Genomic DNA, 121,896 nt, shown 5'->3' with positions numbered 1-121,896 from the left:
TCTTATCAAAACCTTAAGCTTGAACGGGTATCCAGGGCAGTGGCGCAATAGCTAACTATCTTCTAATACTAGATAATTTCAAATTGTTCAAGGAATATTATGTTTAATTATAATTTTGAATATTTTGTAACTTCATAAAATGGAAAGTCATAATAATATATATTTGATCTCTTACAAAAAATTGTAAAAGCTACTACTGCACTACAACAATAAGAGCAAACCGTCAGATGAAACAACTACATTGTTTAAATTAATTTACTAATTGAATATGAAAAATAAATTGTAATCTAATAAGTAAGACGTGAAGTATTATTTAACACCTTTTTGTTCCTTTATCGCCTCGCAGCAAAATGATTTTGTCTTAGAAGTACAATCAATTTATAAATAGAAATACAGTGTTAATGTAAAAAACTGTCAGATTTAGGGCTGGCGCACATATTGTGGCGGAGCGCAGCGCAGAGCATTTTTCACAGTCAAAATATTATCGACATTGTCCTCATTGAAATTATAATTATCTAAAATCAATTGTGCATCCGTGCGCATACTCGCGCAACGGCGCGCAGTCCTGTGCGTGCTCGCGCATTCTCTGGTAGAAATTCCCCTTATGTGTTACGCGATTAGAAAACTTCGCGGGCATGCTCTGCGCTGCGTTCCGCCATATGTGCGCCGGCCTTTACTAGTTATTGAACTCGAACCAATTAGTAATAGTAGGACATTCCTGCGGCAGCTTCGCGTAGGGTCGTTGCCCTTCGATCCTGAACTGGCTAACTGATAACAACTATGTACTAGTCTAATTATCTACAGAGTTACTTAAACCCAAAAAGTAGTCCTTTCATGCTTTGACTGGCTTAGGACCGTTATATTGAATTATGCTTTTTAATTAAGAATTATTAGTTTCTCACTTTTTCGAGTTGTTAAATATTTTTTTCTTATCTCAAAATCGATACTTTTTTTTTAAGTTCAGGCTTTTATAGGCAGGCATAAGGCAGGCTACCTGCTATTGAGAGTGAATCGTTTGCCCACGGGAGAATAAGGGCCGGCGCACATATGGCGGAGCGCAGCGCAGAGCATGCCCGCAAAGTTTTCTAATTTCTACCAGAGAATGCACGAGCACATGCAGGACTGCGCGCGGATGCGCAAGTATCCGCACAATTGATTTTAGATATTACTAGCTGGTGCCCGCAGCTTCGCCCGCGTGGATTGGTCAGATCCCCTGCAGCATCAGGATTGAGGAGTTGGACTCCAAATTTTTTATGAAAAAATGTCGCAAAGTTCCTCTATCGATTAAAAAAGAAATGACGCAAATCGGTTCAGAAATCTCGGAGATTTCGGTGTACATAGGTAGAAAAACACAACTCTCTTTTTGAAAGTCGGTTATAAAAGTAGCCTATTTTACGCCCTGGTCAATCCTCTACTTGCCTGTGAAAGTCCCGTCAAAATCGGTTCAGCCGTTCCAAAGATTAGCCTTTTCAAACAGACAGACAGACAAAAATTTTAAAAACGTGTGATTCAGTTATGGTATCGTTCAAATAACCATATGAGCTTAATATGAGGTAGTTATTTCGAAATTACAGACAGACACTCCAATTTTATTTATTAGTATAGATTTCAATGAGGAAAATATCCATACTTTGACTGTGAAAGATGCTCTGCGCTGCGCTCCACCATATGTGCGCCGGCCCTAACAATACGATTTCATGTAGTATTGTTTAGTAGTTTAATTTTTAAGGCAAAATTGAGGCGGAAAAGTTGAAAGCAGCAGCGTCATCGGCTTAAATAACGTTATATTTACCCATCAGCAATTCTTCCGTCTATTAAGATAATTTTCATAAAAATCACCTCCATGAGATGTAATCATTCCTATGCGGATATAAAAAATTCGTTTCAAAAATTAAACACGTATTTGTTTTGATAATTCATTTAATTAAAACATCCATAAAGTCTGAAGACATTTAGAGCACTTCATAAAAACAAACATTTTGCATCGAGATTAATGACTACATAAATGGCACTATATTGAATAAAATAAAATTGGCTAAGTATTTATTAAGAATACAATAATTATAATAAATATCACATTATTGTAACTTTACTGGTTACTACATAAATATATTACACATTAATAAAGACAACATCACGACGAAATGCAGTGTTGCACCAACAATGTTACTATACATATTATATCGGTAGTATGATAGTAAAATAATCATTTCCAATTTAACATGTTACTAATCGCACTTACAACTGATTGACACTTTAGCAAGGTAAAGATGAATATCTATAATGCAACGTTCCGTCCCGTTATATCGTGCTGAATTTTTCACCAATTATTTCAACATAGAAATAGATACTTATCAGTATAAATTCTTTTTTAGCAAACTATTTTTCAATCAATAAATATATTTTTACTGTAACATATATAAACATATATATTATAAATCCATTTTAAAGCCAGTGTATGCAGCATATAGAGAGAGAGCCAGCGCATGCAGGACCTTCATTTATTTATAAAAAATACGCAGAGAAACTTTCAGCTTTTGTAAAAAAACGAAGGTCTGGCATGCGCTGGCTCTTAATCTAATACTAACAAATACCAGTAGCATAATATAATTAATAATTTATAACAATTTACTTAGTACAAATATAATAATTTGACTTTTACAGCCCATTAACTTTCAAATAATAATAATAACTTTCAATTCATTAACTATCGAATAAATTTATGTCAATTTTATTATTAAATAAACTCGCAAGGATAATATAATGCCAACATCCTGGGTCACAATTTCAATTCTATTTTGTTAAAATTGTGGTTTAGCGTCGTGAGAGACGAACTCAAAATAAACACACTACGTCAACTTTTTCAAAACTAAGGACCGGGGCACATATGGCGAAGCGCAGAGCAGAGCATTTTTCACAGTCAAAATATTATCGACATTATCCTCAATGAAATAATATCTAAAATCAATTGTGCATCCGTGCGGATACTCGCGCATCTGCGCGCAGTCCCGCGCGTGCTCGCGCATTCTCTGGTACAAATTCACGAGATTAGAAAACTTCGCGGGCATGCTCTGCGCTGCGCTCCACCATATGTGCGCCGGCCCTAATGATTCCTTATGTGTATACCTATAATATACCTCATAAGTCATAATATGCTACAATAAAAGTCACAAACGCTCGGGAGTGTAAACGCTTTCATAAAGTTCCTTGTATGACGATTTTTTTTGAGCCACCCAAGCCTTTAGCGTTTGGTCTGCACTAATTAGCATATCTACACTCTACAGATGAATATTAGTTATTTATAAAGTGTATTAAACTTGAAAACAATAAAATAATTGCCTTATTTATAAGAGATCTGTAAGTGAAACTATAGGCGTACGCTATATTGGTATATTATTAATTATTTATGGAAGATATCTATGAAAGACCACAATGATATTATAATGACCGATTTAGTTCCATCATTTTAAGATTAATAAATCCACACACGCACATAAGAACTCGGTCCATCCTATTTTATAATATTACTCAAATAATTTTACAAAATTGAAGGATATAAAGTGGATATAAAATATGCAGTCCATTTCCACACAATACTTAAATGAAATGAAATCAACGTGTAAAAATAAAATGCCGCTAAAATCTACGACAAACGTAGAAAAAATAGTGTTTACTTTATGGTTCATAATGCTTATTAATTTAGCATTCGTTTTTTTTACAACGCAACTCTATTGAAAATATATTGAACAAAGTTTCAGATATATTATGTACAAATACAAAAATATTGTATAAATAATACAACTTTGGCCATTTTACAACAAACTAAGCGATATTTTAAGTACCACCAAAACTTGTAGAAAAATACAATTTTATTTTTAATATGTAATTCACATACTTTATTAATTACATAACCCATGGATTGAGAGCCCATGGGCAAATTTAAGAAAATGTTTGATAAAAGTTGCAGCTGATCCTTTTGCGTTGCTTGATTATGGTAGGTACCTGATTTAAGCAATTATAAAGATGTATTAAGATGTTTCATGTTGTTAAAATGGGAGACCACCAGTACCTAACAATTAACCTGTACAGGCGGGATATACTTAAGAGTGCGATGGACGATGTTTTGAAAACTAATCAATATTTCCAAACAAATCTAGCACATTTGAAATTATTATTAAGTAAATTTTGCCTAGCATCAAAGGTTAGGTTTGTAATTTTATTGTTTTTCTATGGTTTCTTTACACACGAAGATGCCTCCAAAGACCTAAAATAGTGTGATTATCTATACATATAATAAAACTGTAGAAAAGTGGTGTCTGTACAATGGAAATATATTAAAAAAAAGTAGCAGGGGTTGTTATTATATCGATGCCGAACCCGAAATTGTAATTAATTTTTTTTTGTCTGTTTGTCTGTGTGTTTGTGCACGCTAATATCAGAAACGGCTTATTCGATTTAGATACGGTTTTCACTAATATATTGTAGTAAGCTTCACTTAACATTTAGTGTTTATTTCATGTCAATCGGTTCATAAATAAAAAAGTTATGTCAATTTAAAGAATCACGGCGAACATTTTTAACGTATAGAGTACGTACTACACGCCTCGCGCCTGAGCGTCCGTGGCTATATAAAGCGCGAAAAGTCACTATTCCACGCGAACGAAGTCGCGGGCACAGCTATTCTATACTCTTACGCCCGTGTACAAAATAAATACATAGTAAAAACCCAAAGAGAAATATAATAGACTTAGATACATAGAAATAAATAGAACTACATACACGTTACATAAATACATATTTGTACCGGGCGGAGGATTACATCCCTGCAGGGGAAACCAAACGGCCGGGTTAATTATATTTATTATTATACTGTACATTAATAAACAAAAAAATATTAATGTCGAGCATTAATAATGAATAGATAAATAAGTTTTTGATATAAAGCAATAAATAATAAAATAATCAGCGTAAAACGTTGGTATGGAGAAGCGGGTATGAAGTGTAACCTTAAATTTCAAATATTGAACCGTCCATGTACCAGGTGGCTGGCCTAGTTTGCAGTACTCAGGTAATGCAGGAGAATCACTTTGCAAACGTACAGCTTTCATCAAGCATGCCCCTGGTTCTAAAGTCATTAATATCAGATATATTAATATATGCTAACGACAAGATACTCAAATATAATTTGTACTATATCGACTAACACGTACAAAGCACTATAAAACCCATTCAGAAGATGTATTTTTTTTTTAATAAGTCGACTTGATTTCTAATGGTGAATCTAATTGTAACGCAATATACAACGAACAGAAATCGCGTGAATAAAATTATTCTGTAAAGATATTTAAAATATATAGAAACCTTCTATAGGCATAGAATTAGCATATACCTTCCATAACATAAGCATTCATTATACGTAATTATAAACGAACTATTATAAAAAGTATCAAATACGTTCATTCCTACTTAATCCGGGGATACACGACCAATTTTTTTTTAATTTGCCGCTATTTCTCTCAGCTTTCACTTTTCTCTTATCTTATACACAATACAAAATAAAGATAACGTTTTAAAAACGTTTCTACTCGTAATAATAGAAGTATGCCCTTATACAAATTCACAGTTTACTGCATAACTTGTACCAAATAGTTTTAAAATGAATATTTTCTTAGATTTTTCTTATCAAATACGTATATCACATATACGTATATAAAATTTTCACATTAACCTGATTCTTTTGTTTCTTATTCAATCGTATAGTTCTATATTCCATAATAATGATTAATTACATGTAGATCAAGTACGTTTATAGATTGTTTACCCAGAGCTGCAACGTTCATAGTACTAACACATTTTTTGTATTATAAAGTTCAAAAATTTCAAAAACTTCAAAACATGCAATTTTTTCAAATCACGCTGTAAAAACAGTAATTTTCTCTGTCACGTTCATAAGCAATTTTCACCACCTCACATTCGCGGTCGCGGATTCGCGGATTCGCGGGCGGTCGAAGTGCACCAGGCAGACAGGTTGTGCCAGATCCTTTTTTCCACGCACATGCAAACTGTGGAATCAATTTCTTTCTGCGGTGTTCCCATTAGAACATAGGGTTATTCAAGGGGCGGACCAACAAATTGATGAAAGGCTGGCAACGCATTGGCGGTTGCGCTGGTAATGCAAATGTTCATGGGCTGCGGTAATCACTTATGAATGAATGATTTATTCAATAAAATGTAGGTACAATATGTATGTAATATCAGGTAACCCGCTTGCTCGTTTACTCGCTATTTTTATTTAAAAAAAAAGCTAACCGTGTGCGAGTGACAGAGACTCTTCATGACACTGGAACTTATTCATAGATAGATATTCATATTACACAAGCACAATACGTGAATCTGTTGTAGGTGCCAGCTCTGGGTAGCGATCTATACCTACGATCAACAGATTGTTAGTCGAAGACGGTCACATATAATTTATCATACAAAAATTCGAACAACCCATTATAAACATCACTAACCTATAATAAAATCACATACAAAATAAAGTTTAGATTACAATAATGACATTAACATGTATTTAGAAGGTAATGTGTTCCTATACACAGCAGGACCTCACATCGAAGAGCGCAGGTAGGTCAGGTACTTTATCAGTTCCAGATTTGTTCTACTGAATTTAACTTAAATCTGAATATGTTCTGTGGAAAATTATGAAATAAATACCTCTGGCCAGTGTAGTATTCCGGATTCGGATTCCCACGTAGGAGACCAAAGATAGGTTGGGGAATCAGGTCTAGATTTGTTCTACTGAAATTAACTTAAAACTGAATCTGTTCTGTGGAAAATAATGAAACAAACGCTTTAAAAGCTGAATCAGTCATATTATGATTTCTTCATTACTTACTAAATTAATTAATTTGAAGTTCTTTAGTCGGCAAACGTTTAAAACACTGTGAATACTCTAGGATGCCAGCTTTACATAGATTGAAGTCTGCTAGCTCAAGGTTTTTTAGTAAATAAATTTCCAAAACGAAGTTATATAGATTTTTTTTCTAAAACACATTGACCACAGAGGAATGATTACTATTGGCCATTGACAGAACTAAAGTTTGAAATTAATTTGAACCTTTCAGCCGTATATTAAATAAAATATCCCGTTGGCTGGAGGTCGATTTTAAAATTATTTATTCCATTATTTTTCACTGAACAGATTCAGATTCAAATTAAATTCGGTAGAACGAATTTTGAACTAATTATTTACTTTCGCTTACGAAGTGGAATCCCGCTGAGCGTAGGGACTAAGAAGTAGGTAATACATATTATTTTATAGGCATATACAGGGTACAGGAAACGCTGAATACCCTTTACATTTCTTAACTGCATGCATAACTTTGTTATTATAATAATTTTGTTCATACGACGAAGTCTAATGGTACTTTGTACGTTTTCAGACTTTGTACGTGAAAAGCGCTGAATTAACTTTCAGGGCATTTTACAATATGTCAATCCGAAAGATTATTTGCTAACAAATAAATGGAAAGATTCACCTCGCGCTAGCAGTAGCGTCCGCTTCTGACGTTCCGTCGTGATATTCATGGAAACATGGCACGATGCACAAGTTTGTACGGCATTCCGGACAGTGGTATTGTGTTTTCCGGCGAAGGGTTCGTCCGCTCTCATCGCGCGAGTTCCAGCAAAAGTTGCAACTGAGTGGCGGACCGGAGCGCACCGCGGGGGTGTGGCTCGCCCGTTGCGTGTGCGGCGCACTTTCCGACGCTACGCTGTCAAACGAGGTGACCGTGGACGTAGTAGACGGCTGCCGGTCCACGACGGCCACGGCTCGGATGAGCAGCGAGCTCACCGCGTGCTCGGAGCGAGACCGTCGCTGTCAAAGCCAAAAACATGTGCATCAAAACCTTATTGACACTTTGATGATAAAGGATGTCTCAGTCTTGGGTCTCAGTAAGAACTTGTTGTGAAGTGAAATCAAAATAGAACGAAAAAAATACTTAATTTACACCGATTATACACAAAAATATACCTACTATCCATATTTTTAATATTATAAATCTGAAAGTGTGTCTGTTTGTCTGCTAGCTTTTCACGACCCAACAGTTTATTCGATTTTGATGAAATTTAGTATAGAGTTAGCTTACATCCAGGGGAAGGGCATAGGTTACTTTTATCCCGGAAAATCAAAGAGTTCCCACGGGATTTAAAAAAAAAAAACAAAATCCACGCGGACGAAGTCGCGGGCATCGTCTAGTCTAGTATATATAATATACACTAAAGAATACTACACATGCAGTTTTATATTTGTTATGAAAATATGGCCCATATAATTAAAAGGTATTTTGTTCATCATCTAATTTACTAGGTATATTCTAAAAAAGTTGTTCTAATCTTTTTTAGAATCATCTTGACAGGCATTTCAACTGTTTGTTTATAGAATGATTGATAATAATTTAATTCTGTAATACCTTGGAGGTGGAATACTGTGGGTAAGAATCATGTTTTTGGAGTATAGGCGCTGTGGAAGTCGGTGTGGGCTCAGAAATCTGCTTCCTCACTTCTCTTTCTTCGGGTTCCACCCGGCTCTGACGTTTAAAATATTTTGAACGCCTCAGCCGAACATCAGAGCAAGAACTTAATATTTCTGTAAAAAAAAAACAATGAATAGGTTATTATTTATTATTATGATCTGACTGACAGTCCAATAATCTATAGATTTTCTATTCAACTGATTTTAACGAATTTATCTATCACTGTTAGATAAGGGGCAAGCCTAGCCATTATTTTCCCACCTCAAACGTTGTAAAATGCATTTTAAACTAGGCTTTTTCAAAGTATTGCATCTGTTTTATTAATGGCAGACCATTTATTTACTTCCCGTTGCTTTCCTTGCCTAATTTCCATCAAGGTATCACACGATATCGAAGACGCTTCTTCCAAATTCTTCTTCTTCTTTGGAGGATCTTACTGACCGATATAAGTTTATGGTATATGATATAGGTAAGCTACTTTCTAGCTACCTTAGATTAAGATCCCATAAGATAGTTTAATAGTAGTTAACATTTAACATGAGACGCAAAAAGAGCTAAAGAGTTATTGGAGATGGTTGAATTTTGCAATAATGCTTCACAATATTAAAAATTCTGATGCCCATTAAAAATGAAACAATTTCGTTTCTTTATAATATTTATCTAAAGTATGTGTTGTTCAAGTACGGCATACGGCAGTTTTATCATATAAACTATAATAAGTAAACGCAGTGCCCGGTAAAAACAACTGTGGTTTTTGTGGCACTGAATGTAATAAAAATGCCCTGAGTCAATTCTATGAGTTTAATAAATATAAATAAAGTAATCTATGTCTATCTAAACTATCATTTGCTCATCAGAATCGGTAGCGGGCCGACCAGAGACAGAGACAGCCACAATGTTTAAAATGTTATTATGGATTATGTATTAGAGGTGCATGAGGATAGGATATTATATTGTGTTACGATTAAAAAGACGATTTTGAAAAACTATCATTTATTTTATTTTATCACCTAGTTTGGTTTTAAATACAACTGGGTAATAACAATAATAATATGATTAATTGAAAAGTACGGAATAAATCAGCACAGATTCTAAATGGCGTTCTTCACCAAATCTATTAAACTCTTGTAGTTTTTATTTATTTAACTGAAGTGGTTGGTGGTTCTATCAGAACGCAATTTAAGATCCACTGCAACAAAGTTCATTTGAAATAATAATAATTTGACAATCACCAATCATAATACTGAATTTGTATGTACACTATTAATTATTATTAATATTATATTTTAAATATTATTAACAAAAATCTCTCAGTTTGAGAAAATCATCCTTTGCACACACTTATCTTTCCCCTCCCACCCTGAATATTTTTATCATATTGTGTCAATGGATTTTAGACCATTAAGGGTACCTAACACATTAGTCTAAGTTTGCTTCAAGTCTTACTAGACTCTAAGTTGAACGCACCTTATGGTGTTAAAGTACCACGTTTCAAGGTTTTGTGCGATTTGTTTGTTCATATGGTCCAGGAAACAGGGTTGCAAAACACGATCATTTCACCCCTCACGATTTCTATTGAAAATGTTTTTTCATCATACTTATTCGAAAAGCTAACATTGGCATTAGGGGTTAGGGGGAATAAAATCCTATTTTGTTCTTTAATGGCAGTTTGAACTTTCTCTCTTCTGATTGGAAGTGATGAAAAATAGTGTCACTTGCAGCCAAAATGTTTTGTTCTCAGGACAGGACATTGAATTCCTCGTTACGCTCAGGATTCCACTTTAGAATCCTCGCTCTGAGTCCAAAATGACGCTCCCGAGGAACAAAATATCACTTTGGCCCCTTGTGACACGTAACTATTTACAGATAATTTACGTAGCTGAAAAACCGTGGACGAACTCCAATAGAAATCGTGAGGGATGAAATGATCGAGTGTTTTGCAACAGACTCCCGGATTTGGAACATATTATTACAAAAGAACAATTATATTATAATATGCCGAGTTCATGATTTCTGTTTAATTAACTAAACCACAATGCTAATAAATGATTGATAATAATAATTACGATGATATGATTTAATATTTAAGTACAAAGTGAAATATGTTTCTTATGTCTAACGTTTTAATAATTCGCACAATATGGCTTAGTTATAAATGCCTCATAGAATTCATCATTTTAATATTGCATGATTTTCATATATTTAGACGCATAGTGTTTACCTAATACCACCACAATATAAAGTTGAGCGTTCTCACAACTAAAAAAAACTAAACAAACTATATATAACTCCACTGTATAGTAATTTCATGATTTATAATAATCAAAATAATAACTTAAATTATTGATTGAAGGTAGAGAGCCGCAAGGTTCCCACTTTTTGTCACTGGACGACCATACATTAATTTGACACCACATATTTATTTTAAGAAACAAATACAGTGGAATCTCTATAACTCGAACCTCTTTAAGTCGAAATCTTCAGTAAGTCGAAAAAAAACCGCTGAACCCCTAAATACGCGGTATCTCGAATTATTTAGACTTTGTAACTCGAACAAAATGTTATTTCCCTAGGAAGTATTGATAATACATATTTATACTCTATTATAACTCGAATTTCAAAAAGGAGACTCCGTAAGTCGAAGTTAGTAAAATATAATGATGTCTTACTTGGAATTCCCCGAAATAATAGCAATTAAATCCAAAATGAATTTTCGGGTTCGAGGCTTCTAATCTATTGTTTTTGTCTTGTACACGTGCAATGAATGAATACATTCCAGAAACTTTCTAAGTAACACAGCTGCGAACGTTATGTTTGTTCCTTGTCGACAAAGGACAGGATTACTTTTAGCGGAGCTTGTCCGTCAGTATTATTTTGGCTGTTAATTAGCAACAATATGAGTACAAAGCGGAAACTAAAGACTCTAACTCTACGTGAAAAAAGGTTTTTTTTAATGTACAGTTTACTTCATTAATATGTAATTTGTTTAAATATGTAACAAATATATACTATAAAACTTAAGTTGAATTTTTATTCAAATTCGACTCTACAAATCGAAAAATGCACTTAGAAATCGCGCCTCTGTAAGTCGAAATTTCAGCAGTTAAGTCATATGTATCTCGAAGTTCTTGTTAAGTCGAAAACTCGTTAACTCGAATTTTATTGAATTTCCCCTGACATTCGAGTTATTGAGATTCCACTGTACTTTTTCTTCTAAGCCGGTAATTGGAAAATAAAAGTAACCATTATACAAATCACACGTTCAAAAAACAAAATCTCATAAAAAAGTAATAGTAGTACACACATTTTCCATTAAACAAAATAATTACCATACAATAAATTGATCAAAATATTTCAAAAAAATCAGTCTATTATTAATTACAGAGGTCTCACATACACAACATTGTAATAATTATCATCGGCATTGGGCAATCAGCCATGGCGATTTCCCAAAGGTCTAGTGCGCGCAAAACAAGTAGTCCAATCTGAACACGATGCGTATGATTGCGCATTGTAAAAAAACAGATCGCTGTCGAGCTTGTGTATTAAATTTGTAGATCATGACCTACGCAAACAACCATACTGCAACTTCAGAATAAATTACCTGATAGTGCGCATATTTTGAGAAATGACTCACCATATTCGCTCTGTGTCAACTGTCATGTCATTAAAGTACGATTTAGTACTTACCAGTGCTTTTGACGTGACAGGCGATAGTACTAATGATTACTGATAAGTTGGAACGAAAAAATAACGAAGAAATAATTTAAATATTCTGTATTTTTTTAAGTTATTCACATTAATAATATATTAATCACAATATATTGCAAATAAAACACCTGACTGACGCTAGAGGTCAACGAACGTTCCGAAAATAGACCACTCGAAGTCAACGCCGCGTCGTACTATGCGGATTTGAAAAACACTAAATCACTATAACTACAAGTTAAGGTAAATGGTTAAAGGCATTGGATTTTGTTATGGTAGTTATATGACTGTAACGTTAAGTTTTTAGTAGCGTTCTGGTTACACCCTGAATAGAGCAAATATAGCGAGCCCTTTCTCAAAATTTACGCATTATATTTGTTTTGCGATCGGTATAACTTTCCAAGTTAACGTTAACTGTGCGTACATATTTAGTATGGATGGCGAAACTTCTAACTTGACATCATATGATTTTGGCATCAGTACTTAACGTTAACAAACTGCGTCGCATGTGTGCCTTTAGATGCACGATACATATAATTTTGTGCGCGAAGAAGCGACCGTATTCTTTACAATTCATTTACATTATCACTATCTTTCGCCTCGTGGTGGGCTGGTATCTCTGTCTGTGAGAGAGGCTGTATAGGTGTCTCATTGTTATTATGTTCATATAAACAAATATAAAATATAGTATATACTCGTACAATACAAATCTTATTTAATTAATAGTATTATAAACGACTACTTATTTGAAATGCCTTGATTAAACCATTGGTCTAATTAGTTTTAAAGAGGACTCACACATAACTAACTTAGGTTTTGATTAGAACTGTTTCGATAAAGTCGTACATTAATTATGTTTTTCGGACTATTGTAGGCCACTAAAAGTAATTACTATCACTAGATCAAATTCCTTGCACAATAATTCAAAAAGACATTTAAGACACGTACTGATAACTGATTTATTTCTTTTTCAATATTGTTATTTTACTTAAATGCTAAAAATCTCGATTTCGTTTGTACAAAAACAAGTCTCACAGTTGATAATGAAAAGTACTGTTTAAGCAATTTTGAAATCTATATAAAGTAAAGACTATTTAATAAATTTTACTGAATAAAGAAATTATTTTAGTTATAAAATAAATCAGTCTATTACTTGAGACATATGCTATCAAATGTGATAAAAAGTTATGAATAATGATCTTTTAGCATAATGAATTATATTCAACTTGATACGCCCAGTAAATATTCACATGTGGATCTCAGATCCCATATAGGGCGGTCCTTCGCCCATCGAATATAATGAAAAGTATTTATACAAATATTGATGATAAAACTTAAAAAACTATAAACGATACTAATTCTTAGCACAACTAAATTGTAGAGTATTCGCATCTGCTTCTTACTAATGTAATATGAAAAGGACAGACTCAGTTTGAAAGTTTTAAACTCAATTTAGAGCACGTGACTTTAGCCGCCAGTCGCAAGGCTATTGTTTTTTGTAGCGTGCACTGAAATTTAGAGTCTATAAATGTAAAATTCATAATCCGTCCTTTTTTAGCAATATTAAAAAGAAAGAGATGCAGATACTCTGACGTAGTTTAGAGAAAGACAACAGAATCGGCGCCAAAGTCACCGGCATCATGTACATATATAAAAATGATAAAAATAGTTTTCATATGGTTAACAGATGGGAGAAAGTCCACTCTAATGGAAATCTTCTGACCCGTATTTTGCATAGCGAGTTGCGACGTCAAACATTGGCATTTGGTAAAATAATAACTATAACTTCAAAATCACTGGCACCATATTTTATGATAGAATAACTATTATTAATCTTATTTCCTATCATAGTAATTATAATATTCAGTTATAGAAAGAATAAACAAGTAAACTTTCATATACAACCATTTTCAAATCTCTTCTTTTTGCTCAGAAAATGTTCGATATTCTTTGCAACCGACTGTAAATAAACCTATTAGAGTGTTGATGGCAGGAATTTTATAAATCATCTGCTCGCGTGTTGATTGTGGGGCTTTAATCAATACTTCACCTTGATCAACTTTTGACATACCAAGATGGCTGCATTATTAATCAATAACTAGTTGAACCTAACATTGTATCTTGTTCACAAGATTTGATACTTTAATATTTATCTGTAGTAACGATGTACAAATCATATTATACCAAAATTGCCACCAGCACTCTATCTACAATATGTATAAATGCAAGAAACGAATGTTTCTTCGTAATAAAGATTTATGCCTACAATATTTACAAAGGAGATCACTATTGTAATTTTAATTATACATCTATCGCTTCTTTGAAAAAAATTTTGGAGATGTAAATATTATACGTATAAATAAAATAGTACCTATGCCTTGGTTTAAATACTAAGTAATTGTAAATATATGGTAGCTGCCTAAACATTGAAACTATAGAGCAACCGCGACTTCGTCAAAGTGTTTTTATTTGAATCAATTTTTATCAATCGATATTTCAGGCCTTGCAAATAGGCCTTCTAGGGCAATTTTCTATTTAGTCTATCGTACTTTTCAGTTCTCTAGGAACATAAAATACTATAACATACAATGTGAGATCAAAGTAAATCAGATAATAAGACAAAAACCATTGTAAAGCTGCAACTTCGAATATTCGATGTTTAACAGGATTTAGGCAGACACGCACAAGCATAACCTGATTTGGATAAATTTTTTTGAAGGATAATACTTTTGGCAACAGCATCATGTTTTCTTGCTAAAAAGTGCCAGCATTACAAAATTTAACTACATCAATGTAACTGCCCTTGTGCAAGTGGGCCTAGAAGTTAAATAATATTATACAAAGTGCAACAAAATACTGAGTCCAAATTGTATCGTTTTGATGTGCCGATCGTATTCCGTTCGAAAGTATGAACGTATTGGTATCACATTTACATCCTTATTAAAATCACGATTTTTACCTGTCGATTATGCACAAGATGATAATTAATGATACATCAGAAACAATATAACCTCAGGCGACACAAAATCATTGCACGGAAAATGTGCAGAAAAGCATTTATTTGTTCATTTACAAAAGAACAAATAAAATAATGGCTTATTATAAAAATAATGTTTCTTCATTCGACCGTTACCTATGGGTTCACGCATTATTTATACGACTGAGTTGAAACTTTGTACAGTTGAACTTGCGCGTAGGTGTCTGACATAATACCATCAACGTACAATTAGAAGGCACGCGAATTGCTTCGGGTGTAAGCTAGCTATAAATAACTAGGTTTTAAGGACGGTTTCGCCCATGTAAATTTCCACTGCTTGACATAACAGTCGAATTTAGACTCATATGCATTTTCACAAGAGAAAAAATTGTGATGAACCTTATGAGTTATGACGGAGATGTAAAATGGACATCGAAACTCCTAGGGTAATCATATTTGAAATTATAAAGTTTGTCATGAGTAAATTTCATTCATGTTTAGTACTTTAAAAAGGCAATAAACTTATTTTAGATTTATTTTAAAGGAACGTTTCCTGAGTTCATTGTTTTATATAACTGTATTAGTAACGCTTGCCATAAGGCTTAAAATTGATGCTAAATGCTATGCTATAAAAGATACGAGAGTTAATAAAATAAATTACCGGCGTTCAACACATCTAAAAAGTATAATATAGTGATGAAGTACATGAGATTACACCAAACTGTTTAAGAAAAATTATGTATTGTTGATCACAAAGACAAAGTCGCAGACCAAAGCTTTTGACGTCCGCGTCATCACAAAATTTTGATTTTTTGCCGGTACGTTGTCAGGTTATATTACCTCCCTGTAACGTACATATAGTGCTACACCTTCTGTCTATTAAATTACTTGAGATTTTTCAATACGATTGGACACTTGGGGCCTGCCAAGTATTATCGGACTACAGACGAAAACATCATTAATAAGTAGTTCTATATTAATATAGGCGGTTATACATAGGGCGATAATAATGATAGTAGTTATCATTAATTTATAAAGGCTAAGGCTTAAAATAAAAGCTAAGGAAGGATAGCTATAATTATACGGAATACAAAATTAAGTAATGTTTTTTTCAACATGTAAGTCAGTCTGTTCAGATTTAAAGTATTTCAAATTCATTACACAAATAGGGCTCCATAGTACATACTTTATTATGTAAAGTACTGTAAGGTATAAATGTAACATCAACGTAATGCAGGTAAGTTATACAAATTATATGAGAAGAAATACTTTTGTAGAGGTAGTAATTATCATTGTGACTATTTTTAACTAAATAAGAGGTTACAATTTTGTAAACCTTGTCATGATTGCACGATAGAAGAAAATTGATTGATTTCTTAATTATGTGATTACCAAATGGACTATCAGATATGATAATAATACAAAAGTACCTATAAACTTATATGTATGAAATTATCACAAAAATATATTGATTAAGACTGGTCTCGAAATAAGTATCTCTATCTATTATAATTATTATTCTATTACAATACTTTATAGTAAATTCGCTATCACATCTTTCCTTTTATACAATACTCTTACGATAATGCGGTTTAATTATAAAAAAGCTGATATCAAATAACTGTCTTTAAACTTACAGTGCTATGAGATCTAAACATACCTTACTGATTATGGCTAATGGACGTGAGTCGGCCGCGCGTCCACTCACTTCAATACTTTCAATACTTTTGTTCAGTTAAAGTACGTACAAGAACTCTTGGTCAAGCCGAGCCTGCAATATATTATGTCCCGGTGCACGTCGCCACAGAGGCAAAACCATCAATCGTATCTGTGCTTCGTAAAGTAAGACTGTCACTTAGAAGAGTTAGAGAAAATATATATTTTACTGTTTGCATAAGAAAGCAGTAAAATATACATTTTGTCCAAATTAAATCTAAAATAGACAATTCTAGCAAACTCGTTTACAGGGTTAGTTACAAGAGTTAAAACCTAGCCCCGAAAAGTATTCCTCTGTAGAAGCGTGCTTTAAAAAGTGAGTATCAATTTAGTCATGATAAGTTCAACTCGATCGAGGCTCGCGAGATTGTTACGTCTTTACAAATATGCCGACTGGGTATCAAGTAATACTGAATAATATGGTAACAATATTTACAAAGGCATATGCATATAGATATCGTAGCGCGGCTGGGGGCGCAATGGCGGCGAGAGCGGCAGCGGCCCGCACTCCCCGCCTTGCCACTCGGGTCACAACGAGTAGCACTCGTCGCCTTGCGCCGCGCACGCCGCGTTCTATTGCATCGGGAAATTGACCCCGTTGATAATATTCAGGGGCGAGTTGTTTACTTGGAGCGGGAAGTCCACGGGGCGCGGGTCGATGAACCCGACGGGTACGGGGTGCGGCGGACAGAGCAAGGCCATCTGTTGTTCCTGGTGCGGTTGCTCGTCTTTCTGTTCCGGCGGCGGCGTCACGTGCTCGCGCTTGATGCGGCTCTTTATGCTCGGCCGATTGTTTGGGTAACCTTTCTTCTTGTATTCCAGCCATAATGTTCGGTTGTTAACCCCGAACATCCGCGCAGCCTTGCAAAATCCAATTCCCCCGAAACGAACCGCTTCCAAAGCCCTTTGAAAGTTTTCCTCAGCTTGTGGATTTGTCGCCCGGCGTCGCTTCTGTGGAGTCTGGTTCACGGCCTGCACGGTCTGCGCTTCTGCGACGCAGCTGGGGCCGGGCGCAGGACCCGGCACCCCGAGCGCCTGGCCGTAGTGATTCATCTCTGGGTCTCCATGCGGATTTATAACGTTATTGAGATACATTCCCTGATCAGGTTGGAGCCCGCCGCCTCCGAGACAAGCGTTCGAATACCTGGGGTATGTATGCTCCAGCATACTCCATTGTCCTGGGAAGAGAGATAAATGATTTTGTAAAGGTTATAGTTCATTAGAGCCACCCGGCACCCAACCTGCATCGCCTCACCTCGTGCGGATAGTATTCTTTATATGAACTTCTATGGGCATACCCTGATTACATCGACTCTGTACGTCAGCGAGCGAGCGATCCGCTGACGCTATGGAATCTATGTAGTGAGCGAATATCCATAGAAGTTAAAATAAAGAATACTAACCGCACGAGGTGAGGCGGTGCAGGTCGGGTGCCGGGTGGCTGTAATGAACTATTACCTTAATACAATAAAAATTAAAAAATGCGTTTTACTACTCTACAGATTTCATTGATCTCCCTTCCTTGGAAAGTAAAATATGATGGATAACTCATTAACGTACACTACATCCAGTGGAAGATGATAAAAGTGATCATGGATTACTTTTCTTTAAACCTGCGTGGCAATATTCAAGTTATATTCAAAAGAAGAATACGCAACTGGGTAATAAACAAAAAACTTTAGTTGAATAAAAAAAGAAACGCTCAATGGCACCGATTTTGTTGTCTTTCTCTAAACTAAATTTATCTGCATCTTTTTCTTTTTAATATTGCTAAAAAATAATTATTAATTTGAAATTAAAGACTCTAAATAAAATTTTAGTGTACGCTAGAAATTCAAACAACTGGCTCGCAAGTGGCAGCTAAAGTCCCGAGATTTGACAGCTCTTAATTTAATTTAAAACTGTCAAACTGTGTCTGTCATTTTCATATAGTAATGAGACGAATATTCAAAAATTCAGTTATGCTCAGAATCAGTACCACTGTCAATTATAGTAAATCTGGTCTTCTTCAAAGGAGTTACTTTTGCCTAAATAAAGGCGGACAAACAAACAAAATAATATCATGAGATTCAGTGAGACGGTGACATGGATATTGATTGTACTCTGCCATGTCTTTGGCTTTATTTCTTTGCATTTAAAAAAAAAGTATGTACTATATATAAATTTCAGCAGAAATCAGTCTAGTATGTATTACTAAATTTTTAATTCATAGTTTTGCTAGTAAAGTGGCTCTTATTACACCCCTGTGTTGAAAATTTTATTTGGAGGAAGCCTAGAGGAAGCATTACAATTCTATATAGACCTCAAAACCAATTTTTTTTATTTTATCCTGAAACACAATAGGAAACAGAAGTATTTATTGATCATAACTCCGTCAAATCTTAATCCATTCTCACAGTTTTTTTGCTTTACTGACAGGTAAGTTCCATGTTTAAGTAAAGATCTAATAAACAGTTTCATTGATACAGGACTAAATTTCTCAACGGGTAAAATAAAATTAATGGTCATCGTTGTGTTAGCTTAGTAACTATTAGAATTTCATACATATTATAGTAAGTACATTTTAATTTCTTGTCTATTAGTAACCTAACCTAACCTGACCAATCCACGCGGGCGAAGCTGCGGGCAACATCTAGTTATGGATAAAAGTAGTACACCATTTTAACAATTTTTTCGATTAAAAGTATTTCATTTTCATAGTAAGTCATTTTGTAGTAGTTGAAATTCCACGGCCCCGCACGAAGCGATTTGCCTCCTCGTTTCTAATTGCAAAATTGTGATTCGTTAATGCGTCGTAACTAACGATCATGATACACGACTGGACTCCGTGACGGAATACGATACACCAAGATGCTACGAATCTTGATAAATGCCCTGTTTATTATGGCATGACTAGATATCGGAATATATGCATTATTGAAGTGCCAAAATATGCATGCAAATATGCACAAGAAATTGTCGAAGTATGCAATAAATATGCACTACCAAAATACTATTTATTATTAGAATTCACTCATATAAGTATCTAAATACAATAAAAAACATTTTTCTAGATATTCTAGAGGAAACTTGCGACTTGTGAGATTCAAAACTGAATATTAATATTTTGTAGGCTGAAAATAACCTCTCTACGTCAACAGATGTTACTGGACCTCTTCAGGCAGAGTTTTGCCCTTGCTGTTGATAAATGTGTTAACTTTCTTTATTCCTTTCAGACATTTTACATTATTTCAGAACAGTATTTAATTTACCACGGATCTTATCCAATAGTGAACTACGCAATATGATATTGAAATAGACACATTCAATGAAAAAGTACTACAAGTGTAAATTAAAAATTTATAACACCCCCGACAAGTGAACTAGTTAACTAGAAAAGAGCTGAAAAACTAAATCAAAATCGGTTTATTAGTTTAGGAGCTACGATGCCACAGATAGATACACAGATACACACGTCAATCTTATAACACCCCTCTTTTTGGGTCGGGGGTTAAAAATAGACTATATCACTATAAAAATAGCGTTTTTTTTCGCAAACATGTGAAATGCATGTATTCCGATGTCTAGATAAACCAAATCAGAAAAGCTAGACTAACCTTGTGACATTCCTACTGCATTTGTATCCATCGCCAACTGATCTATGTTGATATTTGTGGGATCTCCTGCCTGTAACAAAGAAAAGCCACATTAACATGCTGATTAAAAAAACATGGAAATTTTTCCACTAGTCGGAGCGCAGGCAAACAGGAACACCAATATATTATACCTTGGAGGTTTAACATTGCTTGGCTCAACAATGCTGCTTCACTAAGTGTTATTATATAAGCTTGATAGCTATCATGCAGCGTTGAATACTGACTTATGGAAACAACCTGCAGACCATCTCCCGGCAGTTCCTATAGATCTCCATCGCTGGCCCCGCGTATGGTGCCTTTTTGGAGTGTTTTTTTTTTTTTTGCAATAGTGGCCAGTTTTTGTGTTTTACCGGTATATTTTGGTAGTGGAACTGACTGGGAAGCGCTCAAAAGGGGCGCCGTGCGTGTGTCGGCGAGCGCCGGCACAAACGAAGTCCATACTTATATAGTTTTCCTAACTTGTAAATAAATACAAACTTGACATTGGCTAATCTGTGTAAAGCCAGAGAGAAAAAAAAATATATATATATTATATTTATATTTATTTTTCATGTACCAAAATTGTAGTTACAAAGTTAAGATAAATTAAGCTATGTACATAGGAAATGCTTATCTCTAAACAGAGATTTCTTCCAGCTTCCCCGTGCAGGTTGTGAGTAAGGTGCATAAATACGTGGAATAGGTCCCATGGTACTAGATTTATAAAATGGTTAATACAAGTGCTACACAATAATATTTACACAAATATCTTCCAATAAATACCAAAATAAAATACTTACATACAATAATAATATAATAATAAATAGTTATGCATAATATAATGAAATACGAATAAATATAATATATATAAAATATAATAAAATACTCTATTGTAAGGATAGGTAATACTGCTTCACTCTGTATTTGAATGAATGTACTGAGCGGCAATTCACTCTAATATTCTCAGGAAGTGAGTTCCAAAGATGGGTGGCTAGTACGGTGAAAGATTTGCTGTAGAAGACTGTGTTACAATGGGGAGTGACGAGAGGATTTATCTATATAATATAATTATATATCTATAATAGTGCATACCTGTTGTGGATTGTCCATGCGTTCATCGAGTTCTCTTCGCTTCTGTTGAGGTACACTGCTTAATGTCACAGCTTCTCGCATCATTTCTATGTTGGTGCCATCTTCACTCCTGTTGTCTTCAGTCACTAAATTCATTGAGCCCGAAGAACTTTTTCGACGTCTGCATATAAAAGATTCATTGAGTTCAAAGAACACAAGAACAAAGTGTCTTTCAATGAAAAAAATTTTCAAAAGAAAAATAAAACCAACTTCAAAAACCAAAAACACTAAAAAGTAGAAAATAATTTTTGTTTAGCTACACATGTAATGTACCTAGGTATGAAGTCAAGCGAGCATATTAAAACAAAATTAGAAATCCAAGAGTGAAGCTCGCCCGACTTCATACCTAGGTATATTACATGTGTAGCTAAACAAAAATTATTTTCTACTTTTTAGTGTTTTTGGTTTTTGAAGTCGGTTTTATTTTTCTTTTGAAAATTTTTTATTTCACAATTTTTAGTGGCCCCACTGTATTATAATATGCTATGCCCAGTTAAAACCCTACTGTTTACTAAGCTATTACAGTGATCGCGAGCAATTTGCTCTTATCCATTGAGGAGTTCTGTTCTCCATCTCCGAAGATATTCATCAGATCTTCACCAAATTTATATGGGACCACCTGCACAGTATACCCTTTCAAACAAAAAAAAAATTCCAAATCGGTCCAGGGGTCTTTGAGTAATCGGGGAACATACGGTCGACGTCGAAAGTCCATACATAGCTTAAAGGCTAAAACCGTGCAGCAAGGAATGCTTTGAATCACTCGCATGCTCACTCACACAAATAAATATTAACTGTCAATAATATTATCAACCTTAAGTAAACTACATAAGGTTCAAACGATTTCAGTTCAATACTTCCATAAAATGTCTACAATATCAACCTTAAGACAACAACCATTAAGTTTAAAATAATTTTCTATTCCTACTCGACCTATCTACTGACTTTAGTGATTGTTTATTTCATATCTCTGCGTATACTCACTCTCAGTGTCGTAGTAACATAATCGGCACACAATGCATCAGCTCCAAATGATCTAGGTTCGAATCTCTTATTGCATTTTTTTTAGTTTTTAATAAAATGACTTTTTGTTTATATAATTATTGTTTATTGATATTATAAAAAGAGTAAATAAGAAAAAAACACTTTTTACTAGATAATCGACTTTATTGTGATTATTTCATTGTTATCTTTTTACATTTGCTAAAAAGTAATAAATAGATAATATTAACTAATTTTTTTCAATCTTTAAAGGTTATAGCTTAAGGACGTATTTGCACACTTGTATAGATTTTCGGTACGCTTTGTGGCTAAAATATACTAAGTAAATTGGAACTACAGATTGCTAAAAATAGATTGGTCCTTTATCTCCAGAGATCGAGTAATTTTTTGATAAAATCATTAATTTTGATACTATAAGAACGATTTTCCTTCACCTCTTCCACGCAGAATTAACGATTTAGGGTCAAGTTTAGGTACATTTTTCTCAGTTTACGTACGGATTTTATTCTTCTAATAAATATTTTCCGTTAGCACATAATGTGCACCTCAAAATATAGGATTATTATATTAATAATAGTATAAAAATAAATAAAAACATCGTGTATAAATTTTTCACGTATTTTGCTTCAACCGCAAACCTTAATACAGTGCACTAAGGGTTATTTTGATATTGGGCAGGCAATGGTATGATTTCAAAATTATATCAGTCAGCGGCCAGCCGCCTTCGTGGGTGGTCTCTGCGTCGGTTGCTATAATTTTTTGATGTGGAAAAGATCGCTGTACGAACACAAAATAGTTCGACAAAACCCTAACTGATATTTATAGGTACTTATTCCGTGATTGTGCTGATATTTTGGCAAGGTAAGATAATAATGATAATATTATGTACCTATTATCACATTTTATCGTTAGCTGGATTTTTTTCTTGAGCATGATAGTGATCTGATAGTGAACTTCGAAGGCTGCGACAGGAACTTGAAGACTAGAAGAACTAGATGTGTCCAGTTTGGGCTCGTTTTCTTAGTCATGACGAGATCTTACCTCCGGATTTGTGGAGTGACCTGATGGTATACCTCGAAAGTCACTATTGGAACTCGGAGACGAATAGAGCTAGGTGTTTCGAGTTTGGGCTCATTTTCTTAGTCATGATGAGATCTTACCTCCGGATTTGTGGAGTGACCTGATGGTATACCTCGGAAGTCACTATTGGAACTCGGAGACGAATAGAGCTAGGTGTTTCGAGTTTGGGCTCATTTTCTTAGTCATGAAGAGATCTTACCTCCGGATTTGTGGAGTGACCTGATGGTATACCTCGGAAGTCACTATTGGAACTCGGAGACGAATAGAGCTAGGTGTTTCGAGTTTGGGCTCATTTTCTTAGTCATGATGAGATCTTACCTCCGGATTTGTGGAGTGACCTGATGGTATACCTTGGAAGTCACTATTGGAACTCGGAGACGAATAGAGCTAGGTGTTTCGAGTTTGGGCTCATTTTCTTAGTCATGATGAGATCTTACCTCCGGATTTGTGGAGTGACCTGATGGTATACCTCGGAAGTCACTATTGGAACTCGGAGACGAATAGAGCTAGGTGTTTCGAGTTTGGGCTCATTTTCTTAGTCATGATGAGATCTTACCTCCGGATTTGTGGAGTGACCTGATGGTATACCTCGGAAGTCACTATTGGAACTCGGAGACGAATAGAGCTAGGTGTCTCGAGTTTGGGCTCATTTTCTTAGTCATGATGAGATCTTACCTCCGGATTTGTGGAGTGACCTGATGGTATACCTCGGAAGTCACTATTGGAACTCGGAGACGAATAGAGCTAGGTGTTTCGAGTTTGGGCTCATTTTCTTAGTAATGATGAGATCTTACCTCCGGATTTGTGGAGTGACCTGATGGTATACCTCGGAAGTCACTATTGGAACTCGGAGACGAATAGAGCTAGGTGTTTCGAGTTTGGGCTCATTTTCTTAGTCATGATGAGATCTTACCTCCGGATTTGTGGAGTGACCTGATGGTATACCTCGGAAGTCACTATTGGAACTCGGAGACGAATAGAGCTAGGTGTTTCGAGTTTGGGCTCATTTTCTTAGTAATGATGAGATCTTACCTCCGGATTTGTGGAGTGACCTGATGGTATACCTCGGAAGTCACTATTGGAACTCGGAGACGAATAGAGCTAGGTGTTTCGAGTTTGGGCTCATTTTCTTAGTCATGATGAGATCTTACCTCCGGATTTGTGGAGTGACCTGATGGTATACCTCGGAAGTCACTATTGGAACTCGGAGACGAATAGAGCTAGGTGTTTCGAGTTTGGGCTCATTTTCTTAGTAATGATGAGATCTTACCTCCGGATTTGTGGAGTGACCTGATGGTATACCTCGGAAGTCCCTATTGGAACTCGGAGACGAATAGAGCTAGGTGTTTCGAGTTTGGGCTCATTTTCTTAGTCATGATAAGATCTTACCTCCGGATTTGTGGAGTGACCTGATGGTATACCTCGGAAGTCACTATTGGAACTCGGAGACGAATAGAGCTAGGTGTTTCGAGTTTGGGCTCATTTTCTTAGTCATGATGAGATCTTACCTCCGGATTTGTGGAGTGACCTGATGGTATACCTCGGAAGTCCCTATTGGAACTCGGAGACGAATAGAGCTAGGTGTCTCGAGTTTGGGCTCATTTTCTTAGTCATGATGAGATCTTACCTCCGGATTTGTGGAGTGACCTGATGGTATACCTCGGAAGTCACTATTGGAACTCGGAGACGAATAGAGCTAGGTGTTTCGAGTTTGGGCTCATTTTCTTAGTAATGATGAGATCTTACCTCCGGATTTGTGGAGTGACCTGATGGTATACCTCGGAAGTCACTATTGGAACTCGGAGACGAATAGAGCTAGGTGTTTCGAGTTTGGGCTCATTTTCTTAGTCATGATGAGATCTTACCTCCGGATTTGTGGAGTGACCTGATGGTATACCTCGGAAGTCACTATTGGAACTCGGAGACGAATAGAGCTAGGTGTCTCGAGTTTGGGCTCATTTTCTTAGTCATGATGAGATCTTACCTCCGGATTTGTGGAGTGACCTGATGGTATACCTCGGAAGTCACTATTGGAACTCGGAGACGAATAGAGCTAGGTGTTTCGAGTTTGGGCTCATTTTCTTAGTAATGATGAGATCTTACCTCCGGATTTGTGGAGTGACCTGATGGTATACCTCGGAAGTCACTATTGGAACTCGGAGACGAATAGAGCTAGGTGTTTCGAGTTTGGGCTCATTTTCTTAGTCATGATGAGATCTTACCTCCGGATTTGTGGAGTGACCTGATGGTATACCTCGGAAGTCACTATTGGAACTCGGAGACGAATAGAGCTAGGTGTTTCGAGTTTGGGCTCATTTTCTTAGTAATGATGAGATCTTACCTCCGGATTTGTGGAGTGACCTGATGGTATACCTCGGAAGTCACTATTGGAACTCGGAGACGAATAGAGCTAGGTGTTTCGAGTTTGGGCTCATTTTCTTAGTCATGATGAGATCTTACCTCCGGATTTGTGGAGTGACCTGATGGTATACCTCGGAAGTCCCTATTGGAACTCGGAGACGAATAGAGCTAGGTGTTTCGAGTTTGGGCTCATTTTCTTAGTCATGATAAGATCTTACCTCCGGATTTGTGGAGTGACCTGATGGTATACCTCGGAAGTCACTATTGGAACTCGGAGACGAATAGAGCTAGCTGTGTCGAGTTCGGGCTCATTTTGTTAGTCATGATGAGATATTACCTCCGGATTTGTGGAGTGACCTGATGGTACACCTCGGAAGTCACTATTGGAACTCGGAGACGAATAGAGCTAGGTGTTTCGAGTTCGGGCTCATTTTCTTAGTCATGATGAGATCTTACCTCCATATTTGTGGAGTGACCTGATGGTATACCTCGGAAGTCACTATTGGAACTCGGAGACGAATAGAGCTAGATGTTTCGAGTTTGGGCTCATTTTCTTAGTCATGATGAGATCTTACCTCCGGGTTTGTGGAGTGACCTGATAGTATACCTCGGAAGCCACTATTGGAACTCGGAGACGAATAGAGCTAGGTGTGTCGAGTTTGGGCTCAATTTCTTAGTCATGATGAGATCTTACCTCCGGATTTGTGGAGTGACCTGATGGTATATCTCGGAAGTCACTATTGGAACTCGGAGACGAATAGAGCTAGGTGTTTCGAGTTTGGGCTCATTTTCTTAGTCATGATGAGATCTTACCTCCGGATTTGTGGAGTGACCTGATGGTATACCTCGGAAGTCACTATTGGAACTCGGAGACGAATAGAGCTAGGTGTTTCGAGTTTGGGCTCATTTTCTTAGTCATGATGAGATGTTACCTCCGGATTCGTGAAGTGACCTGATGGTACACCTCGGATGTCACTATTGGAACTCGGAGACGAATAAAGCTAGCTGTTTCGAGTTCGGGCTCATTTTCTTAGTCATGATGAGATCTTACCTCCGGATTTGTGGAGTGACCTGATGGTATACCTCGGAAGTCACTATTGGAACTTACAAAACGAGCTCAAACTCATAACATCTAACTCTACTCGACTCGAAAGTCCAATAGTGGCTTTTGAAGTATACCTTCAGAGCACTCCAACAAGTTTCAAGGTATAATCTCGTCATAACTAACAAAACGAGCCCAAACTCGAAACACCTAGCTCTATTCGTCTCCGAGTTCCAATAGTGACTTCCGAGGTATACCATCAGGTCACTCCACAAATCCGGAGGTAAGATCTCATCATGACTAAGAAAATGAGCTCAAACTCGAAAAACCTAGCTCTATTCGTCTCCGAGTTCCAATAGTGGCTTCCGAGGTATACCATCAGGTCACTCCACAAATCCGGAGGTAAGATCTCATCATGACTAAGAAAATGAGCCCAAACTCGAAACACCTAGCTCTATTCGTAGTTCCAATAGTGACTTCCTAGGTATACCATCAGGTCACTCCACAAATCCGGAGGTAAGATCTCATCATGACTAAGAAAATGAGCCCAAACTCGAAACACCTAGCTCTATTCGTCTCCGAGTTCCAATAGTGACTTCCGATGATACCATCAGGTCACTCCACAAATCCGGAGGTAAGATCTCATCATGACTAAGAAAATGAGTCCAAACTCGAAACACCTAGCTCTATTCGTCTTCGAGTTCCAATAGTGACTTCCAAAGTATACCATCAGGTCACTCCACAAATCCGGAGGTAAGATCTCATCATGACTAAGAAAATGAGCCCAAACTCGAAACACCTAGCTCTATTCGTCTCCGAGTTCCAATAGTGACTTCCAAAGTATACCATCAGGTCACTCCACAAATCCGGAGGTAAGATCTCATCATGACTAAGAAAATGAGCCCAAACTCGAAACACCTAGCTCTATTCGTCTCCGAGTTCCAATAGGGACTTCCGAGGTATACCATCAGGTCACTCCACAAATCCGGAGGTAAGATCTCATCATGACTAAGAAAATGAGCCCAAACTTGAAACACCTAGCTCTATTCGTCTCCGAGTTCCAATAGTGACTTCCGAGGTATACCATCAGGTCACTCCACAAATCCGGAGGTAAGATCTCATCATGACTAAGAAAATGAGCCCAAACTCGAAACACCTAGCTCTATTCGTCTCCGAGTTCCAATAGTGACTTCCGAGGTATACCATCAGGTCACTCCACAAATCCGGAGGTAAGATCTCATCATGACTAAGAAAATGAGCCCAAACTCGAAACACCTAGCTCTATTCGTCTCCGAGTTCCAATAGTGACTTCCGAGGTATACCATCAGGTCACTCCACAAATCCGGAGGTAAGATCTCATCATGACTAAGAAAATGAGTCCAAACTCGAAACACCTAGCTCTATTCGTCTTCGAGTTCCAATAGTGACTTCCAAAGTATACCATCAGGTCACTCCACAAATCCGGAGGTAAGATCTCATCATGACTAAGAAAATGAGCCCAAACTCGAAACACCTAGCTCTATTCGTCTCCGAGTTCCAATAGGGACTTCCGAGGTATACCATCAGGTCACTCCACAAATCCGGAGGTAAGATCTCATCATGACTAAGAAAATGAGCCCAAACTCGAAACACCTAGCTCTATTCGTCTCCGAGTTCCAATAGTGACTTCCGAGGTATACCATCAGGTCACTCCACAAATCCGGAGGTAAGATCTCATCATGACTAAGAAAATGAGCCCAAACTCGAAACACCTAGCTCTATTCGTCTCCGAGTTCCAATAGTGACTTCCGAGGTATACCATCAGGTCACTCCACAAATCCGGAGGTAAGATCTCATCATGACTAAGAAAATGAGCCCAAACTCGAAACACCTAGCTCTATTCGTCTCCGAGTTCCAATAGTGACTTCCGAGGTGTACCATCAGGTCACTCCACAAATCCGGAGGTAAGATCTCATCATGACTAAGAAAATGAGCCCAAACTCGAAACACCTAGCTCTATTCGTCTCCGAGTTCCAATAGTGACTTCCGAGGATACCATCAGGTCACTCCACAAATCCGGAGGTAAGATCTCATCATGACTAAGAAAATGAGTCCAAACTCGAAACACCTAGCTCTATTCGTCTCCGAGTTCCAATAGTGACTTCCAAAGTATACCATCAGGTCGCTCCACAAATCCGGAGGTAAGATCTCATCATGACTAAGAAAATGAGCACAAACTCGAAACACCTAGCTCTATTCGTCTCCGAGTTCCAATAGTGACTTCCGAGGTATACCATCAGGTCACTCCACAAATCCGGAGGTAAGATATCATCATGACTAAGAAAATGAGCCCAAACTCGAAACACCTAGCTCTATTCGTCTCCGAGTTCCAATAGTGACTTTCGAGGTATACCATCAGGTCACTCCACAAATCCGGAGGTAAGATCTCATCATGACTAAGAAAATGAGCCCAAACTCGAAACACCTAGCTCTATTCGTCTCCGAGTTCCAATAGTGACTTCCGAGGTATACCATCGGGTCACTCCACAAATCCGGAGGTAAGATCTCATCATGACTAAGAAAATGAGCCCAAACTCGAAACACCTAGCTCTATTCGTCTCCGAGTTCCAATAGTGACTTCCGAGGTATACCATCAGGTCACTCCACAAATCCGGAGGTAAGATCTCATCATGACTAAGAAAATGAGCCCAAACTCGAAACACCTAGCTCTATTCGTCTCTGAGTTCCAGTAGTAGGTTCCAAAGTATGCAATTTCATCAAGTCGGGAGGTAATGTAATGCTATCCTTCTCAGATTATTTTAGTCATAGTAGGAGCTCATAATTTCATAAGCATGGAAATGTTGTTCATTGCCAAGAAGTCATGGTGAAATATTTCATCATCAGACCCTTAGTCTGTAGGCACTGTTCTACTTACTGTATTATTGTCAAGATACATATTTAAAAAAAAAACTGTTAAAAAAAATAGATGACCAAATATAAAATAAAATAAAAATATAAAAGTATCAAAATCAAGTCGATTCACTCATTTTGACGCAGCTGTGTGCGTGTGGGCAGTGTACTTATGTAGTAGTGCAATTTTGATACCTATTCATTTTGCAAAGACGTCCTTAAGTAATCGTTTTCATAAAGAAAAGAAAATTGAAGCTAAACCTTACAAAAACTAGTAATCATTCGGCGGCGCTGCTTTTGTTGTCTGTTAATTTTAGTAAGATATATTATTAACATAATATAAGTTAAGAAAAGAAAATACTTTATGTTCTATGTTTAAAGACTTAAAAAGTAAAATGGATATAACAATTTACTTATAAAGATAAGTAAATTGTTTAAGTATTTAATATAACCTCCACTATTTTCAATAACAGCAAGCAAGCGCCACCGCATGGATCCGACTATATTGAAACAGATATTATCCGTTCTTCTAATATTCTCCCACACTTCCATATAGTGAGCCTCTAATTCCTCTGCAGTCCTCTCGTTTCGCATATCCCGTCTGGTGATCTTGCTGGCCAGGGAATAATAGTTATGTCTGGGTTTTCATTAAGCCAAACACGCACTATATGTGCTCGATGCACAGGACAGTTATCATGGACAAAAGATAGTTGTGGCATATTAACAACTGGATACACACACCACACAGTTGGCAATATGCTGTCACGTAACACTTCCACATAATGTGCAGCTGTGGGGCGCCCTGCAATTGACACTAGTTCACCAGGTGCAGCGGCACTCATCCAGCCCCACATATTGACAGATATCCGTCCAGATTCCATGTTTGGGACAACATTTTCATATTGTTCGACCATAGATCTCCGCTGTGAATCATTAATATGACGCGGGTGGCCACTTCGCCGTCTAGATGTTAAATTACCTTCTTCTTCGCGGCGCGACACCCCCAACGCTTTTCGGTGATCCACTAAAAACCAAACAGTGAGATAAAACAACACTTTAACCTACTAAGTTTCTTGTCTAAATTTTATGGATATTCCTTCGATCACTTATTCGAGTATTCGAGTATTATTTACTCACAAAACTTTATGTAATGCTATGTTTATGAACACAATTTCTTAACCTAATACACGTTATCTAACAATAAAAACAATACTCACGGTGAAATCAGTTTCATTGCAAATGTTCAAAATCAGTTTTATCAACAATACACATTAGCCTGCATTATTCTTGAAGACAAGTAAAATAAAACGTTTTCAACACTCAAGAAACAACATGAATTAATGTTGTAGCCTTTGCAAGTAACGACTGTCAAAATCTTTTGTCCGTCGGTACTCAGTGACCATATTTTATCTAACTTCGTAACTGCGATTTTTTAAACTACCCACTTAAGCTATTATTAGTCTAAACGTATCATTTAAAAAAATAAAAACAGAAAAAAGCTTACACGGACCCGAGATTCGAACCAGAAACCGTGGCGTTTGCAGTCCGGGTACCCCCGCGCTGCGCCATTCAACTCTTTTGCTTTATATATGAAATTTTTAGATATTACTCAGGCTTACAAATTGAATGACTTGTATAATATTACAGTGCAAGTGTGTGCGTGACAGAGTGCATGCAAGGCAACTTGTTTACTTATTCTATATGGACTTTTGACGTCGACTGTACATAAAAAATAAAAAAAAAAAAAAAGATCCCGACGAATTGAGAACCTCCTCTTTTTTTGGAAGTCGGTTAAAAACTAACTGTAAACTAAGATAAGTTAATGGACCGATTCTTAGATATAAGTACTTTTATAAGTTTAAAAAAAAAAAAAATATATAAAAGATTACAATTTAGTACTTCACACGTCTGCTGTCCTGCTAATCAATCGTAGCTCACATAGCACACATTCCATAGAATGGAACTTCACATGGAATGATTGTGCTTAAACTCGAGCTTTTGTTCGACAGTTCAATATATAATTTGTAATAAAAGCTAGGGGCTCACAACCAGTGGTATATTCGTATATTTTTAGGGCTCTATAGAAAGACAAGGAGCTCTTAGTTTCGTCCGTTTGTTTGTCTGTATCACAGCCATTCTAAAAAGAAAGTATTAGAGCAGTAAACTTGAACAGCAGTAGCGCTGTTGTAGAAACCTGATCCACCATTTATTTTTAATGAACCTGAACATAAAAGTGAGAGTCAGAAAAGATCTTGTTTTACCGCCTCGAGTGTTACATCTATGAATTGATATTTTAAAATCGTGATGAGGTTTCTTATGGGCCTTGTGTCTCAGGCTCAAACAGAATTAGAAATTTTTGATATATTTAAAAAAAAATCTATATTAGTATTAGCGAAAGTCCTTTTGAGGGTCCATCGTGTTAGCAAAAATTTTGTTCAGAGATAGCTTGCATACCATTGGTATTTTATCCCGAAAAATCAAGAGTTCCCACGGCGTTCCCAATGCAAACAAAATTCCGGTACAATCCAGACAAATATGCTCAAATAAAAATGATTATAAATCTAAAATCAGAAAAAATAGCTTGGCAGTGGTTTCGCTTTACAAGCAATTTACAATTTACAAACATTTTAAGAAGTTGCACACAGAACGTACCTTTTTCGTCTAGTAGACGGCGAGCTAGGCGACACAGACGGTACGGCGGACCTTTGGGTTTCATTCGTGTTATCAACAGATGAGAAATCCGTTGCCGATCCTTGTGAACGAGTCAAAGATGTTGAATCAGGCATTTCCGTCAGACCTTTTATTTTTAATATTTTAGCAGTCTCCAAAACCTATAAACCCATAAATAAGCAAAGTCAAAGTCAAAATCATTTATTCAAAGTAGGTACAATTGTACTCCTTTTGATGGTCGAAATTGTTAAACTTGTACGATATAGTGGTGATAATTAATTACGTTACTTAAAACTAAAGCTACGAGGGTTCCAAACGCGCCCAAGTCTGAGAAGAGCCCACAACAAACTCAGCTGGGTATTCTTTCTTTTTGGTGGTAATAAAAAAAAGAATACCCAGCTGAGTTTGTTAGAACTATCAAAGCTGACTGGCAACTGAAAGCAATTGAATAAACCTACTTAAATAGAATATGCTAGTATATTAACAGCGCCAGGCAAGTATAGTTTGCGACATGTCGACATGGTAATTGGGGTGTGGACGCGGCGCACACCCACACAGCTCGCACAAGTGGCCCACCTTCACGACTAACCTCATACCCCGATTGCCATGTCTAGCTGTTGCGAACTATGGGTAAATGAATTGGGTATGGGTAATTGAACACTTAGGGTGAGGTCAAACGGACGTAATTTTGTGAGTTGTCAGTCGCGTAATTTCGGTCGCGTAATTTCTGCTGCATTCGGTTTCATACAAAAGTCCAGTTCGTGCCACACGGCGACGCAAAATGAGTTGAACTTTTGTATGAAACTGAATGCAGCAGAAATTACGCAACCGAAATTACGCGACTTACAACTCAAAAAATTACGTCCGTTTGGCCTCACCCTTATTGGAAAAGTATGACGCGCTCAAAACCTGTAGGCGTCGTGGTCTTAAGTATTTTGGACACACGCTATCATGCCACACAGCAAAGTTGGCATTTGCGTGTTCTAAGCTGTGTGTAGCGCTGGCTCAAATCAGTGTTTTACCTGCGGCAACTGTTCTTCAGTCACATTAACTTCCCCGTAGTACATAAAATCCACCATTGTGCGCAAATCGTTAAACGTGACATCCTTCAAAATAACTATTGGGTGATGTGAAGGATTGTCTACAAATAATGACTGAAACAAATAATATGCTTTCATGGATTTATAATTCTAGGTACTAATATAACTATGGGCTATATATAATAAGTAATAAATAGATGTGATCAAGATATTATAAATAATTTACAAATGTAAATTAAAAATTTATAACACCCCCGACAAGTGAAGGTTACAGTAACTAGAAAACAGCTGATAACTTTCAAACGGCTGAACCGATTTTCTTGGATTATAGCTAAGAACACTCTTGATCAAAGCCACCTTTTGAACAAAAAAAAAACTAAATTAAAATCAGTTCATTAGTTTAGGAGCTACGATGCCACAAGACAGATACACAGATACACACGTCAAATTAATAACTCCCCTCTTTTTGGGGCAGGGGTTATTAAATGAATTTTAAGACTCACGTGGAAATATGTGCTGCAAGCCGATAATACAACTTTGTGTGCTACTAGGTGCTGTCCTTCGGCGGCAAGGGTGACGTCGACCAGATTCTTTGAGACCAGTAGATTGCCAAACATGGATATAAAGTTAGGTTGGTGGTTGTTCCACCGTAAGCTGTATTGTTGCGACATTATAACCTGAAATTCAGTCATTGTTATATTTTGTTACCGAAGTAACAAGTAACAGTACTTTCTGCTTACTAATAAAAATATTAATTCTTTTTAACCGACTTCAACAAAATAAAACTAAACTTTAAGTAACTTTAAAATAAACTTTAGGAATATAAAATGTAAATAGTTATAAGGTTAATGTTAATAATAAATAAATAAATAAAAAAACAAAAGGAGGAGGTTCTGAATTCGTCGAAATCTTTTTTTTTTTTTAAATGTGTCCCCCCATTACTCGAAGACGCCTGGACTAATTTGGAAATTTTTGTTTTGTTTGAAAGGGTATACTTCCCAAGTGATCCCATATAGATTTGGTGAAAATCTGATGAATATCTTCGGAGATGGAGAACAGAACTCCTCAATGGATAAGAGTAAATTGCTCGCGATCAGTGTAATAGCTTAATAAACAGTAGGTTTTTAACAAGGTATAGCCTATTTTAATACTTCAATAACCACAAACACTAAAAAGTAAAAAATTATTTAATTTAAAGATTGATATCCTTTGGACGAAGTCACAGGTTAGTTAACAATATTTAAGTAAAATGATATTGTCATTACTTACCTATGTGCAAAATCTTCTACACTTTGCAGTTTTGATTTCAGAATCTCCTTCAGTTCACCTCCTTTATACTATTTTTCTGAAATATAAATATAGTTTATTTTAATTTTAATTTGAAAACTAAAGGTAAATTAAAAGTCAAACTAAGTTTTTTTTATTTATTTGGGATAATAAACAATTACATATTATATATTAAAATTAAAGTTCTATAATATTGATAATTTATTTTTGCCAATTTTCAAGTCAACAGGTAGTAATGCCCTATAGGTTTTAGGATGGTCAGCAAGTCAAACATTTTATATGAAAATACATTTTAAAAAGCAGTACATTCTTATTAAATTAAATTAGTGTTAGTTCTTGCACAATGGCACCAAACCCTTCTTATTAGAGTCCAACTTGCACTTGAGTGGTGTTTTATGCATCTCATTTTAAGTATGGAGGTTTAAATCAAAAAACCGGCCAAGTGCCAGTCGGACACTCAGTGCCACACACACTTTTTCGCTTTTGGACTGACTCGCACAGATTTTTATATTTTTTTTGCATAATAGTTTTTGGTATATCTATCATGCAAAATGTAGAATAAAAATACCCGAGTACAGAACCTTTGGTATGTGAGTCTGACTCGCACTTAGCGGGTTTTTAAATACTAAACTTGTATTGATACTAGATCACTTGAAGAAAAAAATCGGCATAATTTCATTAATTTGTTTTTAATAGTGGTTAGAACACAAGGAGTGTTCTGACCACCATTAGAAATGACATGAGATGCACTTGGAAATTTTTATTTAAAGATATTCAAGATTTTTAGTGATTGAAAAATTGGGCCTTGATAATCCAAAAAAAAAATAAAAAAATTCGCACTTGCAGTAATTAAGAATAAGAGACAAAATTCAATAAATAACAATTTACCATACAGAAAATGTATATTAGCATATTATTTTTATTTTATTTACAATTTACTCAGATTTCTACCACACTTAGGTGATAAAAATATTACTGCACATAGCCTAATATGCCCTGTGGTAATATGGCCGCCACACATAACAGATGTTTCGTTGCCGCCATCTTTATCAAAGTGTTATAAGCTACCTGAATGATACTATTAAGTATTCTGTAATAGTACCAAGTTGTCTGTTTTAAATCAAAAATGTTGTCATCTGATAAATCATTTATTTATTAAATAGATATATAGAATGATAGATGAATGTATATATGTAAGTATGACTTGATATTTAATTGTTACTATATATGTTATATTTAGTTACTTTTGCTGCTATTTCAGGCATTGCAATAAAAGACCTTCGCAATTCTCCAGTATAAAAAGTAGCCTATGTCACTCTCTAGGTCTTTATACATATTCATGCAAAAATCACGTCGAACTGTTACTCAGTTGCAGCGTGATTGAAGAACAAACCAACCAAAGATACTTTCACGTTTATAATTTTATGAGTAGTGATTAAAACATTCAGTCAGAGTGATTTTACTTTGTCAGCTCACTTCTTTTCAACCACACTCAGCATACACATATTATTCAATAAATCAATTAAAAAGGGAGAGTTGCTGTCTTAACAAAAATCATATGATTTTCTATTGTTTTGTTCTAATGCATGTGATTAATTTTTTCATCATTTATCATTTATCAAACTGAACTTACGGTTTTAGATAAACAACTATTTTTATCAATTTTTACAAAGTGACAATACTTACTATAATAATGAATAACATGTAAATATATGAATTTATTTTAAATTAGTGTTTATTAACTGTTGGGGATGGCAAAGTGTGGGTAAAATATAGTTGATTGAATGTCTATATACAAAGCATTGATATGAAATGTTATAAATTATAATATTATATGCATTTCTTAATTTAATGTTAAGTCATATAAAACCAAATAATGCCCATGACTTCATCTACGTGGATATGTTTAAAAATCCCATAGAGACCATAGATTTTAAGGGCTAAAAAGTAGCTTATGTGTTAGTCCAAGATATAATCCATCCATTCCAAATTCCAAGATATAATCCATCCATTCAAAATTCCAAATTTCAACAAAATCCATCCAGTAGTTTTGCTTGAAAGAGAAATAAACATACACACAGCACACACATAATTACAACTTTCGCCTTTATAATATTAGTGTGATACATCTATATAATAAACAAAAATAATACAAATGATTGTATACTGATGTGACTGTTTAATGACATTTGTTGTATGGACATATCAGACTTAAGGTGCTCTAAAGCATTAAAGATGACAATAAGTATGTTTATTGCTGTCAGTTTATTAGTTAACACATACCTTCTGATCAGTATTTATACTGGATACTGGTAGTTATTCTTTTAGTATAATACATGTGGGTTGAATTGGAAGACTTAACTTGAAGTCTAAACCGCAAGTATCAGTGTCCACTGCCCAGTAATCCAATTGGACAAATGAAAAGATCAAAAAGCAGCACTATTCGACTTCAATATGTGCAGGATATTTTCCATAATCCACATTGAACCATAGAATAACAAACTTCTTGATGATAAACGCCATAGCAGTTACCGAGTCGTACGCGAAAACGTTACACAAGCTTATCATTTTCATTTAAATATTCGCACTAATTTTGAAATTAGATGATTAATCAGAATCACGCATCCACCAAACTTAGACTAAAAATTGTAAGAAAAAAATAACGCTATCTTCAAGCAATCGTATCTTGTTTTGATTTACGTCTTGGCCAACCGAATTAGACTGTTATTATAAAAATATGTATAATATCGATAGAAACTTATAATACTCACCCATTAAGCACTAGATTATCCCAAAATAATCAACCAACCCACGCTAATAAAAATCACTAACAATGACTGCAGGAACCCACGCCATCAAGTGTTGCTATTTCACAATTTCAATTTTAATCCTCCGAGCTTCTTTTAAAGCCTTTTTTCAGTATTCAAATCAAACATTAAATATATAGAAGTTAGAGGCAGTGAAATACATTGTTTAAAATTCATAAAGTAAAAAAACTTTTTTTTTAAATGTGAACCGATTTCAAAAGCACTGAGAAAAACGTGAATTTATAACACATTCAAACTTACTTAGGCAACAATAGACTTATTCAAGACTTACTACAAATACAATAAGTAAATATTGAAGTAAATAAATTATATAAATAGAGACAATTAGTGTAAACTAAAAATTTATAACACTCTTGACAAGTGAAGGTTACAGTAACTAGAAAAGAGCTGATAACTTTCAAACGGCTGAACCGATTTTTTTGGATTATAGCTGAGAACACTCTCGATCAAGCCACCTTTTGAACAAAAAAAAACTAAATTAAAATCGGTTCATTAGTTTAGGAGCTACGATGCCACAGACAGATACACACGTCAAACTTTTAACACCCCTCTTTTTGGGTCGGGGGTTCAAACTGGATTCAGGCCGCGCAAGACCGTGGCATGTGGAAGTAAGGTTCGTCGGTTGATGATGATCTGTGATGATGATGATAACAGTAGACGCGCTTATAATATAACAATAAAATAAACAATGTCAGCGTGAAATAATTATAAAACGCAAACGATTTATGCGTTTTGAAGGGAAAAGCCACCAAACAAGAAAAGAAAGAAGAATAAATAGTTGTAAATGCGGTTCGATTATAATCTATCTCACGAGATTGTGAACTGTCGAAAGATTGTGAACCTCTTTATTTTGAGACCGATACGCAGCGAAATGGTATAAATTGGGAGCTTAAAAACAACTCAATTAGATAGATAAGACTGCAAGAGGTCGGAATGATCAGATTTCGATTCTAGTCTAGTGAAACATTAATAATGATTGATAGTGATAATATTGCCCAACAGAACCTAAGTGCCGGCCGCAGGGGTTTTATGATTACATCGAATGAGGTAATCGCACTTAGTTATGTTCTATTGAGTAATATTATTATCTTAATATTATCAGGTGTTTCATTTTCACTTTCGCTGCGACATAATATACAAGATCTCAAATCATGGACGTTTATACTATCTCTATGTCTCAAATGATCTCAAAGAAAAGAGGTTCACAATCTATCGACAGTTCACAATCTCGCGAGATAGATTATAATCTAACCGTATTTACAATAATTTTGCAGTGACATTAATATACATTTACTCTTTGAGACACGGGTAACTTCAATATAGTAGTGGGGGGTTTTAGGATGCCATTCCATCTATAAAGTTTAGCGTATTAGTTATATGGTAGTTAGGCACCTATATTTTGTAATATCAGGAGGAGAATATCAAATTAAACGTAATAAAAAGTCGTAGATATTTAAATCGTACCGTACCCCTGCCAGATACCCTTCACCTTTTAAAAACTTTCAGGGTCTCTGGCATGTAGTTGCCAAGACAATGCATCTGACAATGCATGACGTGATTTGTAATAGGTATAATTCCGATGAAAATATTTGGAAAATAGACAGAAATCTGGCTAACTTTCAGTCCTACAGTCCGACAAGGCTCTCTTGGCACTTGAGTAAACTAGACAGGGGGACACGGTTGTAGCACAAAGGCTGCCAGCAAATAAAATCTAGTCATGTTTATGGAATATCTTGAATATGTCAATGTTGAAAATCGAATAAAGTTTTATCCATCATGGACGTTTATCTCATTTACGCATCAGTTACGCAAAAGTTTTGAAATTGAAAAGCAAACAACTTCCAAACAATACGTCCATGTTCCAAACAATACACATTTGAAGTGTGACAGACCACAAAGTACAAACATGGCACAAACTACAGATTGATTAGCGCCATCTATTGAGCGATCATACAGAAAATAACTTACATATTTCTGCTGTCTGTAAGATGGCGCTAGTAGCAATTAGCATCCTAAAAACAAGCTAATATGAGAGTGACACCCCCCCTGTATTCTATCTGAAGTTTCGCCTGCTTGAGAAATTATATAAATTAGTAAAATCTGGATACTGTAAGTACTTAATTAATATATAGTATCCTAATTCCTATTAATCTTAATTATCAAAGGATAATGGTACAAGGCAAATTAGGTGTGCAGCAAACTGTTCAAGTTTTGTTTTGCAATCCAAACTTACAATTCAGTATATTTTAAACAATTTTATGTAATACCTAATAATTATCAGAGGGATAATTTCAAAGTGTTATTTTAATTTTACTGTGTGGTTATCCTTCTGTTTTTTAATATATTTGATATGACCTTCAAGCCAAGTAAGGTCATTACAGTGTTAATTATAATTTTTGTGTTCTTTTGTTTTTCACTCGTCGAGTGCGTGATGGCTCTTGCCTCTTGGTCATTATTCGTTCATTGTCCTTGTTTACTCCGAAGTGTGTTGTTATTAAAGTGTTGTTGGGTAGGCACACCATCTATTTGTTTCGCATCTATTTATATGAATTGGGTTGATATCTATTTTCCCTATCATAAAATTATTCAGCTGCCTAAAAGCAGTAGGTATACAGCTAAAATTAACTATAATAATTATTATAGAGTATAGTACTGTTACACTTTAAGAAGACTATATTTATTTTAATACATGAGATACCAACCAAATATTTCTCATTTGAATATTATTATTATTATTAAAAAGCCTCCTTTTCATAACATTTTAGTAAATTACTGTTACTTTTTAAGCTTGTCTTTCTTAATGTTTTCAGACTGAATAGAAAAAATGAGTAAGCTGTGCAGACAAGTTTCTATTGAGTCACCTGGACCCACTTTAAAAGAATGTGTATTCAGTTTTGATGTACCTGTGCCAGATGTTCCACTGTATGGAGCAAGGATCAGAGTTGCTTATGCTGGTGCCTGCTATAGGGTTAGTCGAACTCGCTCTGCATCAGTTTGCAGCACATCATCTGTTTCATCAATTGGAAGTTTAACAGGAGAAATGGAAAGCTTTGGAATGCACAATTCTGCACCTGCACAATATATTGGTTTAAGAGATGGGGCGTTATTCCCTGGTTACGAAGTTGCTGGTATAGTAGATGCTATAGGGAGTGCTGCGGAGTGTACGGATGGCATAACAGTAGGCACCAGAATAGTCTTGTATCCCTATGAAGGTGTACCTCATGGATATGCTGATTATATTGTAGTACCAGATTTCAAATGTTTGGTGCCGGTGCCGGCTGAGTTACCACTGAGTATTGCAGCCATGCTGCCTACTGGGGCTTTACTTGCTACCAACACAGTTTGCACAGCGACTGAATGCCTAAACAGTATCCTGGAGGGAACCAACAGGAAGGATAGGGTGACAATGCTAATTGTGGGGACTGGTGGATTAGCGCTTTGGGCACTTCGTATTGCTACACACTATTTTGGACAACTTCCATACCATGATCGCATTCATATTTCGGTTGCGTCTTTGAAAGACGAAGGATTCGTTCTTGCCAAGGAGAATGAAGAGTAAGTTTTCATTTTGTTGGCTTTAAGGTTCCATAGTATAACAGGAAAGTCCTCCTGCCCAGTCCATCTTATGGTACATCTGTGTGTCACAGACATTTTAGAAATAAATTTGATAGAGTGTAAAGTTAAATTTTTCTCAGTAATAGAAACTTGTAACCATTTCACAGACCTATGCTTTAATTTTGAATACAAATCATTTTTAAACAGACATTTTAAACTATTATGAGGTTTTCAATCAGTTTAAAAAAATGACAAATTGCAGACATATACAATATACATATTACATAAAATATAAGGGTCGAATATATAGCATCCTTTTGTGTCGTTTGTATTTTTTCTAATATTGGCCAGACTTTCAAAAATTGACTTTTATGCACTTATTTGTTTACTTTTATTATAAGGATCAAAGTAGTGCAATGGTCCGAAGACCTCTACGAACGGCAACTGATAGAGCGAACGATAGATGCATGCGGCGGTCCAGTCGACGTCGTCCTTAACTTCGGAACTACTTCGCGATCGCTGCACCGCTCCCTGCAATGCCTTGCTCCAGTAAGTTGGAAATACTAATTAAGCTGCGTTGACACAGTACGACGACGCTCAGACTGAGTGCACCGATAGGGATTAACTATACATACATCTTTACTTTACATTACGCTCATGATCGGGCGATGTGCGCTTGGGTTGCTAGTTGCCAAGATACTCATACGAGTAGCGTCCGCGTACCTATCCAAGTATACTTGGTCAGAGAATCCTCTAACTGAATCAACACAGCTTTAGTTGATGGTTGATACTAGCTGACTCAATCCAGCTTCCCAGTTGTGCTTAGCATTGTCGTTTGAAATGACAAGACAATTGTGTTTACAGAGATACATTATTTATAGCATAGAATGATATTGATCTCAAAAGTTTTGGGCACCAAATAGGTCAGGATGTAACCTCGTTAAAATAATATACATAGTTTTTTTTTAAGTATATGGTATAGTAAAATTGCGTTTGCGTGAGTACTACGAACGTTCCAGCTCTTGCTAATTAACCCACTTTATAATTAACTTTCATATATTCAATTTGAATTTTTTCTTTAGGGTGGCATGGTACTTGTAACTGAAGACATAGGGGAGAAGCTACTGCCCAAGTTTGCAAAGAAGGCTGAAGATATGAATGTGAATATAGTGGTGGTTCCAAATGGAACTATAGAACAGCTCAAGGAGTTAGTCGAACTAGTGGCGAATGGTGAGGTAAGTTATAAGAGTGAATGCTTACTTATCTAACTAAACTTCAAGACCATATATACCATCTCTTTATTGTAGTAGTGTGTAGTGTCAATGTTTTATTTTATTAAATATCATTTCATAATATATTAGGTACACTGTAGATATGTTTTTTTTAATTATATAGACTAGCGCTTGGCTGCAATCAGACCTGCTAGCAAGTGATGATGCAGCCTAAGATGGAGCGCGCTTGCCTAGAAGTTGCCTATTCACTCTTAACTTGAAGGTACCCATATTATAGGTGGAAGGGAAAACTGACGCCGGAAAAGCGTTCCATATCCTAGCTGTTCGAATTAGGAAAGAGGAAGCAAATCGTTTCGTACGTGTTCGGGGAATTTCGACTACGTACGGATGTAGACCTTGACGATGCTTGGTAGTACGATGGTAGAAAGGTGAAGGAGGAACCAGGTCAAAGAGTTCTTGTGCACACTCTCCGAAATATATTATCCTGTAGTCATAGTGGTTAAGATATTGGCCTCCTATTTGGGATTGTGTTTTAAGCAATTAAATATCACCTGAAGGAAAACTTCCTGAAGAAACCTGCATACCTGAGAGTCTTCCATAATGTTTTCAAAGGTGTGTGAAATCTAGCAATCCGCACTTGGCCAGCGTGGTGAACTATTTTATCGAAGGGTTCACCCTTCTCAATCAGGGAGTGTTCTCAGTCGTGGGCTTGTGGTGGGTAGATCGTAATGATAATGGTGAACCACTACTATTATAGCCAGAAAATTATAATTTGAGTATATACAAAATTTATTAGATGATAAAATCTACAAGTATCTTGCGTCCTGTGAGTTCACACATACCATTATTACATAAAATGAGCACTCCAATTCGATCGAACACAGTTTTTATGTAATTTTAAACATTGGGCCATTTTTTCATATTTAGTTTTGAATTTAAAGTAATTTTGTTAGTCATTATTTACAGTACAAGTGCAAACTGGAAAATCACTCAAGTTGGTTCACAGTCTGTCGTATAGATCTGTCGATAGATACTTGAAATTGAACTAGTGCAAATTAATTATCCTAATTACATCAAGTAACTTTGCAAATTGCAAATATTAATATTCGGTAAAATGTACTTATTTTTAGATCGAACCTCCACCTCATTCAGTATTCCCGGTTGAAGAAGCGCAGGAAGTGGTGAGGAAACTGTGCAATTCGGAAATCAATGGACGCGCTATATTAAAATTTTATAATGTTGACTAAACTTTTTTATCTGTACATAACTGAAACAACCAAATAATGTATCATCAATTTAATTATAATCTCCCTTGTATTATTGTTATCATCCATTTCATCATTGTTGAACACATAGATGTTGGTTAAACAGCATCACAAAAGTGTTTTTACGAGATTTTACACTGTGTCTAGACCAAGGTCTTTAACAAGATCATACTTGTTTTACATAGTGTAAATGGTTGCCATTTTTTGCTATCGCTAAAAATCGGCTGTGACAGTGGTTGTTTCTACTATCTGTTATCACAAGAAACAGAGAAATAGGATATGGTCTAAATAGGCTCCTTAGCGGGCGGCGCATACTTTCCGTGCTGTATGTAAATTTATTTGTTGTATGTAATTAAGTTTGTCCCTACTCCCTAACCGTTAGCGCTGCCCTAACCGCAGGACGCGCCTCTCTCTCTTGGGCCACTGACTAAATCTAAGGGTCTAAGCTGGATCTAAAATAATTTGTACAAGTTTAATATTTTTACAATGACATGGCATTGCATGACAATTGCTTTAAAAAAAAATATTTAGGGGCTTTTGTAACTACCTTTATATCAGCCCCATAATAATCTAATACAGAATCAAAATAATTGTTAAATTAACAAATAACACAACTTTCAAAAAGAAAAACACAAAAAGAATCCATCCAGAATTCCAAAACTGGAATTACTTTTAATATTTTTGATTGTCAAATGGTCTAGTTTTATCCCGTTTCGGGTAGCACTTTATCGTGGAACCCACTGTATAATTATATATTTTTGTAGGTAATTAATAAATTGTTGTACAGAAGCTATTTTCTCATGCTAAGTCAAAGTGAAAAATATTAAGGCCAGTCAGGCGTTCCTTCTCTTTTTTTTTGTAAATATTTTTATTTACTTTTGCTTATTACTGTTAAATTTAGTTTGAGCTTTAAAACCTATATAGTACCATATTAGGAATATTATTTTGATCATTTAATACGCTTTTCAAATATGCTATTTTACACTTACCTGAAACCTTGTTAATAAAACACTTATAGTTCACGACAGGTAGACATGGCCATCGGGGTGGGGATACCTCACACACCCGCGCTTAAACTGACCTGTCGACCTGTCGCGATCTATCTGGATAAAACGTGAATTTTATGTATAAAATTAATTTCACATAGAATACACGAATATCAATTACCTATGTTTAGTTGGGGGCACAAAATAAGTTTTCAACAAGGTTGTACAACGTGCCATATTTTGTTATTAGAATATTTATATTTGTGTATATAAGACAATAAAAAATATAGGTAATCGAATACTATAACAAACAGGCTTGCTTAGTAGATACTTATTTTATAACAGATATAGTTTTGAGACTGTGTGATAATAAATAATTATTTAGTTAAGTTCTGCAAGTTGTGATTGAATAGCATTGAGAAGCGAGTGACATAGTTATCATAAACATGTAAATATAGTCATTATAAACATGTATTTACAAATTATGTATCTACAAAAATTATATTTTGTGTTATTTGTGAGAAAAAGAAATGTCACCCTTAACAGGGCTCTCTCCGTCACTCGCTTCATACAATCGTAGTTCCAATTTCATTTGCATATTAAGCAACCAAAGTCCATGAAATTTTGCAGACATATTCTAGAAACTAATGTCTGTGGTGTTTTAGAGTTTTCTAATAATATGTAGTTTTTAAATTACAGGGGCTCAAAGATTTGTATGTTAATAATTAGTTAATTAGTAATTTTTAAGACCGTGTAACTTTGAAACCAAGTATTTTAACAGAAATCTGGAAAACCACAGACATAGATATTAGTTTCTAGAATATGTCTGCAAAATTTCATGGACTTTGGTTGCTTAATATTCAAATGAAATTGGAACTACGTTTGTATGAAGCGAGTGACGGAGAGACCCCTCTTAAAAATGGCCGTCGTCTTTTTTTCCAAAACATTCTATGGTACAATAAGATATCATAAAGTTTAAAGAGTTTCAATTTTATCCCATTCTAACGTTAGAAAGCTTCTGTATATGGGGCACACTAATAATAATTCAATAACAAATTCTGTATTCAAAGGTAAATTAGTATTATTATATATAGATCGATTATACAAAATCTCTAAACTAAATATATTATATAAATTAAGTTGACAGGTCTTTAAGTAGGTATCATCCATTTAATATGTTTTTAGAGTTCCGTACCTCAACAGAAAAAACGGAACCTTTATAGAATCACTTTTTAATCTAAAGTATCATTATTATAATTATAATAATTATAATAAGTATCATTATTATATTATATTATAAGTAACACACACCGGAAATTGTAAGTTTTAGTTATTTTTAGACCTGTTAATTATTTGAAACCAAATTAACACCAGTATTATTTGTTATAACATATTTAAAAGTATTTGTGTCAGTCGCAACTTTATGAAAATCACTAAAGTGTTTAAGAAAATTCTTTTAATCTAGTCAATCGTGTATTTTCAAATGCATAACAAAACTGCAATGTTAGAAAATTTGGTTATGTATCTATATTGTTTTGTTAGTTGTAATTTAAGCCATTTTATTTGAAACAAACGATGTATAATATTATTATATCGTAGGTATCATGATTGTATCTGATTTTTGTTAGGTAATAAATTGTAATAAAAAATAAAGTGACTCCGTAATTTTATTAATCCGTTTTTAATTTAAAAAATATTTTATAGACCTTCAGTGTTCCTGTACGCTAAAGGTCGTCCTTGGAGTCCAAGCATGAAGTCGTTGCTTGGCGCCTACAATATTAATTTACTATGAAAACTTCTTGTTCTTGAGTCTTGATGACATAGTTATGTAACCCTGCAGCATCAAGATTAAGGAGTAGGATCCAGAATTTTTTATGGGACCATCACGGAAACTTCTACTGTTCATTAAATTTATTGTCACTTTTTAGGGTTCCGTACCTCAAAAGGAAAAACGGAACTCTTATAGGATCACTTTGTTGTCTGTCTGTCTGTCCTTCCGTTCGTCCGTCATGTCTGTCAAGAAACCTATAGGGTACTTCCCGTTGACCTAGTACCATGAAATTTGGTAGGTAAGTAGGTCTTATAGCTCAAGTACAGGAATAAATCTGAAACCGCGAATTTGTGGTTACATCATTTAAAAAAAAATTAAAATGTGTTTCAATTTTCAAAATAAGATAATAATACTAAGTGGGGTATCATATGAAAGGGCTTTACCTGTACATCCTAAAACAGATTTTAATTTATTTATATTTTGATAGTTTTTGATTTATCGTGCAAAATGTTGGAAAAAATACCCGAGTACGGAACCCTCAGAGCGCGAGTCTGACTCGCACTTGGCCAGTTTTTTCACTTTAAAAACCCTGGTCGAGTGGAAGCAACCAAATCACCAGTAAGCTGAAGTTACAGTGGCGCCCTCCAGCACGACGATGGAAAGAGGGCGGCAAACAAAGTTAGCCGCGGCCAGGGTTCCGTGGCGCTTACTAAAGAGAGCCTAAGATGATCAACTATGGACATTTGATGATGATGAATGATGATAATTAGGAAGAAATTTGATTAAGACCTCTTGCTAAGTTACTGTTCAATCTTTTACCCTGTTGGTAATTAGATAGATCAATTCATATTGTCGTTATGCCTAAATGAAAAAAAAAATATGAACACAAATTTTAGAGATATGTTAGGTTTTACGGAATTATTGTCAAGTTGCTCATAGGAAAAGCATGGGTGTCAGGGTTGTCGTTAGCAACGAACCACCCACATATTCTCAAATTCTAGATACCTATCTGAGTTGTTAAGCACAATCCCGCCGACCAGACGGTACCGAACCACTAGGTGGTAGGTACTACGTACCTTACTAATATCCTTTATTATGATTTACTGTTCTTAATTCTTTAAAAAGGTACAAAGACTTTAAGTTTCCAATATTTTCATCCACGAAGATCTTTCTGGTGGTTCTTTCAAAGGTTTTTGTTCCCCATATATCGACGACCGACCGAATCTCTTCGTTGGTAGCTGCGTGTAGCACTATTAGCACGGATGATGTCCCAACGCCGCCCTTCTTTATCGTGGCACTTGCACCACACGATCTTATTGCGACATTGTCCACATGAATATAATTAATTATAAAACCAGGAAATGTATTTTCATATACATATATCTGCCCCTCATGTATTGAAACAGGGCGATTTTCGACGACGGCCGAATCCATATGTTGTAAACGATGATGCCACTTACCCATTTCAAGTGGCACTTTTGTTTTCTCGCAAAATAGTCTCGCATTGACACAGCTTAGGAAAAGAAGTAATGTAAGTCGGTCCATTTACGAGAACACACTCTTGTGCATTAGATTGTTTAGAAACTTGACAACACCTGTTGGCTATTGTCGAAGAACAATGACCATAACAATGATAAGACGAATTTTTGAAAAAAATCAAACTAAGTAGGTATTAATAGTACATACCTATTTATTAACATATCGCAATCGTTTGCCATTTTTAAACATCGAGGAAGATCTGAATTATATGAGATGATGTCCGCGATTTCATTCCTGTGAATTTAAAATTTCAAAATCTCTTGGGAACTCTTTCTTTTTCTGGGATAAAAAGCCTATGCCTGGCCTGTGTAGCTTAGCCTGTACCTGGTATGCAAGCTACCTCTGCATCAAATATATGATGTCCGCGACTTAGTCCAGGTGGATTAAATTTTTGAAAATCCCGTGGGAACTCTGATTTTCCGGGACAAAAGTAGCCTATGTTCGTCCATGGGATGCAAACTATCTCTGCCTTATCTATATATTTGACATATCGTTGATTCGAAGTCAAAATCATTTATTCCAAGTAGGTACAATTGTACTCTTTTTGATGGTCGAAATTGTTAAATTTGTACGATATAGTGGTGATAATTAATTATGAAACATTCAGGACCAAACCGCGAATTCCCTCACTCTAGCTCACTCTGTCCGCACTAACCCGGTGCGGGTTAGCGCGGGTGTGCGGGGCGTCCCCCCGCCTCATACACTGATTGCCACCTCGACCTGTCGCGCACTATACCTACGAAACTACAGTGGCCGTATTAGGGTACTAAAATTTAATCACCCATTTTACGTGTATGATCTTACGCACAGCAAAAACTAATAATTAACTATGTTCACGTGCTAAATTATTAAAATCGATTCGTTCAAAAACCCATTACAGATATTCAATTTGAAAACTAAAACCCTTACAGCCGATACACACCAAGCACGTAGGTACACGTGACCACGCGCGTAGTGATGCGCGTGAATGCATAGACATGACAGCACGCATTACGTTTACGCGAACGTTCACGTCACGCAAGCTGTATGCCATATCTCATACAGTTCCATACATTACAACGTCATGGTACGCGCTACGTCTACGCATAGGTACGTGCTGCATACGCGTTTGGTGTGTCCCAGCTTTTAAGTGGTCTTTTTCATTTTCAGTCAAGAAAATATATGCAACATTCATCGTGGCGGTATCTAAATAGTGGTCGGGCTCGGGTTTTAGTTTTCAATCTTGTATACCTAATATTATCTTGAATATTGTATTAAATGATAGATCAAGCAATAAAACAAAAAATAAATTAACGGCACATTTATTAAAAAATCAATATTGGTCCCTTAAATAAAAATATTTAAAATTATAATGATACAAAATACCAATAAACATTGATAGTGGACCAAAGATTTAACATAAGGAAATTCATAATGATTGCACAAAAAATAAGCTGCACGATTAATATACATAACAATAGCTTTTCCTGAATGAGACACCACATGAGATTACGGTTTACTTTCATTTTTAATAAACATCTTTGGCGTACTATCGATCCGTATTAAAAAGGAAATAATGATCAGAGATTAATCATTGCCTATGATAATATATTTTTTAACATGTAATATCACTCTAATATTAATTTTAAAATAGGTCTTAACTATAACCAATGATGTACACAAAAAGTTAGTAGAAATTAGTTACTAGTGAACTTCACACTCCACAACAGAGTTCCGTAAGACTGAACAGTCTTTTAGAGTAAGAGCCTACAGGGCTGAATGTGGCCCGGTCAATACGCTTCTTACTTATTATTTTGAATAACTGTTTATATTAGTATCCTGATATATACACGTTTTAGCTGTATGCAAGGCTATAATACAAGAAAATACTACACAGCTGTTGTAGTCTTTATATAAATAAACAATTATTAATAAATATCAGTTAGTACATCATTATTTTTATTCTAATTAGTAAAATGCATGAGATGTATTCAATAAAAATTACATTCGTAGCGCAATTATTCTTCACCAAATGTGTCTTAAGAGGCTAAAGTTTTACTATTATTATATCTATTTTAGAAGTACTTACACAGTACGAGCTGCATATTTAATCGTTCCGCTTTGCCGGAATGCCTAATAATTAGTTATGTTACTTTTATACACTTTTCGTAATAAAGAGGACGGAATTTCGAATACACGTCTTACGGAACTCAAAGGCACTTAATAAATCAAGTTAATCTTTAATCAGTACGACTCAAAGTTAAGAATTTCAAGTTAAGCGCTGAATGCCACGTGACGTTTAAGTAAATAATTGAGCAAGGTCTCTTTGTGTCCTTTCTTGTTTCACTTAATTAAAAACCTTTCTCTTATAATTTTTATATAATAATAAAATTCATTGTAAAATTATTTATATTATTAATACAAGTATTTAATTTCTTTTTAGTCGATCAAAAATTAAAATTTTGATTCAATAAAATTTGAATAGTTACACATATATCTAAAGAGATACATATAGATCTATCAGTACGACTCAACATTACGAATTTCAAGTTAAGCGCTGAATGCCACGTGACGTTTAAGTAAATAATTGAGCAAGGACTCTTTGTGTCCTTTCTTGTTTCACTTAATTAAAAACCTTTCCCTTATGTATAGTAATAAAATTTATTGTAAAATTATTTATATTATTAAAAAATATTTAGTCAATAAAAAATTAATATTTTAATTCTATAAAATTTGAATAGTTACAAATACAGTCAAACCTGGATAATCGAGAGTTCAATGGAGCACAATCTCATTCTCGCTTATAGAGGTTTCTCACTAACCTGGAGTTTCTCGCTAATGCAGGTACAGTAGAACTCCAATTATCCGAACTCCGACTATCCGAATCGCCGATTATCCGAATCACAAAAAATTGTCCAAAAAAAGTCTAAGTGCGCTATTATTCTTCCCCCCGCGAAGCCAGTGTTTGCGCGTCAAGTCTTGACTTGACTTGTCTTAACTTGCCGTTGTGCCTACACTGACTTCCCCCCGCGAGGTCGGTGTAGGCACGGCGGCAAGTTAAGACAAGTTCCGGCGCATTGCAGTCACGGCGCACCTGTCATTGTTTGTTTTGATTAGCCAGTGTGCTATTGACCTTGCTCCAGGACGCTACTCTTTCGCTACGGCTTACTTTTGTTTGTGCGTGTACAATACTGTATTGTTTTTATACCATGGCTTCGAAAAGAAAACGTGTTGTGCTATCGTTAGCGGACAAACTGAAAATTATAGAGCAACTCGATAAAGGTGTAACGGGTAAGAAGTTGTCTGAGATTTATGATGTTGGACAAGCAACAATTTCTGACATTAAAAACAGTAAGTCAACACTTTTAAACTTTGTTTCGGTGCTTGAAAATGAAGATGGAAGTTCCTCCAGGAAAACAATGAAGTCAGCAACCAACAAAAATTTGGAAGATGCCGTGTTTAAATGGTTTTTGCAGCAACGTTCTATGGGAAATCCGATTTCAGGTCCAATCCTTTGTGAAAAAGCCAAAATCTTAGCAGAAAAGCTTGGTTATTCATCTTTTAAGGCTAGTAACGGCTGGCTAAGGAATTTTAAATTCAGGCATGGTGTACGCGAGTTAGATTTGGCTGGTGAGAAGCTTTCAGCAGACTCTGCAGCTGCTGAAAATTTTATTGAAAAATTTAAAACTGCATCAGAATCCTATGATCCGGAGTTTGTTTATAATGCCGATGAAACTGGCCTTGTTTGGAAAGCATTACCAAAAACCACTTTGGCTTCTAAAAGGGAATCTAGTGCCCCTGGACATAAGGTCAGTAAAGAACGTGTTACAGTGCTTAACTGTGCCAACTCCACTGGAAATCATAAACTGCCACTTCTTTTGATAGGAAAGTCAAGAAATCCAAGAGCATTTAAAAACGTAAAAAAACTTCCACTCTTCTACAAAAGTCAACCCAAGGCCTGGATGACTGCAGCTTTGTTTACCGAATGGTATGATGAAGTGTTTATTCCTGAAGTGAAAAAGCACCAAAAATCGGTGGGAAAAGAAGGCAGTAAGGTGCTTTTAATTGTTGATAACGCACCCACTCATCCTACAGCAGAACTGTTGGAAAGAGAGAATGGGCAGTTTAAAACGACGTTTTTGCCTCCCAATGTTACAAGTTTGCTGCAACCCATGGACCAGTCTGTTATTGAAACAATGAAGCGCCATTACAGAAGGCAACTGCTGAGAAAACTGCTGATCGAAGGTGCTGAAGATGAAGAATTGGTTTTGGCAAATCATAGCAAAATAAATTTAAAGGACTGCTGTTACATGGTAGCGGAAGCTTGGAGTTTGGTTACGGCAGTGACGCTAAGACGTGCGTGGAATAAACTGAAAGGCCTACCGTCTGAGAAGAACAAAAAAAAAGAATCTGAAGAAAATGAGAAACAAGAATATGGAGAGGATGATGATGATGAAGATGCGTTGTCACTAGAGGAAATAAGAAAAATGATTGTAAAAATTCCTGGTTGTACAGAAGTAAGTGCTGAAGATGTAGGAGAGTGGATGGCTTGTGACACGTCTGACCCTGGTTTTCAAATTCTCAATGACGATGAAATTGTTGTAAGTGTGAGAGAAGATGTTGAAGTGGAAGAAGAACTTTCTGCTGATGTTGAAGTAGACGCTGGACCATCAGCTAGTGAAGCATTTGCCGGCCTCGAGACTGCTTTGAAGTGGATGGAGCGTCAGCCCGAGTGTGACCACTTGCAACTGCTTACCGTCAAGCGAATGCGTGACCTGGCTGCCCGAAAACGGTTGAAGACCGCAAAACAGCTTACATTAACGGAGATGTTTAAAAAACAATGATTTTTATTTCTAAACTTGTACATAAGTACATTTTATTTATATTTAAAACATGTGAAAATTTCATGTTTCTTTCATTTAATTCAATAAAAAAATAGTGCAATATCAAAACGTAGCTTTTATTCTCTCCAATGGCAATTTTTTTAAAAAAAATCCGATTATCCGAATATTTGATTATCCGAATGGGTCCCGGTCCCCATTAATTCGGATAATTGGAGTTCTACTGTACATGGGTAGCGTTTCTCTCTTATAGGGGTATGAAGCAATAACAAGTCACAGCAAGTACGAATGTAGTAAATATGTAATATGCTAAAATTATGTGCAAGATATGCACAACATATATTATCACTTAATGACAGTACTTTAATTTTCCATTATGACATGATGCCGAACAGAACTTTCCTTCGCAATTGATAACTATAACTGAGTAAGTCGGATAAACAGGACGGTACGCAGGCACCCATGTCCATTCGAAAAGAATGCGAAAATAACAACATTATTTAGTTCCACGAAATAGAATAGGTAAAATATTAACGAGAAAACAATACAAAAACAATGGTAGGAAGTTCCACGAAAGTTAAGAATGAGTCATAAAATAGCAGATGTTGAATTTGTAAAAAAAGGTCGACTGTCGCTTAGAGGTATAGATAAGAAGCAGTCTCACTTACGGAGGTCTATGAGGGAAAAACGACTCTCTCTCACAGAGGTTTCTGTTTCTCGCTAATAGAGGTTTTGGGTGCTTAAAATGACGGGTCCTGGCTATTGCTCTCACTTATAGAGTTTTCTCACTTATCCAGGTTTGACTGCATATCTAAAGAGATACATATCTATTATAGTGATTTTAGTCTTTTTATTCATCATAACTCCTATTTGAAGGCACCAATCAGAGGAAACTTTGAGTGTACAAGAGATAAGTATATCATTAGCATGAGCATAAAGTTAATAAAAAAAAAACAATTCTGCTGCTTAAATATTTCATGTGGAAATCTAAGACAGCACAGTGTTTCTTAACTTTTTATATCTATTTTCTATAACGTCTGATTACTAAGACCTACGACCATAAAAGTTCAAGATATGCAGACCCGTACAAAATCTAACAGAAAAGTGTCGCTTCAGGGTATTTAAAGACACCTACTTGTTTATAGAAGAATAAAAAAAATAAGTCATAAGTACATTTTCCTTCAAATTATACCTGAGGAATAATTTGAAGGACATAATTAAAAATAAGACCTGTTTCTTATTTTTACAATGAAGCCCGCATTTCTCTCAACTGAGCTACCGAAAATAAGTACCCGATTGTGGCTGAGCACTATTCTTTTACGGACACCTGTCAGCCTATCTTGTACATTGATGATCGAAGAAAGTAATGGCCATTTCTCATTTCTGTTTTATGATATTTATTAAGAAGCACTGTGTTATCCGCGTCATGTTTGAAGCATCTACGACACAAACACGTGATATGTGCGTTATACTAGATACGTCTTAGCTTTCGTTACATGTGTATGGTAGCGGCCGTGTAGCGCGCCTCGCCACGGCGCCAGCTCCACGTGGACGGACGATACTGAAAAATACGTATTTCTGTTTAGATTCTTTCTACACTTTAGTACTGTTAAGGCGGAAATAAATTAAATATTATAAAGGCGAAAGTTTGTGTGTGTGTGTGTGTGTGTGTGTGTGTGTGTGTGTGTGTGTGTGTGTGCGTGCGTGCCTGCGTGCGTGCGTGCGTGCGTGCGTGCGTGCGTGCGTGCGTGTGTGTGTGTGTGTGTATGTTTGTTACTCTTTCACGCAATAACTACTGAATGGATTTGGCTGAAATTTGGAATGGAGATAGATAATATCCTGGATTAGCACATAGGCTACTTTTTATCCCGGAAAATCAAAGAGTTCCTACGGGATTTTAAAAACCGAAATCCACGCGGGCGAAGCGGCGGGCATCTTCTAGTAAATTATAATACGACGACGCGGCTGAATACCGCGACTCTGGATAGTAAAATGTGTACTGAACTGTGCAAACTATTGGACGTAAGTTGCGGGTGTGACCTTGAGTACCTTGCACTCGTATCTCGTTATTTCGTACACACAATGAAATTCTTATAAATTGTGTCGTCGAGTCTATATTAAAAAGAGGTTTTAAAAAGTAACGTTACGTGAAGGTACTCATAAAGTGGTGCTGTTGGTTGGACGAGTTATTATTGTGGTGGTTAGGTTAGATGGTCGGTTTGGGACCGGTGTAGGAGCGGAGGAGCCGGTCTAGGTAGGTTAGATTAGGTTTACCTAGTTACGCTGGTAGTTTTCAGGTGCAGTATCTGAGAGTTATCATGGTTGTAGTTGAGGGTAGTTCAATATCATTTGATATTCCAAGAATATCGTTAGTGCGCCCACGAAGGCTCGGTTAATCTAAAGGTTGCTATCCTGAGGAATCCACTGAGTTATTATCCAGGTTTAGGTACTAGTGGTTAGATCATGTTTCAATCTTAAAATCATTAGAACTGCCTACATCAGAAGTACGATGGCAGTTTATTCATTTCAATTATCTTATGGATTATCTCGTTTTGCCTATAAGTAAATAATTATGTTGATTAGTTTGTTGTGATTGCCAAGTACTTGTTTACTTACCGTACTTCCTACTATCGTCTTATTGTTAACCACTTATTCGTAAAATTATATCATTTTCTTTTGCCTTCCTTGTAACGAAAACTCTTTATAACGCAATAAAACACTCGGTCCCTTCAATTTCGCTATATATTTTACACTGTGTAAATAAATATATGAAAATCGCTCGATATTACCTTAATGAGCAACTGCCCGCTGCGCGTGTGGGGGTTCTTGAACGCGTAGAGCGCCCAGGCGGCAAGACTGCACACCAGCGCCGCGCCCACGAAGGCGCCCACCACGCCGCCCACCGGCGACGACGCGCGCGCCTCCACCGCCGCGCTGGCTGCCGCCGGCACCGCTGCTGGCGCCGCCACCGGCGCCGCCGCCTTGGCTGCCGGCTCCGAGTTCACAACTCCTGAAGTTCCCAAACCCGCACTCAAATCAATCAAGCCGTACATAGTACATACATACATTCAGCTCAAATTGAACCTCTTTTTTTTAAAGTCACAAAAAGTTTATATGCGAAGTTTGTGTGAAGTGTTTGTTCCACTTTGGGCTATTGACTTACGCAAAACTTGTTAATTTTGTGCATTAATTTAAAAGTTGTAAGGCCCTGAAATAAATTCGGACACTTTGCTCAGTCAATAAATAAATACTCTTCTATTCTGGACCATTACTAATAAAGCCGACTTGTTGCAATCTACGCAACAATCGAGCATAGATCTGATAGTACGTTACCAGTGGTCACGATGGCCGTGTCATGAGTGGAGGTCGGCCGGGTGTCGGTGGTGTACACGATCTTGCCGGAGCCGTCCGGCGCATCCACGTGCGTGCTCGCCGGACACATAGTCTCGTTTGATATAGCCGACTTGTTGCAATCTACGCAACAATCGAGCATAGATCTGATAGTACGTTACCAGTGGTCACGATGGCCGTGTCATGAGTGGAGGTCGGCCGGGTGTCGGTGGTGTACACGATCTTGCCGGAGCCGTCCGGCGCATCCACGTGCGTGCTCGCCGGACACATAGTCTCGTTTGATATAGCCGACTTGTTGCAATCTACGCAACAATCGAGCATAGATCTGATAGTACGTTACCAGTGGTCACGATGGCCGTGTCATGAGTGGAGGTCGGCCGGGTGTCGGTGGTGTACACGATCTTGCCGGAGCCGTCCGGCGCATCCACGTGCGTGCTCGCCGGACACATAGTCTCGTTTGATATAGCCGACTTGTTGCAATCTACGCAACAATCGAGCATAGATCTGATAGTACGTTACCAGTGGTCACGATGGCCGTGTCATGAGTGGAGGTCGGCCGGGTGTCGGTGGTGTACACGATCTTGCCGGAGCCGTCCGGCGCATCCACGTGCGTGCTCGCCGGACACATAGTCTCGTTTGATATAGCCGACTTGTTGCAATCTACGCAACAATCGAGCATAGATCTGATAGTACGTTACCAGTGGTCACGATGGCCGTGTCATGAGTGGAGGTCGGCCGGGTGTCGGTGGTGTACACGATCTTGCCGGAGCCGTCCGGCGCATCCACGTGCGTGCTCGCCGGACACATAGTCTCGTTTGATATAGCCGACTTGTTGCAATCTACGCAACAATCGAGCATAGATCTGATAGTACGTTACCAGTGGTCACGATGGCCGTGTCATGAGTGGAGGTCGGCCGGGTGTCGGTGGTGTACACGATCTTGCCGGAGCCGTCCGGCGCATCCACGTGCGTGCTCGCCGGACACATAGTCTCGTTTGATATAGCCGACTTGTTGCAATCTACGCAACAATCGAGCATAGATCTGATAGTACGTTACCAGTGGTCACGATGGCCGTGTCATGAGTGGAGGTCGGCCGGGTGTCGGTGGTGTACACGATCTTGCCGGAGCCGTCCGGCGCATCCACGTGCGTGCTCGCCGGACACATAGTCTCGTTTGATATAGCCGACTTGTCGCAATCTGTGCAACAATCAGTATAATACATCTAAACCTTTTTATCATGATCTCTATCATGATCAGTGGGATAATGATAGAGAAATTATTCTGAGAAACCATGGTGTCAATTAACTGGTAAGTGATTATACACTGATCAATGAGATTTCCCGTCAATTACAACAAATCGCGACTGGCGTGTCAGCCCTGATGCCACATATTGATGAGTGGCAGAAATGATTTAGCATAACCGGATATGTAAGAGTTTCAGGCATCAAAATGGAAAGGATGAAGTAAAAAAAATCTGCGCCGTAAGTAAAGGTGCCGTAAGCCGTACAGAAAAGGTGGTATTTTTAGGTGTATTAGCTGCACTTACGTCTAAGAATCCAGTCTTGCTTATTGCGATCCGTTCCACTTGAACACACTTGTATTTGATCGCACCATAGACACTGCAATAAGAAATTACGTTTCTAAGTTTATACATTTCAGTTTTTATTTGTTTATTTCTTCATAATGTACACTGTCCTTTCAGGGAGTTGTAATGCGACAGTGTGAGTACACTGTCGCATTAGAACTAACTAATTTATACCTACTAAAAATTATGTTTCAAACTACTACTTAACAGTTATCTTAATATATAATATGTATAACAAATAACTAATGTTACAGTAGAATAGAATATAATATATTTTTATTCAAGTAAACTTTTACAAATGCTTTTGCCAAAATAATTTACCATGACTGGTTCGCTTAACATAGCTATTTTGGGTATAGTTTTATATTAAAGTAACACAAGATTCAATACAAAAATGACAATAAAATAGGTTATCTATACTTACTAATATTATAAATTATTTCATGGCCCACCCGTTTAAATGATTTTGATGAAATTCGGTACAGAATCAGTTAACAGATAGGGGGCTACTTTTATCCTGGAATGTGCATTAATTTAAAGGGCAGTCCCAGGTTGAAATTTTTGAAAGCCCATCCTTTTAACTGAATTTTATGAACTTTGGTAGAGATAGGAGTAGCTTGATACCCGGAGACTGTTTTAAGCTACTTTTTATCTCGGAAAATCAAAGAGGTCCCACGCGATTATTAAAAACCTTAATCCATGCGGCCGAAGTCGCAGGCTGAGCACCACTGCCATAAACCAAGGTGGCTGTGGTAAGAGAGCCGCTGTGTTATTCATGGAAACTTTTACAACCATAGCGAAAATTCAAAAGAGAGAGAGAGAGGGAAACAGAAAGAGGAAAGGTGAGAAGGAGAGAGAGAGGGAAAATAGAAAGAGGAAAGGTGAGAAGGAGAGAGAGAGGGAAAAGAGAATGAGGAAAGTTGAGAAAGAGAGAGACTTACTTTAAAGCCTGTTTCGTGATTAGCACAGCTTTGGCATGAATCGTACTGCAGGCATGTTGGAAGCGCGACCAGTTTCAATATGGTATTGTTTGTGATCTCATAATTCTTGAACGATACACGGTGGTACTCGTAAATTGTCTTGCGTCTAACATCTGAAAAAAATATATATTTAATTCAGATACAAGTTAGCCCTTGACTGCAATCTCACCTAGTGGTAAGTGATGATGGACAGTGTAAAATGGACATAAAATAAAGATTTTGTGTGTGATTTCGATCGATCCCACAGGAGTTCCGAGTTCGCGTTCACTGTAATTCTGTGCGATGGTTTCGATCTCTAGGTACAAAAGCGTTCATGGTAAGGGGTACTTTTTTTACACATTCCTGTCATACATTTTACGTGTAGTTTACAATGGACCCAACACACAATGCGCTGCGCGACGCGGCGCGGTGAATATACATAGTTTATATGAGTATGGAGCAAAGTCCAGTGTGTCTATCTGTCTGTCTGTCTGTCTGCTACCTTTTCACGGCCTAACAATTTAACCGGTTCTGACGAAATTCGGTATAAAGTTAGCTTATATCCCGGGGATGGGCATAGGCTACTTTTCATCCCGGAAAATTAAAGGTTTCCCACGGGATTCCTAAAGACCGACCGATTTGTATGAAATTTGGTACCGAGGTAGCTTGCATCCCTGTAATTGACATAGGTCAACCAAAATTGTGGACAAACAACAAAAAAGTGGACAAAAACGATTTCTTTCTAACTTCAAATTTCTCAATCACAAAATCATAATGGAGAACAATAATACTTACGGTAGTGAAATTTATCGGTTAGATATGCATCGCTGATACCAACTTTGACTGGATGTTCGCTATCGATGATATCTTTCACCGCTAGAGGAATGTCCTTGTATGCGAATATGATGTCCCCATTCTTATACAACGTCACAGCGAACGTGAACTTTTTTTCAACGTCCTGTCGTAGGGTGACATTTTCCCAGAATACAGTGAACTTTTCACCTGTAGATCAATAGAGATTTGGGTCAGATGTATGTAGCAGGGTGATTCGCTTGCTCGGTGATCACCACTCAACGAAATTTGTCATTGGCTGGTTTTACATTGCAGCTTCACTGAGCGATATAAAGGTTATATTTCATAGCAAACCTTCAATGGATTGAAAATAGATGTGAAATGAGATTAATGGCTTTCATTCAGTAATGATCACCGAGTTAGGGAATCAGCCCGCTGCCAGTTTAAGGACTGCTAAAGATACAATGTGCAAAGATACAAGGTGTTGCAAAAGCTCCTAAACCAATGAACTGATTTTAATTTAGATTTTTTTGTTTGAAAGGTGGCTTGATCGAGAGTTCTTAGTTATAATCCCAGAAAATCGGTTCAGCCGTTTGAAAGCTCTTTTCTATTTACTGTAACCTTCACTTGTCGGGGGTGTTATAAATTTTAATTTACACTTGTGTCTAATGTATTCTATTCAACTTACCGTCATCGTACATTTTGACGAAGCTGTCATTAGTGAGCTTGGTGTCAAAGTTGGCCATGAGCGGGGCTATGTACTGAGTGGCTGCGAGCCAGTTGTGCACTTGGTCGCCCATGTATATGAACCCGCCTGTGGCTACAGTCATGTTGCTCACTGGATGCCCGTAGAACGGGAACGGGAACGACGCCTTTATAGTCTGTGTACAAGTGTGTCCAGTCAACAAACCTTCATAGCCACCAGTGTACGACACTTACCACCAGTGTACAGCTTATTTATCACGATAATTGATACCAGGGGCCCTACTGCCAGCGCTTAAAGTAATAATGTTTCAATATTATTTTAACAATTTTATACAAGTTTTATATGAAAATATCAAAACAATATTAAAATATTACTACTTTAAGTGATGGTAGTAAGGCTCCAGTTGACTCTCGGTAGAATTCCTGAACACACTCTTGTAGAAGTGTATGGTTAATAGAAAACCTACATTCCAAGCATACTCAATGTTTTAAGTTGCAGCTTACACCATGCCATTGCTATTTTAGTCAGTTTATAACTTTTTAATACACTACAATATTTTTATGGTTAAATGGTTTTTAAACTGCCTATAATTACCGTACATGTGCAATAAAATATCACCGCAAAGTTGACCACCTATGATGAGACCTTAAGCCATATGCCCACCTAACGAACAGATGTTTTGAGGATGCCATTTCTTATGGAAGCATTTTATAGTACCATGTTGAACACGTAACTTAATAGAAGTTGAGATTATTTTGTATATTAACTACTTCATACCTTCATGTACTATGATACTTGTGCTCATGTTATATTTCATTGTTGAAGTAAAGACGCGTTGGGCGATTTTGGGATGTGTAAAAACTTCAAGGTCGCGTCACCAACACGCTATAGTGCTCAGAGTGTTAATAGATGATGAACTAATGTTAATGGTTTTAATATACAAATAATGTAATTTTAACTTTTGATAATAACTACAATTAATTTTAAAACCCAGAAAAAACCACTGTTATTTCACAATTCTAAATTATCACTTCTTCGGCAGTCCCCACTAACTGCCAATTTTTTTAACTTGAAAAACGCGCATTGAAAATACATTTTTTTAATTTCTTTGTTTTCCTGATTGGAATTTGGATGTACCTTTTTTTTCTAGTGAGGAAAATCCGTCATGGATACCACCGACCACGGGGGAGCACAGTGGTTATGTCGGACTCCTACCGACTAAAAACCTCACGAAGTTCCATCCCACCACTGATGGCGGAGCACAAGGGACCGTAAACACCTCGTTACTCCGCCAGCGGATGTCCACCTCAGCAGACCCACCACTGGGACACTACGTGCCCTCAAACACCGTTAGAGGCATGCAGGAACCACAGTACGCCAACCAACCCGAGGACCACACAGTGAGCGACGTACTAGCCCGTGTCCATCACCCACAGGTCCTCCTGAGGCCTAGGGTTCGCGGGAAGGGCAATTCCCTTTCCTCGTTCCCTATCCTCAACATCTCCCTCACCCGTCACCAAACTGGACAGGCGAGAGACCGATGGGGCAGCCAGTCTATGCCAACTCATAAGCAAATAATTATAGCAACTTACCGTCGCACGTCGATGAGAGTTGCTTAAAACCTCATGTACTTCTGCTTTCGGCCGAGTAATGTTGGCCCAATATTCTTGAAAATAATCCAAATGTCCAATGAACGTACTATTGTAGAAACTGTGGTTATCCTGTAAACATTACATTGTATACTGAGTTCATCAATTTCGTTTATTGTGAAACAAAATCAACAAATTATATAAGAAAGAAGCAGCTATATATATGTATATATATAATAATATTATCAAAGATGTTTATTTAAAAACAATTATACAAGTGTAAATTAAAAATTTATAGCACCCCCGACAAGTGAAGGTTACAGTAACTAGAAAAGAGCTGATAACTTTCAAACGGCTGAACCAATTTTCTTGGATTATAGCTAAGAACACTCTCGATCAAGCCACCTTTCAAACAAAACAAACTAAATTAAAATCGGTTCATTAGTTTAGGAGCTACGATGCCACAGACAGATACACAGATACACACGTCAAACTTATAACACCCCTCTTTTTGGGCTGAGGGTTAAAAAGTATTACATTCACATAGTAGCAGTGATAGCCTAGTGGTTAAGACGTCGACCTCCTATTCGGAGAGTCGCGGGTTCAATCCCGGGTGAGGTTCAACCTCTAATTTTTCGGAATTATATGCGTTTAAAATGGTAAATTTCCATAGCTTTAACAAATTCCTGGCTACGGCCATGCTATGAAATCTAACAATAAGTACCAAACCAAAAATTTAAAAAAAGATTATAAAATACTTACATAACTCAGGTTAGTTATGTTGTGTTCAGCCTTTATAGTTTCAGGAGTTTCTTTGAACACATCGTTCGAGTCTAAAACAAAAAAATGGGTCAGAATATATACAAAGTTGAATAAAGCATTGTTGCCATAACTAAAAAAATGTTAAGAACGTTATCGGAGCGCTCCATACAAACGAAGTTTGATTCCTATTTGTCAATATTTGCAATTTTTAGTAAAAAAATTGGGAAACCGACACCAAAGATCTATTCTAATACCTAGGTGAAAATAATAAGTTTAGAACCGCCAAGGCAGGACCGCACTCCGACTCGTACTCGGCCAGTGATTTTTAATGAATTTTTATGGGTTTTTGTGGGGTATTAAATGCGTCACAAAGGTGCTCAAAATATGAACCACACTAATGTTTATCTTGTATTTTGTGCTCTAAACAAAAGTAATTTACTTATTTGTAAATTGTACACACACAAATATATTTTTTACTAGGTGACCTACGTCGGGCTCTGCACAGGTGGCTTTACCTATTCCAAAGACAAATGTGAATGTGTTATATTTAATTATTGGTTAGTTTAGGACCCAATTATTTTATCAAATCCGAACCTGTTACTAATATGGACGAAATGAAGATGTGTATTTATTACATTACGTTACCTATCATAGTTAAAAGTCTACTTTTCACTACTATTACATTGATCGCGACTGACTTGCTTTTATCCATTGGAGAATACCATCCTTCATCTCAAAAACCATTCTTCACTTCTACATGAAAACTACCTGACAGTAGAAACTGTAAATCACAGAATTGTGAAAATCAGTCAGCATTTGTGTGAGTCAGATTTGCACTTGATCGGTTCTTTTATATAAATTTTATATTTATTTAATTTTGGGTTTATTTCTGCCTAAAGGTTTCTGAAGTCGTAATACGTAATTAGTTTTAAATGATGTGTAATTAACCTCAAAATGATAAGCGGTATTTCAGCTGGGAGCAACGTTATACTTACTATCATCTGCAGCGATCGGATCGCTCACTTTGGGTGAATTTACATCTACGTGTAAAATGCCTGAACCATTGACTCCAAGCAATGGTATCTTCGTTACGACAGTAAATGGTGGCAGTGATGTATCTAAAAACAAAATAAATTAATTAGAAAATTTCTTTTCTACAACTTGCTTGGAAATCAGTATTTTACAGCAGAATGGATTTCATTACAGAAGATTATTAATAATCGGCTCTTTAGTGGCCACACACCAGCAATTTCCAAGAGGACTGTAATAAAAATTGCTGGATAGTTTCATAGTGTTGATGAGGTTCTTTAAGGTGTAGACTAACATAAATCAGATTTTTAATTATATACATTATTTTATATAAATAAATAATATAATATAAATTATATTATTATTTATGATTGCTATATATAAATATAGCAATCATATTATTATTAAATTCATTCTTTCTTAAATAGATTTTTCTTTATTTTTAAGCCTTTTTGGTAATAATGGAAAAGTTATTCAGCTGCCTACTTATACCATAATAGAAGGACTCTATTCAGCAAATAAAGTCTATATTAACAGCTGCAATAGGTACAATCGATATAGTGTAACTATGACGTAAGCCACAATGTTCGAACATATTATGTTCGAGTATTGTGCGCCATGAAAAAGAACTGCATTTATAATATGTATATTATTAATATATATTGATAATAAGTTATATTATTGTTGTGGTATATGTAATAGTGATACTACATATATGTTTCCAAAAAATACTCCCTATTTATTAAATTGTCCTTTATTATAAAATCGTTGGGGCGTCTGTTAGTGAACCACTTTACCACTTGTTTGATTTGACTAACTGACGCAACATGTTTGTTTTGTCTAGCACGTGACGTGACAGGCGTAAATATCTATGTACATTGATGTAAATGAAGTAATATATAAGTCAATGTCTATATAAGATACTTTTTCTCCAACTTGCTCAGATATTCGCTTACGTCTATCTCCATAGGTTCTCAAATATAACCATGCAAAATATCATGTCAACATGTATTTAGCTCTTTTTGACTTTTGGCTCAGACGATCGAAGCGTGCGGATGTGTTATATCAATTAGTTAGATTGCACTAACTTGGTTTTGTTGGGCATCAAGCCTTAATCAAGCAATAAGGGTTGTATTTGTTTGTTCTTATAATCGTTATTGAGTTTCACTTCTTTGTAAGGTGATAAGTACATTTTTTAGGGTGCCGTACCTCGAAAGTAAAACTGGAACCCTTATAGGATCACTTTGTTGTCTGTCTGTCTGTTCGTCTTTCGTGTCTGTCAAGAAAACCTATGGGGTAAGTACTTATCGTTGACCTAGAATGGGCACGTAACTAGGTAGGTCTTATAGGTCAAGTAAAGTGAAAAATCCAATAACCGTGAATTTGTGGTTACATTACAAAACAAAAATTAAAATGTGTTCATAAACAAATAATTAGGATTTTCAATTTTCAAAATATGACAACTATACCAAGTGGGGTGTCATATGAAAGGGCTTTACCTGTGCATTCTAAAACAGATTTTTATTTATTTTTATGCATGATAGTTTTTGATCTAAATACCCGAGTACAGAACACTCGGTGCGCAAGTCTGACTCGCACTTGGCCGGGTTTTTACGTTTGAGACGAGTCTGCCTACATAATATGATGCTGAATGAGAATAATTTCTCTATACAGATAAGAGAATTGCATTAACACACAGATAACAGAATTGCGTCAGCACTCCTTTGGGCTGTTTCGTGTAGGTAATATGCTATTGCTGCAAGAATGCGATCACAGTTACATAAATACCCATTTGAGCCATTGACAACGCAAACATTTCAATCAAATACTTATATAATTATAAGTATTATTTATGTATGTAACTGTAATGTTGGACATATAATACAATACAATTTAACATATCAATCAATTCAATATCATATAATTTTAAAGCGTAATCCTCTATTCTATTCTAAATAATGTAGTAAAAATTGATCTTTTCCCAATATTATGAAAAATAATTATTTATTCATTATATTTAATTCTAGATGATACTTGCGACTTCCTATGTTTGGATATAGGTTTTCATTAAATTCCAGGGGAACTCTTTGATTTTCTAGAGTAAAAAGTAGCCTGTTTTAAGTCAGACTATAAACTATCTTCATTCTAAATTTCACCCAAAACTGTGAAATATTTTTTGTGTCGAAGAATAACAAATATACACACACATATACAAACTTTCGCCTTTATAATATACTAGCTGACGCCCGCGACTTCGTCCGCGTGGAGTTAGGTTTTTCGAAATCCCGTGGGAACTCTTTGATTTTCCGGGATAAAAAGTAGCCTATGTGCTAATCCAGGATATTATCTATCTCCATTCTGAATTTCAGCCAAATCCGTCCAGTGGTTTTTGCGTGAAGGAGTAACAAACATACACACACACACACACACACACACACACACATACAAACTTTCGCCTTTATAATATTAGTGTGAAGTGTGATAACTTACTTGCAACCGTCGCGTTATTGGTTTGATCAGATGCACTAGTCGGGGTAACAGGGGAAGGCACTGCGCTGGAAGCATTTGTTGTGGCGGGAGAGGTAGGCACGGTGGCAGAGTCGACATCACGACGTTGTCGGTTGTGATCGTAGGCTACAAATTTAGGCTTTGTAGCACTATGACCTTCTTCATTAATATGTCCTGTGTATGTAAAATCTGCTGTAAAAAAAAAACACTTTTTTAACCGAATTGGAAAAGGAGGAGGTTCTCAATTAGTCGGAATCTTTTTTTTATGTATGTTCCCGGATCACTAGAAGACGCCTGGACTGATCTGGATTTTTTTCTTTGAAAGGGTATACTTTCTAAGTTGTCCCATATTTTCGTGAAGATCTGATGAATATCTTTGAAAATGGAGAACAGAACTCTGCAATAAATAAGAGTAAATTGCTCGCGACCAGTGTATTAGCTTAGTAAACAGTGGGTTTTTAACTAGGCATAGCGTGTTTTATTACAGTGAGGCCACTAAAAATTGTTAAATTAAAAAAAATCTAAAAAATAAATAAAACTGACTTCAATTAACCACAAACTCCAAAAATAAAAATTAATTTTTGATTCTACAAGTTGGGCGAGCTTCACACTAAGATTTCTAGTTTATTTTACTATGCTCGACTTCATACATACATTACATGTGTAGAAACAAACATTATTTAAACTGAGTTCGGAAATATTGGCGGTTCAACCCTCACCAATTGCACTATTGTCGTGCCCACTCCTGGCACAAACTTTACGCTTACCTAATTGGAGGGGAAAAGGGAGTATTAGTCATGATTAGCATGGCTAATATTCTTTGTAAAAAGAAAAAAAAAAGAAAAAATAACCAGATGTTGTGTTAAGACATGTTTTAGCATTGTCACAATTCAAATATCAGTTATCCAAAACAAAATATCTATGGTGTATTAAATATGCCCCTTGCATCTATCTGCCCTACTTCCCCCTACTGATTTAGAATTGGATTTTATTCTGGAGATTCTTTTCAATATGCCAGTGTAAAACATATCTCTATCCAATGTTTTTATAACAACTAGTCAGGCTAGTTCACATGTTTGAGAATGGATCATTGGATTGTTTAATTTATTTTTACATGTGACGAACAGACAACTGAAGGCATAATTTGCAAGACACAAAACTATATATGCACAAACAACTACAAACACACTCGATATGGAGTCGAGCAACACTAATGAGCAACCCCCTCCCATCCCCCCTTCCCTCCCCTCGACACGACTCCTCTGATACCCCGATTGCCAACTCGACCTGTCGCATATTATAGTCATTTTCATAACATATGGATACGATAGGTTCAGAGAAAGTTTGATGTGATGTTAAATGGAGCTATTATTACTAAACCACTCAACAATGTTTATTGAGTGTTCTATTCTAACAATAATCATTGTTTCAATTACATTTTACTGCACGAAGATTAGTTTTAATTGATATGACAGGAAGAAACAATTTAACATAAGAGCACAATAACACTGAACAATTGCACTAATATATTGTAAGCTTGTGCCATATTAATTATCTACAAACGTGTAGAAGTTACGATTAAATAGTTGGCCCCAATCAAATCATAATTATTAGAAGGTATCATTCTGTTAACTACTAAATTGATTGGCTGAAGTTGTTCAATGATTTGTACATTAGTCACTCAGTTTATTCATTGTACTCTGATTGTACTGATACTAGGGAACTCAATGAAACCAATGTAGATTGGTCACATCTTAAACAAAGAAGATAATAAATAAATAAAAGTTATTTGTTCAACAAGATAGCAAAGTTCATTTTTTGTTGCGAGTGCTTAGTTTGAACCCCAAGTGGGCGAAGGATTCTAAGTTAGAATCTTGAGTGTAGTGAGATGTTCAAATGCACAAGTAACAAAAACTTTGCTATCGCGTGATACATGCAACTTTTCACCTCAATAGGAAAAAATACAAGATGTAAGAAATATAATTATTTATTGAAACACATAATAAATTTTGATTTATAGTGCAAAATATGGAAAAATACTACTGTAGTACAGACAGTACTACAGTAGCTCCTAGATAAATTATGGTTGGATGATCCGGGTTCGATGTCAGGGCAGGGTCATAGAATCACAGGGTTGGTTGTGAGGTCGTGTTATCGCGAAATTACGAAGTCGCGAGGTTATGATGTCTTTATTTGACGCTATTCCCTGCTTTTGAAATCAGTGCACTTTATAGTAAAGCTTTTGTTTTAAACTTCACAAGCTTGGTCACGCAACTTCATGTGTAAAGGTTTTAAGTTTTTAGAGATCTCAGCCAGGCGGATCTGCTACTAACAGTCATATTAGCAATATATTGAGTATGTCATAGCTGGGAACTAACAATTTCCTGCATATATATATATCAAGCCATAATTATTATTATTTACGTCATCGTCAGCAGTCCCAAGCAAAACTCGCCACCACAAAGAATGTTGTATGTTTAAATAAGTTTGATTCTTACCTGTTGCGACGATTGTAAATAAAAATGTAAAAATAAGAGGCATTCTTATTAAATACGGCTTCGAGTTCACTTGAAAGAGATTCATTATATATTCTTATTGCACAACTTATTTTAATTACGAATAAGTTTAGTTCAAAGAAATATTTTTTACAGAATACAGAAACGTCATTTAGCTTTTTTATTTGACATCCACGCTGGCGTTTGGAAATAGTCTGGAAATCGCATTGACTGAAATCGCGCGGTGGAGTGACCATAGACCTACAAAGCTTAGTTTTTCTTTTTTTTTTTAAATACGTAAATAAAAAACACATTTTAAAATTATTTGATGCAGGTGATTGATTTTTTTATAATTTTTGGTCCGGAATATATACATTTACTCTTTGGAGCCGCCATAAATGGCAAATCACAATGTTTGACACATTTACAATGTTACCCGTAACAACAGTACTTGGCTGAACTCACAGAGTACCTTGGTAATATCTAATGGACTTGAAACATCTTTAGTATGAAGCCCGCGCAATCTAAATAATGGCGTATGGGTGGAGGGCTGGTCTTATCGATATTAAAATAATCAATAAAAATTGTCATAATTTTATTTTGAAAAACATTATGTAGTATTCGTATTTTATATTAATAGTTCATGTGAAACCTTAAAAACGACGATAGGTAGGTATTATTCCATGTTAGTTGGCTTACCTATCGCTGGTGATATCCAGCTATAGGTACACCAACTAACATGCAATAATAACACGTATATCTATCGAGTTTTAACAACCTATCACCTCCAGATAGAGCTGCTTTATCCATACTAATATTATAAATGCGAAAGAGTGTCTGTCTGTCTGTATGTCTGCTACGTTTTCATGGCCCAACCGCTGAACCGATTTTAATGAAATTTGCTACAGACTTGGGATACATCCTGGGGAAGGACATAGGCTACTTTTTATCCCGGAAAATCAAAGAGTTCTTACGGGATTTAAAAAATGGAAATCCACGCGGGCGAAGCTGCGGGCATCCTTTAGTAAGAAATAAAATTTGACGTGAGATATACATCTACGAGGGGTGGCTGAAAAGTTCTGAGCCTAAGGCACTTGCATTCGTGCTAATTACTCATCCGGCGGGTCACTAGTTGAGCGACATCTACCCACTATATAAGAAAAGTTTCATGTCATTAGCTTCATTAAGCTTTGAGTAATTGAACCGTGAACATCAACATGTCTGAGTCATCGCTGCAGTTAACGAAATTGGAACATCGCGCCGTCATAAAATTCCTCGTAAAAAAGGGGAAAACAGCAAAAGAAATTTTTGAAGAAATGTCTAGTGTATACGGAGAATCTGGACCGTCGTCAGCCACGGTTAAACGATGGACACGCCTATTCCAACAAGGCCGAGAGACTCTGGAAGACGACCCCCGCTCGGGCCGGCCGAACACCGCAGTCACTGATGAAAACATCGAAAAAGTAAAAAAAATTGTACTGGACGATCGGCGAGTAAAATTGTGGCAGATAGCAGAAGAGCTGAGCATCAGTAAGGAACGAGTTGGAGACATTATGCATAATCATTTGCATATGAATAAAGTCAGTGCGCGTTGGGTGCCTAAAATGCTCACGCCACTGGACAAGCAGCGACGAGTTGAAACTTCCGAAGAATTTATAGACCTGTGCAAGGACAATTTGGAGGAAATTTGCACTCGTATTGTCACCGTTGATGAAACGTGGATCCGACAATACGACCCGGAGTCGAAACAAGAGTCAATGCAATGGATAGAGAAGGGGGAAAAGCCGCCGAAGAAGTTCAAGGTGGAAAAATCGGCTTCCAAACTCATGGCCACCATTTTTTGGGATTGCGAAGGAGTTTTACTCATAGATTACCTCCAAAAAAAAACTACGATGAATGCAGAGTATTATGCAGGGCTTTTGAAAAAAGTTCGCGAAGCCATTGTTGAAAAAAGAAGAGGCAAAATCAGCAAAGGAATTTTGTTTCTGCAAGACAATGCGCCGGTTCACACAGCGCGCATTGCGAGGCAAGCCTTGCGAGAAACTGGATTCGATGAAGTGAACCACCCTCCCTATAGTCCAGATCTGGCCCCTAGCGACTATTTTCTATTTAAAAATTTGAAAAAGGACCTTCGGGGACGAAGATTTGGAGATGATGAAGAGATGAAGGCGGCCGTAAATGAACATTTTCAAGCTAAAGACGCGGCTTATTTTTTTTCAGGGATACAAGCCCTCTATAAAAGATGTCAAAAGTGCATTGAAGTCCATGGGGACTATATTGAAAAATAAATTTTATTTAGATTTTTATCTAGACTTTTAATGCCCTAGGCTCAGAACTTTTCAGCCACCCCTCGTATATCAGTTATACTTACTTAAACTAATCTATGCGTACGCGTGCACGCTAGCCCTTACCTACTTTTCATTTATGTCATTGATTGACACGGCCCAAAACTATGGCCCAAAATATCATAGAAGCCATCTATGTTCTTATTGTAATCTATGCCATAAATTAGTTTATTTTATTTTATAAAAGCTGTATTGTCCCCAATTCTTCCCTGTGCTGGGGACAATACGCAGAGAAACTTTCTGCTTTTACAAAATAACGAAGGGCTTCCCTCGCTGGTTTCTCACTATTAAAATAATGAAAGGTAGGTCTGGTCTATTTTGACAAATAACGAAGTTACTTATCTATAGTTGTCGATATATTACAGACAGATGGATAAACTTTTTTTTAAATTGAAATATTACAAAAAAAATTAAAGCTTTTTTTTTCTTTAAATCTGGTTTTACTCTGATTAGCCAATGTCAAGTTTGTGATATTTTCAAGTTATTGAATTTATACAAGTATGGACTCCGTCAGCGCCGGCGCCCGCCGACATACGCGCGGCGCCCCTTTAGAGCGCTTCCCAGTCAATTCCACCACCAAAAAACACCAACTAACACAAAAACCAGTCACTCTTAACAAAAAAAAAAACACTCCAAACAAGCACTCCAAACGCCATCGCAGACGAAGTCCAAAAAATTAAAGCTAGCCTTGTCTAATTGGATGGATTAATTATCTGTAATCTGTCGATAGTTGTAAGTCGTCTTAATGTCGTTGTTAAATTCAAAAATTGGATACCTAAACTTTTTTGAACAAATAACAACGTTGCTAAGTAACTTATTGACAGATTAAAGATTAATTTCAGCCGTTTGAAATTATGCAGCCATAGCTAATAGCTATAATAATATTATATTAATAATATTTTATACATGTATTTTTATAAATTATAAAGAATATGGATAGGGAATGTTGAATGTGGCCACACGCAGTTACAAGATACTTTATTTATTTTGAAATTTTACCTACCTATCTAGTAATTAAAAAAAAATAACGGTTTAGTTCAGACATTTATTCTTTTATTTTAAAACTAGTTGACCCGCCCCGGCTTCGCACGGGGAGCCTATCTATTCCATAGGCAAAGTATGGGTATGAATAAATGTGTTTGTATTTTATAACTAAGAGTCGTTCATAACACAGTGGACGAAGCGTAGGACGGGATGCGGGCGACGTGCGCGCCCGTTGGGTCCCAGGGTCGGCCGAACGCACTTCGTTGGTGCGACCCGGAGGTGCGGTAGGGGGACCTCGCGAGTAGGTCCCCGGTAGAGGGTCTGCCTCGGCAGACGTCGCTGGCTGGGTCGCGGTTGTTTGCTTCGGCGTTCCCGTGACTCAGTCGCCAGGCGACGCGCAGTAGCGCCGCTGGGGTTTAGTGGGTATCCCGATCGCCTCTCGGCCGGCGAGTCCCACATATCCTCCCTCAGCTGGCTGGCTGCCTTACGGCTGGCTGGTTAGCTTCCGGGGGGGATGCGTAAATGCATTCCCCAGCGTCAACAAAAAAAAAGGGTATAATCTATCCATTCCGAATTTCAGCCAAATCCGTTCAGTACTTTTTGCGTGGAAGAGTACAAACATACAGACAAAGTTTCGCCTTTATTAGAACAAATCTTTCGGTCGTTATCATTAGTTCAACTTTTTTCCACTAGTTCAAACTAATGGGAATAAATAGTTGAACTCAGATAGTGATGGTGGAAACTGATTAAATTAAATCAAAAAATGAAATAATGCGTATGTAAGCTTATTTATTTACAAAATAAGAGAACCTTTGTCCACTTAAACAAAAATGGCTTTTATAATCAAACAAAAAAATGTACCTATATAACATAATATCTGAAAACTATCTTCTATGAATATAATAATTGCCGTGTCTGTACATCGATGTTAAGGATGATCTGCAGGCGTGTGTCTTTGGTGGTGGGTATATTGTTAATTTTAAATCATTTTCATTTGGTGAAATTATGTGTACAAGCAAAACATTTAAGTACAGATCCACGAAATTTTCGTTTAAATTTTTTACACATCCAATAGATATATATATCGCCATTTACGACATAATTTGTGCAAAATGAGAACTCCCTTCTCGTCTTCCCCGTGGCCGGTGGTATCCATGACGGATTTTCCTCACGAGAAAAAAAACTGGTCATGGAGTGCGAGACGTCTTCTGAATAGTTCATGTGAAAAGCTTGCTTCGATGTTAACGGGTGGCTGGTGCCATCTGTCGTCAGATCTTCGAAGATACCTTTTAGTGAGTGCGCTAACAAATTCCAAATTACTTATTTTTTACTAAAAAATATGGTATCCACCATAAATCTACCAGATTCTACAGAAAATTACCGCATAGGTATATCTTCCAATTCCAAAAACTAGTATCAAAATCTATCATGCAGTAGATAATCGAAATATCTATCTACTACACAGATACATTAAATTTTATGTTATCATTGCTTTAGTTTTAAGTTTCCGTTATTAATTACGACTATTAGGTACTTATTATCTTACAAATTCCACAATTGACAATCAAAAAGTGTACTAATGGTAATTGAAATAAATGATTTGAGTTTGAATTTGTACAAGTGTAAATTGAAAATTTATAACACCCCCGACAAGTAAAGGTCTCAGTAATAACTAGAAAAGAGTTGATAACTTTCAAACGGCTGAACCGATTTTCTTGGATTATAGCTATGAACACTCTCGATCAAGCCACCTCTCAAACAAAAAAAAAAAAACTAAATCAATATCGGTTCATTAGTTTAGGAGCTACGATGCCACAGACAGATACACACGTCAAACTTATAACACCTTAGTTAATAAAACTAACAAGAATTGTAAGTATACTGGTACATAATATAATTATTATGTAGCATAGTGTAGATATTCTGCGCCCGCACTGAGCCGCACGCGCTCTAACAGCTCCTCCTTTCGCGATGACGTCGATATCAAACGTCATCATTGAAATAAAGGGTATTTTGTGATTGTGTGAGTTTGGTTTCGGGCGAGCCGCAGCGCACGCCTAGCGCTATCGATCGTGCGCGTCCCGGTGCGTACGCCGCCGCCTCGCTCGCAGCCCGCCAGGGCGTCCACACGGTACTCTAGTCATGCGCGAGTGTCCTCCGCCATCGCATCGACCGACATTGGAGCAGCACTAAACGCGCGAGTGCCGCGGTCGCGCCCGGCGGCCTCGACAGACCTACGTGGAGGATCCTCCGCCGCCGCCGCCGGCTCTGGGTCGTTCCTCCATGTGTGACCGGATCGCGTTCAAAAAATCGATCGGAGACGGTGGCCGCTGGCTTGCGATGAACTCCAGCTAATCGTGAGGTCCAGGTGGAGGAGGAGGGGTGACCTTGCGACCCGCTTACTCCCGATCGCTGCTGAACGGCCGACCATCATAGATACCACCACCAGGTATGCCCATCGCTTCGGATCGTGCTCTATCAATATATATATATTATATATATGTATATATGTAACTATTTGTAGTCATCGCTCTACATATCATCTTTCATAAAAATCAGTTGCAGTCATATATTCTGAACGGTATTGCAGTAATCCGTCCGTTCCTGTGACATAGATTCGTTTATGTAAGTCGATATCGCAAAAGTCAGAAGCAGTAGAAAGAGAGAAGAGCACTCGCAGAGGGAGAGGGAAGATGTCCGTCAATATGAAAAACTTCCTAATAAATTGTACATCTGCGACGATTTCCACATTTACAGACGACTAGGTACCTACGCTACAGTGAACATTACAATGATCTTTAAAAAATATCATCGCTGATCTCATAAAATTAAAGCTCTATTAAAAACCTTAAGAGGTTTATGATGGATGGTTACTATGGAAAATGTTGTTAGTTTCTGTAATAATTATTTTCACGCATCAACTACCTACCTATCGCTTTGCGTATGCTGTGGCGTTTTCATTTTCTTGCGAACATTACTTAATAAAGCGAATGCATCTTTTGTTCATATAAAGTTTTGTTTACTTTCAGGACAAGAAAATCCATGGAAGCAAAATCAATATTGGTGACCTTCACCTAATAAACTAGAAACCAACTGAAAATAATCAATTGTAATGCTTTGCGAATTGCAACTTCGTGCACTTTGATTAGGTGCCGTTCATAAATTTTAAGTTCCTTTCCTATGTAGGATTAGAGCTGAATTAGACGGTATACGGACGGTTTCATTTTCGATGTCGCATCGAATAGGTACTATCTTTATATTCATTTTTCATTGCTGATTTTTTAAAACAGTTGTAATTGAAATCGTCAATAACGACTAAATTATTTCATTTTGTCTATGAAATGAAAATCTTTAAAAAGAGATAAAAAAATATATATTACTTTTTTGACCAACTTCTGCTATCTCGATGAAACTGATGAATATCAGCATTAAAAACAAATTTAGTCAGTTATGTTTATTTTATGGACAACTGACCAGAAAAAAGACTGCAGCCTTGCAGCTATTAACTCAGAACTTACTTATTATTTGACTTTTATAAATCCTTTACGAATTACTCAATATCCTTTATAGGGAGACCTTCATTTAAAGGGATTACCTATTGTGCTTTTAGGCAAGATTTCAAGTTCCAGACCCACCAATGGTTTTCTCAGTGAGAGTTAGGGAATTGAGAGTGCACTTGTGCTTGAGTTACTCTTGTGTATCTAATGATCTTCTAGCTGCCTAGCCTCAGTCTCAGCCTAGTATGGCTGCTGTGGCCGAGATGAGGTCAGAACATTTTTTGAGTATATGTTTAATGTATATTGTAGAGGTATTATCATCGATTTTGGAAGCGTCTTGGGTATTATAATATAGAGCTATCGAAAATTTAATATATATATATCATGCGTCATTATTTAAAATTACTAGGAAATGTTGAGTATTACTATTTTTAAAATTAAATAAACACGAAATGTATGTATTACATTTTATGCTAGGTGCACAGTTGAAGGTAACAAGTGTGAAAAGTGAAGGTAATTGACGGCTGACCCGATTTTCTTAGATTATACCTTAGAACACTCTCGATCAAGCCACCTTTCAAAAAAAAAACTAAAATAAAATCTGTTCAGTAGTTTAGGAGCTACGATGCCACAGACAGATACACAGATACACACGTCAAACTTATAACACCCCTCTATTTGGGTCGGGGGTTAATAAAAGGAAAAGCTGACTGACTGACTGACCTATCAACGCACTAAACGCACAGTTTAAACTACTGGATGGATCGGACTGAAATTTGGCATGCAGATAGCAATTATGACGTAGACATTCGCTAAGAAAGGATTTTTCAAATTCATTCCTTAAGGGAGTAAAATATAGGTTTCTTTGCGTAGTCCACGCGATATGCGGGCATAAGTTTGTGATCCATAAGACTAGATCTAATGTTGCCCACTTCGATAGAGTGACTCTACACAGTCTGGGCGGTCCTACCCCTAAAGAGTAAGCGCGAAACCAGAAGGGACGGCGGAGCTGGCCTTCTGGCGTTCCATTTACAAACTTGATTTTTAATCATTATCACCATCATCTTCATGATCATAACCATGATTAGGATCACAAAGATCATCATGATGCCCTGTTTGTGTGTGTTTATTAATTACTAGCTGTGCCCGCGACTTCGTTCGCGTGGAATAGTGACTTTTCGCGCTTTATATAGCCACGGACGCTCAGGCGCGAGGCGCCGTGATTCTTTAAATTGACATAACTTTTTTATTTATGAACCGATTGACATAAAATAAACACTAAATCCTAAGTGAAGCTTACTACAATATATTAGTGAAAACCGTATCTAAATCGAATAAGCCGTTTCTGAGATTAGCGTGCACAAACACACAGACAAACAGACAAACAGACAAACAGACAAACAGACAAACAGACAAAAAAAAATTAATTACAATTTCGGGTTCGGCATCGATATAATAACAACCTCTGCTACTTTTTTTTTATATATTTCCATTGTACAGACACCACTTTTCTACAATTTTATTATATGTATAGATATAGATTTTATTGATTTTTCATTCACCACACCTTTCCTAGTACTAAATATTCAGGAACCGCATACACTGCATTGAATATTAATGAACATACTTATAATAAATTATTTAACACATTTCCCAAATTAGCTTGACATTTCAAAAAATCCAAAAAAAGTTATAGGTACATTTCCGGTAACACATATAACTACATATAAGTATATTATGTTAGATCCTGATCACCAGTTATCACAAATCGAAATATGCATAAAATCCTGTATGAAGCTTTTGAAAAAATTTAAATTCTTTGTAATTTTAGAATTGAGTTTATTCAGAGCTTTAAGAACCAAATTCCAAATTCAGTTTACGAAATCTTAAAGGTGCTAGGTACGCATTAGGCAGCGCTGTATTTTAGAATTTTATAGGTGGGCCTGGATTGTTGTCATTTTTTAAAGCTTTTTAAATGAATAATCACACTAATATTATAAAGGCGAAAGTTTGTATGTGTGTGTGTGTGTGTGTGTGTGTGTATGTTTGTTACTCCTTCACACAAAAACTACTGGAGGGATTGTGCTGAAATTTAGAATGGAGATAGATTATACCCTGGATTAGCACATAGGCTACTTTTTATCCCGGAAAATCAAAGAGTTCCCACGGGATTTTTAAAAAACCTACATCCACGCGAACGAAGTCGGGGGCATCAGCTAGTATATCATAAATATCAACCTTGAGGTTAGGTAAACTTGAGCTTAAAACTTTCACTCATTAGGAACTTCTAATATATCAAATCAATGCTAATACATTATGTATCTATACGTCTAAGATGACTTTAATCATCACTTTACCATTTCGATGAATTCCATTTCCATGTGAGAAATTAATCTCTTCGTAATTAATAGTAAACCTATCAAGTAAAATAGCTTGGTTTAGATTTAACTATTTACATTTTTGGCAACGGATTAATTTAGAAATATTAAGACATTAAATTGTGATAATGCTAAAAATTTTGTTTAGTTGTCGGCTGGCTTATTTAATGTGCATCTGATCAGCCTGGCTGTCCAGCGTAGAAATGCAGCCAATTTTCTTGGCACCATTCCACGCGGGCATGATTGGTATAGTAGGTAGATAAGGCTAGCTTTAAGTTTAGTTAGTTTAGCTAGCTGATGCCCGCGACTTTGTTCGCATGGATGTAGGTTTTTTAAAATTCCCGTGGGAACTCTTTGATTTTCCGGGATAAAAAGTAGCCTATGTGCTAATCCAGGGTATAATCTATATCACACTAATATTATAAAAACGAAAGTTTGTATGTGTGTGTGTGTGTGTGTGTATGTTTGTTACTCCTTCACACAAAAACTACTGGAGGGATTGTGCTGAAATTTAGAATGGAGATAGATTATACCCTGGATTAGCACATAGGCTACTTTTTATCCCGGAAAATCAAAGAGTTCCCACGGGATTTTTAAAAAACCTACATCCACGCGAACGAAGTCGGGGGCATCAGCTAGTATATCATAAATATCAACCTTGAGGTTAGGTAAACTTGAGCTTAAAACTTTCACTCATTAGGAACTTCTAATATATCAAATCAATGCTAATACATTATGTATCTATACGTCTAAGATGACTTTAATCATCACTTTACCATTTCGATGAATTCCATTTCCATGTGAGAAATTAATCTCTTCGTAATTAATAGTAAACCTATCAAGTAAAATAGCTTGGTTTAGATTTAACTATTTACATTTTTGGCAACGGATTAATTTAGAAATATTAAGACATTAAATTGTGATAATGCTAAAAATTTTGTTTAGTTGTCGGCTGGCTTATTTAATGTGCATCTGATCAGCCTGGCTGTCCAGCGTAGAAATGCAGCCAATTTTCTTGGCACCATTCCACGCGGGCATGATTGGTATAGTAGGTAGATAAGGCTAGCTTTAAGTTTAGTTAGTTTAGCTAGCTGATGCCCGCGACTTTGTTCGCATGGATGTAGGTTTTTTAAAATTCCCGTGGGAACTCTTTGATTTTCCGGGATAAAAAGTAGCCTATGTGCTAATCCAGGGTATAATCTACTAGATGATGCCTGCGACTTCGTCCGCGTGGATTTAAGTTTTTTGAAATCCCGTGGGAACTCTTTGATTTTCCGGGATTAAAAGTATATATGTGCTAATCCTGGATATTATCTATCTCCATTCCAAATTTCAGCCAAATCCGTCCAGTAGTTTTTGCGTGAAGGAGTAACAAACATACACACACACATACAAACTTTCACCTTTATAATATTAGTGTGATCTCCATTCTAAATTTCAGCCCAATCCGTCCAGTAGTTTTTGCGTGAAGGAGTTACAAACATACACACACACACACACACACATACAAACTTTCTCCTTTATAATATTAGTGTGATTTCCAAATTATTACATAAATATCACAATTTAATTATAATTATTATGTGGCCGTGTTCTTCTTAGTTAAAACGTGACGTTAAACTTACAAAGAAATTCATGTGTAATTTTTTTTTCCTAAAACCAAAAGTTTGAGGATAAAATGCTTCATTACTGTGAGATGATGTTGAGCTACATCAAGATACGTAGGCGTCGGACTAAGTAATGAGATTACTTATGCTATGTGTAGTTTACAGACATATCTAGACAGAGGGATTTCATTTGGACTCGTAAAAGGCGATTGCAAAATTGCAATTGGAGTATATATTAGATTATACTTTGCTTCGTCTTCGAGATTAGGAAACTTTGTAGTAACACGAACCGTGTGGCCATTCTTACACTAAGTTGAGAAATACAAAAACAAGATAAATACTTTTTTCGTAGGTACCATAGACTATACTTCTCATAGTGACAGCACTGATCGTCATTTTCATTCGCGTTCTAGTGCCTGGCCGTTCAACACGATATTCTTAAAAGTCGTAGTGAATTTGAGTATTAATAATGCCTAAACGCAAAAATAAAAGTAGTGATGAGTATCTTCTGCGAAAAATAAAGAAACTGGGAAAAAAGATACAAAAACGTGCTCGAAAAATATCGGATTCATCTTCGGACAATTTAATCCGTGCGTTGCAGCTGCCGGCCGATGGCACATTCCGCGGCCAAAATGTATTCCTCAGTATCCACATATTTAATTGGTAGTTAAAACAAACATTTAATCTCATTCTAATAGCATACTAATTTTCAAGCGTTCGTCCTTCAATTACGCTACAACGTAGTAAAGATGTCCTAAGGATTCTTCAATTTTTGATGAAAATCAGAAAAAGATTAAACTATTAGGTACTTAAGAATTATGTATCAAAACCTGGGTTATTCTTCCCTTAAGTCACGCGAGCAAAACCACGGGTATAGCTAGTAACATTATAAAAAATGCCCTCTTTATTGCTTATCACTTTACATAAATGCACTGTGCAAAAAAGCCCGATTTGTCAAAATCAAAATCCGAAAGGACGCCTGTTAAAAACCTCAATAATCCAGTCAATAAAACCTTACCATTTTGAGATAAGATCATGCCAATTCGAAAATTTTTTTAAAGTACTGAGACGTTATTGATTTAGAATATCTAAACTAAATATTATAAAGGCGAAAGTTTGTATGTGTGTGTGTGTGTGTGTATGTTTGTTACTCCTTCACGCAAAAACTACTGGACGGATTTGGCTGAAATTCAGAATGGAGATAGATAATATCCTGGATTAGCACATAGGCTACTTTTTATTCCGGAAAACCAAAGAGTTCCCACGGGATTTCGAAAAACCTAAATCCACGCGGACGAAGTCGCGGGCGTCAGCTTGTCTAAACTAAATTTTAGCGAGAAGAAAATGAATTCAATTTTTTTAAATAAACCCCGAGTTGGGAGGAAAGGAGAATGTTAGTAATGATTGACTTGGTTAATTATTCATTTAATAACAAACAATAACAAGTGTAAATTAAAAATTTTCAACACCCCCGACAAATCATTTTCAAATAAATAATTATGTATATCTAGGCAACGTCCATCTTGACAGCTTGACATTATTTTGTCAATTGACACTTGAATATTATGAAACTAAGGGTTATCTAACCTTCTTTTCTACAAGAAAACTAGAAAATAGCTGATAACTTTTAAACGGCTGAACCAATTTTTTTGGATTATAGCTAAGAACACTCTCGATCAAGCCACCTTTCAAACAAAAAAAACTAAATTAAAATCGGTTCATTCGTTTAGGCGCTACGATGCCACAGACAGATACACAGATACACAGATACACAGATACACAGATACACAGACACACAGACACACAGATACACAGATACACACGTCAAACTTATAACACCCGTCTTTTTGGGTCGGGGGTTAAAAACGAATAACGGTTGAAAAGTGTAAGCACGTAGCACTGTAGCCTCGTAGCGTCGAATCGTAGCCTCGATCGTAGCACGGCCGTGGCGACCTCGGAAAACGCGTAAAAAATGCATGTCTATTGTAGTTACATAAAGCTATCGTCACACGAAGGGCACAAAAATCCATACTTCCATATCCATATCCATACTTATGAATATTATAAATGCGAAAACGCGAAAATTTGGATGAAATCTGGCACAGACTTAGAATACATCCCGAGGAGGGACATAGGCTACTTTTTATCCCGGGAAAACAAACAGTTCCCGCGGCATGGTGTGCTATCTTTCACACATTTGGCGTTCAATAAAGTCGTCGAGCTACGGATTGACGTCATTTTTTGCATAGATATAGCTGATAATCTAGAAAATAATATAATCTACTTTATCTTATAAAAAAATTAAACAGTTTCCACAGGATAGCGAGGATACCTTACTATTTTTTCACGCATTTGTCATAAAATGAAGATATCCATTATGTTATATTTTTTTAATATAACCCTTTAAAATTAATTAGGCCTAGGTATTATAATAGGTTTATATATAAAAAAGAATAAAGTTTCTATAAAAAAGATATTATTTGAGGCTTACCATGTTTGACATAAGGATATCAAACGTGGGCTCTAAGGAAGGAAAAGGAAGATAAGTTAGCAATCCGGCAAAGGAAGATGGATAGTATGTTGGGACCATAGACTTATATATTACTTTGAGACTAAAGATGAGAGATAGAGTAAGTAATATAAAAATTAAATTAAAAATTAAAAAAACCCGACACAAAAACCTCTAAAAAGTAAAAAAAAAAAACGCTCGTCGCGTCGGGGGACTGCTATATATCATATCTGCAGCAAAAACATCTTTTTCTCGCAATCAGTACAGTGTACACCAAAAGATCGGCACATCTCTACAACAAAATAACAAAATCAACAAAATTCTTAATATCTACCCGTGTAAACAGTCTGATATTAAAAAAACATTGTCTAAGTGGTTACAAGGAAAAACATACGACGAAACAGAATTACTTTTAGAAAGCATAAATAAATTGATTTGATTTAAAAGGTTATATAATAAATAGTAGGTAAAATTGGTAATTATTGTCTATACACACACATGCTCACACACAAACACACACTCACACACAATACACACTCGCACACACACACACACACACACACACACACACACGCTCACACACTCGTGTATTTTTAATTTTTGTTCTTATTCAAAATTTTGTTTTGTTAATTTTTAACCCCCAACCTAAAAAGAGGGGTGTTATAAGTTTGATTTGTGTATCGGTGTATCTGTCTGTGACATCGTAGCTCCTAAACTAATAAACCGATTTTAATTTCGTTTTTTTTTGTTTGAAAGGTGGCTGATCGCGAGCGTTCTTAGCTATAATCCAAGAAAATCGGTTCAGCCGTTTGAAAGTTATCAGCTCTTTTCTAGTTATTACTGTAACCTTCACTTGTCGGGGTGTTATTTTGTAATTTACACTTGTGTTTAAAATAAGTACATATTTGTTTGTAAAAGACGAAGGAGGAAGGACCCTGAGATACAGTTTTGCAAACTTAATTCAGGGCCCCCGGCAGAATTTGTAAAAAGACTTGTTTTAAAAAAACAAATAAATCATTTCATTTCAAATACTTTCTTAAGCTCAAAACGAGACAAAACTGGGAGGCATCGCGCATGCGTCTCGTCCCGGTTGGATTGGAACGCCATGCCAGAGGCATCCGCCTTAGTCGGAGTGCACAATGCCGAGTTCTACACGGCTTTATCTTTATTATTGCGGACAACAATTTTATTCCGTATATTACATTTCGTTTGTTTAAAATGACGAATTATGTTTACACTTGCACTGTATTCTGTAAGTCTCTCTATCTTCTATCTAAGAATCGGTTTTGTGGTGATGCTTCCATAACTCCGTCAAATCTGAACTGATCCAATAATTTTTCTTTTTTAAAAGGACATATCTCGTCAGATTAGTCCCGTTTGGAGGCATCAAATCTTCACCAAATGGGAATGTCTTCGCAAATGGGAAACGGAACTCCCGTTGAGGAATTAATCACACTAATATTATAAAGGCGAAAGTTTTGTGTATGTGTGTATGTGTGTGTGTGTGTGTATGTTTGTTACTCCTTCATGCAAAAACCACTGGACGGATTTGGCTGAAATTTGAAATGGAGATAGATGATATCCTGAATTAGCACATAAGTTACTTTTTATCCCGGAAAATTAAGGAGTTCCCACGGGATTTCGAAAAACATAAATCCACGCGGACGAAGTCGCGGGCGTCGGCTAGTAATAAGTAAAGTAAGAGTAAATTGCTCTCGATGAGTGTAAGTAAATCGTAGATTTTTACCCATGCATAGCATAATATAATACAACCTTTGAAAATAGTGGACCTTGCGACATTACTCCATAACTTCGTCAAATCTTTTAAGTAATTATTTTTTATTTAAAGGACTTAATCTTCAGGTTGGTCCCGTATAAATTTGGTGAAGCGAGATTTGGTGAAGAGAAAAGACTTGGAAGGAATCATTGTCTTGAATATTTCTATAAAGTGGTTACTAAAATTTTATACTCTAGGCACTAGAAAATGAGTTTATCGAAGACAAATTTTTTGACTTGAAACATGTTTGAAACTGTTTTAATCTAGAGGTATCAGATTTTTTACTTGAAACATGTTTGAAAGTGTTTTAAATTGATCTAGAGGTATCATATAAGATGCTAATTATTTATTAATAGATAGTTTTTAGTACTACAACGCAAATCTTTAGAAAGTTATGTTTTAAGTACGTTCAATTTACGTTTGACATATGATTTTTAACCGACTTCTAAAAAAGAGGTCTTAATCCGACTGTTATTTTTTGTATGTTCGTTACTCAATATATTCGCCAATTATGAATCGATTTTAATGATTCTCTTTTGTTTGATAAATCATATTTCAGAGCTAGTTTCATATTTTGGTGAAGATCTGATGAATGTCGCCGAATGTAGAGAACGGAACTCCTCAACGGATACGAGTAAATTAATCGTTCGTTTGAATTCTGGCTGCTTTTGGCGGCTAGAGATGCTTGAGCGAGTTCATGCAAGTTAGGAACTTTGTGGGATCAGTGCATGATCAGTGATATAAAATAATAATAAGTAGGTACTTAATTATTATTATAATGTCATTTCGATGCGACTTGTGGTATTAGGTATATTTTCAGCCGCCAATTACACTGAATCCTATTATAATTGTGCGGGTGATTGTTTAATGTTATGCCTGTTGCCATTTTTTTCAAAAGCTTCTGCCCCGGTTTATACCTACATATTCAGATGTTGTCTCGAACAATTCTTTTCGCTTTTTTATTTACATGTAATATTTTAATTGTTACAGGCACAATGTCGTCGATTAGAGTGCTATCGGTTGTAGTCAAATGACAATAACTAGAATAAAGGTAAATTATCAATATTATATTTAAGCTTTCTTTAATTTTAATATAACTGTCCTCATTAAATTATTAAAATATCAAAAATGTGGGTAGTGTGCAGTAAATTCTACCTCCTTATGTATTTATAAATGCCATATGAATGGAATCTCATGGGTTTTTATTAGTCTACCTGACACGCCACCCTTTCGGCACCCACAGACGTTTCAATAAAAACTAAACTAACTTTGTATGTAAATAATAATTATGATCATAAGTAGGTATAGTGCGCGCATAACAAGTTGTCCAGTCGAGTTATATCCAGGCTAAGGTCTGTTTATGTATAATTCGCAGTAATAAATAATATGCCTCGTGTTTAAATCGGACCACTTGTTTTGCGAGCAGTATACAAGATTTTTTTCGATCAGCACTTTCAGATTATCGTTTTCAAACAGAGAGAAGCCGTGGATTGACTAAATAGTTGCCACAGGGTATCATAATGCGGCAGATAAAGATCCTAATCGTACATTTTATTAATCTTCTCCTTCTTCGTCGTAACACTCTTGGCAGAATGGTTCTAGTTATTGAAGTGATGAAAGTCTTTGGGGGTAGATGGGCCAAGGGGCGCCATACGATCATTCGCCACTTCGACCTACTGGCCGATAGCCTAGTACACTCCTCGCCTTTAGTGCCCTCCACCTCGCCCTATACTATAAGATGGAATCAATGCGGGAGGCGTGTCTGAAGTACTTTATATGCTACTCTGTACTGACGTTAAAACGTTGTTAAATGCCGTGTCCTTGGCGTATGGAGACATTTAATTTAATACGTGCAAACTGATGGTCTAACGTGGCGTTCTGGCGTGCAGACGCTCGAGGCACGCCCTGCCTACTGATTCGCTAACTCAGTGTCTAACACTGAATGATAGCCACCGAGCTCATTTGTCATTTATTTTTAATCCATTGAAGGTTCTCTACGAAAAATTATGTTCATATCACTCAATTAAGCAGCAATGTAAAACAAACCATTGTCAAATCTGCTCGGTGGCTACAAGTCAGTGTTAGAAACTCAGTTAGCGAATCACCCCATCGGTCGATAGTCATCTCATGATTAAAGCAGCGCAACAGCTTCTATTTTCAAAATTTCTGCGTACAGATGTCCGGATATCTGTCCCGCTATATGCTTTGACTCAAAACTTGATACCTCTAACTAAAAATTTTGTTCGCATCTGTCATCAGGATAATTTTATTTATCCATATACAACATACAACTACGTATTTCCATATACAACGTACGTAGGTACGTACGTAAACTACGTATATCCATATACAATATACAACATACAACGTATCTGAATCTTCAAAAGTTTCAATCTGTTGGCAATTAGGAATAAAGTTAAGATGGCCCTTCTCCATACAAGCGTATTACGCCTATTATTCTATTATTTGTTATTCTTGAATCTAGATCTATAACTAATCCATATATCGATTTATCTCTGCATTATCTTAGATGCCCTAAAATAATAAATTTAGTCAAATTACATTTATTTTGAAAGTTATGCCCTTGAAAAATCTCTATTTTAGAGCAAATTTTGAGGCAACTTCGTGCCAATATAAAAACTAGAAAATTAAAAAATTAACAAAATCATGTCTCACTTTATAATAATTTCAAATGTCTTTAGTTTGTGTAATAAAATGTTTTCTTTTGGGAAAAACAGGCGTTATTCCACACGTCGATTTGAATTCTCCCTTTGCCGTTTTTGTCTAAGAAATCTTGTATGTCAAGTAAAATTCATTCACCCGGCCTCTATCGGGGTGAGGTACGGTTAGAGGGAAATGATGACATACACAGACATAATGTTATTTTCTTCATCTGTGGAAACGGCATTATAATTAACAACGAGTTGTCGCTACCGTAACCGGGGCTCTTAACAGGGCTCTCTCCGTCACTTACTCCATCCAATCGTAGTCCCAATTTCATTTGAATACTAGCTGATGCCCGCAGCTTCGCCCGCGTGGATTGTTCAGATCCCCTGCAGCATCAGGATTGAGGAGTTGGACTCCAAATTTTTTATGAAACAATGTCGCAAAGTTCCTCTATCGATTAAAAAAGAAATGACGCAAATCGGTTCAGAAATCTCGGAGATTTCGGTGTACATAGGTAGAAAAACACAACTCCCTTTTTGAAAGTCGGTTAAAAAAGTAGCCTATGTTACGCCCTGGTCAATCCTCTACTTGCCTGCGAAAGTCCCGTCAAAATCGGTTCAGCCGTTCCAAAGATTAGCCTTTTTAAACAGACAGACAGACAGACAGTCAGACAGACAGACAAAAATTTTAAAAACGTGTGATTCAGTTATGGTATCGTTCAAATAACCCTATGAGCTTAATATGAGGTAGTTATTTCGAAATTACAGACAGACACTCCAATTTTATTTATTAGTATAGATTAAGCAACCAAAGTCTATGAAATTTTGCAGGCATATTTTAGAAACTAATATCAATGCCTGTGGCGTTTTAGATTTTTCTAAAAATATGCACTTTTAAAATTACAGAGGCTCAAAGATTTGTATGTGAATGTTTTTAAAAAGACCGCGTAACTTTGAAACTTTTTAACAGAAATCTGGAAAACCATAGATATAAGTTCCCGGAACGTTTCTACAAAATTCCATTCAGTATGATTGGTTAGTGTTCCAAAGAGAGACGAACTACGTTTGTATGGAGCGAGTGACGGAGAGACCCCTCTCAAGGAATGTCACGTGGCAAATGCAACGGGGTCAGGAATGCGGTGGCAGATGGGAATAAATCGTTGCGGCTCACAACAACGCTGTAGTTTGTTTGTAATGATAGCGATCTAATAAGCCTTATGTCCAGCAGTGTCGGGAGCGCTCATGAGACAGTCGTGCCACCGTCTGCTCGAGCACCAACAGGCCGGCGGGGACGAACCCCCGCTTTACTCACCCATAGATCAAATTTCAGGTAAAAAAATCTTGTTTAGCTCAAGGATGATATAAAAGACCTCTCAATGTCTACATCTCCTGAGGATGCTCCGGTGTCGGGGCGAAACGCGCGTCGAGTGGTGTTGGAATTTGTGTGGTGCTACGTACCATGTACAGATTTCGTTGGTTTGGCGGATTATAGCAAATTAAACTTTTATATCATCCTTGTATATCATGGACTTCCGCAAAATAACGCCTGCTTCTATAATACATTTGTTTAGCTCAACTATCCAGAAAGTTGTTTCTGGTTCAGACGTGATATTTGGACAATGTTGTGTACCCAAAACGCCTTATTCTGTAGGCATTCTACCATCAATAGCTGTAGGTATATCACAGTATAAACAAATCAGACAAGATACATTTTGTACTTAGACTAAAGTTTTCGAGGAATATGTAGTGCTCAGAACAGTCAAGCGCTTACGAGTATTAAGAAATTAACAAAAAAATAATTTATGTGACCTTTTTCAATATATATTAAAATACATATTTATACTATATGTAGGATGTATAAACAGTAGCTAATGTACCTACCTGGAACACCCCAGTGCTTATCAATTAATCACGAATAAAACTTATCGAGACCAGACCAGCTCTACAATGTTTCTTAGAGTAGGTATTGATCAGACTGAGTATTTTCATCTATATCAATTTTAAATGCTATTTCATTTATTTACAATTGTTTTACTATAGGTATACAATAATTGACTACCTATTCATTTCATTCCTGGATTCCAATTTTTTGGGAGGTTATCTTGTGAGTGGCGACATATCAAATACCATCACTATTATCACACATGTGTGAACATTTTCCTTAAGGTTCTATGTTCATGTGAGGTTTGTTTGTATTGGTCATTGGCGCTAATTGGCAGTACGGTGGCGGCATTGATTGGTTCGATTTTATAAAGGTTAGGCTAAAAATGAACCTGAGTAAAGCAACCCACAATTATGAGACCATTTAATTAATCTAGCATCCATAGCAAACCAAAAGAAAAAAAAAATTTGAGTATTTATATTTTGAAAATTTAACGACTAGGCGGAGTTTTACATTATGTATTTTCAGTTAATATTATTTATTACAGACGCATTTCTTTAAAGCACAGTCTAATAATTAAAAAAAAAAGACTTATTTGAATTCAAATATTTTACCTGATGATTTAGTAAAGTAGTCTCGTTCCTGAAAGATTAACTGCGATCATTATGACACGGCGGTCTACACAGAGTTGGGCTAGAACAAGTAGATTGGCCATACTTCGCATTGAGACAGGAATTTCCTTGAAACTTGTATCCGAATATAGAACGTACAGAGCCGTCCATAGTAAAGATTGGTCAAAAGGATCAGTGAGCAGTACATACTCGTAGGAAGGAATAAACAAGGAGTTTTGATACAGCGGTACCTGATCATGTGGGCCGGGAGGCCGGCAGCAAGCTGACACGATATGCGCCGGCGGAGGAGGACGAGGCGACTCTCAGGGAACTTCTACTTAGGTACGTGTGACCCTAGAGACATGTCGAAAAACATTAGCTTTCCGCCTTTACTACTGGCTTTATTGCATTGTCGAATCATGAATATCTGTGTGTCGATGTTTCTATACATTTTTCACCTTGGCTTAGCATCCCAAATATCTTATATTGCAGATATTACTAAGATGCAAATTGCGGTACCCGATTCATCCTCAGATTTCCCTTACTTCATGACATCGGACCATACCTCACCGTACTGTATACATTAGATTCAATGGCCATAAACTTAATGTCTAATGCTATGCCACCGAGCCAGCACTGCCTGCCTGACACTAAACTGCCCATTTTCTAATTAACTCTAACTTCCGGAACCATATACTTATATAACGTATATTTAAAAGAACTTTTTTGTAAAGAATAAATTGCTTGCATGTGTGTAAACGTAATGTGTTTTTGATAGATTTTGTAATATATCATACTTTTAGACTACGGATTGATCGACATACTTAGTTGGAAATGTGCATAGTTTCTAGTAGGTAGGTAGTTCATGTACTTAAATACTTAATTAATTATTTAGGTAGGTATGTACTTAAATATCTAATTACTTATTAGCGAAAAGGCAAATCTGTTTAAATAATTATGTAGGTAGGTATAGTTATTTTCAATAATGATATTAACATAATTGCAGACAAAAACCAGATGTAGGGGTTTTTTTCAATATCTTCATTACACGTCGCGGTTTAGGTGTGGTTTAGGTACACGTTACGTGCTTTGGTTGGGTTATTTAATCCGAGTTTACATCTTGCAGCAACAGCATTGATGTCTGCATTCACATACCCGAGTTTTCATCTTATACATTTCTTATAGGAAGCCATATATATTACTGTCAGTATATTTACTGACTCATTTCCTTACGGCCCGTTCACACATGGGAGTCCGTTTTACTGGTCCGTTTTACTGGATACGTCATAAATTCATGCTCTGTTCACACATAGGCACCATATAGCGTTCAACGGATCCGTCATTACTGGATGCAATGTGTGAACAGAAAACTCGCAGTATACCGCCGCTATTCTACAAGAATGGACGCTGTCGTGTTGTATTGGTAAAATTCTACGTATCCGTATATTTCCGTTCCGTCCGTCCAGTATTCGAAGACAAAACGGAATGTCACTTTTTTACGGAACGATATTTTTTACTGTATACAGAATACTGTGCCATGTGTGAAGTCACTCATACAACTACATACGCCATCGTAAAGTAATACAGTAAAAAATATCGTTCCGTAAAAAAATTACATTCCGTTTTGTCATCGAATACTGGACGAACGGAACGGAAATAAACGGATACGTAGAATTTTAACGGATAGATCCATCCTTGTAGAATAGCGTCGGTATACTGCGAGTTTTCTGTTCACACATCGCATCCAGTAATGACGGATCCGTTGAACGTTATACGGTGCCTATGTGTGAACACAGCATAAATTTATGACGTATCCGTTAAAAACGTACCAGTAAAACGGACTCCCATGTGTGAACGGGCCGTGAGTTTTAAAAAGCTTGTGCTACAAAAAGGTACGACAACAATATTATAGTCCGAAGAGTGACGTTGAAATCTAAAATGTTATCATTTATCACCTCGGGTTATCTGTCCTGGGAAGCAGCCAGTATTTTTGTCAGCGTCTTAGGCACAGGACACCGATTCACGCGGGTGCGACAGTTACTTTAGTAGTTTAGCTATTATTTTAAGTTATTTTTAAATAAATAACCAAGCAAAGTTTACTTTTAGGGTTCACATATTTTAAATTTTTTAATAATGTGCTGACTGCGTTTAAGCTTAGGTAGGTATTAAATAATCGATTTACTCATTATATACATTCATTGGTAACTCATACTTACTTCATTTATTTTCACATTTGTACAGTAGTGTAATGCATGCTGTTGTCGCCTTTATATTATTACTAGCTGATGCGCGCGACTTCGTCCGCGCGGATTTACATTTTTCAAAATCCCGCGGGAACTCTTTGACTTTCCGGGATAAAAAGGAATCTATCTTTATTCCAAATTTCAGCCAAATCCGTCAAGTAGTTTTTGCGTGATTGAGTAACAAACATCCAAACATCCACACTTTCACATTTATAATATTAGTAGGATTTCTCTTAGATCTTACTTACAATAAAATTACTTTGTGGTGGTGATTTCTGTATTATACTTGAAATTTTAATCAGAAGAAACAATATTAACGTCCAAAAAGATTTTTTTTATTTCCTTTATTCGATAAAAACAATTAGTTCTGTTTTGAAACTACTTACTGAACGGATTTGAACCCAACTTGGTATAGACTACAGGCCCATGTTTAAAAATGGGTGGGTCATATGAACCACCAGGTGACGTATACAGGACGATATAAGAGCATAAAATAATAAGTTTCAGCACTATGCCGTCACTTGTAAGCTGTCCAACAGAGTGCTGGTGAGAATTGAAAAGTGCAGGTAGAGTGAGTACATTTTGGTCATATATTTTTGTACGGCATTTTTACCATCGATAGATCCATGAAAAATAATAAGAAAGCGCGCAGTGCCGTAAAAAAATGGTGCGCCACAAAGTCAGTAAATGTTTTGATTTTCTGACAATTTCCGGGGTAAATTTGGTCATTTAATTCTGTACGGCACTAGTTTCATACTGTTTCAATACAGCCTCTAATCCATTATTCCGCAACGCCGTACAAAAATCATGCGACAAGGGGAAAAAATTGAGGGTAGCAACCCCCTCTCTTTCCGTGGTCCGGGGGGTGATTTGAGAAAGTACGGCTTTGGTTCCAAAACATTATCTAGCACTCAAAAGTACTATTAATAATAATGCCGTAAAAAAATTAGTGTTCATTTGAATGTGTATCAATAATTATCTTAATTTCATGGTATACTTAATTTTTAAAGCTGTAAAATCATTTGACTCTGTACGGCAACTTTTTTTTTTAACATGATAGTGTAAAATACTATTGTTATATAGTATTGCCGTTCAAAAGAAACTGTTCTAAAAAAAATTATAGATAAATACAAAAACTGAAATTTTTCAAATTATTGCAAAAGTTTAAATATTCATAGATTAATAAAATATAGCAATTTTCTACGCTTTTCCCTTGTTTTAAATAGTATTAAGATAAATAAATTAGGAAAAATTATGCCGTACATTTTAATGCAGACCATATCTTTTAGGCTGATGAAAATGACGCTACCATTTTAAGGGTAGTACTTTATGGCCATCTGATACTGTACGGCATTAACATATTTTTGAAGAGAACAATTGATAATATGATAAAATCACTATGCCGTCTAACTGAAGTGAACGGGTGTGTATATAATATCCACATCCCCTACAAACCTTTGGACCAACGAAAATGTACGGCATGTAAAAAAATATTATCTATGCATAAAACACTTTCAAAATAAATTAATTTTATGTTGTTTCAAATCACCCCCCGGACCACGGAAAGAGAGGGGGTTGCTACCTTCAATTTTTTCCCCTTGTCGCATGATTTTTGTACGGCGTTGCGGAATAATGGATTAGAGGCTGTATTGAAACAGTATGAAACTAGTGCCGTACAGAATTAAATGACCAAATTTACCCCGGAAATTGTCAGAAAATCAAAACATTTACTGACTTTGTGGCGCACCATTTTTTTACGGCACTGCGCGCTTTCTTATTATTTTTCATGGATCTATCGATGGTAAAAATGCCGTACAAAAATATATGACCAAAATGTACTCACTCTACCTGCACTTTTCAATTCTCACCAGCACTCTGTTGGACAGCTTACAAGTGACGGCATAGTGCTGAAACTTATTATTTTATGCTCTTATATCGTCCTGTATACGTCACCTGGTGGTTCATATGACCCACCCATTTTTAAACATGGGCCTGTAGTCTAGTAGACTTGCCGAGTTATCAATATAATATTTAAGATCGTTTTTTTTTATTCCGAAAAACAATATTATTCAATAAATATGAGTTATTGTAATATTTCTTAGGCGTCAAATATGTAATTTACTATTGCACATTTCGATCCATGAGAAATATCTCGATGTGATATCTGAATACCGAAAGATTTTTAGAAATCAAGGGAAAAAGGATGAAATCGCATCTACTCAATAGATTATTGTCGTACCTAGTCCCAGCACAAGCTTTATTTGCTCTTAGGGGGAGAGGAATATTATAGTAGAGGAATATCATTATTAATTGTTAATTAATCTGAGAGTCGAAATTTGGTTCTCTTAGTCGAGTTGTATGTGGAAGGATCTGGGAACCCACCGCATTATTATCCCAAGAGAACTCCTACCTTTATAGGATTAATGGAAAGGGGTCATGATCCTCAGGAATGTCGTATAGAGAGACTAAAATTTCAGGTCTGTAACTCATTTCGTCTACGAGCTAGAGACCTCCGACAGGCGGACAGACAGACGGACAGGCGGACAGACAGACAGACAGACAGCAGAGTGAATTTATAGGGCTCCGTTTTTACCCTTTGGGTTCGGACCACTAAGAAGGACAAACTAGACAAAGAACGATGTAAAAAAATATAAAGCCTATTTGAATTAAAACATATTTTAGTCAAATAGGCATAGAGGCATCATAGAGGTCGATGTAGATCTTATGTAGATTGACTTATTATTTTTTTGAAAATACAAATCTATACTTATAATAATACTAAGTATGTTTATAATTACGAATTCTTCCAGTCTGTCCTCCTGCTCTTTCCTCCTTAGGGGACAAGATAGGAATAAGTAGTTCGATCTGTCCCTCTACTACTGACGAGGGGACAGATAGAACTAATTATTTCCGGTCTGTCCCCCGGCTGCTTTCTTAGGCGGACAGATTGGAATAAAAAGTTCCTATAGTTTGAATTATAATTCGGTAGAATTCTGAAAGTTGTCACTATAAACTTATATGAAAAACAGGGCTACCAGCTGAAGTTCGATTTTTACCCCAAATTACCTTACGATAAAATAATAAATATTATTATTTTATATCTAGTTTGCGTCCACACCTACCTTGGTCTGCCGTCTGGCCTGTTGATTTATTTCTCCCACACTAATTGTTTCCGTATTGATTTTTAATAAAGTGTATGTATTAAATAAACAATTTAAAACAAACTTACGCTTTTATAAACTAATCCTCAGAATCCATAGCCTATTTTAAGCTTTGTATGAATTTGTTATCATTTTTTGTAAATTGTTTTATCTCTGGTAACATTAGGAAACGTCAGAACGCCACGGAATAAAAAAGACTATACTTATAAATATATTATGATTACTTATTTATACATATGCTAGGGAACAAATATATTAAAGCTATGAATACTCTTGAGTAGGTACTTTTAGAACTATAACTATTTGTTTATTTTTTAAGATAACAAAGGGTAAAAAATATATTTGAACTCTACTCAATGAGTTATATATAGACAATGATACCTCATGCAAGTGTAAGAAATTTTCCGACTCTTTTTTCATGTACAGGGAGTCCCCTGAAAAATAGTTAAATTGAATTTCTAATTCATTATTCGGTTTTAACACATATCTATGGTTTTAACACAGATTTTTACTAAAAAATTTCAATTCCAATCACAACATTCACAAATACTATAAAAATTACAAAATAAAAGTGTCATCTAAATGCCTCCAAACTACTTTAAAGAGGCGGGGTGCCCAGAACGCTGGCTGCGTTACCTCGTTGAATGGCCAGACTAATATGCCGACCAAGGTAACTGCTAGACCTCCGGTCACCCGTGAACTTCATAAGACGGGATGACAGGTCCTTAAGGTCTGGCGTTCTCGCCCCGCGAACCCATGGTCTTCACCCCAAAAGGCACAAATATGAAATTATTTTCTACATCTTCATACTTGCGCTTCTTGGCCCTTTCCGCCTTAGTGGCTGCCTCTCCAGCCGCCACAGAGGTCACTTGTATGTGAGACAGCGCCAGTGTATTAACACACGTGGCATCCCATACAAGCGACCTTCCTTGTTTCCACGGGACAAGAGTCATGCCGGCTGGTCTCTTGCCATCGCTACGTACCAAACAATTTGGCTCTTATACTGCAGGCACTTTAGCCGTGGCAAGAGACCTACGTATGACTCCGTTCAGGGAAGCGTGACGGGAGAAACGACCGGCACTTTGGCACATGCAAGGCCGTGGTGATATATACGTGCACTGCCTCTTTGAGAGTACCTGCCTTCTATGTTGTATATAAAATTAGAGACAATTTTGATGCCATAAAACTCATGACAAGACATCTTTTATACGTCTCATACCTAATATCGGTTGTATATATCGAGATGGTGTGCCGATGGATTTAAAAGTCGTAAAAATAAAAATTCGAACTGCTCTTTTGATAATAATCGTTTATTTTCGACTTTTACTGGAGATTGAATAATAATTAATTAACGCTGAATGAAGGGGAGGCGATGTGTGAGACTTCTTGCGTAGCCCATTTTAAAAAATTCAGTCTTTCTCTTAAAGTAATCCAGCTCATAATCACCGAATTCAGATTTATTTTAGTTGCTATTCGGACTTTACCGTATCTGTGATATAAAACCAATATTTTACCTATAAATATGTTTGTAAATGTGCTAACGATTATTGCAAAACAGCTTGGATTTTTACCTGTAAGACTGGTTAATGGGGATAAATCTAAGGATTTGCTGCAGTTTGAGTGACGCTAGAAATTATTTATTGAGAAAAGTTCGTAATATACTTACGAGATGATGTTATTTTATCGGCAGCCTTCAGAGACAGGTGGGCGTGATGAGCATGAATCTTTCCGCCAAGCTGGACGACCTGCAGCGGGGCGACCGACAACTAGAGACGACGGTCGCGCTCTGCGAGATCCGCTCTCAGCTACAAGAACTGACCAAGAGCGTCGAGTCATGCCAAAGTGAGGTCTCCGAGGTCAGTATTGACCGAAAAAACATCAATTAATCATTAAAATTTTAGCATAAGCATTAGTCTTGGCAAGTTTCACAAATCGCAGTAATCATATCTATGAGCTATCTTTGCGCTTGGCTTCGCTTTTGTGAAAGCGTCAAGCTAGGGTTTCGTGGACCGATATTAATTTGATGGAATACAGAGCAGTTTTTTGAAATCTGACTAACTTTCAAATAGCTAAAGTTTCGTTTCAATAAATTTTTGCTTGATACGTGCTCCAAAAATAATAAACAAATGAAATTCTGTATAATACAATAGTTAAACCAGATCTTATTAACACGTTCAGTGCGTCGTGACTAATATAGGGTCCATGAGCTCGACTTTATCCGGATGCGACACTGAAAATCGCAGTTTTTGCTGTAGTTACTATACTTATCTATAAGATATTCATGAGGACAAATGCCTCATGCCGCACTGTGTAATGGCTGTGCCGCGACCTCAAGATTGCATAGAGCTGCATCAAGTCCAAGTCAAAAAAATTATGCTCATATCTATAATTTAAAATCAATAATAATAATTATTAATCTTTGGCAATATATACTAACAACAAGTTAAAACTATCTTATGGGAACCATTAGATACCACGAGTTCTTAGTTCGGGGCGAACACTGTAAATATATAAAACAACTAAATCACGTAGCTAGTCACCTGGTGAGACGGAATAGACCTACGCATCCGTGCTAGTTTTAAAATAATACCTATCGAAATACTCGTGTCTAAATTATCTACCGATCCTTGTTTAAGAAAACAGATGGAGTAATTTAACAAAGATAGGTTTGTACGTACGCAGGTGAAACGAGACATGGTTGCCATCAAGCAGGAGCTGGATACGGTGCAGCAGGTGAAAGAAGAGATCGAAGAACTGCGGGAATACGTGGACAGGCTTGAAGAACACTCGCAGAGGCGAAAGCTTAGGTTGCTTGAGCAGGTAAGCTCTCTCAAAGTGCCTTGGCAGCCTTTTCTCAATTCTGCATTTGGCAAGTCTACAGTGATTCCCTATGAATTTCATGTTTCCTATGAAATCTCTAAAATAGTAACTAAAATCACTCAGGACTACGAATCAGCCTAGCTTATTAGTATTTTTCGTGCTGTGCTACTAAGTGACTAAATCTGTCCTCGAACAATGTTGTATATAAGTAGGAATTTTTGACCAAACTTTTCGTGTGTGTAAAAGTCAAAACTTGTAAGTCGAAAAAATATAGAGAGAGCTAGACATGAAAAATGAAGTAGGATATCCTAAGGGTAGGGTAAAGTTATGATCCCGAGGCAAAAAATATTCATAACCTTGGTTATTGAATATGCCAACAAAAAAAAATTCTCGACACAAATATTGCCTTTACTTTCAAGAGACCCATCCAGAACATTTTTATATGGAGCTTTTTCCACTATGTGTGCCCATAGAACTTTTCTTTCTAGGAAAAAAAGAAATGTTATGAATGTGGAAATCTTACTCGAGTACCCTAACGGTCCTCAAAACGCTCAAAATCGGTTTAGAGGCTCAAAACTAATAAAATCGGTTAAGTGCGGGTCGAACTCACACACGAAGTGCTCCGTACCATTCTACAAGATACAACACTATACACTTTTAAATTTATTTTGCATGGCGGCCATTTTGAAATTCACCACCTTAGTTTTTTATCCGTTGTGATAACGATAATGGATAGCGATACTCTCTGTGAAATATCAACTCTCCTAATACTACGTATCACGAGTTACAGCTCACTGACAGACAGACGGGCAGACCCATCGGGTGCGGAACTTTGAGAACGGTCAAAACCTTTAGTGACCGGTAAAAAGAAGAATAGCCACCGAACAAAAACAATCTCAACTCCAAAATTATTATTATTTCTTTATTCGCTTGGGGTACATTTTTGTATGGAACTTTTTTACACACTAGGTACGCAGGAGCATGGAACTCAAAGATTCTTTCGGGAAAATACAAAATGACATAAATGTGGAATTTCAGAGTAATCCAACGGCAAAACAAAAAAGTGCTAATACGGCAATTCAGACAATAATTTCATATTTATGCTTTTTGGGGTACAAACCACGTTTTCGTAGGGCGAAGATGCTAAATATTTTTTAAGGACCTGTCATCCCGTCTCACGGAGCCCACAGGTGCCCAGAGGGCTGGCAGTTAGCTGGCTGGCAGCATATTAGTCAGGCTAATTAAGTCCTAGATTAGATTAAGCTTGTAATTTTGTAATATACCAGAAATTGTGGTCACTTCCTTAGACTTATTTTGATTTCAGGGCCTTACATTCTTCTTGTCATACGCCATCTTGGCCGCGGTGCTTGGAATGTTGCAGTTTGGCTACAACACTGGTGTCATCAACGCTCCTGGCAGAGTGAGCTTCATAATTTTTTGACAGTATTTTTTGGCAGTATTTAATTATTGGACGGTATTTTACAATTTTCTTACAACTATCACGTTATCATTTTGGAGCCGACAATTATATTTTACTTTAGGAAGTTTTCTCTTTATGGTTTATGGTTATAGTGGGTATATTGGTTTATTTCTATAAAATCTCTATTACATATATTATTTGACATGTATTAGTATGTTATGTGTTAACGTAGTATGAATTAGTTATTCGAATGTATGTACATCATAATTAAACACCATCTGCAGTTTTTTCCTTATATTTTTCTTATTTCTTACGGTTGCCGGATAGAAATCGCTAATAAGCAAATAGGCCTCTTTTATTTTTCTTCTTGTGGTGATACAAATAAAGTATATAATGACAATAATTCTAGTTGCATTATATCACGTTTAAGCTAAAAAAACAACTTTTGTATAATCTTTAGGCTTTATGGAAATGCCAAAAAACTGCGTTTGGCGTCGCATTCCGGGGAAACTTTAACTTATATGTATGGGCACACAAAAATTTTTGTTAATGTAGACAGGAGTCCATACAAAATGACATCTCACGCGCCATTTTAACTCTATGGGTCAATTACTGTCATGTCGAAAGTACGGTTCACCTTAGTTAGGTTCACCTTTAAAAAAAGTGTAAATTAAAAATTTATAACACCCCCGACAAGTGAAGGTTACAGTAACTAGAAAAGAGCTGATAACTTTCAAATGGCTAAACCGAATTTCTTGGATTATAGCTAAGAACACTCTCGATCAAGCCAGCCACCTTTGAAACAAAAAAAGCTAAATTAAAATTGGTTCATTAGTTCAGTAGCTACGGTGCCACAGATAGATACACAGATAGATAAACGACAAACTTATAACACCCCGCTTTTTGGGTCGGGGTTAATAAGGACTAAAATCGTACTTTCAACATAATATTTGACATATAAAGTTAAAATGCCTCGTGAGAACTCATTTTTTTACACATTTTATTTATGTTTTAACTTTAAAGTAAATGCCATTCACTTTGACTGAAGTAAATTTTCTTACATACATATATATTATAGATAGAAATCTGTGCATCGTATACTATTGTGAAAACTGTACTCTTTAGCAACTCACAAACGGGTTTCAGCAATAATGATAATGGGTTCAACGCACTGCCCATTTATTTATTGGTGTGAACCTGGCTTATAATAAATTAGATTTTAAAAAGGCGACAAAAACGAAAAAAAAATAACGATAACGAAATGTTGCTTACGTTGCTTACAGATTCATTACAGCTACGACGGCGTAGCACTTGCTACGCCGTCGTAGCTGTACTGAAACTTGTACATATAATAATATTAGTGTAACTACTATAGAGCTTTAGAACAATCGTTATGGAATGATCCTTGAGTAATCTGAGTAGCTATAATAAAATGTGATCAAAATTAATTTAATTATATTCAGAGAAAACCCAAAGAATTTATAATTAGTTACTGGTTTATGGTGCATTCACCATTATGCGTGCCTTACAATCCCTTGGTAGTTTAAAATGAAAGAAAAGAAAATTAGGTTTTATCAGGCATACTATTCAAGTTTTGCGCTTTATAAGTAGTGCAATTTATTTGAAAAGTGAAGGATATTTTTATAAGTAGCCTCAATTTGTGCATTTTCTGAATGCATATATTCACACGATGTTATTTTGACTAATGATGACGATGATATTTTTACCAATTAATACCTAATACATGAACGGGGTGAATCTTTAGACGCATACATAGCATATCTATTTCTTTATGGATATTAGATTTCATTGGTTTACATACACTTAAACATGGTGTTACTACAAAACAGTGTTTTACGTTAGATAGCATTTAAAACCGTTGCAGTCACCTTTTCTTTTATGTTGTAACAAGTGTAAATTAAAAATTTATAACACCCCCGACAAGTGAAAGTTACAGTAACTAGAAAAGAGCTGATAACTTTCAAACGGCTGAACCGATTTTCTTGGATTATAGCTAAGAACACTCTCGATCAAGCCACCTTTCAAACAAAAAAAACTAAATTAAAATCGGTTCATTAGTTTAGGTGCTACGGTGCCACAGACAGATACACAGACACACAGATACACACGTCAAACTTATAACACCACTCTTTTTGGGTCGGGGGTTAAAAAAAGTGACAGCAACAGATTTTAAAATGTTCTAATTTAAAACACTGTTTTATAGTAGCACCTAAAAAGTTTTATAAAATATAATTTGTACATGCAGAACATCGAAAACTTCATGAAAGACGTATACAAAGACCGCTACGGGAAGGACATTCACGAAGATACCGTAAACAAGCTATACTCTATAGCAGTCAGCATCTTTGCGATTGGAGGCATGCTGGGCGGTTTCTCTGGAGGAATGATCGCGAATCGATTTGGCAGGTAGGTAAAATTTCTAGGTACTGTTGGCGTCAGGGCGTACAGTACAACCAAATTAATAATGCGCATAGAAATCTTCGTCACTGTTCGGCAACGGTCGTATGATACACATGATATTGGCTCCTATTTGTTTATAACAAGGTGCATTTTTTGCGCAAAAGATTAGCTTGGCTGTCCAGCGCAGAAATGCAGCCAGTATTCCTAACAACATTCCAGGCGGACATGATTTGTACAGTAATTAAATATTTAAGGCTAACCTAAGTTTTATCTTGAAAACTTTAAAATCTAGAAAAAATATATTTTAAGTATAGTTACAATAATTGATAAGAGCCTTAAGGGCGCATGTACAAAATATAAAACTCGCACATTCTTCATGTCTATTGCGTATCTCAATGACTGTTTTGATTGTACTAATTTCAAAAGTTTTCAACAAATAATTATGCCGAGATGGCAATAGGGTATGAGGCGGGGGGGCATCCTCACCCCGATTGCCATCTCAACCTGCGCGTACCATACAATACCATCCCTATCGGTAGGTACTGTCACTGAGAATCGATGCTGTTATCTCGGACTGAAGTTTCAGAACAAATTAGGAGATTGTTTATTAATTATTTTATAATATTTATGATGGTGCTTTCACCTACACTTCAAAATTACTAAGTAATTATTTGGGCCCTTCTCGTAATATACAACAAAATTACATAGTCACTGAGATTCGGAATAAATAGGATTGCAGGGCGCTCTCCTTTTATGCACTTGTGATGTTTTGTGGGTTCTAGCAAATTTTTAATTGTTATCAGGAAGGGAGGTCTTTTGCTCAACAACATTCTCGGCATCAGCGGCGCGAGTCTTATGGGCTTTACCAAGATATCACATTGTTACGAAATGCTCTTCTTCGGCAGATTCATTATAGGCGTCAACTGCGGTAACGTATTATATTTAAGGTTTCAGTTCAGTCAAGAATAGCCTGGACAAACTAAGATAGACAAAAAATTTAAAAGCGTGTATTTTTTTTTAAAGAATATTGGCCATGCTAATCATGACTAATACTTCCCTTTCCCCTCCAATTAAGCGTAAAGCTTGTGCCAGGAGTGGGTACGGCAATAATGCAACGGGTGGGGTTTAAACCGCCGACCTTTCGGAATTCAATCCGATCCTCAACCGTTGAGCTATCGAGGCTATTTGGGATTTATTAAGATGCAAATAATATATCTATGAATACTAACAATATTAATTAATACGTAGGTCTTAATACTTCGCTTGTACCAATGTACATATCGGAGATAGCACCACTGAACTTGCGCGGCGGACTGGGCACTGTCAACCAACTCGCCGTCACCGTTGGATTGCTGCTTTCGCAAGTCCTAGGCATCGAACAAATCTTTGGCACTGATGAAGGATGGCCCATTTTGCTTGGTATGTTTTAACCCCCGACCCAAAAAGAGGGGCGTTATAAGTTTGACGTGTGTATCTGTCTGTGGCATCGTAGCTCCTAAAGTAATGAACCGATTTTAATCATGTTATTTTTGTTTGAAAGGTGGCTTGATCGAGAGTGTTCTTAACTATAATCCAAGAAAATCGGTTTAGCCGTTTGAAGTTATCAGCTCTTTTCTAGTTACTTGTCGGGAGTTTTCATATATTTTTAATTTACACTTGGACTCACAATGTTCAGGAATTTACGTTGGCATTGGGATAACATTTTTCTGTTATATATCTGTTGATTTTATGACTGAACCATATTTTTATCACACAAGTTTGAGATTTATATTTTTCTTCAGTATTGTTGTTCTTGAAACCCTTTTACCTTAGGGGAGTACGAATATTTAGATCGAGATAGCCTAGATAGAAGAAGACTTTTACCTCCCCAGTAAAACTTTTTCATTCTCTTCTAGGTTTGGCAATTTGCCCCGCAATCTTACAGCTACTACTGTTACCAGCATGCCCCGAATCGCCACGCTACTTGCTAATAACGCGCCAGTGGGAGGAGGAAGCAAGACGAGCCCTCCGGAGGTTACGAGCCAGCAATCAAGTATTTACTAAACTTACCTATTCCATTTCTTATTGAAACACAATTTTGAAATTTTCCCTGGTCGCAAAGAGTACTTATATAAAACCTACGTGTCTAAAACTTGGCACTAGATTTAGAAAGGGGCGGCAGCCCTGGCCGAACATACTATTTACCTAAATTAGCAAATTTAGCTATAGCTGTTTTAGTCAACGCATTTATAATTTTCGATGTCAAGTTGGATGACAAAAAGCGTGCAATTTCATTGGTGGTACTTTCGTTAGTAGTTTACTCTGTTTTACAGTGCCGGATCGCCATGCAACACCTTGAACTGCAACGTCCATCGACCACTGTTAATGATTAATTATTTCAACAAGGTCGAGGAAGATATAGAGGAGATGCGAGCAGAAGAACGCGCGCAACAAGCCGAGGCCTCAATATCCATGTGGGAACTGCTTTGCTCACCGACGCTGCGAGCTCCGCTGCTTATCGGTGTCGTCATGCAACTGTCCCAGCAACTAAGCGGAATCAATGCAGTAAGTTCTTATGGAGCTACCGAGAATATAAACAAAGTCAAAAGTCAAAATCATTCAAAGTAGGTACAATTGTACTCCTTTTAATGGTCGAAATTGTTACATTTGTACGGTATAGTGGTGATAATTAATTACGTAACTTAAAATTAAAGCTACGAGCGTTCCAAACGCGCCCAAGTCTGAGAAGAGCCCACAACAAACTCAGCCGGGTATTCTTTTTTTTATTATCACCACTTTACAAAATCACATAAACTTATTAGAACTATCAAAGCTGATTGGCAACTCATTCCCAAGCTTTAACTTGACTACTCATAAATCTAAAAACTTAACTGAATCATAAATATTACTACCACCAAGTTTAATTATTATCCGTCGGTGAGGCTTGTGGCTATAGTGTGATGCTTGGTTTGTGCTAACCATTTAGGCAATTACCTTGGACGAATAAATACTCGCAATTACCTGTAACATTATATCTTATAGCAGCTACAAATCAACTGAAAATGTTGTAACAAGCCGTTTGTATTTTAGGTTTTCTACTATTCTACATCGCTTTTTACGTCATCGGGTTTGACGGACGAGTCGGCGAAGTTTGCCACTATGGGAATCGGCGCCATCATGGTGGGCATGACTCTGGTGTCGCTGCCTCTCATGGATCGCACCGGACGTCGCACTCTACATCTTTACGGCCTCGGCGGAATGTTTATCTTCTCGATTTTCATCACGATCTCTTTTCTCATAAAGGTGTGTCTTATTAATTTTATCATTTGATAGGAACATAAATAGTCAAAAGGAGTTAAACATCAATAGTATTTGGGCGGGCGGAAAGATTCATACCTATACAGGGTAAAGAATAGTTGATAGATCAGACCTACCTACATTAACTTTGGTAAGTTTATCCTTTACTAAAACTAAATTTTAACTAACGCGATTCAGTTTGTTCTCTGTCAGTTGGATGTGGATAATTCTGTTATTAGATTTAAATAGACAAATTGAATATTAATTTTCATTTCTAACTGGATATCACGAACTCTATTATTTTTTATTTATTAAATAATAGGTACATATCATGATACAATGAAGTTTACTAAAATTGTCACTTGCAATTGAAAAAATACAATAAACATAAGCAGATAATATTATTTATTGGGAATGTTCAACCGTCTGGGTTTATAGTAAATTCGCAAAATTTAAATTAAGTAATTTAATTTTTAATATAATGCATAATTAAGCTATAATAAGATCTTACTGTATCTACCAACTTTTTGAGTTATCTACTTGATAAATTATTATAATTACTTTTATGCATCTCTTAGTAAAAAATAACTTGAATAACAATGTCTACTATGGTTAGCGCTTTCTTGTAATCTTCGAGATATTTTCAAAATAAAAACATTTGTTACAATTTTAACAATTAATTAATTAATTATTATTATTGCTGAATTAGCGTGTCCAGAAAGCCCGTAAGAAAGTGCTCGCCATACATAATATGGTTTTCTGAGTTGAGTTATATTTAATTTGACTCACGAAGCCAATATGTACTAAGTAAGTTTAAGGAATTGCACATATTTTTGCTTTAGCACGCTTTATCATAAGCTCTTTCCTAAGCGTTCACGAATTCTTGTTTAATTCATTAGCGCTTATTAATTATGTTGCGTAATCCGAATTTGAAATGCTTTTTCCCTTTTTTCGATTAATTTGATTGTAATAGAAAAGTAATATTTTTATGTTATTATAGATTATTTTACATAAAATTTATTTAAATAAAGCGATACGTCACCCTTTAAAATCAATGCAGAAGTAGGTACAAGTAATGTTTTCTCATCTTATCATTCCACTCACAAAATCACATTTTATTTGCTTTAGCTTAGAGCTTGATGCCCCCCCCCCCCCCCAACTTACGCCTTTCCTGTCTCCGAACCCGGACTCTTAGTAGGAAAGCGTATAAAATCAAAAGAAATAAATTCTCAAATATAAATGTTAGGAACATCACTCACATAGCACCCTACACGATTTTTATTCACTACACGAGACAAGTCATTCGAACGCGATAGATTCACGAGGAGCTCTTGCGCACGCGTTATATAAAACGACAATTTCCACATAACACTGCTCAAAAGCAGGAAGCACATATTATCACTAAAGCATATGCAGTACAGCCAAGATATACGAGGAAGTTACTTCACTCTGCTATTACAGCACTATGTAGACAAAAGCTATGAGTGCATTATAACAATAACCATTGCTCTTATTGGTTCACGGCATAAAAATAAATAATGATTGACAGACGTACGCAAACCGACAAGTGTGTGATGGCATTTATGTTTGTAATTTATTTCGAAGCCGGTCGGTCACGGGAAAGAACATCACCGCTATCCCCTGATAGGAGTTTTTCGGCTACGTGCAGGAAATGATTGACTGGATGAGCTACCTGTCGGTGGTGTCAACGCTGAGCTTCGTGGTGTTCTTCGCGGTGGGCCCCGGCTCCATCCCCTGGCTGATCACCGCCGAGCTGTTCTCGCAGGGCCCGCGCCCGAGCGCCATGGCCATCGCTGTGCTGGTCAATTGGCTGGCCAACTTCGTGGTCGGAATCGGCTTTCCTAGTATGAAGGTGATTTACCTTTATTTCCCATTCCACCGACCATAGCGACCGGTCCCGACTATGTACGAGACAGGAACTATACCTGAGTACATTGTTTTCGTGTATGTTTAACTATTTACTTAGACAACGCAAGCCACGGAAGATCTGAGATAGGACAATTTTTTTTTCAATTTAATTCACAATAATTCATCATACCGGTAGTTTATTTCCGCAAAATGTTCTCAAGTTATTATAGATAATCTCTGTTTCCATTGAATGACCTATGAAAATCTGTGACGTGGCGAGTGGCTCATTGCGGCTCACTTTAATTTACCTATAATACGAGTATATTATAGTGATTCCATTGTTATAGTTAACAGTATCTGTTTAAATTTAATACATTATTAAATTTGTAAATGTAAAAAAATGTTTTATTTGCAGGCTCTATTGGAAAACTATACATTCCTGCCTTTTAGCGTATTCCTTGCAATTTTTTGGATATTTACGTATAAAAAAGTTCCTGAAACCAAAAACAAGACCTTTGAAGAGATTTTGGCACTGTTCCGCAACTCGAATGGGAGGTAAGATTATGAAGATTTTTAACGATATTTTACACTTATTTTAAATTATCTCCTATTTAATATGCACATTTTGTCGCCTTCCATACAATATCACATGTAAATGAACATGTGTGCCACTCAAAGTATTAAGCACATCTCACATTATAACTTCATTATTGCCATGCATCTCAAGCACGCAATGCACTACTAGGTACGAATCGATTCTTATTTTGAATTTTGATACCTAATTTCTCTCTTGGTATCAATCGTAATTCTATATTTGTTGTTCATGCCTAAAAACTTCAATTAACTTTCAAAAGAAGAGAGAATAGGCAAATTCAAAGCAAGCGCGCTCCATCTTAGACTGCATCATCTCCTAGTATTAACATGATTGCAGTCATGTGCGTGCTGAAGTAGTGAAAACAAAAAAGGTAGTTAGGCAAAACATCAAGAAGTGTATGAATATTTAAAATAATTCATTTATTGACTTTACGATCACGATATACCTAATTAGATATCTACCTACGAGTAAATATTAGAAATTGATGTGTAATTATCAAACTATGCCTATAACGTGCATACGAGTTAATACATGAGTTGCTGTCCGAAATAAACTTTCGATTAGGTTTTTATTCAAATAAACTTTTATACAGTACCGCAACATGTGTAATCATAATTTTAAGTTATGCTAATATTATTATGTAGATGAATTGTAATAAAATACTAATAATAATAAAGGACTGGTAAAACATTAAAGGCCTCCAGATGCAGTCGAGAAGCTTTGCACAGTGGTTAGTTGTCCCCATGTGTAACGTTTGGCGTAGTTAAGTGGGGACTCTCACTACAAATGCGAGTACAACCTCGCTATGTGTGTTGCGCCACTGCGCGTGATGATCGGTGGGTATGTGTCCAGGGACAGTTTCCGCGACAGCCGGCTCTACGGCAGCATGATGAATTGCGTGAACGCGCTGGAGCAGCAGCTACCGCCGCCGCCGCCGCCGGCGCCCGTTGACGAGAAACACGACTCACGTAAGCCTCATACCGAAGTAGGGTGTTTGACTAAACTTATGATTTCATTCAATCAAATGCCAGACTATTTGAATAATTGAGCCTCAATAGCTCAACCGGTAAAGGAGTGGACTGAAAAACCGAAAGGTCGACGGTTCAGACCCCGCCCGTTGCACTATTGTCGTACCTACTCCTAGCACAAGCCTGATGCTTAGTTGGAGAGGAAAGGGGAATATTAGTCATTTACCATGGCTAATATTCTTTAAAAAAAAAAAATTCATTTCAGTAAAGCTTTCCTACGCTAATATTGTAATTTGCATGGGAATATCCCTTCATCATAATCATCAACCGATAGAGGTCCATTGCTGGACATCCTAGGTATCTCGATGGAACTTCCACACGCCACGGACTTACGCGCCTCAGTCAGCGGCTCCCTGCGAACTAGTGGGGGGCCTTCCAGCATTTCGCTTTCCGGTCCGAGGTCACCATCCCGGCACCTTAGGACCCCAACATCTATTAGTTTTTTGAACTATACGCCTACCCATTGCCAATTCAGCACTACCGCTTATATAACCAAGAATATCCCTTACCAGCTGATTTTATCTACAATATGTATGGAAGCAATAGTCGTTAAACTCAGTTTCCAAAAAGTTCCAACTGGTTTCTGTTACTACTCCTTTACGACCTACTAAGTAGGTACCTATGCATTGGCAAGTGATTTTTTGCTGCTTTTATGTGACTGATCGAACAGAATTATTATCATCTGTTTATGTGATGTAATTTGCAAATGTTTAAATATAACTAATTGTAAAGAATTAGCCTACACTTAATTCCTGTCTATGAACTTATTTTTTAAATATTTAAAAGTTTGTGCTTTTGGAATTATAGTACAGTCAAATACCCTGTTGCTTTTTGGCCTTAATGTACTTAATCGTTGTATCGTCATTGTACCTATCCATTGACTTACCAACCTACTGTATAGGCATACCTACTGGTTGTTGACACGGTTCCACTAACAGCTGCACGGTGCGGGAGGACGAGAGCAACTTAACAGGGCTCTCTCCGTCACTCGCTTCATACAATCGTAGTTCCAATTTCATTTCAATATTAAGCAACCAAAGTCCATGAAATTTTGCAAACATATTCTAGAAACTAGTATCTGTGTCTGTGGTGTTTTAGATTTTTCTAAAAATAAGTAGTTTTAAAATTACAGGGGCTCAAAGATTTGTATGTAAATTTTTAAGACCGCGTAACTTTGAAACCGAATACTTTAACAGAAATCTGGAAAACCACAAACATAGATATTAGTTTCTTGAATATGTCTGCAAAATTCCATGGACTTTGGTTGCTTAATATTCAAATGAAATTGGAACTACGTTTGTATGGAGCGAGTGACGGAGAGAGCCCTGTTAATAGGAACAATGAAAAAACTTGATAGTGAACTTGAAAAAAGTGGACAGGTCTACTTACTGTCGTGTACCAAGAAAGAGATGGTAATAAGTAAATAATATTGGCCGGAAAGTAGGTATAATAAAATCGAAATAATATTGTTCAAATATTTTTATAACAATTTTGGCCTTATCAATGTACATAATATATCAAAGTTCATCATTGTTGGCATATTAGTTAAGTACCTAAGCGAAAACTTTTTCCACATCTGGACATAGCTGCCTTGTCAAAAGCACATTACCCAATGCAGAAAGTCCGTTTTCAATCAAAGCTATGGACACATGGAGTTAGAATAGCGGAGGGTCGGAATGGCAACGCACTATGCGTCCGGTCTTTTTATATAGCCAAAGGTCTTAAGTATACCTACAAATCACTAAAAATGAGTAACCCTTTGGAGCCTGCGCTATATACCTAGCATAAATTATCATCCTCCTTATTTTAAAGAGTGAATTGAGTTTCTTAGTCATTCACTCTAGCTCTCTTCGCTCCGATGACAATCTTATATTTAGTACATATATACCGTCCCATTATACTTCTTTCTATTCTAAATCATTTAAAAGCTGTGAGATTATGGAACTACTCCTTACCACTGCATATTAGACGTGCGCAATCCATTGCAATATTCAAAAGGCTTGTTAAAGCACGCTTGTTTCCCCCTGAAATCCTATATATTTTTATATTATATATGTATAAAAGCTAAGTATGTCTGCAATGTAAAGTTATTTCAACTAATGGATAAGTCTCAAGTTAAATTGTTTAAGTATTTTCATACTTCTAATCTTATCTATTTATTCACAAAGTCGCTGAATCTTTCGAGGCTCTTAACTTTAAAATTAATATTTTTTTCAATGTTCTATAAATCAATAAACCTAGATCTTCTAGATATAATCGATATAATACTTAGGTTTGAGCGTATATTATCAAAACTTTTGATAATATCAAAATATAATCGCTTTCTTGCTGAAGAACGCATCGGAATGCGTCACCTTATACGTCAAATGTCACCATCCCATACCACGCAGCTGATTCAAGGACAATTTCAATCAAACGGTATGCCTATAATCACTAATCACAAAAAGTTTTTTAATGGTGTTCCATCACTTTTAGCACCTTCGACTACATTCGCTCCTTACTTCACACAAGTCGTTATATACCTACAATTTACTGGGTACACCTACCTTGGTACCTATCCAACACCACCGCAAAAATCTTAGGTAGGAACCACGACCGATAAAAACTATAACTTGGATACAAAGAGAAATCACCAGTTACAAACTATTAAATATTTGTTTTTATGCTTCTTTCTGTCGAGTCAGCATTTTATTTTGAATTATTGGTCGAATCAAGTGAGGTCTCCGAGTTGTAGGGTGAATTTGCAGTTGTCTGTTCATCCGTCCGTCTGTAAAGCCTTATGATAAGCTATCTTTTGGCGATCCATCCGTTTAACCATTTTTGACAAAATTCGGTATAAGGGATCCAGCTAGCTTCCCGGGGGTTTCCGAAAACTAAAACTAAATATTTTGTCCTTAAAACTTAAGTCCACGCTGACGAAGTCGCGGGCACCATCCAATACATTATGAGAATATAGAAAAAAGTAGTAAAAAGCGGTGATAGCCTAGTGGTTAAAACGTCCGGCTCGTATTGGGGAGGTCGGGCCGCTGTCAAGTGGTATGTTTTGTTTGTTTGGTGCGACAGTGTCGGAGCAGTCGTCGGGCGCGGGCGAGGCGGGCCGGCCGCCGCCGCCGCTGCCGCCGCCGCGCTTCCCGGGCAGCGGCAACGTCTGACAATGGGAGCCCGCTGCGCGTGCGCCGCTAGTCGCGCCCATCAAGGCCGCCGCCAACTTCTTGTTTCATGGACTCAAGCGTCAAGCCGCGGGCCGCGCCTCTATCACTACCACACAACAAATGTTCTAAATTGATGTGATTAGGTTAATAAAACGAAGTAGTCTGTAAGTCACGGCGTAAATTAACATAGTTCTTTAGTCATTTTATGACGTAATTTATGTAATGCATACATAGGTACCGTATTAAGTGCCATCGGTTTCTTGTACCCATTTTAATTAGGTCTTCATAAAATTTTACTTAAATATAACGATTATCGAACAAAATTGAAGATTTGAAGAAAGTTTCAATAGGGCTCAATTGGAAGTCTTTGGAAAACTACACTACAAGTTCTAACTTCAGATACCTACCTATATATTAAGTTAAGCGATAAGTATCTATGCGACTATGAGGTTAATTCAATAATGTAAATGATAATAGTAAATTCGCAGGAGATGAGATCACGAGCTCGTATTTACACATGTTGTTTTGGACATCGACGGCGATATTACTCGCTCAAGCTAAGTTTGCACCTCGCGTCGATTACGTCACACTGCCGCTTAGGTACGAAATATGCGAACCGTACCGACGCGACAAGACCACCGCGGAGAGATGAGCGGGGAAGTGGGAGAGGCGCCGCATTCCAGCGAGGTGCAAACTTAGCTTGAACGAGTTATTCCTACAACCACCTGTTACCACCTGTGTGCGGGTCACTTGTCATATAAAATTATATAGGTATAACATTAGAATAATCTAAAATGGGTACGATGAGAGTACATTATTATGCTTACGACAATGATGAATTGTCACTGAAGTATACAAAATACGATGTACATACATGATGTGACTGTATTTTATTGTTGATTTTTATACATAATTATATTATTTTACGAATGTTTTTATTCTCCTTTTACTCACTATTATTAATATTGTTATATATGTACCTACCTACCTAATGATAAATTCAAGTCATATCTAAAATGACCGAAATATTATTATAATTATTATAATATAATACTTATAACAAATATTATTATACATATAAATTATTCTTATCATTGGACAACCGTTTAGTTGCAGTTGCGGGAATTGATTATTATTGTAGGTGATTTATTATTTAGAGCAAAAACAAATATTTTTTAGAAAACACCACTCACAAAATGTTCATTGTTTCATGACTAGTTATTTTGGTTTTACATTTATGATATTTAATTTATAGTGATAAGAGATAATAAAATGGACATTCATCTTTTAAATTGAAAGAAAGCATAGACTATGATAAGTTATACAATTTGTGAAGACTTTTAAGAACGTAAAGCTTTTAAACTTATACGCTCTAGAAGATGAATAAAAGTTTCATTATTTATTAATTAGGGTTCAGTAGTTACTACAGGGTTGTAGTTAATCTGTCCTTCCGTACGTCTGCTAACTGCTCAATTCAATATTAAGACTAAAAGGTTCCGTAGCCTATCGTAATTGAAGGAGGTAGCTCGGCCTAATTATGTGTGACTAGACAAGCATCGCCGCGACTCCATGTGACTATGTAAAGCTTGTTGTGTTGCATAACTGTTATATTCTAAATAAATGTTTATAGTTTTTGTGGTATTAAGTTAACGATGTTATTGTTTTAAGGCAAACGAAAAAAATCGTACGTATTGTAATAAATAACCGCCAGCTTTCGGGAGTTGGTATATTTATTTAAGGTACATATTATTAAAGTGTAAATGTCCTAGGCACATTGTTCAGGCACAAATTATAAGCACCTTTAATAAATAATTTGGTATTTAAATACTTACCTATATTGGGGCAAGTTACCTAAAAAGGTATAAAATAACCTGGCTTTATCCGAGTAATCTCTCAGAACATGGGCTCGTGTATGCTATAGAACGATATACCTATATCTGTCCCTCGTAACATTTCTTACATTTCATGAGAAAGGTTTATATGTTTACTAGCTGATGCCCGCGACTTCGTCCGCGTGGATTTAGGTTTTTCGAAATCCCGTGGGAACTCTTTGATTTTCCGGGATAAAAAGTAGCCTATGTGCTAATCCAGGATACTATCTAGCTCCATTCCGAATTTCAGCCAAATCCGACCAGTGGTTTTTGCGTGAAGGAGTAACAAACATACACACACACACGCACACATACAAACTTTCGCTCTTATAATATTAATGTGATAGCGCACATTAAATTATTGCAACGCACAGAGAAACGCAGGTTACGATTATTTTTAACTGCAGATTTTATAATGTTTAGAAATAATAAGTAGGTAGGTACTTACCAAATAAATATGGTATGGTTGACCGTACCTACTAAGATAAAATAAATAATAATAAAAATGCTTATTTAAATATCGACGGTTGCAAAGAACTAACAGTTAACGACAATTTTAGCGAGACTCAGATAACTTAGAAATTCGTTATTCTATCGAAGTATTTTTTTTTGTTAAATAAATCTTTGTTTATTCCCGATATTTTCTCGCATACATCGTCATGCGGATCCTCCCATCGCCAGCTCACTACAGAGCACGGTAGGTCGATGCCGGAAAACCTGCATCAATCATTATTACAATCGCAATTGTTATTATTGGCTGAATTTATGATATTCTTGGTGCAACTGTATATTGTAGGCAATAGTGAGCGAGCGCCAACCAATCAGAGGTGATTGCGATCGTGACATTGTAGCTGCCATTCTACCGCAATCGAGCCACTGGTCTCACAGTGACAAAGGTTTGGCTACAGTCTACCACGCTGGCCAAGTGCGGATTGACAGACTTCACACACCTTTTGAGAGCATTATGGAGAACTCTCAGGCATGCAGGTTTACTCATGATGTTTAGCTTTGCCGTTAAAGCAAGTGATATTTAATTACCTAAAACGAATATAACTCAACGATCGGGGTTCAAACTAGGCACTCGCAAGAAAAATGAACTTTGCTATCTTGTTGAACAAATTACTATTTTTCGAGTCAACCGGGGGCCCGAGAGCTGGGGCCCCCGAGAGTGGACCTAGAGCTTGGAATTAAAGAATTAGGTGGTTTGGCCATCCGAAGGGGTAATGCTGGGCACAATGCCTCGCTGCGGTCTTGATCTCAATGAGGTTTTAGATTTACTTCATTTAATTTATTTTAGGTTTATTTGAATATATTTTTAGTTTTAATTGAGATTTAAGTTTATTTTATAGAATTGTTAGTTATTATTAGTATACCTAATTGATTCAATAAAAATCTACGTAGATATCTTTAAAACCATATAAATTATAATAGCTATATCATCATAGTACAATCGTTTCTTGCAGGATGTAGGTGCTTAGTATTTAATATTATTTGTAAACATATTATGAGTGTCTCATGACCTATGAATTATGTTATCGCAACTAGGCAGGTAGATGCGACATCGTTCTGTTACATTTAGATATCCTTGTACAGTGGCATTAGATGCAACTTTGAACAATTTCTGCTCTTAGAAGAACCTGATTAAACACCACTTATTTATCCTAGAAGAAAGAAGCGTTCATTTATTTGTAGTATTTTATACAATCTAGAAGATAAGTAGGTACCTAAGTAAAAAAGTGTACCTGTTCCACTTTAGCGCTTCAGAATCAACGGTCGCGTGTCGATGCTGGATGCACGGATGGACAGATTTGTTATTTTGTTGGGAGACACTCCCGTTCGCTAGTGAAGAAACCCTAAACCTTCTAAAGCACTATCCACAGTATATGCCACGATATCTGACATGCCTTTAAGTTTGAATATACGGAGATTTCTCCCCTACTTGTACAAAAAGAACTTGTAAAATTTTATTGGAACTAATACTTGTTATAAAAACGTAAAAAAATACACAATCGAGTTTCATTTATTTTACTGACTACGTATTTATATCAGCAACTTTCCCCAAATTAGTTAATAGGAGTAATATTAAACTGGCTTCCCACGGTGCGTGACTCTGCGGATTGTCACACACGGCCGCTGACCACAGACAGCCACGCACCGCGCATAGCCTCGGACAACGACGACGACGTGTCTGCACTACCACGAACGATACTTTCCCCACGATTCGTCGATGCGGATTGGTCCGCGTTCGTCCACTTTATATCACGCACCGTGGGAAGCTGCTATAAACTGAGCAGAAAAAATAAACCGCTACAACCGCTAAACTAAACATGTATTTAAATGAACCGTCAGTGTTTAAATTATTTAAATAAAAACTATGTTTATCCCCCTCGAGTGATCTTTTAAAGTATTTTAAAATCCTTGTGAGGATTCTTAGACAAGAGATAGGTATCAACCGAAGATTTTGGCAATTATAGCATTATTACAGAACCATATCTTATAGGTTAGGGAATCATAGACATTCTGTAACTCTGCTTGCGCTGAATGGTTGTGTTATCTATTTATGGCGCCTGAAATAGCTATCGCTGATTAGATAGGTATATAATCATTTGTGACCAAAAGTACATGGATACGCCGGTTAGTGAAACAAATGAATTTAATATGAATCGAAAGCAAGAATCATAGGAAATTAGAAAATGTAGGGTTGTCTAAGGAAATTAAATTTGAATTTCGCGGGCAGACCCGTCGCATCCACCTTAAGAGTCAATGTTGCAGCGGAGGTTATATTTACCTACTTACGAATACACTCAATTGCTAAATAAACAAATGTGTTGTTCATGTGTGATATTCATTACAAAAACCGGCCAAGTGCGAGTCAGACTGGCGCACCGAAGGTTCCGTACTCGAGTAATTTTTCCGACATTTTGCACGATAAATCAAAAACTATTATGCATAAAAATAAATAAAATCTGTTTTAGAATGTACAGGTAAAGCCCTATCATATGATACCCCACTTGGTATAGTTATCTTACTTTGAAAATTGAAACACATTTTAATTGTTTTTTAATGATGTAACCACAAATTCACGGTTTTCGGATTTATTCCTTTACTTGTACTATAAGATCTACCTACCTGACAAATTTCATAATTCTAGGTCAACGGGAAGTACCCTATAGGTTTTCTGGACAGACACGACGGACGGACGGACGGACGGAAGGACGGACGGACGGACGGACAGACAGACAGACAGACCGTTTTTCCTTTTAAGGTACGGAACCCTAAATATATAATATATAACCGACTAAACTCGCTTGTGTGTCGGAGCGTGTCTGACTAGTTTCGAACACGACTGGGGTCCTATAATAATATGTAGTATACCTATTTATAAGCAAATACGATAGCAAGAAGCATTAGGAGAAACAAAACCTGAAGTAATCTGAAAATTCAGTCAAAAGGCCATACTTTGTTCTGGGCCAGAGACTCGATATGAATTATAGTATGTTCTTTGATTTCCGACCTATGCCCGTCTCCAGGTTGCATCATGCAAGCTATCGCTTTACCGATATCATGGTTTAGGTTTTTTAAGAATCTCACGGGAACTCTTTAAAAAGTAGCCTATATTTTCCTGAGATGCAAGCTGTATCTATACCCCCTACCAATTTGCGTCAAAAACGGTCAAATAGATGGACCGTGAAAAGCTTGCATACAGGCACACACTTTTGCATCTATAGTATTAATAAATAAAATTGGAGTGTCTGTAATTTTGAAATAACTACCTCATATTAAGCTCATGTGGTTATTTGAATGGACCATAACTGAATCACACTTTTTTAAAATTTTTGTCTGTCTGTCTGTTTGAACGGGCTAATCTTCGGAACGGCTGAACCGATTTTGACGGGATTTTCACAGACAAGTAGAGGATTAACCGGGAAGTAACATAGGCTACTATTTTGACCGACTTTTAAAAAAGAAGTTGTGTTTTTCTACCTATGCACACCGAAATCTCCGAGATTTCTGAACCGATTTGTATTTTTTTTTAATTGATAGAGGAACTTTACGAAATTGTTTCATAAAAAATTTGGATTCCAACTCCTCGATCCTGATGCTGCAGGGGACCTGACTACCAAAACTGATAGGATTTAGAACTTTCTAGATATTGAAGGTATCTATACAAGGTAAAGACTTGGTCGTTGACCTCTAGGACCCAACTCCTCAACCCTGATGCTGTGAGGGATTGCATTGTTAAAACCTGGTGATCCCTCGGGATTTTTAAAGGATCATACGTTTAAATGTTTTTACGTGGTACAGAAACATGTTGCATCCCAGGGGGACGGGCTATTACGGAGAGGCTATTTAAGTCCTGGGAAATCAAAAGTTCCCACGGGATTTTTAAAAACCTAAATCCACGCGGGCGAAGCTGCGAGCATCAGCTGATTTATAATATTAGTATGGATTGCTGCCATACGAGATCGATCGCGCCTTGAACGCGAGCACGCACAGTATCCACCTGTCTGACCAAGCTCAGGGAAATGTCCTAGAAATGAAGACAACGTATTTTATACAATTAAATTATTTATTAAGAAATTCATGTATTATATTATAATTTACATAGTCACATCTAAAATTACATCGAACTTCGCCTTAGTACACAGTAAGCGTAACTTCACATTAGGATCGATTCACACTGATTCAGAATTGAGTTGACAATTTAAATACTCACATTATAATAATAATAATGACCTCGTTGACCTCTATCTCCATATATGAATTTTACCTTCTGAAGATAGAGGAAAATTTTAGATGGTCGTCTCGATTCGCTTCGTCCCTGTATCAATGTGAATCGATATTTAGACCGTGCTTGGGCCTAGTCCCGACCCGCAAAAAACTATTGACAAATACCCGGCGGCAAAGCCCGTTTCAAATGCAACGTAAATCGTCCCTAGTAAAGCCTAGGCTCAGTTTATGTTTATAAAATAAAATATGTTAAAAACATCTCAGTACGTATTACACATCATAATTTTATTAAAATTAGTAATTCAATAATAATTGATGTCAACTTAATTGACTTTAATTTCATTAAAATACGACTCAAAATAAAATTTAATTTCATGACATTCAAATATTAATAAAAAAAAAACTGCAGTATAACCAACGTATTTTAAAATGGTATTTAAATAATACACAGCTTTACTTATCCTGTAGTTCCTTGAATCGAGCTTTCAATTTTTTTGTATAGCTATCCAAACGATAAGCATTCGCCTCTAACAGTTCAACCTTGGCGTCAATTTGATCGATTTGAAGTAGTAAAGGTTTGATAAGAACACTATCTGCAAATGAATAAAAATGTTACTGAGTGGTACATAATCAATATCCAAACTAATATTATAATTGTAAAAGTGTGTCTGTCTGTCTGTCTACTAGCTTTACACGGCCCATCCGTTTAACCAATTCTGGTGAAATTTGGTACAAAGACAGCTTGTATCCTGGTGAAGGACATTGGCTACTTTATAGCTTTCATTTCATTATACTATATTCATTTAAACAAGAGGGTTTTTAAAAACCTAAATCCATGCGGACGAAGCTGTGAGCATCATCCATTGTCGAATCATTTAAAAAACAGTCAAGAACGAGTCAGACTCGTGCACTAAGGATTCTGTACCTTAAAATAAATATAATACAAAATACTTCGACCTCCTTCAATGTATTTTTATAAAGAAAGTATGAAATTAGTGTCAAACTTATATTTGCTACTAATAGCTGGTCAATTAAGCTCAAAAATTAGGCGTAAGGTAACATTAATTAGCTAATAATTTTATAAAGCAAATACGCCCACATATTATATGCTCTGTTCCAAAGGGCCATTAGACGAATACATGGTTCAAATATAAAAAAATAATACAAAATGATCCAACAAGGATTCCTTTTTTTTTCATTATGAGGGACCAATAATAATTACAAGTAGTGCTACTACCACTACTTCTACTACAAATACTAATTATTACAAGTAGATTTTATATTATGACAGTATAAAATGAGCCAAGTAAAATTTTATAATACCTAATAATAAGCAAGTATGAATGTATATTGCTCTTAATAATAATTATTATCATAAGTTACCCACCAGAAATAAGAATATTATTATTAAATTATGAAATCCATACTTCCATACTAATATTATAAATGCGAAAGTGTGTCTGTCGGTCTGTCTGTCTGTCTGACCTTTTCACAGCCCAACAGTTTAACCGATTCTGACGGGTACAGGGTTAGCTTATATCCCGGGGACGGACATAGGCTACTTTTTATGCCGGAAAATCAAACAGTTCCCGCGGGATTCCTAAAGATCCATCCGCTTAACCGATTTGTATGGGTACAGAGGTAGCTTGCATCCCTGTAATTGACATAGGCAACTTTTTATCCCGGAAAATGAAACAGTTTCCAAGGGATCTTTAAAAACCTAAATCCACGCCGACGAAGTCGCGGGCATCCTCTAGTAAATTATAAATGCAAAGTAAATCTGTGTGGTTGTTGCCTTTTCATAATTAAACTGCTGAATCTATCTTTAAAATTTGGCAAAGAGGTTGTTTGAATTCTGGAGATGGACAAAGAATAATTTTTATCCCTGAAAATCAATAAGTTCCTACAGCATGTTTATAATCCTAAATCCATCCGGGAATTCACAGGCAAGCTAGAATGTGTAAAACACTTACATATTTCATTATATTCATTGAGAGTCTTGCTAAGATTGATAGCCAAGCTTCGTACGTCAGCATGTTTGGTGGTGGCTAATCTATTAATTTGTTCCAATAGGGTATAATAGTCCTGTAATTATTTTAAAACATTTGACTAAGCTTTAAATAAAAATAAAAATAATTGTAGTTTAGAATGCAGCATATCCTTTCTTAAATACAATCAGGTATGAAGAACAATCACAAACACTATGTGACGGTGACCATATGTTGTTGGGTGTTGGGAGTGTTCCTGACTGTAATATGAGATACTATTATTCATGTGGCTTTAATTTATAGTAGATGACTAATAATAATTCACTTTTTATTTCAAACAAAATATGATGCCAATAAAAGCAGTATATAATAATAGTATATTACTGTCCAAACTGATTTAAAATAAAGTACAGTTAGACCATGATAATACATAATTGAGCACTTTTAAAGTCTCACAATAACTGTTTTCCCAATGAACTAAGTGCTAATTTTTTTAAACAACTAAAATATTGTATTAAACTAATATGAAAATTTCCAAATCAATACTCATTTGTGTTAGATTGCAAACTGCCTTGTTAAGTTGGTGTTGTGAGGTTCAAAAATAGATTTTTGAACCTCTGAAAAAATTGTGCATTCAGCCTTAATACCCTCTTTGCTTTATAACAATAAATAGCCTATGTGTACCATAAAACAATTCATTTATATAAATTTAAAGAACCTTGTTAGCAGCATTAAACTTTCCAGCAATTTATTGTCAAGCTGGAAATTGCAGGTGTGTCATTTGGTTGTATACCGAAAATACTGTTTTTAAATTATAACCGATTTCCGATCAAACTGGAGAAAAGAATATTTGATAAAAATTTGTGCCACTTTGTTTTGTGTACACATTTTAAATCTCTATAATCCACACCTGTCCGGCCACAATTTCCCCGTGCCAATAGTCATCGGTCTTCTTAAAGAGTTGAGTAGCCAAGCGACTTATAACTGGATCGTGAGGATCCAGCATTTCGAAACAAGAGCAGCTTCTGGACAGGTCTTCTTCTAAAAAAGGACATTGTATTAACTACAAAACAGCTATTTTATTCTTCTTTAAATATCATCAAACAAGATTATACATCAGTTCAATTCCATTCAATTTATTTCCACAAAAATATGCTTACAATTTGAAAACTCTTTAAATGCTACACAAAAATGTGTTTCTTTAGTTAATGTACAAAGGAGTGCTTAGCGTCTAGACTCTAGAGACACTTGTATTAAGAGGTATCTTATGTTATGGGTGTAGTTAACTTCCTCCATACCATTTTACATACATTATTTCTAGCTTATTATATATCATAATATCATAATATCATAATAACTACAATTTAAGTATGTAAGTACATACATACTTAAAGGATTAAGTTTTTTTTTTAAATTATTATTAAGTAGTTATTGTGTGTGGTGTCTGTGGTGTGACAGAAAAGAGCCTATTGACATTTTTTTAAATAATGAAGCAATTTTTGAGGAAGTGGCAGAAAAATTAATTCAACAAATCTAACAATTGACACATTTATTTCAGGTTTAAGCTTTTAAGATTTTCACCATTAAAAGCTAACTAGCACACAGCAAATGCAATGTATAATTTACTCATTACAATGGTTACTTTTAATTAGAACACTAAATGTAAAGGCATGCATGGTTCAATGAATCTATTAGATATTTGTAAGAAAATCAATAGTACAGGAATCAACAAAGGAGCCATACTTTGGTCCCTAATAAACCAACTGGCTATCTCTTCAAATTCCACTTAAATGAATAAATATTGATTATTAAACAAAACGAAAAAATCTGTCAATTGCGATTCGGACACACACATGTAGAATTCCCTAGCATGGTACAAAAAATACCTTTTTAATTTTTTTTAAATTTTCATGGCTGCTATTTTCATTTTTTTATTATAATTAATAATTGCTATAGTGGCACTGTGACACACATACATTGAAAATTTCTACTCTTTTACTTATTACGGTTCACGAGTTAGGTACAGAAGACGGACGGACGGACAGCTGAGGCTCAGTAATAGGGTCCCGTTGGCACCCTTCGGGTAGGTACCCTATAATTGGACGAACTACGAATGAACATAAAGCCAAATTATTATACCAACCTCTATTATGATTTTGTGCTTCTCTTGCCCTTTTGTCAACATCTTCTTTGGACATGGCTGATGAATTTTTGATGTCTCTCTAGATATTAATTGTAT

General features: G+C 36.3%; 7 protein-coding genes and 1 long non-coding RNA gene across 21 annotated transcripts in view; 3 read left to right on the top strand and 5 right to left on the bottom strand.

The window, feature by feature from the left end:
• Positions 1 to 6,253: 6,253 nt before the first annotated feature.
• LOC123880182 (protein bric-a-brac 2-like) lies at positions 6,254 to 37,929 on the bottom strand. 4 transcript variants are annotated; one of them, XM_045928160.1, is made up of 9 exons: positions 37,826 to 37,929; positions 35,037 to 35,112; positions 34,271 to 34,444; positions 33,750 to 33,881; positions 32,710 to 32,888; positions 21,645 to 21,804; positions 20,535 to 20,604; positions 8,475 to 8,650; positions 6,254 to 7,879 (listed from the first exon to the last, which is right to left on the bottom strand). In XM_045928160.1, the coding sequence occupies exons 3-9, from the start codon at positions 34,436 to 34,438 to the stop codon at positions 7,538 to 7,540; spliced, it is 1,227 nt and encodes a 408-aa protein (XP_045784116.1). In that variant the 5' UTR covers positions 34,439 to 34,444; positions 35,037 to 35,112; positions 37,826 to 37,929; the 3' UTR covers positions 6,254 to 7,537. The 4 variants fall into 4 exon arrangements, with proteins under 4 accessions (XP_045784116.1, XP_045784112.1, XP_045784113.1 ...); XM_045928156.1 differs by lacking the exons at positions 6,254 to 7,879; positions 8,475 to 8,650 and adding an exon at positions 11,848 to 18,116; XM_045928157.1 differs by lacking the exons at positions 6,254 to 7,879; positions 8,475 to 8,650 and adding an exon at positions 11,848 to 18,116 and having other exon boundaries at positions 35,037 to 35,120; positions 37,828 to 37,885.
• Positions 33,914 to 48,278, bottom strand: LOC123880203. Of its 3 annotated transcripts, none has more exons than XM_045928196.1 (2): positions 47,764 to 48,278; positions 33,914 to 33,924 (listed from the first exon to the last, which is right to left on the bottom strand). In XM_045928196.1, exon 1 carries the CDS (start codon positions 48,234 to 48,236, stop codon positions 47,772 to 47,774), a length of 465 nt encoding a protein of 154 aa, XP_045784152.1. In that variant the 5' UTR covers positions 48,237 to 48,278; the 3' UTR covers positions 33,914 to 33,924; positions 47,764 to 47,771. The 3 variants fall into 3 exon arrangements, with proteins under 3 accessions (XP_045784152.1, XP_045784150.1, XP_045784151.1); XM_045928194.1 differs by lacking the exon at positions 33,914 to 33,924 and adding an exon at positions 46,304 to 46,754 and having other exon boundaries at positions 47,768 to 48,278; XM_045928195.1 differs by lacking the exon at positions 33,914 to 33,924 and adding an exon at positions 46,304 to 46,690 and having other exon boundaries at positions 47,768 to 48,278.
• Positions 39,765 to 45,554, top strand: LOC123880185 (zinc-type alcohol dehydrogenase-like protein C1773.06c). Of its 3 annotated transcripts, none has more exons than XM_045928164.1 (5): positions 39,765 to 39,995; positions 40,693 to 41,437; positions 41,839 to 41,986; positions 42,520 to 42,672; positions 43,800 to 45,554. In XM_045928164.1, the coding sequence occupies exons 2-5, from the start codon at positions 40,707 to 40,709 to the stop codon at positions 43,914 to 43,916; spliced, it is 1,149 nt and encodes a 382-aa protein (XP_045784120.1). In that variant the 5' UTR covers positions 39,765 to 39,995; positions 40,693 to 40,706; the 3' UTR covers positions 43,917 to 45,554. The 3 variants fall into 3 exon arrangements, with proteins under 3 accessions (XP_045784120.1, XP_045784119.1, XP_045784121.1); XM_045928163.1 differs by having other exon boundaries at positions 39,765 to 39,991; positions 43,800 to 45,553; XM_045928165.1 differs by lacking the exon at positions 39,765 to 39,995 and adding an exon at positions 40,281 to 40,391.
• Positions 48,279 to 51,064: 2,786 nt separating the features above from the next.
• On the top strand, positions 51,065 to 60,168 carry LOC123880174 (jerky protein homolog-like). 2 transcript variants are annotated; one of them, XM_045928145.1, is made up of 2 exons: positions 51,065 to 52,933; positions 60,031 to 60,168. In XM_045928145.1, exons 1-2 carry the CDS (start codon positions 51,419 to 51,421, stop codon positions 60,103 to 60,105), a joined length of 1,590 nt encoding a protein of 529 aa, XP_045784101.1. In that variant the 5' UTR covers positions 51,065 to 51,418; the 3' UTR covers positions 60,106 to 60,168. The 2 variants fall into 2 exon arrangements, with proteins under 2 accessions (XP_045784101.1, XP_045784100.1); XM_045928144.1 differs by lacking the exon at positions 60,031 to 60,168 and having other exon boundaries at positions 51,065 to 53,269.
• LOC123880178 (plexin domain-containing protein 2) lies at positions 54,275 to 69,060 on the bottom strand. Of its 3 annotated transcripts, XM_045928152.1 has the most exons (12): positions 68,830 to 69,060; positions 66,314 to 66,523; positions 63,790 to 63,912; positions 62,795 to 62,865; positions 62,036 to 62,164; positions 60,426 to 60,618; positions 59,741 to 59,947; positions 58,928 to 59,079; positions 57,948 to 58,020; positions 57,458 to 57,598; positions 55,840 to 56,060; positions 54,275 to 54,611 (listed from the first exon to the last, which is right to left on the bottom strand). In XM_045928152.1, the coding sequence occupies exons 1-12, from the start codon at positions 68,912 to 68,914 to the stop codon at positions 54,543 to 54,545; spliced, it is 1,674 nt and encodes a 557-aa protein (XP_045784108.1). In that variant the 5' UTR covers positions 68,915 to 69,060; the 3' UTR covers positions 54,275 to 54,542. The 3 variants fall into 3 exon arrangements, 1 of the variants encoding a protein (XP_045784108.1); XR_006799176.1 differs by lacking the exon at positions 54,275 to 54,611 and having other exon boundaries at positions 55,931 to 56,060; positions 56,384 to 57,598; XR_006799177.1 differs by lacking the exon at positions 54,275 to 54,611 and having other exon boundaries at positions 55,931 to 56,060; positions 56,384 to 57,598; positions 66,314 to 66,520.
• A 5,149-nt stretch (positions 69,061 to 74,209) lies between these two features.
• LOC123880167 (glucose transporter type 1) lies at positions 74,210 to 112,001 on the top strand. 4 transcript variants are annotated; one of them, XM_045928134.1, is made up of 17 exons: positions 74,210 to 74,604; positions 84,914 to 84,974; positions 87,818 to 87,919; positions 89,328 to 89,424; positions 96,177 to 96,342; positions 97,169 to 97,306; positions 98,631 to 98,726; positions 100,993 to 101,153; positions 101,951 to 102,075; positions 102,396 to 102,566; positions 103,043 to 103,179; positions 103,533 to 103,691; positions 104,217 to 104,429; positions 106,072 to 106,296; positions 106,708 to 106,847; positions 107,740 to 107,862; positions 110,269 to 110,506. In XM_045928134.1, the coding sequence occupies exons 3-17, from the start codon at positions 87,832 to 87,834 to the stop codon at positions 110,495 to 110,497; spliced, it is 2,268 nt and encodes a 755-aa protein (XP_045784090.1). In that variant the 5' UTR covers positions 74,210 to 74,604; positions 84,914 to 84,974; positions 87,818 to 87,831; the 3' UTR covers positions 110,498 to 110,506. The 4 variants fall into 4 exon arrangements, with proteins under 4 accessions (XP_045784090.1, XP_045784091.1, XP_045784092.1 ...); XM_045928135.1 differs by having other exon boundaries at positions 87,815 to 87,919; XM_045928136.1 differs by lacking the exon at positions 110,269 to 110,506 and adding an exon at positions 110,979 to 112,001 and having other exon boundaries at positions 74,215 to 74,604; positions 107,740 to 107,855.
• LOC123880210 lies at positions 93,809 to 114,958 on the bottom strand. Its single transcript, XR_006799184.1, has 3 exons — positions 114,681 to 114,958; positions 106,359 to 106,369; positions 93,809 to 93,820 (listed from the first exon to the last, which is right to left on the bottom strand). It is a non-coding gene; the product is annotated as an uncharacterized LOC123880210 (long non-coding RNA).
• Positions 114,959 to 117,495: 2,537 nt separating this feature from the next.
• The window catches only part of LOC123880204 (biogenesis of lysosome-related organelles complex 1 subunit 2), a 4,539-nt gene continuing 138 nt past the window's right edge, over positions 117,496 to 121,896 (bottom strand). The window contains exons 1-4 of the mRNA XM_045928197.1: positions 121,801 to 121,896; positions 120,568 to 120,698; positions 119,643 to 119,754; positions 117,496 to 118,262 (exon numbers count right to left, since the gene is read on the bottom strand). The exon at positions 121,801 to 121,896 is cut by the window's right edge and continues 138 nt beyond it. Coding sequence (XP_045784153.1) covers positions 118,123 to 118,262; positions 119,643 to 119,754; positions 120,568 to 120,698; positions 121,801 to 121,855 — 438 coding nt within the window. The 5' untranslated portion in view covers positions 121,856 to 121,896 and the 3' untranslated portion in view covers positions 117,496 to 118,122. The remainder of the gene's footprint in view (positions 118,263 to 119,642; positions 119,755 to 120,567; positions 120,699 to 121,800) is intronic.

This window comes from Maniola jurtina, chromosome Z (genome assembly GCF_905333055.1).
Source record: "Maniola jurtina chromosome Z, ilManJurt1.1, whole genome shotgun sequence".
NCBI lineage: Eukaryota > Metazoa > Arthropoda > Insecta > Lepidoptera > Nymphalidae > Maniola > Maniola jurtina.
The sequence above is the reverse complement of the archived record's forward strand: the minus strand, read 5'-3'. Positions and strand labels throughout refer to the sequence as shown.

What these genes read in the sequence shown, in the direction of transcription:
- LOC123880174 (XM_045928144.1), top strand. Translation starts at nt 51,419, where the DNA reads ATGGCTTCGAAAAGAAAACGTGTTGTGCTATCGTTAGCGGACAAACTG.
- LOC123880178 (XM_045928152.1), bottom strand. Translation starts at nt 68,914, where the DNA reads ATGAATCTCTTTCAAGTGAACTCGAAGCCGTATTTAATAAGAATGCCT. An exon ending in ATTTACAATCGTCGCAACAG is followed by an intron (nt 66,524 to 68,829) that starts GTAAGAATCAAA and finishes TTTTTTTTACAG; the next exon opens with CAGATTTTACATACACAGGA. An exon ending in ACTCTCATCGACGTGCGACG is followed by an intron (nt 60,619 to 62,035) that starts GTAAGTTGCTAT and finishes ACTTGTACACAG; the next exon opens with ACTATAAAGGCGTCGTTCCC.
- LOC123880185 (XM_045928164.1), top strand. Translation starts at nt 40,707, where the DNA reads ATGAGTAAGCTGTGCAGACAAGTTTCTATTGAGTCACCTGGACCCACT. An exon ending in CTTGCCAAGGAGAATGAAGA is followed by an intron (nt 41,438 to 41,838) that starts GTAAGTTTTCAT and finishes TTTTATTATAAG; the next exon opens with GATCAAAGTAGTGCAATGGT. An exon ending in CCCTGCAATGCCTTGCTCCA is followed by an intron (nt 41,987 to 42,519) that starts GTAAGTTGGAAA and finishes TTTTTTCTTTAG; the next exon opens with GGTGGCATGGTACTTGTAAC.
- LOC123880203 (XM_045928196.1), bottom strand. Translation starts at nt 48,236, where the DNA reads ATGGACCGACTTACATTACTTCTTTTCCTAAGCTGTGTCAATGCGAGA.
- LOC123880182 (XM_045928156.1), bottom strand. Translation starts at nt 34,438, where the DNA reads ATGTCGCAACAATACAGCTTACGGTGGAACAACCACCAACCTAACTTT. An exon ending in GCATGGACAATCCACAACAG is followed by an intron (nt 20,605 to 21,644) that starts GTATGCACTATT and finishes TCTTTGTTACAG; the next exon opens with GCAGGAGATCCCACAAATAT. An exon ending in TGCAGTAGGAATGTCACAAG is followed by an intron (nt 18,117 to 20,534) that starts GTTAGTCTAGCT and finishes CTCTCTTCCCAG; the next exon opens with GACAATGGAGTATGCTGGAG.
- LOC123880167 (XM_045928134.1), top strand. Translation starts at nt 87,832, where the DNA reads ATGAGACAGTCGTGCCACCGTCTGCTCGAGCACCAACAGGCCGGCGGG. An exon ending in GGTTACGAGCCAGCAATCAA is followed by an intron (nt 103,180 to 103,532) that starts GTATTTACTAAA and finishes TATTTCAACAAG; the next exon opens with GTCGAGGAAGATATAGAGGA. An exon ending in TCGGCTTTCCTAGTATGAAG is followed by an intron (nt 106,297 to 106,707) that starts GTGATTTACCTT and finishes TTTTATTTGCAG; the next exon opens with GCTCTATTGGAAAACTATAC.